At 38.1% G+C, this 144,179-nt stretch overlaps 1 protein-coding gene across 2 annotated transcripts; it reads right to left on the minus strand.

Annotated features, from left to right (window-relative positions):
- Nucleotides 1–7,674: 7,674 nt before the first annotated feature.
- Nucleotides 7,675–82,372, minus strand: Asb4 (ankyrin repeat and SOCS box containing 4). 2 transcript variants are annotated; one of them, XM_004862714.3, is made up of 5 exons: nt 82,121–82,372; nt 71,989–72,288; nt 22,584–23,074; nt 10,968–11,081; nt 7,675–9,973 (listed from the first exon to the last, which is right to left on the minus strand). In XM_004862714.3, exons 1-5 carry the CDS (start codon nt 82,305–82,307, stop codon nt 9,785–9,787), a joined length of 1,281 nt encoding a protein of 426 aa, XP_004862771.2. In that variant the 5' UTR covers nt 82,308–82,372; the 3' UTR covers nt 7,675–9,784. The 2 variants fall into 2 exon arrangements, with proteins under 2 accessions (XP_004862771.2, XP_021098528.2); XM_021242869.2 differs by having other exon boundaries at nt 7,675–10,089; nt 82,121–82,371.
- Between the last annotated feature and the right edge of the window lie 61,807 nt (nt 82,373–144,179).

Here is a 144,179-nt window from a genome sequence, read left to right on the forward strand (position 1 = left end):
ATGATCTTGCACTGTAGTTACTGAGCTCCCAGTTTTTATGTATCCCCCATCCTCCTGTGACTCTGAAGTGTCCTAGCTGTAGTGGACTTCTTTATCATGCTATCTCATAAGCCCCTCCAATTCCTCAGGTCCAAAACTAATTTTTTCATAAGAGACAGTATAGTGTAGTGATTTAAAAATGATACAAAACACACATTGCAAACTATACAAAACACACTATATAAGAGTGACTGTGTTTGAATCCTGCCTGCATCTCTAATAAGCAGTGTGATTTTGGGCAACTGCATAAACCTCTTTGTGCTGCCGTTTAACCTTCTAGACAATAAAAACAACAGTATTGTCTTCACAGGATTGTAGTCAGAATTAAATGAATTAAACATGTAAAGTAATCAGCACCATTAAGTTTGTCTTATTAATTGTTATTAATTGTTAAAAGAATAAATGATAGGACCTTCCCAGGGCTGCTTTAAAGTTAACTAGTTTTTAAGTAGCAAGAGTACACACTAAAATAACAATAAAAAGTATAGGGTAGTAAATACATAAAGCAGTAACATAGTTGTTTAGTGTATTTTCAAGTAAGTACTACATATAATTTTATGTGCTGAACTTTTATACGGCTGCTAGTGTAGTAGGTTTGTCTATACAACATCACCATAACCACATGAATAATGCATATAGGAAGAGATGTTACTATATAAGGGGGGATTTTAAGGAGTTACCTTGTGTGATTGTGGAGGGCTGGTAGGCTCAAAGTCTGCAGGGCAAGCTAGCAGGCTGGAGACCCAGGCAAGAATACATGTTTCAGTATTCAATCTGGGACAGTCTGGAGGCACAATGCCTTCTTCATCCAGACTTCTGCTGAGGTATTCACCTGATTGGAGGAGCCCTGGCCCCCATATTATAGAGTCTAATCTGTTTTACTGCAAATCTACTGATTTAAATGTCAGCAACATCTAGGGTATATTTGACTAAATATCTGTATATTGATACCCCAGCAAAGCTAACATAGAAAATTTAACCAGCCATTATTACCCCAAACTAGAAATATCTTAGATGTCAAAAAATAGACTGTGGTACATGTATTTATACAATGGAATTCTAAGCAATAAAGAACTATAAACTACTGATATATGCAAAACACAGTTGAATTTCCAAAATATTACATTAAGAGAAAGAAGCCAGGCACAAAAGAGTATGTGCTGTGTAATTCAAATTCTGTGAAGTTCAACCACAAGTAAAACTAACCTGTGGCGGAAATAGTATAGCAGCTGTCTGTGGATGTGGGGATTTCCTGGAAGAGGGGAAAAAGGAACTTTCAAGGTAGGGTAATAAATGTGTTCCTTTTATTGATTGAAATAACAAGGGGGGTACATATTTTTTTAATTCATCCAATTGTATATTTAAAGGCTCTGTGTTTCACTGTTTCCAAATTTTACTTTAATTTCTAAAAATCTGAAGAGATTGCAGTTTTCTTTAAGGAAATTATAGCCTAGTAAGGTCAACAAATAGGCAGGCAGACATTTACAGCATAGTATGACAAGTGAGGTACCTGGCCTCATTTGTTTTTAAGGTTTTAAAAGGAAGAGGTAAAAGGGGTGGGCACTGATATTTTTATAAACACTACAGGTGTCCTAGTGTCCAGTCAGAGTTAGAACTGCTGGCCTCCTGAGAGCCCCATAAGGAACAGGACTTTATCAGCCATTAGTCACCTTTGAGTCCCCGACAGGTACAAGGTCCAGCTCAGCAAATATTTGTTGAATAAATGTCAAAATCTATGCTACTTTTGATCAAAACTAAACAAAACAGAAACCAATAATAGAAACCTGCTGTTTAACTCCTTTCAGGATCTTATTTACATAATGTGTGACCATGAGCCTATGATACCATTGAGAGTAGAATCCAGAAATAACAAATACATTTCATCTTATCTATTAATGCCAAGCAATTGGTTGTGGCAATCTAAACACTGTGGAGGAGGATTCTGAGGCTAGGTCTGGGCTTATCGGAGAGGAGAGAATATCTTAACTGGTTAATGTTGCCTACTATTAGAATGGAAAATGCCATGCTATGCTTTTGCCATCCCAAACTTAAGCACCACATGATATCTAAATTCTGCAAATGGGCCCGTTCCCTCCTATAGTCTGCAGTGCATTGGTGCATTGTACTCCCATGTGTTTGCTACTTATCCCTGTCTAACCCTTTCTGATGTGTGTTGGGTGTACAAATTAGTCAGTTGTAGAAATCTACCAATCAAGGGGAAAACATAGAGTCGGATTACAATAATAATTAAAGTTTATCAAAAGTTAGGCCCAGGGTGTAGCTCAGTGGTGGAGCACTTGCCTAGCATGTATGAGATTTTGGGTTTGATCCTGCACTTAAAAAAAAAAAAAACCCAACAAAAAACCATGTTCCAGCTTGGAATAAACATGCTTTAGGTTTATTTTACTTACTCAGCAGCAATCAACCCCTCAAAGAAGCAATTTTTGCCTCTAGTGACCAAGGTGGGAATTGCCTCAGAGAAAGAAAATGGCAGAGGATTTCTGCCTGGCAACTCTGAATCTGTGAGTCGGCCTGGCCGTTTATGTGGTTGTTATGCCGGAAAGTAATTTTTTTTGCTTGTCCCACCAGGAGCATATGTATGACCCCATATGGAAATTGTCTGACACTGGCAACAACGTATGGGCTTACCAGTAACCCAGAAATGTCGGGGTCTCTTCTCAGGCAGTGTGGAGGACAGGCGGAAACCAACATGCTCATTTTGGAAGTGTCTCTCTTTGTGGCCTCTCTAGTTGTTTTTCCTTCTAGTTTGGCTCTCATTTTGTACCTGTAATCTCTTGCTAGACATAAAGTTCTTCCCTAACTGTAGTTTTCAAGCTGCGAATAATGAATCAAAGAATTTGAGAGAGAAAGAAGGACAAAATTTCTGAGTTTTTGCATGGTTTAAGTGTAAACTAAACCTATCCAAATTTTGCAGAAGCCATTGGTCTTACCAGTCATTGATGGTCCCCAAGAATATCCCAGCATGTCCCTATACAGCTCCCATCAAAATCCCTCCTAAGCAGAGGCAAAACCACAGCAAAATACTACCCCAAATAAGAAGGAAAATAAAGGACAGTGAGATAAGGAGGAAGGAAGGAAGGTAGGAAGAAAGGAAAGATGGAAGGGAGGGAGGGAAATTTAATGAATGGAATTACTAATGAAATTGTTTCAGAAGTACTCAGAAACTAACAAGTAATGCTGCTGGTTTTGTTGTTGCTGTTGTTATTGTTCTTCTTGTTGTTTTTCCTTCCAGATTATATAAACAAGGGCAGAAATCCTTGGTTATAAAAGCTCTTTCTTATACCCAGATCTCACCTCAGAGAAGGACAGAACAGAGTTTCTGGGGTTAATTTTCTTCAGAGCTGCCTTTTAGAAATGAGAGCTTCCCGTCACTGCATGGGGCAGACTCATGGCAGGAGAAAGTTCTCTGACAGAGCCTCCTTCAGCCCACTCTGGAGCACGCAGCGAAACATTATCACATAAGTTTGGAGCAGTTCACTTTAAGTGTCAGTGGAAAATTATTATAGTTAAAGTGCAGTAAAAATCAAAAGTTGACTCTTTAGCCTGTGCACATAAATGTCTTAGGAACTCTGCCATGTCCTCTAATATTATATTGCAGACACACACACACACACACACACACACACACACACCCCTCTCCTGGGCATTAACTATATACACAGTGCACATTTTGGGGGGATTAACTACATATATAATGTTGTCATAGATGCATCTCTCATGTCATTTCATTTAACTCTCCGAAACACCTCACGTGTCAGGTGTTTAATCACTGTGAGTCACACAAAGATTTGATACTTGAGTTAAGAAATTGGCCCCTATTTATCCAGGTAATAAGATAAAATACCCAAAGTACTGAATTTCAAAGACCTTATTTTCCCCTGTGCCATACTGCAGGGCTAACAAGGGGAATAAACACTTTTCAGGCTCTTTGTGACTTCACCACAGCACTAGCCAGCAGCAGTTACTCAGAAACAGTTTGCTGAGGCTTGAACTGCCCTGGATGGATCACCCTTAGAGGCCTTTTGCTGTCCTTCTGACGTCAGCAGTTCTGGGACTTTGGGGGCCCCCTGAAGAACTGCATTTATGCCAGTGCTTCTGTAAACAACTGGTTACTTAACAGGGCTGTGTTGAGAACTATAGCAGTCCTAGAATCTGCCTTTGCTTCTCTTCTATCATTTTCTGATGTCCTGGAAAAGATTCCATTGTTTAATGCAGTTAAAAGAATGTCTTGATCTTTGGAGTTTTAAAAATTACAAAGCTATCCCTTTTTTCCACTCAAAAATAAATCAATCCATAGAATTGGAGTGTTTTACATGAAAAGAAAAAGAATTAATGTCATGTTTGGGTATTTTTTTCAGTTTTAAAGCTACAGAATTGGCTGTTTGTTTTGCAATGGAAGATGAGTTGAAGATAATAGTAAAGGCAATTATCTGGTCTTAAATATCATGAAAATGTTTGTCCAAAATGACAAACTGCCCCATAAATATTACATAGTTTTATCATAATTGTTACTACTCTAAAAGCTATACGATTGGACGAAACATAATTGTGAAGAAGATAATACTATTTCCTGGGTCCCCAGGGTGCTTCTCTACGATTCAAGACATCTCATGATTGGCTCCCACACAGCCCTTACAATCTCATTCCCTAGTCTCTATTACAATATTATCGTCTGCTTTCACCAAGTTTGTCCTGTTCTTGATGGTAAGTACCCATTGTATGTTCTAGCACTAACCTTTAGTCAGAGGTACTCACTAATCTTAAATTTTTCCCCCTCCAATGCCCTGCTCTTACCCAAACTCTACTTTTCATCAGGTCACGGATCAAGTCCACTTGCCCATGTCCTGCCTTCCCGGGTTCATAGAGACCTATCTACTTTCCATTTTAATGCCACTTAACACCAGAACCACCACCCAAGTTCTCACTAGTTTGTTAATGTTACATGTGTGTGCAGGGAAAAGAGAGAATGGATGTTTAGAAGGGAACCTTAGTCTGTATATCTTTTTTCTTCCATCAGATAAATGATCATTTCCATTGGTACCCACTGCTTGTGAATCAAACACTGCCATTCAGGTTTCTTCCAGTCTGGAGCAGGGCATGGAGCGAATGCCTTGCTTTGTGTTCCTGAGCACAATGTCTGAAATACTGGAACTTCTACCCATCTTCTATATCCACAATTGCCTTATTTGTCCCACAGTGATAGTTCTGTTTTGTCCCATTCTTTCCTGCTGGATTACCACTAAAAGCTAATCCAGGGGTGTCTTTAGAAAGTACAAAGTACCAGAGGGGTAGGGAAAAGGAATAAATATGAGAAAAGGAAAAAATGGAAACAAAGTCTTTGTAAATAGGAGTTGAAGAGAGTGCAGGGGGATGGGGAAAAAAATAAGGACCAAGATATGTCATGTAAAGGTACAAATTCCCAATGATGAATGCGATCATAATGTATACCTAAAATGTACCAATAAAAGTAATGAATTTTAAAAAGGAAAGTACAAAGTACCATCACTATTTTATTTCCTTGGCTGGAATAGCATATATTTTCATAGTTGTTATCCGATATCATTGAGGCATATCTCTATCTGAGAAAACCAATTAGTAAAGAAGAAATGTAAACACACCTAAGCCACTTTGTGTTGCAAAAAAGAGAGAGAAAGAAAAAAATCAACCTCTTTTTGGAAGATGGATTTGCATATTTCATGCATTGCTTCCCACTGGCAGCAGGTGTGACCAAACATGAAACAGGCAATTTAGCAATGAAAGATAGGTTTTGAAATTCATGTCTAATCAGCCATTTCACGTCATGCAGACAGGAAAAATAGCTCCTTTTAGATAGTATCTAATTAAAAGAACCACCGTATACTTTTTATTCTTACTTCTTAGTAAAAACAAATAAACAAAAACACTGAGCTACTAAAAAAGTGTATCTTCTGATGACTTGAAAACAACATTTCTGTTTTCTTTTCTCATCTAACCCAGAACTGCATGTGTAGTAGAACTGAAGACATTCTTACCAGCAAAGGAACAAAGGGATGAAATTCTCCAGCCCTCCCTACACATTCATTCTGCTGTGCTATTAAGTCTCACTGTGAGGAAACCCACTGCTAATCTACACACGTCCCACTTCATAGTCAGTCTCCTCTTACTCTTTCCTCATTGAGGTGGAAAGAGGTAAATAACCCTCTCTGCCCACATGGTTCATTTTCAAGTCACCCCGCATCCTTCAGGAAATAGGAAAAAAGTCATTTCCTTCATGATAAACTCACTTGCATAAGGAGAAAGTTTCAAAAGTTAATTCATTTGCTTGTTTGGTAATCCTCCACATCAAAGTTGTTTCTATTCCTATTCCTCACCTCAGAAACAGCCCAAGAAGGTCAAGGAAGGTCCAGTGATTTCCAGCTATCACCAAAGTGCCTGGAACCTTCTGCATCTTCCAAAGTGAACAGAAACTTTCCATGTATCTCCTACAGGGATGGTGTCACTCTAAGGATAGATTATCCTGCTGGTACATTATCCATGAATGATAACAATTATGATAATGACAAAGATAGCAATAATAATCAAATGCTTACTGTGTGCTCTGCTATTCTGTGTGCTTTAATCTATTAACACTTTAAACCTCAAAACAGTCCTATAAAAGTTCTATGAAGTAGGTTACCACTATTATCCCGATTTTACAAATAAGGAAAGGAAAACATGGCACACATACATCATTTTCCCTAGATGACCAGTCAAGTGTGGGCATGAACCAGCATTTGAACCCAGACAGATAGGCACTGGCGCTAAAACTCAGAACATCTAACTGTAATGCATCAGCTTACAGAAAGTGAACAGCTAGATTGTTTTAACATTTCTAAAGCATATATCGGCTTAGAACTTTGTGAGCTCTTCACCAACAGGAAGGTGAGTAATAAAATTGTAAGGCTCAGACATCTTTTCTAACATAATCTGCTGCAAATGGTTTGTTACTTTTCTTAACCCTACCATCATCTTTCAACAACTGTGTTTTTTTGTCAGAACCTACTGTGTTCAAAATGGAAGAATAAATTAGAGATGTAACACTACGTGATTAAAAGGGGAACACAAGCATGTCTAGACCCTGAGGAGCAGGAGAAGTTGGATGCTTGGCCTTTTCCTCATATCAGAAATTCTGTCTGTGATTCAACTTACAGAAGACAAACTGCTTTTTCCTCAGGATATTAGATGTCTATTTACAGAAAATTCTCCCAGAAAGCAACAAAGGTATTATGAGGATATAGTTTCCTCTGCTGCTTTGCCCAGTGTTGAGTGGACGGTGAGAACAAAGAGAACTAAAAACTTCAGGATGACAGAGATGGCAAGAAGTAGAAGAAAATGACTCAGTAGAATTTTTTTATTATCACTAAAACACTTGTTCCTATAGCAGTAACCTTTATTTTGTGTTCAGCCACATTTATCCTTTACTTTCTTTGTAAAGTATTATTTATTTAAGGACATAATTCTTCTTTCTCTTTTCCCTTTTAAATGTTGAATAAACCAATGAAACCTGTAGAGTTCTTCAGTGTCATTGTGGCGTGGGGGGGATCAATGCTGTTTTGGGAAAAACAGTCTTATTGGTAAATAAAGTACTGACAAAGATGAAAGGAAACAAAAGAGCTTTATTTATGCTCTCTAAATAAAAGTTTGAAAATGATGGGGAAATCATACAAGCACTTCAAAATAAGCAGCCACATATTCGATGGCAGATTAATACAAATCTTTAAACTCAAGTGAGAAACGTTTTTATTTCCTCATGTGAGGAGCTGTCTCCTCTTGTCCTCAACATAAGTCTACTTGTCTTAAGTCTGTATATCACCAGTTTCTCTGTCAACATGCTCCTGAGGATGGAAGGAAGCTAACAATCTTTCAGATATTCTAGGATGTGTTCTAATCCCACTTGCTGAATACAAATCACTTTTTAAGGGGTCATTTTTTTTTTGGTACTGGGGATCAAACACGGGACCTTGTGCTTCCGATGCAGGCCGCAGAATCACTGAGCTAAATCCCTGGCCCTTAAGGGGTCATGTTTTATATGAATAATTCATACAAATGCAACATTCTGTTCCATGAGAAAGATCTTGTTTTAATACAAAATGTTTTCCTTGAATTAGCTGAGCAAAACTGATACTTCAGAAAGATGACTGCAGCTTCACATGGTTTTTTCTGCCCAGTGCCAGGAGTAGGAGAATCACAGTTTAGGAGTTGAGCCTAATGGCAGCTAAGTGGACTCTTCCACATCATCTCTATTCAACACTCAAGCATAGGAAGTTAAATAAGATGGAAGAGCATGCAAACAAAAGAAACCTCTTCACAAAAGGCAAATAGATTTGTTTGCACTTAATTACTTCTGCTTTAGCCTCTAAAAAGGGATGCCAGAGGCAAAGAGTTGATCTAACGGTGATTCACAAGAACAGAAAAATGAAGCAATGGTGGCCCAGAAGTGAATCGTCTGCATCTTTCTGCAAACCACTCACTAGCAAATCTGAGTAACACAATTATTTTCCCAAGTCCCTCAAAGATTTTCACAAAAGTCTTTCAGTTTGCTTTCTGAAGCCAGTGATCACCAATAAGGTGCTCCTTATCATTCAGCTAAAACACTCAGAAATGTCAGTCAGTTTCATAAAAAGATCAGTATAATCAACTGAGTGCCTTCACATTATTTTTATCCAGTTTCCTAAATTCCCTGGTCATATACACAGGAGGCATCCAGTGTGAGATATTTTTCTTAAAGATTTCGGGAAGATACTAAATAGGAAAACATATTAAAATAAAACAATACCTAGATGTTTACAGAAACTAAATTTAAAAAGTAAAATACATTTATTTTAACAATCACAGGAGATCCCTCTACTTTACACAATCATTTCATTCTTTATTGTCATGCTTCAAAGAAAAATTCATGTCAGAAACACAACTTGAAAGGTAAGCACCACCTGTGGGTCTGCAGCTGTGCCCTTGCCCCATCACTTTGCACTGTAGTTACCTGCTTATACAGCCAGATCCTTGCTAAATGGGGAAATCCTAGAGGGCGGGAATCTCACTAGACTCCTCTTTGGACCTCCAGTCTCTGGCTCAATGAGTGTGTGTGTTGAAACTTCCATTCCTAACTATGAAGTGGACTGGTCTTTCTTCTTCATTTCTAATTTGACTCAGAGATCTCTCTTTGACTATACTCATGTGTACCTCACTAAACAAAGTTGAGGAGCTTGGTTTGTGGAGCAGGAATTTACAAAACTATTGACAGTTAATTACTGCTAAATAGTGACAGGGTGGGGGTTGGGGGAGACGCCAAGTTTAAGAAGCTGATCACAAAACTTGCTATATTGCAAACAGAACAGTAATGTAAACTTATTACTGATAAGACAAAGAATGAGATTGGTTATATGAAAAATTGTGTCCCATTTCAAATGAGATAATATACACAAAATTAAACAAAATACATAGGCACCTAGAAAGAGTACTGTACGTATTAGCTTTTATGTAATATCAGTACCTTCTGAATACATTCTTGTCTTTAAAAATTTATTAGCTTTATCTGTTTATTTCCTTTCACTATGATACTCCAGGATTGATGACATAGTGTTTGTAAGGTGTTTTGAAATCCCTGAAGTGTTATAATCAACCCAAGCATCATTTTATTTATGCAAACTGTGTCTACCCAGCAAGTCCACTTAAATATTTAGGACTGGAAACTGCTGTCTCATAAGGCTTAATAAACGATTCCCTCTGGCTCTAAAAGCAAGTACTTTTTCAATGACAATGGGAGGGAAAGCAAAGGAATTGCTCTGTGGCATCTGTTGTGTAGTGCTCTCCGAATGGCGCATCTTGATAAATGCATGAGGGTCCTTGGAGAGTTACAGCACACACTGAAGAGAGATTGGTAAAAATCCCAGTACCTCTGAAAAGGAAGGCGAGACAGGTCAGTGGTAGGAAGGCCCCACTGTGTACATTAATGACAACAATGATGCTCGTAGTAGTCCTCACTTCACACAGAAGGGTAGCTTCCTAGGGTTTCTGATGAGAGACAAAATTAAACATGAAATTGAGATGGAGAAGTGAGGAAATGGTATAGAAGGAGAGAGGAGAAAAAATACTACTGAACAATTCAGAACTCAGGAAAAAATATAACATATTTGTGCGAACTTGCTGGACCTATTAAAGCCAAAATGACAATTTTAAATTACATTGATATCCTCTATGTGTCCCATGTAACAAATGTATTCAGATATTTAATGGAAGTGGGGGATGAATGAAGATCAATCAGATTAACTTTTAAAAGAAAGCTAGCTAATAAGTAGCAGAGTAAGATTACACAACTAACCATCAGCCTCTAAACTCAGGCAACTTTGGGCTCTGTCTAGTTCTTCCCCATGCACTGGAGACAGACTTTGACTTCAAAAGCAGAATGCTTGGTGGGAAGGACTCATTTACAGAGGCAGCAAAGTCTGGAAGTTCACAAAAGATGTGGCTCTGCCAGTGATTTTTTATATGACTTTCTTGTTTCTTGCCTACTAGTAACCACTTTAAAATATTTAAAAGTGAGTTAATATACATAAAACATTATAACTTCCTAGTTAAAATGCTACATGAACAGCTCAAATATTATCATTTAATTTGTATAAATTATTGAAAAGAAAGTAAAGCTGCCAATTTTACATATTTATTCATCTTGCCCTTAAATAGAGAAATCCCTTAAGAGACTCCCTAATGCTATGTCTATGATGAACTATGTATACTCATACCTGCATTTTATAACCCTTTGTCTCATTATATTTGAAAAGGCTTTAACAGAATTCCCAGATCCAATATTTTAAAGTAGAAAGGTCTGTACTTGCACCATTGTCTAGCAGTACTTGACAGGGAAAACCATAGCAAATAGATTCCTCATTTACCTCCAAGTCACCATCAGGGATAGCTCTTCTCCACTTTACGTTCCACCTAATGTGTTCATAGGCATTGACCACAACCTCAATTGCTTTGGGACAAGAATGGCAAGCCTGTATCACCTGCAGAAAAGAACATTTTCATCTGTTCAATGTACACATTTGATTCATATATTTTGTTCACAGACATAGCGAGAATTCATATACCATGCCCAGGTTGGGTAGCATGCACCTATAGTTTTGGTAACTCAGGAGGCTAAGGTAGGAGGATCTCTTGAGCCCAGGATTTTGAAAATAGCCTAAGGTAGGAGGATCTCTTGAGCCCGGGATTTTGAAAATAGCCTGGGTTAGGCCCTGGGGAGCACTGAAGTGCTTTTGAGAAGTCTCATGCCTTTGAGTATTCAAACACACTGCCAGTCACCACGAAGGATGAGGAATTTAATAAAATCAAACTAACTTCCTTCACCCAGAATTAGTCTAGATGAAGTGATAACAAAGAAGGTAAGAACCTGAAGGATTTTTATCAATAAATAAAAGATGGTATAAAATTTAGATATTTCATTAGCACACTTTATTCAATAGTTCTTTGACTAATCAAAAAGAATGAGAGAGAGAGAGAGAGTTGAGTCAAGAATTCCAGCATTTCCCACAGGAAATGGAAAGTTTACATTTTAGACCAAACTGAATTGGACATGTAGCCACTTAACCAATCTTTGATGTAGCCGTAAAGTTTGCACCAATCTGATCAATCCATCAAGTAGACTTATTTTGATTGTAAGTATAAAGATATGTAAGAAATACAATGCTTCTCTTCAGATTGGTCCCTCAAAACCCAATCCTCACCCTCCACAGATACTTCTGGGTCCACCAGAGTTCTTCCACCTTCTTCTGTCAGAATAACTTTATCACTGGAAGTCCATTTTCATTTAAAATAGATCTTAGCTGGCTCTCCAGTGTGGCCAGGAAATGGCCCATTAGGAATGTCCCAACATCAGTGATAACTTCTGATTCCAATTTAATCACCTTTCTCTCCTTTGCCACCAGACAAGCCACTCCAGCCACAGACTTTTAACCACATAATCTAACCTGTAAATCTATAGAGCAACCATTTATCTCCATTGGTCTTGTTTTATGTATGTATTTTTGCCTCTCATCCTTATGATAAACCTCTCTCCATAAACCAGCATGTTGTATTTTCAGAGTATTTCTTCTCACTATGAATTACCTATCAGTCCTCTTTTTCCCCTGGAAGTCAAAGAACATAAGTGAGGCCCACTGAAGGGTCCTCTTCAAGTGCCTCTCACCCTCCACCATTAGAAGGAAGCAATGCTTCTGCACCTCAATGACTTTCTGCTAAAAAAAAATCCTTCCTGATTTCCCAATCTGACTCAACCTCAACCTACTGCTGCTGAGCAAACGATCTCAAAACTGGTTTTTCCCACTTTCTTTACCAGTTTGTCATCAGTGGTCTGGCTTTGCATTTTTCAGTGCAATTAGGGTGGTGAGTACTTAATGACTTGAAATCTCAAGCTACAGAAAGATCGTCATTTTAATATTTATCTCTGTGTGTGCGTGTGTACTGATAGTAAAGAGCTCATACTAAAGGAAGGGTCCTTGTTAGGAAAAGAGCCAAAGGAAAGAACAAGTAAGGTGTAGCCATCTTACAGTGTACCTGGAAGGCCAGTGTAAAGACCCTGGCACTGACTTGATGAACAATCGGAGGTTGTTAACTGTTCTTAACTGGGAGGGGTTATAGCCCTTCTAATCATTCCATTGGGAAGCCTTTATCGAGCACTGGTTTGGTACTAGGACAGTAATGCTGAGCAGTTTATGACCTGTTTTTTTGTCTTCAAGGAGTTCACAACTTCACTAAACAGAAAAGACATAGATATTTCAAAGAGTTAGAGAGCATGTTAGTCAGTAAATAGTGAAAGGCTAACTTAAAGATTATCTGGTCACCCTGAGTACTGTGAGCTAAGGGAGAAAACCAAAATATCAAAGGCAGACAGCAGTGAGAGGCCAAATGGGGCGGGTCCCAGCAGCTTCTCCTTAGTCCCAGGAATGATGAGTGATGAACTGAGGGAAACAATAGGGCTGGCTTGTAAAGAAAGAGAAACTTGACTCATGTGTAGGAAAATGGATGCATATTGAGACCATAACGCTAAGGAAATAAATCTGACACACCAGCTTAAATATCATGTGGTTTCTCTTATGTGAGAAACCGAAAGTATACATAAAGAACAACTAAAAGGTAATAGGAAGCAGGAAGATGGATCTTCCTCAAAAGAGAAGTGGGCCGGCCAAGAGATGGAGGGAAGGGAGGGAAAGGGGATAAAAAAAGGAATTAGGACGTGTTGTGCACATGTACCAACTCCACACAAGGAATGCAAACATTATGTGCTACAAATAGGTACTAATAAAAATTACATTGAAATTCCAATGAATAAATAAACCAAACTAGCTTTAAAAAATAAGTAAGTGTAGTGTTAAATTATAGAATAAATTTAGAATGAAAATGGGATTTTAAAAAGACTGAGTAGTTCTCCTAGAGAAAAATCTCACAAATACAAAGCAAAAAATATAGAAACAGTGTCTTCATGTTACAGGCTGGAGTTTGCTAGAGTAGATATGCTAATTGGGGTAAAAGGAATAAGGCATATACACTAATGAATGGGATCTGGAAACAACATCATTTTTGATCAGTTGCTCATACACTGGTCTACCATTCAGTAGCAAGTTTCTTAGAGTTTTCTTAAATTAACCTAAACAACACCAATTTGACCTTGTATTGATGCATATCTCAAGAATATACCTGTCAAATACTTGTGGACATTACAGCGTAACTTTTATGCACTATTGTGAATTTTCATTTAGAAACCTCAACCAGAGGTATAGAGAAATTGGAGTTAAAAAGTTTTAAAAGGGCTGAGGATTTAGCTCAGTGGTTCCGCCACCTGCCTCACAAGCACAAGGTCCCAAGTTCAATCCCCAGTACCAAAAAAAAAAAAAAAGTTTAAAAAGAAAGAAAAAGAATAGGCAGAAGAACACACAAATGCAAGGAGAGATAGATAATGAGCAGGACAATATTTCATCTATGATGTCAGTTTTGGTCAAAATGAACATGATAGATGACTCTGATAAGAAGCCAAGAGGGAGGTAGGTGCTTTGTGCACCATTGAAGTATGTAGTATGTGCCAGGCTAGGCATGGTGATGCACACCTGTAATCCCAGCACTCTGGGAGGTTGAGGCAGGAGCATTGCAAGTTTAAGTCCAGCCTGGACCATTTGGTGAGACCCTGTCTCAAAATCAAAACTAATTTTAAATAAAAGGCTCTGATGTGGCTCAGTGTAAAGGTCCTGGGTTCAATCTTCAATATCACACACACAAAACAAACTATGTGCTGGCTAGGGTTATGAGGCTCAGTCATACTCTAGAGGGATATAAATGGAAAAGGGAAAGGACTAGCTCTAGAAATCCTGCTAGGTAGGAGAGAGAAAAGAGGGGAAAAAATTACATCTACCATTGTCGAAGGTTTTACTATGTATGAAGAATCATGTAAATCTTTTTTGTTTGTTTGTTTGTTTTTTGTACTGGGGATCGAACTCGGGCCCTTGCGCCTGCACAACAGGTGGCAAAACCATTGAGCTAAATCCCTGGCCCCAGTGTAAATCTTTATATACTTTATCTTGGTCAATCTTCAAGCAACCCCATGAGGTTGGTCCTATAATCATCCCCATTACACAGATTTAAAACCAAAGGGTGAGAAATTGTAAGCTCCAGGCATTTAGTAAATTGTAGAACAAGGATTCAAAAAGAGGTCTGCATAACACCCAAGTCAAAAGACAACCAGTCGTGTCAGAGTGAAAGATATCACATGAAGGTACTGGTGAGAGCCAGTTGCCACTGCAGCCACAAGAACCAGAAAGACGAAAACAGATTAAATATTACCACCTTGATTCGAAAGCCAGGTTACCAATGATGAAACAGGCAAGAACAAGGTCATGAGGGGCAGATACCGGATGGATGAACCCTTGTAACTAGGGCTAACCCATCCTCATCTTTAAGATCTTTGTGTCATAGCATGCAGGGTTTTAGGGCCCAGTAATAACTTTTTCGTCTGAATTAAAAAGCTGGGTGTGATGATGCACATTTGTAATGCCAGCACGTGGGACTCTGGGGCAGGAGGTTCATTGTGAGTTTGAGCCAGCACCTGGGCTACATAGTGAGTTCAAGGTCATCGGGAACTACACAGCATGACCCTGTCTGGAAAAACAAACAAAAACAGATAAATAAATAAACTCTTTAAAAATGAAATGAATATGACAAACGTTGTAGAACAGAACGTCATCTTTATTACTGATGACATTGATAACATATGTTGAGTTACAGGACCACATAGAGCTTTTAACACTGTACCCTCAAGTTAATTTTATACCTCCAAACTGCAGGTCTTTCCCAGAAGCAGAGTGCATCCTTGGTGGTGTGCCACACAGAACAAATACCTCAGATATCCGTTAGAGGTCCCACAAAGTCCAGCAAACAAACACAGTTTCTCCTCCCACCTATTCAATCGGTTACGTAAAGTGAGAGATTGTAAACAGAGGCTGGTCAGGGGCTATTTTGCCAGAATTTCCCATATGAAAATGTGGGACAAAGGAAATGGCAGTTTTCTAAATAATGCACCCAAACCCATCAAGGCCATCTCTACTGGAATTGCCCCAAAATGTTTTAATGTTTTTCTACATCTATTATGTCTGTATGTGTTCATCTGCTCCCAATCTCACCTCGGTAGCTTGAAACTCACCATGATGGGAGTGTTTACATCACAGAAATGAGTACATGATACTACACAGACCATTTTTAAATTTAATCTGCACTAGAAACATGTTCTCCACTAATTTCTTAACTCCAGATATCGATAGAACAGTAAGTCAAGGTCTCCTTAGTATTGTAGAGACTCTCCACCATTCAAAAATAATAGAACAAATAAGAGGAGAGGATAGATATGTAGAGCAAAATGACTAGAAAATGTAGAGAAAAAGAGTTAGGAAGTAATATATTTTTATCATTTATTCTCCTTAGTTTTTAGTACTTTGTTGTCTGTTTGCATGACTTATTTGTTAATAGTAGTTGCATTTAACAGTCTGCTATTGAAATTCCTGACATTAGGTCTTAAGCCATCACAGACCAAACATATATACTGAAGTTTCAAATCAGAAAAGGGGTCAGAATCATTTTCCCTAACAGCCAGGTCCTAATGAACACACCATAGAAACTTAGAGGATCCAAGCACATGCATGTTCTGGGTGTAGTACACAAAGTTAAGCTGCTGACCATGACTTTTTCAGCTAGGTCTAAGCAAAGAACAATCCTGTACAATTGGCTTGTAACAGGGTAAGAAGGTGGTTGGAGCCAGCCACTCGTTGCTATTGGGACCTCTGAAAAGTCAGCATTTCTGAACCTATAAGAAATGAGTCAGGAGGACTTCTGTCTGGGTTCATGGATTCCAGTTGGTAGGTAATTTTCTAATACCTTAGTCTTGAATAATTGAAGCAAATGGGCTGCTCTTTTCTTTGGACCTACAACAAACATGGCATACATGAAGTTGATGCAAAAAAGACAGACACAACTGAAGATGCTAAAATGTTTTGAATACTGGTTATAAACTACCATCATAATATCAGAGAATGTTAGAACTACAAGGGACCCTAGAGATAATTCACAACCTCTAATTTGGAGATGAGGAAATTGAAATGTGGGTTTTGTTTATGTTTCAAAAGAATTCTCTCATGACTACAAAGATTTTGCTAATAGTCAATATGAAAAGAGCTTCCATCCTATAAAGACTTCCAGACACAGCATTTCTAGAAGGTTGACCCATGGCAAGAAGTAGGTTGTTAATCAAGTAAACAATCTAAAATAAAGACAAAGTGCAGAAGTGACTGTGGAAATTAGTCCACGGACTACATCAAGAATATACTTATTCTGGAAATTTTGAAAACCAAAAGGCACAGAGAAAATTTATTACAAACTTCAGCCAATGGCTTAGGTGTCACTCAGAAAATTGACTTCTATGTTTTGCCTTAATTTCCAGACTATTCTGGCTCTTGCTGGGACCAAATAGCTTCCTGGAAGCCTCTTCTGATGAGGTGGCTTGTTCCTAGGTATTTTTCTCCCCTCCTCAGGAACACGGAGAAGACAGAAAAACAGAGGCAGAGTGGATGCAGCTACAAGACATTGACATCTTAGAGCATATTACCTACTTCTCAGCTAGGTTGTCAGATTTAGTAAATAATCACAGTGCAGACTTCCCAGTTAAATTTGAATTTCGGATAGAAAACTAATAGTATCTTTTGTAAGTACATTCCAAATATTTCCTGGCACAGATTTGTACTAAAATTTACTTATTATTTATCTGAAATTCACATTTACCTCAGCACCCAGTATTTTATCTGCGATCCTATTCTCAGTTCCTACTCAAAAACACTTGAAACTAAGTTGTGGTACAGGAATGCAATGCATTCCCAGTTTAGGAGCCAAAATTTGCACATGCAGTGCTTCCTTTTATACCTGAAAACTTCCTGAATATCACAGATAGACCACTTCTCACCTTGCAGTAGGGTAAAAAAAAAAATTTAGTGACTCCAAGTCTTAACCTTCTGTGGACTTGAGATGCACAAATTCCAGCGCTTACCATGCTGTCATTAGTCTTTGCTGACACTCTGACTACTAAGTTTTCTGCTGACAGAAGACTTGGTTTTTGGAGCATGAAAGGCTCCTTTTAGTCTGACAGATTCCTGACTCTCTTCATTGGCATTTTGTCCCCCTTCCAGAACTAAATCAAGCTGGACACACGTGCCTAGGCCTCAGCAATTATTCCACCAGGCAACTCCAATAAAAGAAGACCCCTGAGACATGGCAAACACCAAATCATCACTCTAACCTGACTCCCAGGACAATGGGACACTGCACGCTCCAATAGGAGAAGCCACTGTTTCACCTTTGCTGTTGCCAGCCTGGAGAACAGAAAATGCCCAGGGGCTTATTCTGCAAGTCTCTGACATCGTGCCCCATCATAGAAAAATAATTGAGGAGGGGGAGTTTTTCTACAGATGTACAGAGTTTTAGATATCTGCCCTCATCATTTGGCCCTTAAAAGCATAGATAAATACATCAGCCATTAAAATAGAGATTTAGAATGTCTGCAACTCTCAATCCAAATGTCACCTGCAAACCACTTCAGTAAAGAAATTCTAAAGCTACTCCCACCCCTATAAATTGATCTATTTGTGTTCAGAAATATTCTTGATAATAAAAGGGAACTGTTTGTATCCTGGGCTTCATATGAGCCCCCAAACTTTGTCTCCCCCAAACTTTCATGTTACCTTTCCCTTCCCTAGAAAAATCTCTCTTGCCCTACAAGAAATCTCAATCTTGGCTTCCTGGAGTATCACTTCCTTCTGAATTATGCTTGGGGAAATAAAAAATCAAATGTCCTTTTGTACCCTGCAAAGCAACTGCAGGCCCTATAATTATTTTTCCCTCACTTATGTAATTTATACATTGGCTTTCAGTGAAATACACCTCCAACAAATTTGCTTTGTATTTGGAAGACAGCGTCTTCAGCTCTGACCTTGCTCCTTATAAATAAGGAAGCTGAATTCCCCATCCATGAGAGAACAAATCATATTGTCCTCTGGATAAATGAGTCAGTCATTTATGTGTGGTAAAGATGACTTTTCCTTTGGAAAATCAGCTGCAGAGTAGTTTCCAGCATCTGCATAGTAAATTGAAAAGTTTTTTTCTTTAATTTTCCTCTGGAAGAGGGCCAGCTCTCTTCCACATTCTGTTGAATAGCAACAAAATATATTAACAATAGCAGTCAGTTCCCAGAAGCCAACTCTATCTTAAATCTTTTTAGCATATAGCTAAACCAGGGGAACTTGGAGGGCCAAACAGAACTGATTAGGAAAACGCTAACCAAAAGTCAGGCTACAATGCTTCTTGAGGAATGTAATCATGTGCCCATTTTACAGGGTGCTGGAGCTGTCAAATAGGGCTGGGGGAGACTCCTACACTGGACCTAGAGCACATCTTCCAAGGAAGACAAAAAGAGGACCCTGTGTCTGATCACCACCCGGGACCCATGGCTCACATATCTCACTCACTTACTGCTCACACACTCTGGAAAGGTTTGTATTATTACCTTCACTGTTCACAGAAGGAAGGTGGAGTATGTGTGATTAAGGCCCTTGTTAAAAAAATCATACAGCGAGAAAGTGACCTAAGGAGGACTCATGTCTGTGGCCATTGAGCTTCTGCCCTTCATTTGCCTTGCTCGTATCTCTCAGAGAACAGTCTTTCTGAAAAAGATCTAGGACCTCACACACAAGACTTCTTACTGGAGAATAGGAACTGGGTTAAATGCCCATTCTCACTGATATGGCTCTTAAAGGGAAACAAGGAGTCTTGAAGTTATTTTCACAGAACTTATTTCACCTGGTCTTTGAGCAGTGAGTTTCAGAATGTGTTCAACTTTCGGTCCCTACGCTGAGATGCAGGCATACACTGACCTTGCTGTTCAGACAGGCCGTGAAGCAAGGACCCTCCTGCTCAAAAGATATGTAATCACAACAGTGATAGCCATCATTTGTTTAATGGTTTCCAGGCACCAGGTGCCATCCCAAACACTTCTCAAATATTATCTCATTTAATTCTCAAAACAACTCTATCAGAAGACTATCATCATTCAGAGATAAAGTGGTAGAGTATGTCTTTCTGATCACTTCCTGCCCTCTGTCTCTCTTCATCCTTTCTTCTGGAAGGAAGGTGGCCAAAGGCATATATATATATATATATATATATATATATATATATAGACACAAAATTATGCTTACGAAGTGAGCTCTCTTGGAGAGATAGATGCTACCACATAGAGGTTCCACTTGAAGAATGTGCAGAGCCTCGTGAGATGTGAGCAGGAAAAGAGATAGAAGTAGACCAAGGAAGGGGTGTTTATTGATTCAGTGTTACAATCAAGGTAAGCAATTGGGGCACTCTCCAAGGACAAAACATGGTCTAAGAGAAAGAGTAAAGAAATGTCTGGCACCTTCCTTTGGGTTCTGCAATATTGTGTAGGATCAAGTTCTTTCTGGTGCTATACTGAGTCTGCATATACCCATTTCAAAGGAAAAGAAACTAAGGTTCAGGAAAGTAAAGTTGTGTATTCAATCACCCTATTATACACTGCAGCAACAGGTCTCAGATTTGATCCAAAGGCCATGCTTCTTCATCCTGATATGAACAGCATGACTAAGTCTAGAATGAGCTTCGGTACAAAGCAAGATTACAAATTAAAAACAGAAACAATTTCATTTTGAACCCTCTGGGTGGTATAGTCACATTGGAAGTTGTGAACATTTGCTATTTTATTCAAGTCCAAAAAGTGAATGTATGATTCAGAAACTGGACACAACCTAAGCAATAGATAATGGGTCACTCTACTTTTAATATCAGTTGTTTATTCTTTTGTAGGTTTTAATGATTTGATCTTATTTCTAAGAGTATAGTATATATAATGGTTCTGATATGAAAATATTCTTTGAGTCTAAAAGCATTTAAAAATTCAAAATTGCAAGGAAGGTAAAAATTCATAACTGAGGTCAAATAGGATGCTTCAACAGTTGATTTCACAGAATTTTATTTCAGGTCATGTTTCAATTACTTTTCTCTTGGTGAGACAAAATACCTGAGACCCAAAGTTAAAGGGGAAAAGGTTTATTTGGCTTACAGTTTCAGACCATAATCAGCTGATTCCAATGCAGGGTGGATGGCAGACAGGCAGCACAGGGGAAAAATAGTTCATGGTAGCCAGAAGGTAGCAAAGCAAGCAAGTAAGGGATGACCACAGCTCTTTCTATTCCTTTTATCTTATCCAGGGTAGCACTCACATCCTTAATCCTAGCAGCCTTGGTCCTAGAATTGCACCATGAATCAATGACAGCGTCACACACTCTAGATCCAACCACCTCTGAAAAGCCCTGCCTATGACCTCATGAGGCTTTGGTGGAATGTCTAGGCACAGCCATAACAGGTCATATATATTGAGCCATTTCCTTTGAAATTACAGGGAAAACATAGAACCTAAACATCTGCATTACTGTTAGTCTTTCAAACATGTTTAATAAGATTCAGAGGCAAATACAATTAATAGCTAAAACTTGGGGGGAAATATAAAATTTGGTTTAGAATGACAGAGAAGTCCTGGGTACAAACTGATACCTACAGGTAAAAATTTAGTTGGCTACATATGAGCTCTACTAGGTGATGAACTAGAACTACAAGATTGGCAAAGACAGATTTTTTAAGTGAAAGATTTTTCGAAATTCAGGAAATAATAAGGGAAAAGAGTGCTGTAGAACCAGCCTTTATGGAGAGTCACAAATAGGACAAGAGTAGTACTTATGCCTAGAACCCTGAGAACTAAACAAAATTATTTCTTCAGGCCTCTTCTTGCTTTATGATTCTTCAGGTTTAATTATATTTGATGGGTAACATGTCAGCAGAAAACTCCAGAGTCAAACAGATGTTAGTCTGAATTAAACACATGACCATTGACCAGTCATTTGAAATTGTCTATAAGAAGTTTAGAAAGTTCCAGAACATTCTGACCTTTACAAGGAAAAAACTTAATGTTCCATTAAAACAATGACAACCAAGAGAAAATTCCTTACTGATTACAGAAATTGCTAAAACTACCATGTCTTCATCTAAATGTTCTCTGGGCTGTCTATCTGGAGTTTGCCCTGAGCTCACTATACTTCAATTCTTCAGCAACAATTTTTCCTAAGTCAGCTTCCCACTGCAGGCATTCAGATGAGTCCCTGGGATTTTATCAAGGTAGAAGATAAACATAGCTGGACTTCAGTAAAACTTCTGTTAATGTGTGTTTTGTGGTCCCCACATTAGTTAGCTGGTTTATTCTTCAAACTGCTGTGCTTGTTGTATATTAAATTTTGAAAATGAGGGCAGTTCTTAGTACAGGATCTCATTTTCTTATTTCAAGATACAATGCATTTTGGTATTATAATTATTTTGGTGAATAATAGTTACTATTATTAACCTACAGCAAAACTTTCTCCTTTCCTTGTGCCTATTGCATCCTGTATTCCTCTGCCTCATCATTTACCACGGCATATCAAAATCATCTCTGTGTTTGTGTCTCCCACTAAACTGTCTGAGGGTAGATACCCTGTCTTGGTTATATCAATCTTGTTATCTTTTGCTCCCTGACAGATCATTAGACGTTATCAATCAGTGTTGTTCATAAGAGAAGCTGTAAAGTGTGACAAGAATAAATACTGGAACCAAATTATCCAAGGTTAAATCCTAGCTCCACCCCTGTGGGAGTTCAAGCAAGCTCAATGGCTCAGTGTCCTGCTCTCTGGAACAGGGATAATAATGCACAGCTTGCAGGGCTGTTGTTGTCAATGGAAGGTCGAATAAAGACCAGAGCTGCTTAGTCCAAGTGCCAAGCCTCAAACGAGCTTAGGCACATGGAGACTTAGGACCAAGCCACCGCTACAGTTTTAGCTACCCTGTGGAGTGGGCACAGGCAGCCTCACCTTATGGAACTGTGGAGGGTATATTCGGACGGCCCCGTGGTTCAGCAGCAGCTGGTAGCAGATCTCTGGCTGGGCGGCAGGTCTCACGGAGGTGACCTTGAGCACATACTGTATGGCAGCGCAGCCATTGATATCCATGAGGTTGGCTTCCGCGCCGGCCTCCAGCATCATGTGCATGAGCACATGGTCACAGTTCCAGGCCGCCTTGTGCAGGGGAGACTTAAAGTCATCATCACGGGCGTTGACCTCGGCCTTGTAGTCCAACAGCATGCGGCAGATGAGGTGATGCTCCGGGCTATACTCCTGCTCTTTAAAGCGAAGCGCCCAGTAGGTGGCAATGGCCAATGGAGTCTCCATGTGGGCGTTCACGCTATCCACGATGGCCCCGTGTTCCACGTAGAAGGCCACTAGCTCCGAGAGCCCAAAGTGGGCCGCCGTGTGCAAGGGCGTCTCCTCGTCCTGATTGTTGGTCTTCATGTTCACGTTCGCCCCTATAAAGGGAAATTGAGGCAGACAATTACTTTGGGTTCTTCCCAAGATCTGTTAAGCAGAACTTTCCCCGCGGACTCTCTTTTAACCTCTGATTGCCTCACACTCGTTTCCACCTCCTCTCCCCAGTCCCATTTAGGGTCCTGGTAGAAGTCGCTCCTTTAAAACAACAGCGCCACCTCCTGGGGCAGCCAACAATGCATCCCAGGAAGAGGAACAGAGGGTTCCTGCCCAAAGGCAGGTGCGTTACTGCTGAATTCCACTTCTGCACTCCCAGGTGCATTCCGATACACCACGTGATTTCTGAAACTAAAAAGCTTTTATCAATAAGATAGCAAACACAATTAAAAATAAATATATCTAAAACTTTGAGTCTCATACAAGCGGCTTTAAAATATCAGTGGTTTTGAGTGTTTCACAGATAATGCTTTTCTTCTCTCTCAAAGCAAATGAACCTGAAGTTTGATGTGGGTGAACTTCAGCGCCATTGAAAGTGCCAGGCTTTGACCGAAATCACAGTATTAGAGGTATCTGAGTCTGTGAAGCTTCTGTGGAATACAGCAAACACACACACACACACACGCACACACACACACTCAGACACGCCCACACCGCATCTCTAGCCACCAACTAGCCAAAAGGTCATCTTTTGCATTGAAAAGGGCAGAAACTAGTATACTAGAAATACTCGTTGAAACGAAGAAAATAATTCAGAAACTGTAACATATTTGACTTATGGGTAACAAAGGATATTAGAAATACAATTGTGTGTGTGTGTGTGTTTGGACAGCATTTTAGAAATTATTTAATCCAACCCAATCATTTAACAGACCAGGAAACTAAAGTGAGTTTTATTCTGATGAAGGATTTTAAGTTTAGAGTGATCAACTGAAGAAGCTGAAATTTTCCTTCTCTTGTCTAATTTAATAAGTTGAACCAAATGACTCCTAGGGTTTGACTATATTCAATTCTACTAGAAATTTGTATAGCTACATCAAGTATAATTCTCAAAATATTATTATCATTATTCCAATACCTATATTTATTTAGCACTTAACCATGTGTAACATTCTAAGCTAAATTATTTTCATTATATGGCCTCTCTGAATCTTTCTAGCAACTCTTTGCACTACGTGCAGCGTTACCCTAATTTTACAGATGAAGAAATTTGTACTGAGCAAACAATTTGCTCAAAGTATCCTGAGCTAGTAAGCAGCCTTAGAACCAAGATTTGAAAGCAGACAGTCTGGCTGCTTTCAAAATCCTTTATTACTGTGATATTCTGCCTCACGATTAGTCTTTTGCAAGAAAATTTTGTGTACATTACCTTTGTTTGTTATAGGAAAGCTAAAGAGCAGAGAAATAATGTTGTATTTTAAGTTTAAAGAATCTATTCTTCATGGATTGCTCCTCTATACCCTTATTTGTGGCATTCCTCTTCCCATATGAACATATTTGAAAAGGTCTTGTTGCCAGGAGTGTGGTCAGGATCCTGTACAAAACCAACCTCCAGTGAGGTTTTCAAGAGCACCCTGCCCTGCACACTCTGAGGCTGCCTCTACTTGTGACTTGCAGAAAGCCAAGCTGTAACCAAAGCCCGTCTTTCACCGAGACTCTGTGATCATTAGTATTCTGCCCTGAAAAGTTCTGGGCTAGGTCTCCTTTCAGGTCAGGTCTTTGCCAGGTAGTGAAATGGAATGAATAAGACGGTCTTCCCAGAAGCAGTGTGCGGGGTGCTTCAGACACTGGAGAATTTCCAGCAAGAAAAGCATCAAAGGATAAGGATGAAATTTTTGCAGGCCAGCTTGGAACAAACCACAGTCTTGCTTTTTTTTTTTTAATACACTTGGACATATACAATTGTTCCTTGACCTCTTGGTACAATGAGATATGCAGGATAGTTGCCTTTTCTGAATAGGAGCTCCTTGTTCTTATGCTTGAATTGTGTCTTTGAGAGTAACTTTTCAGGACATATACTACAAAATGAGATGATTTGACTGTATTTTTATTTTAGCTTTTGTGATTTACTCAAGAAATTAGGCCAGCAATTTAAATTTTGGGGAACTTTTGCAAATATTTTAATGTAAAAATACAATATATTCTTTGCCAACAGATGCCATAATAGTGCCATACTGGACAACTTAAAACAACTGAAATTTATCCTCCCATAACTCTGGAGACAAGAAATCTGAAAGTAAGGTCTTGGCAGAGTTTGTCCTTTCTGAGGGCTGAGAAGAAAATCTCTGTGTGTATATATATTTTTTTCCAGCACTGGGTATTGAACTAAGGGCCTTCACACTAAGCTACATCCCTGGCCCTTTATTGTTATTATTAGTGTGAGGCAAGTTCTCTCTAAGCCAGTAGGTTTCCCAGGTCACCAACCTGTGCTCAGACATGATCTTCCTACCTAACGTCCCAGTGTTGGGAATGAACACATACTCTTTACAATTTTCTTCTTCCATTCACAAAATTATGTTGTTGAAAACAATTGTTTTGTGCTGTGTAGCACTCATTTATTTATTTTATCGTGTTCTGTCTCTTAGTATAATAATTCACAATCTACCCATTCTGCTGAGATGGACATTTTCACCTTCAGGCTATTCTCAACACTGCCGCCAGCAGCATTCTTGTGTGTTCTTGGACTTCAGTGTTCCTGTGTGGTGGTTTCTCTGGGTTCCATACCTGTGAACACAATGGCTGGGTCACTGTGTGTGCATGTCTTCCCCTTTGCTAGATGGTGTCAGACAGACAAGTGTACCAGTTTAAGCTCTGGCCAGCCATGTGCATGTGCGAGGTTTCTCTTTGAGCCACATCCCTGATATTATAAATTCATTCAATTTTAGCCAATCTGGTAGATGCATAGTGATATCTCATCATTTCTCTACTTACAAGACAAGCTAGAAATATTTTACTATTTGTATTTTTATGTGCTAGTGTAAGCCTTTCTATTTTTTTTTACTTTAAACATCACTTTAAAGTAACTACATAATAGTCCATAGAATAAGTGTACCCTACTATTGAATGACCAAGTTACTTACAAATTTTTTATTTTATAATTAGTGCTACCATTAATGACTTTATATAAATTTTAGCATTATTTCCTTTGAACAAATTCCCCCAGACAGAATTATTATGCTGAAACATCTGAATTGTGTTAAAGAGGTTCTGAATGGTAGCACAAAATCTTATTCATTTCTCTCCTGTGGATGTGTCAGAGTAGCCACTTCACTAACAGTATATTATTATGCTTTTGGAACAACTCTATTTAATTGGAAAAGAAAAAAATGGTTTCTTTTTAAAAAAAATTTGAATTCATTTGCTTAGGAGAGTTTGAATACTTTCTTTGTAATAATTTACTAGTAGTATTTCCTCTTTGGTTAATTGTCCAAATATTCATCTATTTATATATTGAATCCTTTCTGTTTAATTTGTATTTGTTTGAGCTCTTATTTAAATTAAGAATTATTAAGAATTAAATTTATGCTACTATAATGTTGTGCATTTTTTTTCCAGTACCAGGGATTGAACTCAGGACCTTGCACTTGCAAGGCAGGCATGCTGCCACTGAGCTAAATCCCCAGTCCCTGTAATGTTGTGCATTTTAACCATCTTATTTGGATTTTTTCTAAATACAGTGATGATGACTTTACATAATCAATTTTCCTTCTTTTTTTTACTGTATATTAGAATGTCCTACTTCTCTCAAAGCCAGCATACCTAGCTAGATTAGTTATAATCTAATTTTAATGGATTCTTTTAAATGTATAACAGTTGATTTATCTGGACCTTATTCTGATATACACAACAATTTGGAAAGAATTGACATGCTTATACTGTGGAGTCCTTTCATGCAGAAATAGTCTGTTTCTTTAAGAGGTTTCTTCTGTATTCCTATAAAATATGTGCATATCCCCTAACAAGTTTGAAGCAATTTCCATTGTAGGTGAGCAGGGTATATTACTGTGGAATAATGTAACTTTTCATGACAGGAAGCCCTTTATGAACCTTAGAGTTGACATGAAGCTATTTTTAGAAGGATTCTGGACTGGCAGATAATGAGGCAATAAACATTACCCAGCACAGTGACTCATGCCTGTAATCCCAGGTGCTCAGGAGGCTGAAGCAGGAGGATCAAGAGTTAAAGAGCATCTTCAGCAATGTTGCAAAACCTTTTCTCAAAATAAAATATTTAAAGACCTTGGCATTAAGGAAATACAGATCAAAACCACATTAATATGCCATCTCACCCCAGTCAGAATGGTTACCCCCAAGTATACAAAAATTAGTAATGCTGGTGAGAAAAATAGGGGAAAGGAACACTTATACACTGCTGGTGGGAATGTATATTAGTACATGTACTATGGAAATCAATATGGAAGTTATTCAAAAAACTGAAAATAGAAATACCATATGACCCAGCCCCACCACTTCTTGCTATATTCATAATGGAGTCAGTCCATATATTATACGGATACCTGCATGCCCGTGCTTACTGTGGCACAATTCACAACAGCCAAGATATGGAAATAGCCTAGGTGTCCATAAATGGATAAAAAAGGTGGTGTGTACACAACAGAGTATTATTCAGCTATAAAGAAGAGCAAAATTATGTCATTTACAAGAAAGTGGATGGAGCTAGAGATGATCAGTGAAATAAGCCAAACTTAGAAAAGTGCCGCATATTTTCCTTGACATGTATAATCTCTTTTAAAAAGACAGCTTTAAAGTAAAAGGTAGACTATTATTAAACTAGAGAAAGGGACCAAGAGTAGGAGGAAAGAGATGTAGGGTGGATGGCGGTGGGATGTGGATATGATCTAAATATGTTATATGCATGCATGAAAATACTACACTGAAACCCAATATTTTGTAAAATTATTAGGAACTAATAAGAAAGTGGGGGTGGGGGATATAACTCAGCACTTCCTGGGTTCATTCCCCCATCCTGAAAAATCTTTTTAAAATTTGCTTTGTATGATAAAGAACAAGACATTTTCAGATTTCACCTGTGAGCAACAGACATGAACAGTGAGAATGGTGCAAACAGGTGAGACAGAGAAGTGTTTGAGCAGAAAGTGTGAGAGCTAGACGGGGGAAAGGGTCCTGGCCCAAGAGAGTTGTGAGGAAAGGTCCTGAGACAAGGATTATGGAGAGATTTTAACATAGTGCTCCTAGTACTGTATCTTTCTGTTTCTGCCATGGTGTTCTTTTATTACTCTCAACAGAGAGCATTAATTTTGTCAATCTTGGATAGGACACCTCAAAAGTTCACCAAAAATAGGAAAGAAAGAAGTTAAACTGTCATTATTTGCTGATGATATGATACTTTACATAGAAGACCCAAAATACTCTGCCAAAAGACTTCTAGACTTAATTGACAGATTCAGTAGAGCAGCTGAATATAAGGTCAATACTCAAAAAACAATAGCCTTCTTATACACAAATAGCAGACTCACTGAGAGAGAAATTAGGGAAAGAATTCCTTTTACAATAGCATCAAAAAAAAAGAAATATCTAGGAGTCAATCTAACAAAGGAAGCAAAAGACCTTTACACTGAAAACTATAGTACTCTGAAAAAGGAGACTGAGCAGGATATAAGAAAATGGAAAGACATCTCTTGTTCCTGGGTAGGATAAACCAATATAGTGAAAATGGCTATACTTCCAAAACTATTATATAGGTTTAATCCAATGCTGACTGAAATTCCAACATATTTCACAGAACTAGAGAAAACAATCCAAAAATTCATTTGGAACCAAAAAAGACCTAAAATAGCAAAAGAAATTTTAGGCAACAGAGATATGCCTGGGGGTATTACAATCCCCAACTTGAAACTATACTGGAGAGCTACTGAGATTAAAACAGCATGGTACTGGCAAAAAAAAAAAAACCAGACCTGAGGATGCGTGGAATAGATTAGAAGATGCAGAAACAACTACAGATATGCTCAGCCACCTCATCTTTGACAAAGGAGCCAACCATCCTCATTGGAGGAAAGATAACCTATTTAATAAATGGTGTTGGAAAAACTGGATTTCAACCTGCCAAAGATTAAAACTAGACCCATACCTATCACCATGCATTTAACTAAGATCAAAGTGGATTAAAGATTTAAATATCAAGGCAGAAACACTAAATTTGCTGGAAGATAAGTTAGGTAGAACTCTTGAAGACATTGGTACGGGAAAAGACTTTATGAACAAAACCTCAGTGGCATGGGAACTTGCACAAAGAATCAACAACTGGGATCTCATCTTATTAAAAAGTTTCTTCACTGCAAGAGAAACCACCAACTAAGAGACTACGTACAATGTGGGAAAAAATTTTCAGCAACTGTACCTTAGACAAAGGACTACTATCTAGAATATATAAAGAACTGCAAAAATCAGACCCCCCAAATTCAAAGACCCAGTTCAAAAATAGCCATCTGAATTGAACAGACATTTCTCAGACAAAGAAGTAAAAGCACCAAAGAAGTATACGAAAAAATGTTCCAACATCCCTGGTCATTCGAGAGATGCAGATAAAAACAACACTGAGATTCCACCTCAAGCCAGAAAGAATGGCTGTTATAAAGAAATCATCCAATAACAAATGCTGGCAGGGATGTGGGCAGAAAGGAACCCTTCTCCATTGTTGGTGGGAGTGCAGACTGGTGCAATCACTGTGGAAATCAGTATGGAAATACCTCAAAGAACTAGGCTTAGAGGTCCCATTTGACCCAGCTATCCCCCTGCTGGGTATCTTCCCAAAAGAATTAAAAGAATCATACCACAGCGATATATATGCACCCATGTTTATAGTAGCACAGTTTGTAATAGCTAAAGCTTGGAAACAACCCAAGTGTCCATCAACTGGAGACTGGATAAAGAAGATGTGTTTTTGTTTTTTTTTATAAAATGGAATACTACTCAGCCATAAAGTACCAGAAACTAGAGACATTTATAGCTAAATGGATGCATATTGAGGCCATCCTCTTAAGTGAAATAAATAGGACACATTTATGTAAATACTGAATAGTTTCTCTAGTGTAAGAAACTGGAAGTGTAAGTAAGGATACACATGGATGAAATTGCCTAATAACATATTTCTCGGATTATGTTTCCATCGTGTTCATATGACTGTATCAAAATTTAAATTAGGGAGAAGTTTGGCTTATGTGGAGTATGCTAGCTAACTGGAGTTTTTTTTGCAGACCACTATTTGTTCAATTTTGGTTTTGGGGATCTTTCTGAAACAAATCACATCCTCTGGTGTCTTGTTGGTACTTGAGATTTTTTTTAATTTATATGGAAAAATGTTTAAGTGCTTTTCAGTTTTGTTTTGGTTGAGTTCTACTGTATTTGAATATTATTGTAGTTTTTTTCCCTTGCATTGTTCTTCTTTGAATGGTTTTAATTTCTGTATGTGTATGTGTTTGATAATAAAGTTATTTTTAAATTTAAAAAAAGGTCACCAAGTCATCACTGTGGCTCCATCAGCTGGGAGTCATCAGCTGAGTCTGTGCTCAGACCCTCTGAGCCATCCTCACCCGAACAACCACTGCCCCTAAATCCTTTGCCATTTAGAAAATGCAAGAGAGTGTGAAAAGTTCTCTATCACTACAGAAAATGTCACTCTGCTGTCTTCCCTGGCTCTGGTAATCCACATCCTCACTTCATATCCCTAAACTTGCTCTTCTCTCCACTCCTTGTCCATGATGATTGTCTTCATTACTTTTTTCATTACTGAGACAAAATACATAAAACTCATAAGTTAAAGGAGAGAGGGTTTATTTTAGTGTACAGTTTGTAGAGGTTTCAGTCCATAGTCACCTGGCTCCAAAGCAGGTCAGCATGGCAGAGGAGCATGGCAGAGAAGAAACAGCCCATTGCAGGGCAGGCAGGAGACATGAAGCAGTGAGTCTCCCTTTCTGTTTTTATTCAATTCAAGCAACAATCCTATTGGTTGGTACCACTGACACCAAGGGTGGGTCTTCAGTCTATAGTAAATCTATTCAGCTACACCCAGGAATATGCAAATCCAATCAGTGGACTGATCCAGGTATAATACACCCATGATCCAGTCACTCCCAAAAGCTCCACCTATGAGCACATGAAGTTTTGGAGGTACACTTAGATATAAGTCATAACAATGGTCTTCATTTCTTAAACAGCTTGTGCAGACAGATGCATGCTGAGAAGAAGGACAATCCCAAATCTCTGCTCTCTACCTTTCCATACATATCTTGCATCTCCTTTTCTTTAGTGAAATCTATCTTCACACACAAACTTTAGAAAATAAACAGAATGTCCTAGCTAAATTATAGGCATAGTTATTACAAATAATATATACCACAATAATGTTAAGTGAAATTCAATTGTTAGCATTTAAGAAAGACTATCTTACATGACATAATAAAGGAATGATTTGTTTGAACCCATATATAGAGTTCGCATACATATTTGAATGGATGGATACAAGTGTTCTGTATTATCAATCAATACCATGAATATCATTGCCATGCAAAAGATACTCTCAAATGAAAAAAAAATCTTGGGGAAGTTCTTAACAAAGAAAACACAATATCACCTTGATTTTTCTCATAGTTGCATTCCATATTCATTTAAATGTCCATATTTATCTAAGATTCAAAGTTACTTTGTGTTTATATGTAAAATGGAGTTGGGTTAGGGCTGTATTGTGTTACTACATCTAAATATCTACTATTACATCAGTTCCAAAAAAACCTGTTTTTATAAATCATGAAATATTCAAACCGAGGCTTCCAGGTTGACCTGCTACGGCTACCAGTGCAGAGAAGGCTTCCAGGTCACATTGCTGCAGCTCCCAGTGCAGAGTAGGAGGCTTCCAGGTCAACCTACCCCCACTCCCATTACAGAGGAGGTGAGCCGCCCGGGCACCAGCAGCATATCCCACACCCACCAAATGAGAAGACATATAAACAAGTCAAAAAACCAGACTTCCAGATCACCTAAAGCAACCCCAAAGGTAAACAAGATGGAATATGCTGATACTCAACCACCTGGACTTCCTGAACTGGCAACAAAAGAGGATCTGAAAAAATGAAATCAGAAATTATTTTTCAGATAACAGCAATTGTGCCCATAGTGCAAGACATGATTAATAAATCTAGGAGGATACAGATAAAAAAAAATAGAGGAACTGAGGAAGAGGATGGAATCCCACCATAGGAAACAAATAGAATCCATAAAACAGATGCAAACAGATTTCTAGGAGATTAAAAACTCCATTGAAAGCTTATGCAGCAGAATGAACCATTGTGAGGACAGAATTTCAGATATAGATGATAAGATTGCAATTAATGACCAGGAAAAGAAAAATTGCTTTAAAATTGTAAGGGAACGTGAGAAATCAATCCAACAGGTGCTAGATGATGCAAAGAAGAATAGCATAAGACTGATCAGAGTCAATGAACAAACAGGAGAGAATGCAGACAACATGAAAAACCTGTTCACAGAAGTGATGGCAGAAAACTTCCCAAGCAGGGGAAAAGAATTTGACATACAGATAAGTGAGGCATATAGGACTCCAAATAGCTTTGATAAAAAAAAAATCTACACATAGGCATATAATTGTTAAGATTCCAGAAACCCAACAGGAGAACAAAATTCTACAAGCAGAGAAAAGAAACAAATCACATACAAAGGAAAGCCCATCAAAATCACAGCAGACTTCTCAACACAAACCCTCAAGGCAAGAAGAGCTTGGAGTGACGTATTTCAAGCCCCAAAGGAAAACAGCCTCCAACCCAGATTGATGTACCTTGCAAAACTATCTATCAAATTTGACGGAGAAATAAGATACTTTCATGACAAAGAGCACCTTAGGAACTTCATGAATACCAAACCAGAACTCCAAAAAATTTTAGGCAATATACTAGGAAAAGAAAATGAGGAACACAACTCCAGAAAGTCCAGCAGAATGAATCCGTTGGGTGCGACAAGAAGTTAAAAGCAAAGGGGGAGAATCCAACAAAAAGAAAAAGTCAGGATGAAAATAAGCAGGAGTAGCCATCCTCTTTGCAGATCAAGTGGATTTCAACCCCAAATCTGAAATACTTCTGGTCCCAAGAATTTCAGATAAAGGATAGTCAACTTGTATGTACAAATCTATTGTGAACATGTGTTTTCATTCCTCTTAAGTAAAAATTTAAGAACAGAACTGTTCCTTCTTAACAGTAATTCAAGAAATTTCTATATTGTATTCCAAAATGGTTTTATCATTTTACATTCACATTAGCAGTATTAGAAAGTTCTAACTGGTTCACACCTAAGCTGACATTTGTTCTTTTAAAACTTTTAACTTCATTTCCTCAATGAGTGTATAATATGATCTTGTTATTGTACTGATTAGTATTTTTCTGATTCTAGTGTTGCACACCTTTCCTTGTGCTGTACTGGCTATTTATCCTCTTCTTGTGTATACTTTTTTTTTTTACTTAAATTTTTTTATTGGTACGTTTTAGGTATACATCACATTTACATTTCTCATTAGGAACTTGTACCTTTACATGATGCATCTTGGTTCTTATTTTTTCCCCATTCCTAGCCCTCCCTTCATCCCCTCCACCCTTCCCTATTTACAAAGAATTTATTTCCATTTTTCCATTTCTTATCATTTTTACTTTCCCTTCTTTCCTTTCCCCTGCCCCTCCCACTACCCCTACCCCTTTGGACTTTTTCTTCCTATTTTGCATTATCAATTATTCATTCTAATCATTGGTACATTTTAGGTATACAATATAAAGACATTCATCATGGGAAATTTGCACCTTTACATAGTCTCTCTTGGTTCTTATTTTTCACCCTTGCCCAGCCCTCCCTTCAATCCCTCCATTCCTCCCTGTTTACAAAGATTTTGTTCCTATTTTTCCATTTTCTCATATTAATCCCATTCCCTTCTATCCTTTCCCCTAGCCCTCCCACTTCCTTCCCCTTTGCCCCTTTTCTTCCTATTTCACATTACCTATTATACATTTAGTCCTTATTTACACTTTCAGTTTCTCACACCAGAGGAACTAGTTGGGATTTATACATGTGTGTCCTATTTATTTCACTTAAGAGTATTCCCTCAATGTGCATCCACTTAGCTATAAATGTCTCTAATTTCTCATTTTTTATGGCTGAGTAGTACTCCATTTTATAAAAAAACCACATTTTCTTTATCCAGTCTCCAGTTGATGGGCATTTGGGCTGTTTCCAAATTTTAGCCATTAGAAACTGCGCTGCTATGAACATGGGTGCACATATATCACTGTGGTATGATTCTTCTAATACTTTGGGGAAGATCCCCAGCAGTGGAATAGCAGGGTCAAATGGGACTTCCAGTCCTAGTTCTTTGAGATATCTCCATACTGATATCCACAGTGGTTGCACCAGTCTACACTCCCACCAGCAGTGGAGCAGGGTTCCTCTTTCCCCACAGCCCCACCAGCATTTGTTATTGGTTGATTTTCAGCCATTCTTTCTGAAGTGAGGTGGAATCTCAGTGTTGTTTTCATTTGCATCTCTCAAATGACCAGTGATGGTGAACATTTTTTCATGTATTTATTTGCTATTTCTACTTCTTTGTGTGAGAAATGTCTGTTCATTTCAAATACCCATTTTCAGATTGAGTCTTTAAATTTGGGAGGTCTGATCTTTTTAAGTTCCTTATAGATTCAGGATAGTAGACCTTTGTCTGAAGAAAAGCAGGTGAAGATGTTTTCCCACATTGTGGGTTGTCTCTTCACATTGCTGGTGGTTTCTCTTGCTGTGCAGAAGCTTTTTAATAAGAAGAGATCTCACTTGTTGATTGTTTGTGCTAGTTCACAGGCAACTGAGGTTTTGTTCATGAAATCTTTTCCTATGCCAATGTCTTCAAGAGTTCTACCTAACCTCTGTTCCAGATGGTTTAGTGTTTCTGTTTTAATATTTAGATCTTTAATCCATTTTGATTTTAGTTTAGTGCATGGTGAGAGATATAGGTCTAGTTGTAATCTCTGGCAAATTGAAACGCAATTTTTCTAGCACCATTTATTAAAGAGGCTATCTTTCCTCCAGTGAGGGTGTTTGGCTCCTTTATCGAAGATAAGATGGCTGAGTCTGTCTGATGTTGTTTCTGCATCTTCTAATCTGTTCCACTGGTCCTCAAGCCTGTTTCTTTGCCAGTACCATGCTGTTTTTTCACAGTAGTTTTGTAGTATAGTTGCAAGTTGGGGATTGTGATACTCCCTGCCATGTCTCTGTTACCTAGAATTGCTTTTGCTATTCTGGGTCTCTTCTTGTTCCAAATGAATTTTTGGATTGTTTTCTTGAGGTCTATGAAGCATGCTGCTAGGATCTCAATTGGAATTCCATTGAATCTATATAGCAGTTTTGGAAGTATGGCCGTTTTCACTATATTAATCCTTCCTACCCAGGAGCAGGGGATGTCTGTCCATTTTCTGATATCATCCTCAATCTCTCTTTTCATAGCGCTATAGTTTTCAGAGAAGAGGTCTTTGATTCCTTTCATTAGGTTGATTCCTAGGTATTTCAGTTTTTTGGATGCTATTGTGAATGGAATCATTTGCCCTATTTCTCTCTCAGTGAGTCTATCATTCGTGTAGAGGGAAGCTATTGATTTTTTTGTTTTGACCTTGTAGCCAGATACTTGATTGAATTTGCTTATTAAGTCTAGAAGACTTGGTGGATTTCTTAGGGTCTTCTATATACAGTATCATGTCATCTGCAAATAATGACAATTTGACTTCTTCATTTCCTATCTTTATTCCTTTTATTTCTTTCTCTTGTCTAATTGCCATGGCAAATGTTTCCAGAACTATATCGAACAAGAGTGGTGATAGTGGACATCCTTGTCGTGTTCCTGAATTTAGTGTGAAGGATTTCAATTTTTGACCATTTAGTATGATATTGGCTGTTGGTTTTTCATAGATGGCTTTTATCAGATTGAGGTAGAGACCATCTATTCCAATTTTTTGTAGGGTTTTTATCATAAATGCATGTTGGATTTTGTCAAATGCTCTTTCTGCATCTATTGAAATAATCATATGTTTTTTGTCCTTGGCTCTATTGATATAGTGTATTACATTGATTGATTTGCGTATATTGAACTTCAACAGGTGTATGATCTTCTTGATGATCTTCTGCATTCTATTTGCCAGTATCTTATTAAGGATTTTTGCATCTATGTTCATTAGTGACTTTGGCCTATACTTCACCTTTTCGGTTGGGTCCTTCTCTGCTTTGGGGATCAAGGTGATGCTTGCTTCCAGGAATGAATTTGGGAGTAATGCCTCCCTTTACCTTTCATTGAAGAGTTTGAACAGTAGTGGCAGTAGTTCCTCTCTCAATGTGTAGAATTCATCAGGAAGCCATCAGGGCCTGGGCTTTTCTTAGTTGATAAGTTTTTTTTTATTACATTTTCAATTTCATTGGTTGATATTGGGTTGTTTAGAATTTTTAGGTCTTCTTCATTCAACTTTGGCAATTCACACTTATCTAGGAATCTGTCCACTTCTTCTATGTTTTCCATCTTATTGGCATATAGGTTCTGGAAGTAGGTATTGATAATCCTCTGGATTTCTGCTGGGTCTGTTGTAATTTCACCCTTTTCATTCCTAATTGCATGGATTTGGCCTTTTCTTTCCTTTTTCTGATAAGGTTGGCTAAAGGTTTGTCAATTTTGTTGATTCTTTCGAAGAACCAACTCTTGGCTTCATTGATTTTTTGTATCGTTCTCTTAGTCTCCATTGCATTGATTTCTCCTCTGATCTTTTTAATTTCCTCCCTTGTATGAGCTTTGGGGTTGTCCTGTTCTTCTTTTTCTAGAAGCTTGAGGTTCAGCATCAGGTTGTTTAATTGGGCTCATTCTGTTTTCCTAATGTGCATATTCACTGCTATGAGTTTCCCTCGTAAGACTGCTTTCATTGTGTCCTATAGATTCCGACATGTTGTATTGGCATTGTCATTTAATTGAAGGAACTGTCTGATTTCTTCTTTAATTTCCTCTGTGACTCATTGATTACTCAGAAGTGTGTCATTCAATTTCCATGTGTTTATGAAGTTTTTGCAGTTTCTTTTGCTATGAATCTCCAATTTCATCGCACTATGTTCTGATAATATACAGGGGATAACTTCAACTCCTTTGCACTTACCCAAACATGTTCTATGAGTGAGTGTGTGGACTACTTTGGAGAATGACCCATGTGCACCTGAGAAGAATGTGTATTCTGATTTTGTGGGGTGGAAGACTCTGTAATCATCTGTTAAGTTCATTTGTTCAAGAGTTTGATTGAGTTCTAGTATTTCATTTCTTGTTTTTTGTCTAGTTGATCTATCTATTTGTGACAATGGGGTATTGACGTCCCCTACTACATCTGTATTGGTGCTTATATGGTTTTCCATGTACGTTAGTATTTGCTTTATATAGTTGGGTGCACTAGTGTTTGGTGCATAGATGTTTATGATTGTCATCTCTTCCTCTTGGATTGTTCCATTTATGAGGATATAGTGTCCTTCTTCATCTCTCTTAATCAGTGTGGGTCTGAAATCCACTTGGCCTGCAAAGAGGATAGCTACTCTTGCTTTTTTTCAGGTTCCCGTTGCATGGAGTATTGCTTTCCACTGTTTAACTTTCAGTCCATGAGTTTCATTTTGAATTAAGTGTGTTTCTTGTATGCAACATATTGTTGGATCTTGCTTCTTGACCCATTCTTCCAGTCTATTTCTTTTGATTGGTGAATTGAGACCATTAACATTGATGGTTATAACTGAAACGTATTGAGTTATCTTTGTCATGACTTTTTCTTTTGTTGGTTTCTCCCCCTTTACATTTAATTTCTTGTCATGCCAGATGTGTTCATTCTGCTTTGCTTCCTGGGGTTGTGATCCTCAATGTCTGTTCCTAGGATATTGTGTAAAATTCTTTGGAGTACTGGTTTGGTATTCATGAAGTTCCTAAGGTGCTCTTTGTCATGAAAGTATCTTATTTCTCAATCAATTTTGAAAGATAGTTTTGCAGGGTACATCAATCTGGGTTGGAGGCTGTTTATTTTTAGGGCTTGGAATATGTCACTCCAAGCTCTTCTTGCCTTGATGGTTTGTGTTGAGAACTCTGCTGCGATTCTGATGGGCTTTCCTTTGTATGTGATTTGTTTCTTTTCTCTAACTGCTTGTAGAACTTTCTTCTTCTGTTGAGTTTCTTGAATCTTAACAATTATATGCCTATGTGTAGATTTTTTCTTTAATCAAGGCTAGTTGGAGTCCTATATGCCTCACTTATTTGTATGTCAAATTCTTTTCCCCTGATTGGGAAGTTTTCTGCCATTTTTTCTGTGAAGAATTTTTTTATGTCATCTACACTCTCTTCTCTTTCTTCTTTGACTCCAATCAGTCTTATGTTATTCTTCTTTGCATCATCTAGCAGTTGCTGGATTGAATTCTCATGTTCCCTTACAATTTTAAAGCAATTTTTCTTTTCCTGGTCATTAACTGCAATCTTTCCTTCTATATCTGAAATTCTGTCCTTGCATTGGCTCATTCTGCTGTGTAGACTTCAGTGGAGTTTTTCATGTCCTGGAAATCTATTTGCATCTGTTTTATAGATTCCATTTGTTTCCTGTGTTGGGATTCCATTATGTTCCTCAGCTCCTCTCTAGGTTTATTAATCATGTCTTGCACTAGGAGCACAATCTCTGCCATTATCTGAAAAATTATTTCTGATTTCATTTTTTCCAGATCCCCTTTTGTTGCCAGTTCAGAGAGTCCAGGTGGTTGAGTATCAGAGTGTTCCATCTCATTTCCCTTTGGGGCTGCTGTAGGTGATCTGGAAGTCTTGTTTTGAGATTTATTTACGTATCTTCTCATTTCAATGAGGGGGGGCAGTGCTGTTGGTGCCTGCGCAGCTGACCTCCTCTGAACTGGGAGAGGTGGGGCAGGGGCTTGGAGCGGTGGGACCAAAGGTGGCGTGGAAGCCCCTTCCTCTGGGCTGGGAGCGGCAGGATGGATTCTGGCCCAAAAGCCTTTCCCTCTGGGCTATGAGTGGTGGGATAGCAGCTCAGAAGCCCCTTCCTCTGGGCTGGGAGTGGAGGGCTGTATGATCTGTCAAAATGTTTTAATCTCTGCAAATACTATATATTTTGTAAAGAGAAGAGATGTTGGTGTGGCTTGAGGGCAGTGGCCCCTGCCTCAGCACTGGCAGGTGCTGCTTTGGTAGGCATGGACTCCGGAGAAAAGTTCCCCAAGCTCCAGGAAAACTCCGGCAATGCCGCCTTGTGTCTACTTTCTAATTGGGTTGTCTATTAATGAGCTGTTTAAGAGTTCCTTATATATTCTGGTCATAGATTGTATGTATTATAAATATGTTCTAGTTAAGGACTACTTTTCATTTTCTTAACAATGTCATTTAAAGTTCTACATTTTGATGGAATCTCATTTATCAATTTCTGTCTTTTATATATCATGTTTTTTATATCCTAGGAAATTCTTGCCTAAGCTAAATTCATGAAAATTTTCCCTTTTAATTTCTTCTTAAAGTTTTATAGTTTTAGTCTTTCATATTTATGTTCCTAGATCCTTTCAAGTTACTTTTATGTATGGAAATAAAGGGTTGAGGTTAATTTTTTACATACAGATACCAAGTGTTCTAGTGCCACTTGCTGAAAACACTCCTTTCCTCTGCTCTTGAGTTGAGTTTATGTTCTATAAAATGTTAATGTTAAATAATCTTTCAAAACTCAGTGGACCATATATGTGTGGTTCTATTTCTAGATTCTTTGTTTTATTCCATTGATCTATATGTCTTTCCTTACTAACACTGCCTTGATGACTGTAGCTTTAGAGGAAGTCTTAAAATTAGGTAATAAATGCCTTCCAACACTGTTTTATTTTCTTTTTACTTTTCTAGGTCCTTTGTACTCTTACATAAATTTCAAATTTCAATATCCAATTCTCCATTTATAACAAGTATACATACACCTGAATTTTTATATATACCTTGTGTTTGCTAATCCTGCTAAATTCAGATACAAGTTCCAGGGGCTCCTAGAGATTTCTTAGTGTTTTCTCTATAGACGATTGTTTCATCTACATATAAAGATTTTACTTCTACCTTGCCAATCCTATGCTAATTGTTTCTTTTTATTGCCAATCTATTTTGGTTTGGGCCTATGTTTCAAAGCTTAATGGACAGATGAAGAATAGGCATATCTGCCCTTGCTCCCCGCCTTAGGGAGGAGGCATTGTATTTTTCCATTCATATAAGATGTTTTTGCTGAAAGTATAGAATACATGTCTTATCTGTTGAGAAGGTTCTGTTCTACTTCTAGTCTCCTGATAGCTTGTACCATGAACAGCTGTAGAATTTAGTCCAATGCTTTTTCTCCAACTAGTGATAGGATCATATGGCTTTTTCCTTTCCTCTGTTAAAATGATGACTTTTGGGGGTGAATCTTCCAATGCTGAACCAACACTGCCATCCCTATAATAAAACCACTTTCTACATACTCCCAGATCTGACTTCTAATAGTTTGTTTTATTAAACAAATTTTTACCTATGTTCATACTTTTTTCATCTATTATCTTTATTCAGTTTTAGTATTAGCACAATGTTGATTTCCTAAAATGAGGGGAGAAGTGTTCCTTTTTTTTCTGCTTTAATTGTTTGATATAATTTATCAGTTAAAATGTATATGAGCCTGCTGTTGTCATATAGATAGGTTTTCAAGCTAGGAATATACTTTCTTTAATAGGTGCTATTCAAATTTTATATTTCCTCCAGAGTCAGTTTCATTAATTTGTCTTCCAAGGTACTTCTTAGAAGTTGTCAAATTTATTTCAAAACAGATTTTTGTAATATGCTTTCTATATCCTTTTAAATTCTGTAAAATCTGTGTTAATGTCCTCTAAATTTTGATATTGTAATTAAAACAATGTATAATTGATATTGCATAATAGAAAGAAAAGGTCTAAAGGAGTAGGGGAAGTGGGAGGGGTAGGGGAAATGAAAGAAGGGAAAAGAAAAAATATGAGAAAAGGGAAAAAAATGGAAACAAAGTCTTTGCAAATAGGGAAGGGTGGAGGGGATGAAGGGAGGGCAGAGGAAGGGGAAAAAAGTAAGAACCAAGATACTCATGTAAAGGTACAAGATCCCAATGATGTATGTAACTGTATTTTGTACCTAAAATGTACCAATAAACTCAATGAAAAGAAAAGAAATATTCAAACATAAAGAAAATATGTTAAACACTTAAATAACACACTCATATTTGATACATATTAATTTTGCTATATTTACTTTAGCTTCCTCTTTTCCTGAGATAGAATTTTACAGTAAACCCTAACCCACTTCTTTCTTCTCTCCTCCCTTTCTTTATGCTCAGAGATGACTATTACTCTAAAGTAGATGTTTATTAAACAATTTGGATTATTATCTTTGATTTTGTAACAACTACTTAATTTATTTCTGTATGTTTATGGAGTTACACTGCTTTAAACAACTGCCAGATCCAGATGGAAGCCAAGCTAGATCTCCAGAGATGAGAAATTCCCTGCCTTCTTCTCCCTTCTTCCCCTTGCACCTTCCCAAGGCAATAGGGAAACCACCATTAATAAGAGGATAAGCGTGAGCAGAAGTGCTAGGTGAGGGAGGAGATTCTGTTCCCTTCCCCATTGCAGGCTTACGGTCTGAAGCAGAGAATGAAAGGAAGAAAAGTGCTTAATTTTTAAGCCAACTTTGAATTATTAGTCCTGGAAGTTCAACTTCTGAATTGTGACTAAGTTTTGAGACCACACAACATTTTTTGAGACTTACCTGAGAGGACATGAAATTGCCTGAGTTTTCAGCCCAAAGTAGGGGATAAATGAGACTCACTGAAGTAATTACTAATTTAAAGAGACTCTGGAAAATAAAACTAAGATTGTTTTATGACTACATCCAATATATCATGTGTGGTCCGATTAATAGTTTTATATTTGTCCAGAGATAACTTTAGGCATATTTTCTAGAAAACCAAGTACAATAGGCTTTTGTTCCTATTGGCATCATACATTAAAAAATAGCATTTAAGAGTATATAATTTTGAGTGACAGGAATTTCTCCACGAAATCCATAAGTTTGTTCTATTCTTTTTTAATACTGCATATTATGGAGAAATGGAAGTCCACTAAGTTTTGCTCATTTACAAGCCATCTATTTTTAATTTATTAACCTGTTTGTGTAATTACTATTTTATTATTGATTTTTGATATTTTATTAAAGACATAGCTTAGTTTAGATTTTTTCATTAATTTTTCCAACAACCAACCTACCCATTTCATCTCGTAATGACTGCCTATTTTTAAATAAGGAATTTTTCTTCTATTCTTTTGATATATTAGTAATACTTTAAAAGGGAACATTTACGTATTAAGAAGTAAAAAACATTTTTACTTAAAATGTTCACTGTCTAACAATTATCAAGTTATAGTCATTGATAAGGTATTTCTTCTAACAATTATCTTAATCTAAGTTCCCAAAGGCAAAAAATGAAAACATAGCGAACTTCCCATGGCTTCCTTTTAATATCATCTTGAAAAATTGCCATTTTCTTAGACAAGGTGAAAGACTGTTTGCATTGGTTATAGTAGTCTGCAAGATAGCGAGAACACAGAGACAATGTTAACATGGGTTAATAGGATTTGAGAATTTCATTTCATTTATTAACTCCAAAAAGAAGTTCAGAATCTTCATTAGCTGCTTATTTTATCTGAGCTATTTATTTCAAGCAGATGAAAATTTACTTATTTTATCTGAGCTACTTTATTCAAGCAGATGAGTTTACATTTGCTCTCATCAACTTCAGCTACACCTACCTCCATTCAAAGGGCCAGGATTGGCTTTTGTGCAGGTAAAAATAGCATATTAGTTTAATGTTCCTTATGAAAATATTAATAAAGTCTGCTATTTCTTTGAGCATCCACTAAGGGTTTTAGATATATTGTCTCACTTACTATTAACAGTAAGCATTCCTTTGAAATATCTATTATTCAAAGGTTAGATCTCTTTTTTCCTATTCAGGGCTTTTCATTTTTGCATGTTCTGGAATTGTTTCTCAAGTCTGCTTCTTTGTCAAGGATGCAATTTTGTACAGTGTCAAGTTTGTTATTAACTGTCACCAAAGCATATTTTCAGTTGGCTGCTTTGCTCTTGTTTCAATTTTGCCCTTTCTGTCTACAATTGAAAGCAAATATATTTTCTTGTATCTTCCATAGTCTTGTCTCAAATGAAATCTTAAATGAAATACCATTTTCTTTAAGGTCTTATTTCTCCAATACTCACACTGTCTATGGTCTGAAGTTGAGAACTACTTTCTTCTAGATCAACAAGAACTATAACTTTCTCACCCTGTGCAGGTCATGTCACCCAATGTGGTTATTCCTTACCCTTTCTTATCGATAATCTTACAAACTCCCTGTGACTCTCCCATTTCCACTGAAGACATAGGCATCTGGTTCAGTCTTTTATCTCTGTCCTGACATCATCCTCCAAGCCTTTGTGAATATCCCATCCAACATACTCACCCTCATAATTCCTAAATCTTTGGAGGTAAACTGCATTACCATTTCACCATTACCAAAGGCTCACTGAAGCTTCCTGAAGAGGATTCAGAGCTAAAGATTTCCACAGCTCCACTCTGCTAGACTCAGTCTGAGTTACTGATTTAGTAGCCCAGTTCCACTGTACCATTAGCTAGGTGCTTCAACTTTTCTTTGATTGTCAGTGTATTCTAATTGATCTTAAGCTAGGGTTTAATGAGAATAAACTAAATAAATGTTGCAATAACACTCTAATTTTAAAGGCTTAGAGCAATAGAAGTTTATGTCTTATTTTCGCATAGCACACTGCAGTTACAGGTGGCAATTCCCAAGGTCAAAAGCCCTCTATTTGATCTCAGGAATTCCATCTGCCTTGTTCTTGTGACTTCCCTATTTCCCCATGAGATTTTCTCAACCATCACCACACCACAGTTTGAAATAATCTTGAAAAAATCCTACATAAGCTTGTCACTGCATAGTCCTGAAGATGACTTATTTCTTCTGTCCACATGACATCAGCTAGAGGAGCCATGTCCCTGCTGAACTGCATGGGAACTAGAAAGTGTAGTCCTCCATAACCCTGGAGGGAAAGACAACTAGATAATGGCAAACACTAATTATTTCTACCACCACTGAATTGAGTTTCTGTAGGTTTCAGTAAAACAAACAAAAAATACTGACTGATTCAGCAATTACTTTTCCTCTTTCTTTTTATTTTAGGAGAAAGTGTTCTCCAATTCAAGACCAGTGTCTCCATCTTTGCAACTGGTCATATGCTCAGCAATAAAATGTTGCATAACAAAAAATTTCTCTGTACTGTATATCTGATATCTCCTTTCCACTGGCTCTTTGCCCTGATTTTATAAGTACATTTAAAGCTTTTTCTCTCCATTTTGGCTACTCTTCACTCTCTTTGGATCTCCTTTTGGGCAAACATCTTAAATATGTGGATTCTGCTATGTCTTCCTTCTCACCACCTAGACATCCCTCAGTGTACCAAAATCTGCTGTGTCCCACCGGAGCGACTCTGATAGAGGTCACTAGCAGCCTCCAATTGATTACTTTCTTAGTTACTTTCCTCATTGCTAAGACAAAATACCTGACATCCACAGGTTAAAGGAGGAGAGGTTTATTTCAGCTCATAGTTTGTAGAGGTTTCATCCATAGTTGGCTGACTCCAAGGCAGGGAAACATCAGAGGAGAAACAGTTCATGGCATTACAGAAAGAAGGCAGCAATCAGAAAGGGGGAGCAGCAGCAGCAGGCCTGCCTTCTTTCTGTCCCTTTAAATTCCATCCAGGCTACAATCCAATTGATTGGTGCTACCCACAACCAGGGTGGGGCTTCCATTATCCACACCTCTAAGCCCAGTATCTCACCCTTAATCCACATTCACACACCCTAATCCAGCCACCTTTGATACTCCCCACCTATGGAAGCAAGAGCCTCTGGGGGGACATTTAGATATAAGCCCTAACAATCACTTTCATCTACAGTTTTCAACCTTCATCTTACTACACTTCTCTGTTACATCCAGTGGTGCTTATGACTCACTTCTTAAAATTCAACTTTTTTCAGCTTCCTTTGGAGTGCATTGTTCTTCTTCAATGGCTACTCCTTGATGACTTTTCTATCTTTCCTTTCTTTTTCTCATCCTGTATACTGTTGTGTTTAACCCTGGATGTCCTCATTTGCTCCATGTTTTGCTTTCTATATATAATTTTTCTGGAGTAATTATAACTACTTTTTTCAATTGATTTATGAAAACATGATTCTCAAAACTATAAGAAGAATCATATAGATGTGGGCTCCCACCAGCGGCCCAATATTCCATCCCTAAGTGTGAGCAGATTCAGGGGAGCAGCTGTGTGGCCCAGACTGGCACTGCTGCAGGTGGATCTCAGCCAGAAGTCAGCACTGACCCCAGAGGCTGGGGCACACCTGCCCAAGCCAAAGGCCCACCCAGAAAGGGGCTTCATGGGAACATGGGCTTCAGCCAGAGGCTCGCTATACCATCTGCCACAGCCAGGGACCTGCCTGGAGAAGAGCTGTACAGGCACACAAGCAATACCCAGAGGTTCACACCAATACCATTGATAAGTTCGAGGAGACCCTAGCCCAACCCTGTGCAGAAAACAGACACTGGAGTGCACAGCCCCCAACCAAAGGCCCTCCCAGACAATAACTACTTTGGAGGCCCAGTGAGAGAAATGCCTAGAAGACCGCCAGACAACAGGTCAGCTCAGGGATCAAGAAAGACAAAATTCTGAACCCAGGAATTGGTGTACTGGTGAGCAGCCGAATAAAGGCTGCTCCATGGCTTTCTGAGAATTCAAGACCACTGGGTGAGCAAAAAGTTGCCTTAACAAAGACAAAGCAGGCTGCTTCTGTTGAAATGAGAAGATATGTAAATAATTCCCAAAACCAGACTTCCAGATCACCTAAGGGAACCCCAAAGGGCAACGAGATGGAACAATGTGGTACTCAACCACCTGGACTCCTGGAACTGGCAACAAAAGAGGACCTGGAAAAAATGAAATCAGGAATAATTTCTCAGATAACAGCAGAGATTGTGCTCATAGTAAAAGACATGATACATAAATCTGGAGAAGACACAGATGAAAACATAGAGGAGCTGAGAAATACGATGGAATCCCAACATAGGAAACAGATGGAATCCATAAGACAGATGCAAACAAATTTCCAGGTGATTAGAAACTCCATTCAAAGTTTATGAAGCAGAATAAGCAAATGCAAGGATAGAATTTCAGATATAGAAGATAGGATTGCAATTAGTGATGAGGAAAAGAAAAATTTCTTAAAAATAGCAAGGAAACATGAGAAATCAATCCAGCAGCTGTTAGATGATGCAAAGAAGAATAACATCAGAGTGATTGGAGTCAAGGAAGAAACAGGAGAGAGTGAAGATGAAGTGAAAAAAAACTGTTCACAGCAGTAATGGCAGAACACTTCCCAAATATGGGAAAAGAACTTGACATACAGATAACTGAGGCATATAGGACTCCAAATAGCCTTGATCAAAAAAAATCTACACATAGCAATATTATAGTTAAGATTCCAGAAACCCAACAGGAGAACAAAATTCTGCAAGCAGTTAGAGAAAAGAAACAAATCACATACAAAGGAAAGCCTATTGCAAGCTCAGCAGATTTCTCAACACAAACCATCAAGGCCAGAAGAGCTTGGAGTGACATATTCCAAGCCCTATAGGAAAACAGGCTCCAACACAGATTGATGTACTCTGAAAAATGATCTTTCAAAATTGATGGAGAAATAATGTACTTTCATGACAAAGAGCACCTTAGGAACTTTACAAATACCAAACCAGCACTCCAAAAAATTTTAGACAATGTCCTAGGAAAAGACAATAAGGATCACAACCCCAGGAATCCCAGCAGAATGAATCCATCTGGCATGACCAGAAACTAAACGCAAATGGGGAGAATCCAACAAAAAGAAAAACTCATGACAATGATAAGTCAGTATGTATCGCTTACAACCATCAATGTTAATGGTCTCAATTGACCAATCAAAAGAAATAGCCTGGCAGAATGGGTCAAGAAGCAAGATCCAATAATATGTTGCATACAAGAAACACACTTAATTCAAAAAGAAACTCATAGACTGAAAGTTAAATGGTGGAAAACAATACACCATGCAACAGGAATCCAAAGAAAATCAGAAGTAGCTATCCTTTTTGAAGATCAAGTGGATTTCAAATCAACACTGATTAAGAGAGACAAATAAGGACACTACATCCTTGTAAGGGAACAATCCAAGATGAAGAGATGACAATCATTAATATATATAAACCAAACACTAGTGTGACCAACTACACAAAACAAATACAAATGGATATGAAAAATCCTATAAGCACTAATACAATAGTAGTGGGGGGCCTTCATACCCCACTCTCACAAATAGATAGATCAACTAGGCAAAAAATAAACAACAAAATATTATAACTCAATCAAACTCTTGAACAAATGAACTTAACAGATGTTTACAGAGCGTTCCACCTCACAAAATCAGAATACATATTCTTTTCAGCTGTGCATGGGTCGTTCTCTAAAATAGACCACATACTCTCTCATAGAACATGTATAAATAAGGGTAAAGGAAATGAAATTATCCCCTGTATATTTTCAGACCATAGTGCGATGAAATTGGAGGTCAATAGCAAAAGAAACCACAAGAATTTCATAAACACATGGAAACTGCACAGCACACTTCTAAATAACAAATGGGTCACAGAGGAAATTAAAGAAGAAATCAGACAGTTCCTAATGACAACTAAATGACAATGCCAATACAACATATCGGAATCTATGGGACACAATGAAAGCAGTCTTACGAGGGAAATTCGTAGCAGTGAATACTCACATTAGGAAAACAGTGAGCTCAATTAAACAACCTGACACTGAACTTCAAGCTTCTAGACAAAGAAAAGCAGGACAAACCCAAAGCCCATAGAAGGGAGGAAATTATAAGGATCAGGGCAGAAATCAATGCAATGGAGACTAAGAGAACGATACAAAAAAATCAATGAAGCCAAGAGTTGGTTCTTCGAAAGAATCAACAAAATTGACAAACCTTTAGCCAATCTTATCAGAAAAAGGAAAGAAAAGGCCAAATCCATGCAATTAGGAATGAAAAGGGTGAAATTACAACAGACCCATCAGAAATCCAGAGGATTACCAATACCTACTTCCAGAACCTATACGCCAATAAGGTGGAAAACACAGAAGAAATGGACAGATTCCTAGATATATATGAATTACCAAAGTTGAATGAAGAAGACCTAAAAATTCTAAACAACCCAACATCAACCAATGAGATTGAAAACATAATTAAAAACTTATCAACTAAAAAAGCCCTTGATGGCTTCATTGCTGAATTCTACAAGACATTTAGAGAGGAACTACTGCCACTACTGTTTAAACTCTTCAATGAAATTGAAAGGGAAGCAATACTCCCAAATTCATTCTGGGATGTAAGCATCACCTTGATCCCCAAAGCAGAGAAAGACCCAACCAAAAAACAGAACTATAGTCCAATCTCACTAATAAACATAGATGCAAAAATCCTTAATAAGATACTGGCAAATAAAATGCAGAAGATCATCAAGAAGATCATACACCCTGGCCAAGTGCGATTTATCCCAGGGATGCAGGGATGGTTCAACATACGCAAATCAATCAATGTAACACACTATATTAACAGAACCAAGGACAAAAACCATATGTCATTTTAATAGAAGCAGAAAAAGCATTTGACAAAATCCAACATGCATTTATGATAAAAACCCTACAAAAAATTGGAATAGATGCTCTCTACCTCAAACTGATAAAAGCCATCTATGAAAAATCAACAACCAATATCATGCTAAATGGTCAAAAACTGAAATTCTTCACACTAACATCAGGAACTCTTGGATGACCACTATGACCACTTCTGTTCAATATAATTTTGGAAACATTGGCCACAGCAATTAGAAAAAAGAAAGCAATAAAAGGAATAAAGATAGGAAAAGAAGTCAAATTGTCATTATTTGCAGATGACATGATACTCTATATAGAAGACCCTAAGAACTCCACCAAAAGTCTTCTAGACTTAATAACCAAATTCAGTAAAGTAGCTGGATACAAGGTCAACACACAAAAATCAATAGCTTTCCTCTACACAAACAACGGTCTCACTGAGAGAGAAACAGGGCAGATAATTCCTTTAACAATAGCATCCAAAAAACTGAAATACATAGGAATCAATCTAACAAAAGAAATTAAAGACCTCTTCTCTGAAAACTACAGCACCCTGAAAAGAGAGATTGAAGATGATATCAGAAAATGGACAGACATCCCCTGCTCTTGGGTAGGAAGGATCAACATAATGAAGATGGTCATGCTTCCAAAACTGCTATATAGATTCAATGCAATCCCAATTGAAATTCCAACAGCATACTTCACAGACCTGGAGAAACAAGTCAAAAATTCATTTGGAACAAGAAGAGACCCAGAATAGCAAAAGCAATTCTAGGCAACAGAGACATGGCAGGGAGTATCACAGCCTCAAACTTGAAACTCTACTACAAAGCTACTGTGATTAAAAACAGCATGGTAGTGGCAAAGAAGCAAACCTGAGGACCAGTGGAACAGATTGGAAGATCCAGAAACAACTCCAGACATGCTCAGCCACCTCATCTTTGACAAAGGATCCAAACACCCTCACTGGAGGAAAGATAGCCTCTTTAATAAATGGTGCTGGAAAAACTGGGTTGCAACCTGCAAAAGATTAAAACTCGACCTATATCTCTCACATGCACTAAACTAAAATTGAAATGGATTAAAGATCTAAATATTAAAAGAGAAATGCTGAACTGGCTGGAACAGAGCTTAGGTAGAACTCTTGAAGACATTGGTGTAGGAAAAGACTTTATGAACAAAACCTCAGTTGCCTGTGAACTAGCAGCAACAATCAACAAATGGGATATCTTCTTATTAAAAAGCTTCTGCACAGCAAGAGAAACCACCAACAGTGTGAAGAGACAACCCACAATGTGGGAAATATTTTTCAGCAGCGGTCCCTCGGACAAAAGTCTACTATCTCGAATCTATAAAGAACTTAAAAAAATCAGACCTCCCAAATTTAAAGAAATAATCTAAATGCCTATCAGCTGGTAAATGGATGACTGAATACAATTATACTCAATAAAAAGGAATAAAATACTGGTATATTGCTTTATTTCATTGTTCCAAGAAACACTGAAAACATTGCGCTAAGTGAAAGAAGTCAGATCCAGATTATGATGGCAGGATTCCATTTATATAGAAAGTTTGGAGTAGGCAAGTGCACAGAAACAGAAAACAGTGACTGTCTATGAGCAGGGATTGGAGGAAAATGGAAAGTGATTGCTGAAAGGTATAGCACAGCTTTCTTGCTGGGTGATGGAGTGTTCCAAAATTGATTGCGGTGCTGAGGGCAGAGTATACGTGCACTGAGGCCCTGCTCTCTGCTAGCTCCACTTCTAAGCTCTGTGATCACCATCATAACCATAGGATCACCATAGGATCACCATAGTAAGAGAAATATCATTCACTTTGTAGAGCTGACATGCTGGTTGTCTTAATGATTTTCCTCATTGCTGAGAAAAAATATCCAACACCCAAAGTTAAATAAGGAAAGGTTTATTTCAGCTCACAGTTTATGGAGGTTTCAGTCCATGGTTGGCTGGCTCCAGAGCAGGGCAGCATGGCAGAGGGGTGTGTCACAGGAGAAACAGTCCATAGCAGAGCAGACAGAAAAAAGCATCTTGCCTGCCTTCTGTCTTTCCCTTTTATTCTATCCAGGCTACAAGCCTATTGGTTGGTGCCACCCACACCCAAGATGGGGCTTCCCTCTTCAGTAAATCCCTTCAGCCACACTCAGAACTATGCTAATTCAATTAAGGGATTAATCCAGATATCACACACCCTTAATCTACTATTGCCCACTCATGATCCAGGCGCCTCCAAAAAGTCCCACCTATAATCATATGATGCTTTGGGGAACATCTAGATATAAGCCATAACACTAATGAAGAAGATGGACAAAACAATTTATTCATTCTTGATATCATAAGAGAGAATAAGGCCAAGAAGTGGCAGGGAATGATGAGGGGAGAAGATGCAGTTTTCACAGAAAGTTTCTCCGAGGATGTAACCCTTACCTGGTGATAAAGTAAGCTGTTTAAAGTTTGTGGAGAAAGGCTTTCCTGGCAAAAGACATAGTAGGGCAAAGGTTCTGAGGTAGGAACAAGTTTGATGTATTTGGAAAACACAAAGAAGGAAAGCACTAAAAGAGGGGAGTGACAGAGAGAGTGATTGAAAAGAACACTAGAAGGGGGATCAAAACCCAGGTGGGAAGGGATATGACCAGGGGCAAGATGATCTGCTTCACCTTTCATCTCTCTGACTGGCCCTGTGGAGGAAGAACTGCAAATGAGGAGAGAGGGACACCAGGGACACTGTTGGAAGTCAGCTGTCCTAGTGCCAGAAGAAGCAATGTGGCCTGGGGGGAATGGCTGCAGTGTAGTGGTTTGAAGGGATCAGACTCGAGATGGATTTCAACAGCTTCAAAAAGTCTCGCTACCAAGGCACTTTGGGTGTGAGGGAAAGTAGGAAACACGCCCACTGGACATTTGGCCTGAGCAACTGGAAGAACAGAATTGTGGTTCCTGAGATGGGGCAATGGTGATCTCAGAGGCAGGAGTAGAAACACTGCTTTGTTCTGGACATGGCCAGTTTGAGATGATTATTCGGCATGAAGGGGTAGGTTACAGAGAGCAGGAAAGGTGGGTCTGGAGCTCAGGGGAGACAATCAGGCTGGGGACACAAATTTGGAGTGAACACTGATGAGATTTGGCACCAGATGGGATGACCCAGGTCTGACTTTAGATTTGAAAACTAGTGGGGCGGCCAGTGAAAGAGCAGAAAACCAGCCTGGCTCTACCAAAACTAATTAAACCAAACTCCTACATTTCTCTGTTCTCATAACATTTCTTCTTCTTTAACAACTACCTGTATTTTTAAAAACCATATTGAAAATAGGAAGCAAATACCACAAACTACTTCCCTCTGCCTCCTGAAGCAAATCTTTTTTCATATCAAACTTATCTGCCAACTCCTCACAATATTGCTTCTCATCCCTTGGGAGGAAGACTTTTTTTTTTTATAGAGCCCATGTTTATTTATCATTTTGTTTATTTTAAATTTACTCAACCTGAAAGGAAAGATAACTTTTCAGATGTGCTATTGGAGAGCAATCAAGTTGCAGGCACTGAGCTCAGTCACCTTATCTTTACTTCATTTTTATCTTTTTAATTCCAAAAAAACACTGATTAAAATTTAGCAAAGTAACCAGAGATAAGAGTGAATAACTCAGACTGTGCAAGAGGTGTCATTATTATGTTATTATGTAGTGATCTTGTTGGGCACATGAAGTCAGACCATATCTTAGGGTGGAATGGTGTTTTTGCTGTAAGAAATTAATGCTATTATTGTCATTCAGCTGAAAAAGAGGCTAATCTAAGAATTTGGAATAGGACTTCTTTCTCTATCCAGGGACAAAACTGTTTGTTTTGGTTTCAGGAAAAGAGGAGGCTGGAGCAGCCCCAGAGATGGCAATGAACAGCCCTGGGTGCATGGAGACAAGACCAGAGTAGACAGGCAGGTGACATGGTGTGAAGCAGATGGTCCAAGTGGGGCATTACAGTAGCAGAACCCGGTCACACAGAAAAGAGTTAGTTAGGCAACAATGAGCCTCCCTTCTGCAACAACTAGAGTAATGTTGATGGGGCTTTGTCTGATGTCCAGTGTGCTGGACAAGCAGAGAGGAAGCCTCAAGAGAGGGAACTCAGGGCTTCTTTCTACAGCCAGTAGCTTACAGAAAGAACAATTGCTTGAACAGTTAAGTCTCTACTGATATTCAGACAGGAAGGGAGACCTTGGAAAAAGCTTTCCTGTTGACCCAGTACCTGGAGGATCATGGCTGTTATACCCAGGACTCCTTGTCCCAAACCAGAGAAACCATAAGCAGAGCTTCACAAAGCTGAGAGGTGCCTTCAGAGTTGAAGGAGGAGGGGAATTGTCTTCCCGCTTTTTTTGCATCCCTACTTTTTTCTCAAACCGTTCTTCCCTGGAGTCGGTAGAGGACATGCCCTCTCTAAACTTTGGATAAATATTAAACAGAAGTCTGTTTTTGTCTGTTTTACGCAGAAAGGCAATTTTACAGTTATCTTCCTCTGAGTTGTCAGGGTAATGTTCCCTCTCATCTGGGCTAGGTATTTTCCATACACTGTAATTGGACTTCTTGTTATCATCTTCATTATTAAAATAAAATAATGAATAAGAAAGGTGGAAAATATGTGTCTTCTCTAACCCTGACCTGTTACGTGCTGCGATTTGTGTTCTCAATGAATAGAGACTGGTAAAGAAGTTGAAGGGAGGGAGAAGCCAGACTCTAAATGCGAGTCATCCTCGTTTTGGGGAGTCATTTATTTTTTTTAAGAGTGTAGAGTATGTAGCACCTCGTCAAAATTTACATCCCAGTCCCTTCCCTTTAAGATATAATTAGTTCTTTGGTTTAAAATTTGGGTTTTTTTTTTGCATGTTTAGTTTAAATAGCTGTTGCTCACTGACTGTCTTAGTAACTTTTCTCATGGCTGAGACAAAATATCCAACATCCAAAGTTAAAGGAGGAAAGGTTTATTTTTGCTCACAGTCTATAGAGGTTTCAGTCCAGAGTCAGCTGGCTCCAAGGCAGAGCAGTATGGCAGAGGGCCATGGCAGAGGAAAAACAGTCCATGACAATGCAGGCAGGAGGTGGCAGTAGCAAGCAGCCAGCTGGCCTCTCTTTTATCCCACCCAGTCTACCAGCCTTTTAGGTGGTACCACCCAGAACTCTGCTAACTCCAATCAGAGGACTAATTTAGTACTGCACACCCTTAATCCCAGTATCGTGCACCCTAGATCCAGCAAGCTCCAAAGAGCACAGTGCTCTTTGGGGACTTCCTGATACAAGCTGTAATGCTCACTGTGGTCATGTGAGTGGTTAATTGAAGTGGGATGAAGGTTGTTGTAGTTGGGAAGTCAATAAGCTGGTCAATAAGTGTAGATTGATAATCAACATCAAAAATGATCTCCATCCTGGTTGATGAAGAACTAGGGGTTTGGACCAAACCTGAGAGACAGATGGCCAAGTGCTTGGTAGGAAATGACTAGCCCTGCAGTAGATGCAGATGCTTAGACTAGGTGGAGGGGAACTGTATTCATTTCCTATTACTGCTGGAAAAGACTCCCAGAAACAGAGTTGCTTAAAACCCACAAATAGATTGTCTTACAATAGTGCAGGTCAGGAGTCTAACACAAATCTCAAGTGGACGTGATGGTTAATTTTATGTGTCAGCTTGGCTGGACCATAGTGTCCAGGTATTTGATCAAATATTATCCTGGATGTTTCTGTGAAGGTGTTTGCTGGATACAATTCACATTTGAATCAGTGGACTTTGAATGAAAACAAATTACCTTTCTTGGTGTGAGTGGGCCTCTCACAATCAGTTGCAGACTTTGATAGAACAAAGGCTGGGCTTCCCTGAGGAAGAAAGGATTCTACCAGCTGCCCATAGCTCTTCCTGGCTCTCCAGCCTGCCTGGCTGCCCTTGGGTGGAAAGCTGGCAGAGAGACTGACTTCCACGGGTAAAATTTGTACTTCATCATGTGTGAGTTCCCTTCTAGTGCTGGCCCCAGTCTTACTCTTCTAAACTAGCATTTCTCGAAGTCCACTCTGTTCCATACTGGCAGTATAAGGTGCACTAAAAAATAAAAGTTCTGCAGGCAAGCGATCATGTAGACTCTGAACTTTGTATAGTTACAATTCACATTAGCATATAGAGAAGATTCTGAGAAGTCCTATGTGAAGAAATCAAATGGTAACAAGATTAGAATCTGTGTTTAAAACAGTGGACTATGGGAAGGGTGTTTCTGGGCATACAAAGGTGCCTTCACAGGTCCAAGTAGTGGGGGTGAGGGCCATATATGATCCGTGAGCCCTCCTTGATTACTAAAAATATTTCCATTGAGTAAGGAGCCTGAGGTCCAAGGGGTTTTCACCTGGCTCTCTTTGGCATGCCTAGTGAATGGAAGAGTCACGATTTGAACCCAGGGAGTCTTACTTCAGCGCCTACACCTCTCTACCTGAGCTCATTTGTTCACATTAGGCCAGATGTTAGCCCACTGGCCAAACCTGATCTAATCATGGCAAGTAGAGAGGATCAAGTGTTACAAGGCATAGCAACCTATGCTCTCAGGGCCTGTGCACAAGGCAATGCTAAAGAGCAGAGGAGATGCAGATTCACTGACTAACATGTTGAGTGTACAGTGGAGACAAAGATTCCCTAAACAGGACGCAAGAAACTCCCAAGGCAGTCCCCAAACTACCTAAACAGTGGGACACTTCCCAGCAAAGGGGAAACAGCACCACCTAGTGGACAAAATAGGTACTTGGCATGGAGTTCAAACTACTTAGTCAAAATGGGCTTTCACCAAATAAGCAATTTGTCTAAAGCTCTGTATTTTAATCTGGAAATGAGGATGATAGTATTAACCCGACAGAATAGTTGTGAAGATTTTCTGACATAGTGGGGCCTGCCTGAAATCCCAAGACTCAGGGAAGCTGAGACAGGAGGATCACTGAGAGTTCGAGGCCAGCCTGGGCTGCATGGTGAGTTTAAGCCCAGTGTGAGCTACATAACAAGACCCTGTTTCAAAAAACAAAGCAAAACAAACAAAAAAGAATAGTTGTGAGGATTAATGAGAATATGTAAAAGAAATGCCATAGCTGGTAGTTGTTTTTTAAGTCCAAGACCGCATTTCATTAAGGCTCTCCTGGCCCCACCCAGGTTAATTCAACTTTGCTTACTGGAAGTAAATTTACTTTCTGTCTTTACCATCCATTTCTCTGATTGATGTGGTGCTCCTCATTGAACAGGGTGTCTGAGGGCTACCAGACTTCCAAGGTCACAGCAAATAAAGTCCTAGAACACCCTAGGGATTTGCATTCACGGACCCCTTACTGGCCCCCTGCAGTAGCCACCCCTCTTTTGGGTGCTGGAAAAAGGTATTGTCTCAGAAAAGAGAGGGGTCCACTCTTACTCTCTTCCCATTGGCCTTCTAATTAGTAGAATCCTTGAAGAAGCTGGCATATGCTTGATTTTCTTAGCCTCTGATTCTGATGCTTTTGGCATTTTTCAATTTATGTGTTTCCTTGGTCAGCTTAATGGAAAACTGAGATCAGCGCCTTGGGCTCTTGTTTGATTTAAGCATTACCTCCAAATCTGGGCTCTTGAGTCTCCTTTTAAAATTGTTTAGATTGTCTTCCATAAATTATAATTTATAGAGATTACAAAGAAAACACAGCCTTTCTGTTTCTAAATTTGATATCTTTTGTTAAATGGTGCTTTTAATGTTCAGAGGATAATAAGATCCAGACTTCTCTGAGTAAGAAAAAAATTAGAGAAAAAAAAGTGCTAATAGGAAAAAAATTAAGTAATACAGGCCCAAGGAAATGTCATCTTTTAATTTCCGGTTTCAGATGCTTCTAGCTGCAAAACAAAGATAACACACCCAGGATGAAAACTCAGAAGTCAAGTCACATATGGCTTTTGATAGGGGAACTTAAAGTCAAAAGAGTCGGTCGAAAAGGGAAACTATAAAGCCCTAGCAGGGAAAGAGAGCTGTCATTTCATTCCCACTGAAAATTCTCTTAAGAATAGTCTGGGGAGTATTATGCAACTCGGATTTGAGAAAGACCAACAGAGTTTTGTGCATAACACTAAAACAATTAGTATTTTGATTTTTAAAAATACATAATAAATAAATAAACTCCTAGCAGGTAAGTTTAGTGACAAGAATTTAACTTGCACCTTGTTATTTCTACTATTTTGCACCTTACTACTATTTCACGTTGTAGAAAGCAGAAATTGGAAATTGATCAAAGTGGCACTCTTAATTGAAGAGTTTAATTTTAAGGAAAAAGAATTAATGGGTCTTTAATATATCTCAATTGATCACTTATGTCCACTTTCGTGGCAGCAAATCCAGAAAACCCAAACAAAGGCATTACCCTACTTAGAAGGAAAGAATCAGCTTCCCTGTTGAGGATCTACTTTACAACTATAAACCTTCTTTAGGATGGAAAATAGAAGAGTAGGGATAAATAATTGCTTTGGTGAGACACGTTTTTGGAAGCACTGACTTGTTTTTCAAGACTTTTAATTAAACACACTTTTACTATAACCAGCTGCCTTCTCATATTTTTTTTTCAGAAAAGCCTTTTAAAACACCCCGTGGTAAGAAATTGTTTTCAAGCTAATGGAACTCTTGATGCAATGTTGAAGCTTCTCTTTTATATCGTGTTACCTTAGTACAAACTTTTCTTCTCATTTTTAAATTAGTCAAATGTCTCAGAAGGGTAAGCTGTATACAATTTCCAGCAGGACTCACAGGGATCATCGGGAACTCTAACTCAATAGATCTGACCACCCTCAAATGCGACAAGCTGTGTGAACTGAGACCTTTATTTAACTTCTGAGTTTCTGATTCCTCCTTTATAAAATGAGAATTGTGTGCAACTCATATGAGTGCTGCAAGAATTAAATGAGACTTTTTATTTTAACGTACCTGACATATCCACATCAGAGATGCTTAATATATGCTATTTTCCTTCCCATTTTCCCCTTCATATGCATATATACTGGCAACATCAATTTCCTTTATATGTAGAGCCTATGCTGTTAACTTTATTAAGCTAGATTTTCCATTAAGCATTTATCCTTATTCATTAGCTTGGAGTACTGGCGCACAAAGATATTAAATTATTTACTCAAGTTTAATGAATGAAATTGAAAACCTTTTTCCCCTGCTTAACATGAATGTGCCCTTTTCAGTATGCAGAGCTTTGTTGCATTTATTCAGAAGCTATTGCTAAGTGCTTAGTTTGGAACACAGGATTAATGAGCCCAGAGACATGGCGTTAGTTACCATGGCAACTAAACTAGCTTTGCTCTGTTCCAAGCTCAAACAACAGAGGCAGAATGCTTAACTCTGGCCTGCAGAATGTAGCTGGGTGATCTTTTTTCATATATGTGACTCCCCATTGATGGTTCCAATTCTCCATAATTCTCATGAAAAAATAAATAAAAAGAACATCTTGTCTCTTCAGAGCTCTGTCTTTTTGGCTGTACCATCCAAGCTCTTCCTGAATACATGTATCTCTCCATCAGCTTCTGAAGATTTGTAGCACCTGACTCATGTTATTCTTGCATACACAAATCCCTGCCATCCTTCTGGATGTCTCTAAGGACCACATAGACGACCCACTTAATGCCATGGTCTCTTGGTTTCTGGATTGAATTCCCCAGTGACTTCCTCTTCCTCTTCTGCTCCAGTTTGGTTACTTCCCCTGCAGTAACACCTGCACTGAGCAATCACTTGAAGCTGATCAGCCTCCCACACCATTAATTCACACAGCCAATTGATGATCTTCTAGCCTCCCCCGCCACACCATCGAATTCAGAACCTTGTGCTTTTGAAGCAGCCAGGGCGCCACTGAGCGAAATCCCCAGCTATCTTCTAGTTTTGTATTTGCTTGCTTAACGTCCACTTCAGTTGTTCTGGGAATTCACTCACAGAATCATTTTGTGTTCTCTTTGCTTATTAAATGTTCCTTGCTTTCATCTGTCCCTATTCAGTTAATTCCATATCCCATCATTTCAATAACTCCACCACCAAAACCTCAAATCCCTCCATTGCTGCCTAGCACCCATGTGTGCTATGAGTGACCCTAATCCTGAAGGAATCCCGTTGGCTATGGTCTCAGTGCCTCCACCCAAGTGGGGGCCACCATGGGGCATGAACCTCACTGTAGGGGAGGTATCGCCTGTGCAAGTCGAGTACCATCACCAAGCCAAACATGGACCCTCAGCTGGGCCTTCTGGACTGCTCAGCAACCCAAATGTTTCTCTTCCTAACTTATTCCCTCACTCGCTAAAGCACAGTAATGATTTCAAACCTTTATTCCTTCAAGTCTTCAATCCTTTCCCTTCTCTTTTCATAGTCCTTGCTGCTTCTTGCTTTGCATATAAAATACCTTCAAATGGGCATGTTCTCAAAGTTCTCATGTCCACATCAACTCCCATCCTGTCTCTTTTGCCTCTGGCTACAGTATAATCCATGTTCTTACCAAAGTCAATCCTGGGTCTCATTCTCCAAACGTCTCAGAATCCTCACAACATAAATCATGCCTCTTCTCTCCTCTCTCTTCAGTCTTTGCCCCTCTGGTGGATTTATAGCCTTTTTAAAAAAATTTTCAGGTTAGTGTAATCTAAAAGAAAATATTTTCAACTTTATTTCCCTCTTCATCTGTCTCCTTGCCTCCTCTTCACAAATACATCCTAAATGACCCATCTGTACTACTTTCAGACAACCTTGTTTTAATTATCAATCCTGTCTATTCTGATTTCTGCACCAATTGCTCATCTGATTGAAGCAATCTCCAGTTTCTTCCATGTCACTAAATCCAGGGGAAACTTTTTAGCTCTTAACTTGCTAGATCTTTCAATAGGACTTAACACTTCTGACTTCTCCCTTCTTCCTGATGTGCTCTCTTTACACAGGAAAGAAGCAATGGGTACAACAGACCGAAAACTAGGCATGATGGAATTGCTTTGTTTCAACCACACTTTTCTTCCTAGTGCTAGTACTTGTTCTCAACTGAACACTCAATATCTTCAATAAACAATGCCAAAAATGTACTGTGCACTTGACTATGTTGAATAAAACAGTTTCTGCTCTCAGGAATTTATAGGCAGACAATGATCAAAGAATTAAGCAAATAGCTGGTGGCAAACACTTGTAATCCCAGCATTTGAGAGGCTGCAGCAGGAGGATTACTAAGAATTCAAGGCCAGCCTGAACTACATGGCAAGACCTTGTCTCAAAAATCAAACAAAAAACATTAAGTAAATAAAATATAAATGCCACAAAGGAAAACTATAATGTGTTTTCAGAATACAGACCATAATAGTGACCTAACTGACTGTAAGGGAGTTATGGAAAAATGATCATCAGAATGAAGTCTGAAGTCTGGCCTTATGTAAGAGTAAACTGTAGCTCAACAAAGAGAAAAGGGCAGAGAATTCTAGACAGCAGTTATATTACATTTATAATCCTACCTTTTCCCACAAACTCAACACCTGGAATACTGGCATTGGGCCTTCAGCCTCCAGGAAGAGCCAGTTAGATTTTTCTTTGGAGAATGTAACCAGTCTAAAACAATAAAATAAATAAAAATCTAAAAATATGACAAAGATTCTTCAGATGAAAGGTCTTGGCCAAATTCCCTACAGTGAAGTTAATAGTCAACAGACATCACTCAGTCTTAAATGAGGCAAACAGCCAAGGTTCTAAGACAACTAAGAGAGGCGTCTATGTGGTAGAGAGAGACAATAAAACAGAGCTGCTCAATATGGAACACATCTCTGAGAGTAGAGCACAAACAAAAAGAGAAGTACACCCGGAAAGATGATAAAACAGGAAATAGGAACAGTCCAGGAGGTAAATATTCAAATAATAGCAGTTCAAGAAAGAAAGGATAGGAAAATAGAAGAAAAATTCATGCGGGCAAAATAATTCAGGAACATTTCTCAGAACTAATAGACACGCACTGAGCAGTTGAAAGGTCTCAGCACCATGGATGAAAATAAATCCACCGAGGCAGATCATCATGGAATTTCAGAACATCAGAACAAAAAAGGCGAAGGAAATAAAACAGCTTCAGATTTTCCAGCTGCAGAACTGCAAACTAGAAGTGATGCCTTTATCATGCTAAAGGAAAATAATTACAAATGTAGAATTCTTTCTCTATTGGATTAGAATAAACAAATGCATTTGGAGCATGCATAGTCTCACGCACCCTTTCTCAGAAATCTCTTAGAGGCTATATTAATCTGAGTGAGTAACAAACTAAGATTTAGGAAGGCTTGGGATTGAAGAAACCAAGGATATGGGAGAGGAAAGGGGAATCTTTGAGTGGATAGGAAACACAGATCCCAGGCCGATAGAGGTGCAGTAGGTACACATCCAGCTGGACCTGACTGGAGCAAATCTGAAAGCTCTTGAAGGGATCTTCTCAAGCAAATGGAATTGATAAAATACTCGTTGAGTTTAAACATTTCAAAAAGGGCTTGGTGGCACATGCATGTAGCCAGAGCCCTCGGGAGGCTGAGGCAGGAGGAATAATGGTTAACGTGGATTACAGAGCAAGACCTTGTTTCAGAATCTAAAAATTAAAAAAAAATAAATTAAATTAAATTTTTGGCAAAAAGAATAGGATTAAAATAGCAACGAATTCATAGAAAATTAAGCATAGCTAGATGAAGACCATTCACATAAGGGAAAACAAGGCATTTTACAAATAGGAAAAGTTATCCTAACTGCTGCAAGCCTCCTCGTAGTCATAAAGTGACCATACTGAGAGGGACCAGGACTGGGAAAGAGCTTGGGTGGGGTACAGGGGGAGGGAAAGGAGCCAGGTCCTCATTTTCCCCTACAATGAAGCAATAGATTATCACAAAACTGTTAAATTGTCTTATTTTTTCAGTTTTTGTGTATAAATCAATGGTATTTATTTGGCAATATGGAGCTAAACACAAAACTAATCAGATTAAAGAAGTAAAAGGCAATCACCCGGAGGAAAGAATGAAATCGGGTATTACTTTTTTTTTTTTATCGGTACTGGAGATCGAACTCAGGCCATTTACTTGTAAGGCAGGCACAGGGCCACTGAGCTATATCCCCAACCAGGTATTACTTTTTCATATTAGCACTGGGGATGTGATTCATTAGTGGAGCACTTGTTAGCTGACAAAAAGAAAGAAAAGAAAAGAAAATATTTTTCATAATAAATCTTGAATATGGTATCTTCATAATGTCTTTCAAGCAACTGTATATTTCTTCCAATTATATATTTCTTCAATGTATCTATTGAATATATTTTCTAGGCTTCTTTAATGTGATATTATACATATACCTTTTCTTTTACATATATCTAAATAATTTCTGGCTGCTTACTTCTGATATACAAAAATACAATTGATTTCTTATATTGATCGTAAACACAATGCTAAACCCAAGTACTCATTTTAACCATTTGACAGTGTATTTTCTTGAGTTTTCTATGTAGACAAACATATTGTGCAAAGCAATGGCAGCTTTGCTTCCCCCCGTCCTGACTTCATGCATTGTTTATTTTCCTTTCCTCTTGGTGCAGGCCAGGACCTCCTGCACAGGAAACTTGTTTTGGTCCTGATTGTAAAAGGAGTTGCTTGGAAAATTCCACCCCTACACAGACCATCAGGTTTATACAGCACTGTGTAAGACTGTTTTGCACAGTGTGTGATAATGCTTTCCATGGGACACTAGCCATGGGGCAGAGGAACTGCCATCTGACTGGTGTAGGAGGTGGCTGCAAACTAATTTCAAATTCCCCCACTCAGTACAGAATGATTGGGTAGACAGGGCTTGTAGAAAAAACAATGACCAGAAAACAAGGCTTTTGACAGTCACTCTCTGACATCTGACAGGAGCAGGTCTTTGAGCAGGTGGAGGTCTAGAATTGCATTTTCTATCATTTACTGTTATCATTTCTTTTTATGGATAGCAAGGAATTTTGGTTTTCAATTTTTACAGTAACAAAGTTTCCTTCAAAGTTAATTTTACTAAGTAATGTCAGCTTGAAAAATTAAATTCTTTTTGCACTAGTAGTACTAACAATACAGACATGGTAAAAATCTTTTCGGGTGGTTTGCAAATGTCTAAGATGTTCAGATTGTGCTATTGCACTGTCTCAGGTGAACAAGAGAAAGCTGGAAGCCTGGTGGAGGTGTCTGCCCAGCAGGCACATCTATATCTTGATTTACATGAAGACCACTGGTATCCTGCCTTATTATGTTCTGCTTCATTGAGCAGAGGAGTTTGCTAACTTGTGAGTGACTTGTGTCACTGTCACACAAAGTAGAAGGGTACAGTCTTGAAAAGATGTAGTCTTCTTTACATTGCCCTCATGCTACATTTTGGGGGAAAACATTTGAATTTTTATGGCTTTCTTGCAATAATAAATTTTCCTCCTACTGTCAGGATTTGCTTCATGCAGAGTAAAGCGAGCAGCTTTCATTTCCCTCTTACGAAAGGAAACAGGTAGAAATAACATGCTGTTCAGCAGCCAAGCTGACCTGACTCCCTTTATTAGGAGAGAAATGCAGGATGCTAGCAGAGGACCTTTTCACCGCAGTAAATAAGCCCTCTCAACTGATGAACACCATTATACTAATACCAAAAGAGACAAAAGCCAGAAGATGGGGGGCATTAAGTAGAAAGGCAAACAGAAAAATAGCAGAAAAAAATCCAGCATGGGCACAAAGTGGCTCTGCAACACTGAAAAATCAGGGGAAAATCCTTTAAGAGAAAATCGCATGTAATTTTTTGGACTCAATTAGCCTTTTCCACAAAGAGCACTTTTCCACAAGCAGCCCATTAAATAGCAAATGAAATTACATTGGTTTTCAGTTGCCATGGTATTGGTTCTTCCCTAATGGACTGCTCTGCTCCCGAGTTTCATGTTAGCCTGACATGTTTTTCTTGTCTGTGTGCTGTCTCTCCTCCCTCTGCCCAGACACAAAGTGATGTATGTGGCTTCTCAAAGCGCCCACAATATCAGAGACAGACAATTCAGCTCTCAGCTCTCTCCTTAGAGACAAGGAAGGCCAAGCTCATCAAGAGCAACATTTCATTAACCATGAACACAACAGTTTCCGCTAATCAGATGGCAGGGGTTCATGAACTTTTCCCAGATCTGTCAGGAGCCAAATATCAAGCGTGCTCTCTGTGCATCAAGCTCTGTCTGAGAGGACAAGGGCACACAGAAGTGGAGGATGCAGGATGCTAGCAGCCTTCTAGTCCTGCCAGCATTTACCTCCTCCTTGTGTTTTTCCAACCATAAAGCAGAAGAAATTTTCCCCAATTACCTAGTCTTTTTTTTAAGTGCAAGGTACAATTCTGTTTTCCTATTGTTTCCTATTTGCCAGCTGTTGTTCATATATATTCTTAATAGTTTTGCCTTTTTGAAATTGTTTAGGTGCAGGTAAACATTAGCTAAGATATCAACTTTTAACTGATATGTTACATGTTAATTCTGCTATAGTGTTTACAAAAATCTATGAAGTTCATACGCTCATATAAAAGGCTTTTAACAATGGTTCCATATCAATAAACAGTCATTACAATGTCACTTTTAATGTCTGCATGGAATAGAGGTAATGCAACTTTAAATTTTTTAGATATGCAAGCATTTTTCAGCTTTTTGGTAATATGAGTAACTCTCTGAAGGCAAAAAAAGAAATCAGATCCTTTTTGAGACTCTAAATGGGTTTTGCAAAAGAAATTTAAATTTAAATTGTTGTATATATTAAATGATTTCCTTAATAAATAAAAACTTCTGATACAAAAATATAAAAATAAAATTGTTCTGCAATTGACCTATTTTGAAGACTTTTGCAGAATTAGAATCAAGTCTTCATTATGGTTGGGATCAAGTGTCCCCCAAAAGCCTCATGTGTTTGGAGGGTGAAGGGATTGTCCCCCACCTCTGAGTTCCGAAGCTGAGTGTGCAGCTAGGAGAAGGCGAGGGTCACTGGGGTGCAAACGGAGGCTGCGGGTGTGTCACCTCCCCAGACCCTCCCTTCTCTCTCTGACTCCAGGCCGCCGGAGGAGGACCAGCCCTTTTCGCCATTCCTTTCCACCATGCCATTTCTGCCTTGCAGCCAGCTGACCCTGAACTGAGCCATGAGCCAGAATCAAGCTCTCCTCCTGTAAGCTGTAGGTGCCTTTATCAGGGCCCAGCAACTGAGACAGTCTCCTCATTTCCAGGGTACTACAGATCGTGTGACCAAGCACAATCCTAAATTCATGGCAAATGTCTTCTTCTTGCTTTCTTTTCATTTATGTCCGATCCCTGTGTAATCATGTTTAAAGGAAGTGTTTAAAGTCTGAATGAGGCTCTAAATAAATAAGAGCATTGGGTCAAAAGCTCCTTTTTCCTCTTTAAAAATTTTTTTTTTTGAGGCGGGGGTCTCACTCTGTAATTCAAGCTGGTCTTGAATTCATTATCTAGCCCAGGTTGGCCCTGAACTCACAACAATCCTCCTGCCTCAGCCTCCCTTGTGCTGGGATTACAGGTGTACAGCACCATGCCCAGCCAAAAGCTCCTTCTGCCTGGAATTAGTCCCTAATCCTAGTGGTAGAATTCATAGTTGGCAGAGGTTTTAATCATTTCATATGTATGATCCAAATTCCTCTAGCTTGTATTCATTTCCTGACAGCAGGGAGGCCCTCCCCGTGTGCTCATGAGTAAGTACACTCTCACCTCCTGTGTCCTTGTTAACTTAAGTAACACCAACAGAAACATCTGTTCCTGCAGCTGGTATTCACTGACTGCCAAGAACGGTGATCACTGTGGCAAACCTTCGTCATTCATCTGTTCTTCCTGAAGTATCTATTCCTAGCCTTTCCACTTTTAATATTTCGCTCTCTCTCCTTTTTCTCCTTCTTTTCCCCACCCCTTTCCCTCTTCTCCCTCCTTCTTTCTTTCTTTTCCTTAGTTTTTAACATCCTTACTTTAATTTTTACTAAATGTTTTAATGTACTGGTATTGGCCCTTTCTCATGTAGTCTCAGACATGTTCTTCAGAGTTTTATGGCTTCCTTTTAACTTTATTTTTAAAAAGTTTTTATTTTAATATAATGCAAGTAGATATTAATGAAGAAAGTATAAAGGCCATTCTATGAAAAAATAATTTTTCGTAACAAAAATTATTAGTGAATAGCAGTGGTAAATATACTGTGTATCATGAGCCTAAAAGAATATATTTTATTTTGCTAATCTATCTCTTAGCTCATTTCCTAATAATACTAAACATTTTGCTTTGCATAAAACATTTTAATTATTAATGAAGTATCTCACACTTGGTATAATTTTGAACAATTTCTTCCTATTTCATAATACCTATTATTCTGTTTGGTCCTTATTTACCCTTTCAGTTTCTCACACCAGAGATACAATGTGATATTTACATGTGTGTTTGACTTATTTCACTTAAGAGTATGTTCTCAAGGTGCATCCATTTACCTAGAAATGTCTCAAGTTTGTCCTTCTTTGTGGCTGCATAGTATTCCATTACATAAAAAACAAATCTTTTTATCCATTTATCAGTTGATGAGCATTTGAGTTGTTTCCAAGATTTAGCTATTACAAACTGTGCTACTATAAACTTGGGTGTGCATATATCACTGTGGTACAATGCTTTTATTTCTTTTGGAAAGATATCCAGCAGGGGAATAGCTGAGTCAAATGGGACCTCTAATTCTAGTTTTTTTTAGGAATCTCCACAATGATTTCCATAGTTGTTCTATCAGTCTGCACTTCCACCAACACTGAAGAAGATTTCCCTTTTCCTCACAGTCCCACCAGCATTTTTTGTTGGTTGATTTCTTAATAATAGCCATTCTTTCTGGAGTGAGGTGAAATCTCAATGTTGTTTTAATTTTCATCTCTCAAATGACCAGTGATGCTCAACTTTTTTTCAGGTATTTATTTGCCATTTGTACTTCTTCATCTAAGAAGTGTGTATTCATCTCAAATGCCCATTTTTGGATTGGGTGTTTAAATTTGGGTGGGCTAATTTCTTTCAATTCTTTATATGTTCTAGATATTAGTCTTTTGTCTGAGGGATTCCTAAGCACTGCTCAGCTGGCTAAAATTCAAGATGCAGAAAGAACCCAAACACACTCAGCCCACCTTATCTTTGACAAAGGGGCCAAACATGTTCACTGGAAGAAGATAACCTCTTTAATAAATAGTGCTGGATAAACTGGCTTTCCACATGCTGAAGACTAAGACTAGACCCATGTCTCTCACCATGCACTAAGCTAAAGTCAAAGTGGATCAAAGATCTAAATATCAAAACAGAAACACTAAATCCACTGGAAGAGAGAATAGGTGGAACACTTGAGGACATAGGAGTAGGCAAACATTTCATGAACAAAACCCAGACCACATAGGAAATACTACCAAGAACCAACAACTGAGATCGCATCTTACTGAAAAGCTTTCACACAGCAAAATAAATCACCAACAGAGTGAAAAGACAACCCAGAAAGTGGGGAAAAATTTTAGCCTTTTAACTTTATGATGTTTGCTTCCAGAAGTTGAATATTTTTGCTTTCTCCAATTTTTTTCTTTCCTTCATAGATTCAGCCTTTCAGTGCCTGGCAAGTGAATCTTTCCTGGACTTACTGGCTGAAGTCTCATGCATAAGTGCCAGCCTGAGTGAGCACTGTTCAGCCTCCCAGGCGATCTCGAAAGAGATGGGGCCTAACTATGCCTGCTCTGAGAAAGGGTGGCAGCTTGGAGAAAGGAAAGGGCTGCCCCATCTCGGTCAAGAAGTCACAGGAAAAGGCAGTAGTACAAAAAGTTAATAAAATTTCAGTAAAGCTCCATGAATGAGTCCACAAGATCCAATGTACAGTGTAATAACTTCATAATGACTATGGCAAATACTACCATGCTAAGTAGTGGATCTTTAATGTTCTTACCACGAAAGAGTTTAACAAAATAAGTCATTTTTCAAAAATATATAATTTCTCAAACTTCTAAAAATTTTAAAGTAAGTTTAAAATAATTAAAATTTTAATAAAAATAAAAACTAAATCTAAAACTAAATGATTAGTAAGCACAGAGGAGGTGGTCACACATAGAAAGGTGGAGAAACACCAGCTGAAGCCACCCCTGCCCTGTGTCTCTGCACCAGGCCCCTCTTTCCAGGGCTGGCAAAGAAAAAATAAATAAAAAGAAAAATAGAGCTTTTGCAAATGGGAAGAGGAGTGAGATCTGGAAGGAGCAGGAAGGGAAAAGACGGGTAGAGGATGGAAAAGAAAAAGAGACTTAATGTGTTACATACATGCACCAACTGCTTACAGTAAATGTGAGCATTATGTAATCCAAACATGTACTAGAAAGACAGGAGAGAGAGAGAGAGAGAGAGAGAGAGAGAGAGAGAGAGAGAGCGTGCCAGGCTGACCTATTTCCCCTTCATTCCCACAAGTTGAGAAAACCAAGACATCTTTTCAGGAGCCCCACAGCCTTGCATGTAAACTTGTTCTTCCTGGGACCTTTTCGTTCCTTCTCCAGCCTCGTTGGAGGTCCACACCTTCAGTTTTCCTCATCTTTTTGACTGATGACTTTGCCCCAAACATTATTGAGTGGGAGAAGCTATCAGATATGAACTTTCTCTTTTTATCATCACTGAATCTATAAATGTTCTGGCATGGAAAAACATCTTTTTTTGGTTCATTTGCTAAAAATGAAGATGTGTCCATTAGTTCCTGGATTTCATCCCATTTCAACTTCCTGAAGATTTGGAATCTTTCAGTAACTTATCACATGCGTCGTTAATTATTTTCTTCCTATGAATCATTTCCCTGGGCACACACACATTTCTTTTTACCTGTAACATTGCTGTCCTGTAACCTCCCCCAATCTCCTGCAATGATCATGCTGTCCTTATGCTCACTTTTACAGCCAAATTTCTAACAATTGCCTACGTGTGCCACCTCTCATCTCTAGTTACCATTCACTCTTCTAATCTGGCTGTTACATTTCTTCACTCAATTGCTTTTGCTAGTGATGACTGTTACCTAATTTAAGGAACATCTTATTAAACCTTGACAACTGTCCATGTACGTGGCTACCCTTGCTTCTTAAACATGCTCTTAGGTTTTTCCAACTCTTCTGATCAGGCCACCTCACTATTCTTTACTGACTTTTCCATCCTTTCAAAGTCTAAATGTTAGAATTCCCTTGGGTTTATCCTAGATTTTCTTTGTTCTATGCATATTCTTTTTCTGGGTGATTTTATTGACTTCCTTGGCTTTAAATGCAATCTACAAGCCAAGAATTCTAAAAGTTGTAGTTTTAATACAAAGCTTTCTTTTGAGATACATATTTTTTTTTTCTTTTTTGGTTCTGGAGATTGAACCCAGGGCTTTGCACATGCTAGGCAAGCACTCTACCACTAAGCTACACCTCAATTCCATGAAATCCAGACTTTTATATCGAAAGTATTCTTGACTTAATCATTTTGAAATCTCAAAGAAACCTGAAACTTGTCATGTTTAAAATCAAAATAGGGGGACTTACTCTACCTGACTTGACTGCTGCAGCTGTCAGGTGACTGAAACAGAAGAAAAAACAAAACAAAAAGATATACAGAACTGGCTACAGTCTAGCAATAAGCTCATACACATATGGCTTTGATCCTTTGATAAGGATACCAGAGAAATGTAGTAATGAAAGAATAATCTTTCCAAAACCTGGTGCTGGAACAATTGGACATGCATGTTAAAAAAAATAGATGAACTGCAATTCATACCTCACATTAGATACAAAAGTTAGCTCAAAATGAATCCTTGTCCTAAAAGTAAAACCTAAAATTATAAAACTTCTAGAAGAACACATAGGAGAAAATGTTGTCTAATGTAGTTAAAGGTTTTTGTAGATAGGACAAAAAGGGAACAAACCATAATAAAATTGACAAACTAAATTTATCAAGGTGAAATACTGTTCTGTAAAGGAAACTGTTAGAAAAATGAAAAGAAAAGCCGAGAATGAATAAAATATATGCAAACTACAAATCTGATAAGGCACTAGTCTCCAGAATATGTGAAGACTTTCTCAAATCAATAATAAGAAAGCAAGCAACACATTCCTTTTTTTAATCAAAGAAGCAAACGATATGAGCAGGTATTTCACCAATGTGAATATACAGATGGCAAATAAATATATGAAACTCAACACCCTTAGTCATTAGGGAAATTCAAACTAAAATCACAATGAAATTTCAATAAATTCTTAATAGGATAGCTAAAGGATATTTTTAATATCTCACATTATCAGGTTTTGGCAAGGATAAAGAACAATCGGAATAGTCACACATTTCTGAGAGAAATACAAAATGATATCACCATTTTGGAAAATAGGGTGGCTATTTCTTATAAATTTACCAAAGAATCCATCATTTCATTTCTAAGTATTCTTCCAGATGAAATGAAAATATGTCTACATCAGAATCCATACACAAGAGTTTATATCAGTGTCTTTTCAAAATTGTCAAGAACAAGAAATATTCCAAGCCTTTCTCTACTAGAAAGTGAATAAACTACATGCTGTATATACCAATGAATACTGCTCAGCAATTAAAGGTCTGATTTCCTAGCCAACAGAAGCAGATGGATGGACGGCTTTCAGGTGCATTATGACAAGTGGAAGCCTACATATTTAATTTAATTAATATGACATTCTGGAAAAAGAAAAATTATAGGGACAGGAAAAACATCAGTGGTAGGCAGGGGTTGGAAAGAGAGAGGAAATAACCACAAAGGGCATCAAAGAACTCTTTAAGATATTTATAATAATAGTTTCATGAAAATAGTGTTTCTCAAAACCAGTGAATTTTACTGTGAATCTTACCATCTGTAAATTATTCCTCTATTAACCCTTCAAAAAGCTAGTTTAACATTCAGCCCAATGTGTATGTTTCTTCCTCAATTTTCTCCATCTCAAAAGCCAGCATTGCTGTCTGCCTATTTTCTGAAATCAGAGGCTCTGGAATTTCCTTTTCCTTCACCCACAACCTGTGTACAATCCATCTCTAAATCCCCCAATGCCACTTCCAAAATACAGTGCAAAGCCAGTCCTAATCGTCTTACCCAAGCCTGCCCCAGTGCAAGCCAGCATCCCTTTTCATGCCACAGCTGCTTGTTTCCTTGCTGGTTGCCTCCTTGTGTTCTTGCCTCTTCGACTCATTCTCTGTACAACTTCAGAATGACAGTTTCAAGTGAAAATTAAATCACAACATGTCTTGCTTAAAACCCTTCAGCATCTGCATCTCGGGAGCCTGAACCTTGGCCTCCAGAAGGCCCTGTTATCCGCCACATCTGATGTCACCGTGGCACTGTCCCCTCTCCCGTCTGTCCTCTTGTCCCTCCCATCCTACCATACTCAGGCATTTGCTTCAAAATCCCAGTCTTTAGCTCTCCCAGCAAACACCAGTTTGTGCTATTCCCTAGATCTCCACTCCTCTTGCTCCTAACTCCTTTTTTTAATGGCTAGCTCTTTCTTATTCTTAAGGTCTCAGCTTACACATTATGTCCTTAGAGAAATTCTTACACATTTTATTTCAGTTCACTGGTGACCTTAATTTTCACACCCTTGTTTCTCTTCCATTGTACTTTCCCCCACTTTTAATCATATACAGCATTTATTAACTTTATTAACATTTATATCCCATACTGGACTATATATTCTTTGAAGGAAGAAACTATTTTCTCTTTTTTTTACCTACCACATTACCTGATGCATAGTAGGAGCTGAATAAATGTGGATTCAGTAAATGAATAGATTAATGCACTTCCTATAGTGACAACATTTTAAGACCACAATGTGATCATCACTGAATGACCTCTGCCAAAAGAACTCAATGTGTGTTCCTTAGGGTCCCTGAACTCTGCTGAGGGCCTGAGAACACCTGCTAGATAGCCTGCCTCACTAAGGAGGGGTCACTAAAGCTCAAAACCTCGAGTATGGTGATGACACAGTCAGCCGCCTGGAGCTTACCTCGCCACACCAATTGCTTGGCGCAGAGAATGGAGCTTGGTGTGGTACAGAAGTGCAAGGCTGTGTGTCCACTGAGGGAGTAGCAATTGAGCTTGGCTCCACGGTCACAGAGGATCCTCACGCAGTCCACATTGGCCATTTCACACGCCACGTGAAGAGGGGTCTTCCCATTGGGTCTGCAGTTGATTGTGGCATTGTGGTCCAGTAGCACCAAAAGGCATTCCACATGCCCGAACAAGACAGACAGATGCAGGCCTGTGGCCCAGGAAGATTTTAATTTATAACTAGGCAACCAATAACCTGGAAAAAGAAAACGCTGTCTCATTTTTTGATTGAGAATTTTTCCTTGTTTTGTGAGAATTTTTACAAATTGAGTAAAAACTGACCCATGGGTTATAGACTGGTAGGTGATGGATCTGCCAGTGTTTTGTTCCATAAATATTTAGATATATCTAAGTGAGTTAGGCTTTCTAAGTTTCTTCCTTACTCTCTTTGTATCTTCTTTCCTCTCTTTCTTCATCTCTCCCCTCTCTTTCTTTCTTTTTCCTTCCTCCCTCCCTCCCTCCCTTCCTCCCTTCCTCCCTTCCTTCCTCCTTTCATTTTTTCTTTCTTGTGTTTTCATAGTCCTGGGGATTAAACCCAGAGCCTTGCACATGCTAAAGAAGCCCATACCACTGAGCTCCATTCCCAGCCTTTTTTTGAGGCAAGGTTATGCTAAGTTCCTTGGGTTCCTAAGATCCTCCTGCCTCAGCCTCCCAAGTAGCTGAATTACAGGCATGCACCAACACACCCTGCTCTTCTTCAAGTTCTTTCTGTCTCTACTATTCATACTATTTTTTCCTGTATGTATTTTACCTTCTTGGGTCACAAAGGGATTTGAGTTTGAGGCCTCCATTTCTGTGGTTGTACTTTATTTTTCATGATAAATTATGAGACTCTTCAGAAATTTTTTAAACTCCAATCATTGAGAATTTGTCTTAAATAAGTCCAAGCTGTTAGTTTACAAGCTTATAATTTTATTCCATTATAATTATTTTTCCCTGTATTTATTGTTCAGTCCAAAGTGTGAATGTCTAAATATTCTTTTAAAATCAGTCACACATTCCATAATTTTATTTGCCTCCCTGTTGATATATACACTACTTCTTTCCAAAAGATAATTAATACAAAACATTTATTTGTACACAGGATTTTTCAAAATGATCTAGAAAATACAGGCAAAGAAAAAAAAGAAAAGTAACTAGAGGTCAAGAGTACAACAGGTACACAAAATACAAACTATACCTTGTGCAATAGAACTTCATTGCAAATTTGCCTTTGAACTTCCTAGCAGCCAAAATAAACAGGAAAACTAGATGTGTTTTACGCTTAACTACGCCCACAAGCTACACATAAATTAGTTGGCCAAGAGAAGAATGTTTGTTCCCAGAACTGAGATCTTAGACAAAAATTTCTTCTTAGTTATCGGGATTTTTTTTCTTTCTCTTTCCTTCCATCCTTCTCCCTCTGACCCAACATTTTTATGCACTGAGCTATCTTTTTTCTACAAGTCTTCAACAGTTGCTATATTTGACAAGCTGTAACAATCATGAGTGTGTAAACACATGTCAGTATCTACAGCCACAGATTCACTACGAGTGGGGAATGGTAGGTAGAGAAAGATGAACTTCTAATGGCAAGATGAAGATGTGGAGATAGCTTAACACCCTAGTAGAGACCTTAAAGCTGAAACGACAAAATAAATTTTAACATGAATACTTTAAAAGATGGCTTTTAGGCTGTAAAAATCTCACAAATAAAAGGTAATCAGGGCCCGGGATTTAGCTCAGTGGTTCTGGGGCCTGCCTCAAAAGCACAAGGTCCCCAGTTCGATCCCCGGTACAACAACAACAAAAAAGGTAATCAGAATATGGTTTAGTGGTTATTTATGTGAGGAAAAACCTACAGATTTGAGCTGACAGTAATTTCAAAAACAGTGGACTGGAGCTGCCTAAGAAATTAGATGATCTAAAGCCACATTAATCAGAATGTGATGCCCAGAAAAAGAGAAGCAAAGTTGTATTCTTCATTAATTAGATGAGGTCAGAATAAATCTGAAATGTTATGATTACTTCTAAGCACCAAACTTTACAAGAAATGATGAGAAACCACGGGCAGTCTAAGGATGATGATGATGACCATAGTAAAGGTGAGTTTGGTGACCAGGTACTGAAACTCTCTCAATTAAATGAAAAATAATACATATTTACCACTCCTGGGTATCTCTCCTACAAGGGAAATGGTTCGTGTGTGAAATACCTTACAGGGCCACAGTACTACACAAGTCCAAGGAGCACTGTTTGCATGGTACTCTGAAAGATAATCCTGGGAGTTATGGACCCTGGTAACCTGGCCTATATGTAGGACTATGTGTACACTACAGCACTATTCCTAATAGCTAAATGGTCGAACACAAGCCTCACTGTTCATTAATAAGAGACATTAACCCAATTGTATAGTACATTCATTCAACTGAATAGTATACAGCCATTAAAAAGAATCAGGCAGTTGTATATGTACTGAAATCAATAGATGTCAAGATATATTACACTATGCTATCATATGCAAGTCTATTTTAAAAGTTTTAAATACTCCAAACAAGAAAATATTTACACTCTTTTTTTTTTTCAATACCAGGGATCTAACTGAGGACCTTGCGCTTGTGAGGCAGGCGCAGTACCATTGAGCTAAATCCCCGGCCCCTAAGAAACTATTTATAGTGGTGGCCTCTGAGAAAAATCCGGAACTGGGGGATAAGCACATAGGTAGGTGTACTTGTTCCTGAATGCCCCCTTTGTAATGTATAAATTTAGTATCTGACACATGTATGAAATCTTTAAAAATTTTGTAAAATTAAATTATCATCCTTTGTCTGAAGGAAAAAAAGAATTTAATTTAAAGAGGCCATTTACAGGGTCACAATGCTGATTAACCTCACAGGAATCAATCAACATAACTCAAAGTTCGTCTCTCTGGGTCCCACCCTTTCACCTAGCTACACACGTATAAACACACACACACACACACACACAATCTTTTTTAATCCCCTTCAGAATTCTAAGGGCATTTTGCTTTCTTTCACAGCCACATCCGTCCTTACCCAAATCTGCTCTTTCTGAAGAATTTCACTTATTTTGCACTAAGGCTTAATGGATTGAGGATTGTTGGAAGTGTGCTCCCTCTCAGGATTATCTGAATTTATCTAGGAATCTGTGTTCAGCCATTAGAATGAAGTTCTAAGATACTGAGAGGAGATTTCAGACTCTGAGAAGGATGCTCTTTGATGATAAGGGTTTTTCCTGGCAGAGCCATGTGCCTGTGACTCTGTAGCATCACAGGTAGCTTAAATGAGGAAGTCGCAACCTTGTGCTTCTAATGTGTGTTTGTGTGTGTCGATAGATGCACACACATGACATCAGGGTGCAGGTATCTACACAGCTGTTTATGCATTCCTATTTAGTTCTATACATTAAATATGTGCTCCAAGCAGAATTCTTAAGCTAAATGGTATACAACCTGCTTTTGATTCATTAATATGAATGAAACATTTTAATATCAATACATAGTCATTTTAATACTCAAATTTCTCCAACAAGCAACTTGGAAAGATAAGTTTTTTTCTGTCTTGGAAAAATTCTGGCTCCATATCTGAAAACCAGGTTCTATTTTGCCTGCTGATTAGCCTCAAAGATCAGGCAGCTCTGTGCTGCAACTGACTGGAAACTCATGCCTGCTTCTGCAATGGGAAGAAAAATGATCTCCAAAAGGAAGCAGCAGAGAGCTGATTAGGAAAACATCATTTTGATATAAAACCAAAGAAACACAGAATATTGACACTGGGGGAAGGATTATGCATTTCAAGCCTTTCATTTTCCAGATGAGAAAACTGCCACTTTTTCAACCTGCTAGACCCCTAAGTCACCTGCCTCGGTCCAAGCTTATGGACCCAGAATATGTTGAAGGCAGAATTTCCATCTGTCTTTGTCTTTGTGGAGGCAGAATAGGTTTAGCTCCAAGCCTGCTTTACAAATTGCAAAGAAAGGAAGAAGATTCTGAATTCATCTGTAATACGTCACATCTCTGATACGGAAATGTGTTGGCTTGTTGATTCTTTTTTCTTTGTCCTGAGTTACCAGTAGCATCTAGAGAATTTATCTTGCCTGTTTATTGCATGAATCAGTCATCCTTGGCTTTTCTGGTCAGTTTCATCTGCATCTTCCATAATCATAACCATTAACTGGTAAATCAGGCTCACAGAACAGGAAGTCTTGGAATGGAGCCAACACCCAGAATGGAATTGTGCCTACAACTCACCTCTGTTAGACGGAAAATGTGTAACTGGGGGAGAACAAGCCACCTTAGCTACTGCCCCTGGAGAGGCGACAGGGAAATACGGGCGTGGCCATGTCTCGGGACATGCTAGTGTTCATTTTAAAGCTCTGTCGTAGAACTTTGGTGTGAGCATGTGAGCGTGGGCCAGGGGCTCCTGGACAGTTTAGCCCGAGCTGAATAGGAAAGCCTGCTGCATTGAACAGAGAAAAGAGCAGTCTACAGCAAAGGGGCCCCTCACATATAATTACCACCTTAAAATGGGGCCAGAGACCGGGGCCACTGGGTGGCAAGTGTGGAAATAGTACACTTACCCTCACAGAGGACCAAACCCCAGGTAAAGCGATTTTCAAAAACCATAGACATGACCACACCTATTAACGTGCTTGTGTGGATGCTGAGAAGCAAAGAGATCAGAATCTGCCCCCAAACTATAATCACTTTTGGTCTAAGTATGCTAGAAATACCATAAAGTGATCACCCAGATTGCTTTGTTTGACTCTCCCTTCTCTCTGCAGAATTTTCCCAGAAATTCGAAGCCGAGAAATGTGGTTTATTCTTAGTGTTCATGTTTCAAAGGTCCCCTCTGTTCACCTCCACAGATGCCTGGCTGCCCTTTTCCTGTGAGCTCAGGCTGCAAAAAAGGACAAGGGAGGGAGGCAGCATGAGGCAGGGCCCTTGGGGGCTGGGTAAGAGAGTGACGCTTCCGCCCCCCTCCAGTCTGAACCACTCACTCTCCACCTGAAGTCTGCGGAGTGCAGGAAGGGGTGGCTCCTTGGAGAAGAGCTTGGTGTCAGGGAAGGGCTCCACCGAAGAAACTGAGGAAGAAAGACAGATGCTTCCCCCTGTGCACAGACCCCGAGAGAACTTCCAAACACAGGCTCACCTTTACCTTCCCTAGAGCCTGGTGCATAATCTGTTTACATAATTTCACCTCCATGACATCACAGATCATCTGCACAGAGGAGCTTAGAGAGGGTCCTTAGCAAAGCCCCTGTTTTACAAATGAAGACGAGTCTGCCAGGGGTTAAGTAGTAGAGAGTGCCCATGTCCATATAAATTAGTACTGACCGAGGTCAAACTCCATCTCCCCAAAATCTTTATCTACCCATCTCTGATCTGAAGCTACATGCACTTCACCTCCAAACCAGTATAACTTGTAGCTAAAAGTTCTGAAGGAAATTTAGAAGTTTTACCTTTGCAAAAATATGCAGGTTATTCTCCTGTGTGTATGCATGTACATGTTTTATTTAAGCCCAAAACCAATGAATTATGCCTGTGTAGCTGGGCAGAGCTCAGAAAATATGGTAAGGAGCAGAGTTTTGGCCATTTGGGAAAAAGGATTGGTTTTGCTCCAGCATTTGGGGACACTGTAAACATCTCCGGGAAAACTTCAGCTAAGCCAGGGCTCTGTAACAATTATCAACCAGAATGTTATCTGAGTCACCCCAGCCCCACACAGGAGAGGCCTCTGTGATTACAGCCAAAGGTTACACACACAGCTCATGGCCGGATTAGCAGACATTTGCTCTGCCTGTGTCCACTTATTTACACAGTCCTGAAGGATTATAGACTGAAGTGCAATTCTTGGCTATTTTTTAATAGCTAATAATTTCAGGATAATTCTCTGAGTTCCTCTTGGGAGGTTAGGAGGAATCAAGCTGAAAATGAAAAATTTTAAAGGAAAAAGTTTGAGCATCGAGGAAAGGAAAAGAGCTCTAGCATAATAATGGGAAGCAAGAGAGTAGATTTCTAGAAACAAAAAAAATTGGGTGATACAGAGATTATTGATTAAGAGAGCAGAAATAAGAACTTTCATGATATTTGGAAAGCGGTTGCTACATAGTAAAGTAGATAAAGTACCTGCCAGAAAGTTTTCAAGTGAAATCATTCACTTGTTATTTTAATTAAAAATATGACTACCAATCAAGGAACCAGAGGCTGTGGCCCATAAATGAAGTATTTAAAATGCATTACACTGATTAATAAAAGGACTCTGATTACCTTGCTGACTAGAAAATTTCATACCAAAGAGATACGTTTGGTATTCTGCCCACATCATTAATGATTCAAAACACATATATCTGAAGGAGAATCAAAACTTGTAGTTGGACAAACCTTTGGGAACAGCTTTCAGGATGTTCATTCACTTTTCCTGTACATGGGTCAGCACCAGGGACCAACATGAAGTGCCTTTGTGTTTTCATGAAGATTTCTTCTGAGTTTGCTTTCACTCTGGATACTGTCTGCTTGTCTCAGAATAAACTTTATATCATGACATCCCTTAAATGTTCAACTATTTATTGGATCCAGTATTTAAAAATTAATCTATATACTTATGTTTTTTTATGTCATTATTTTTAAAGTGATCATCTGGTAAATGCTATTTTGCTTACTTGTTTTTAAGACCCATATTTCTGCCATTCCCTGGGAGGTCTCTCAAATGCCAGCCAGCACATTTTATTGTTTGTTTTACAAAATATGTTGTTATTTAAATTAATAAAACATGATTTTATCTGAAGACTTTTGCTTTAGGTTTTTATTTGTTTGTATGCTTTTGTGGTGCCAGGATTGAACCCAGAACCTTGTGTATGCTAGGCAAGCTATGTCCCCAGCCCTTTAAAAAATTTTTATTTTGAGATCTTGCCCAGGCTGGATGGGAACTTGCAATCATCAAATTTGGATCCTCCCAAAGTGTTGGGACTACAAGCATGTGCCACTGAAACCAGCTGAAGATTTTATTACTACACTTAAAGTAACTTGAAAGAACAACTGAATGTGTCTCCAACTTTAAGAAATTACTACTAAGTGCTGGGGAAACACAGGACCCACAGTTTGGACATACATTCTGGAGATGGACTTCCAAATCTGTCCTCAGATGGGCTTGGAGAGGGACCCAGAGCTGCTGGGAGAAGGACAAATGAGTTTCCAGACTTCTTTGTAACCTAATAGCTTTATTCTCTGCTACACACTAAATCTATATTTGTTTATAGATTATAGTCAACTTTTGATTATTGGTGTACTTATTAGGTTGCAGATTTCGGAAACTAACATTTAGATACTAAATTGATTTTTTAGCCAGCAGAGTTCTGAGTTACCATTCCAAAAATGACACAATGACCTTCATATTGGCTTAAATGTACTGTATTTAAAATTAAAATTTAAATACTTATTGCAATCCCATGAAAAATACTATAGTATGTTTTAAAAGAAATAAAAATGGGTAAAAATTGTTCTGTTAATCTTTCTCAGGACAATCAAATATTGAGTACAGAATCATCAGTTATGTAAGAAAATTTAAAGTAGCATATTTGTTATAGGTTTTACCCTTATAGGTAGTAATTTAAGCTGAAAGTAACTAAAGCTGAAGAAGCCCAACCTTTCCAAGTAAACAAAAATATTGTTTCCCAATCTGGATGCTAGTTACCTAGGGTTATTTTGTAAAACTTAGTTAGGCTGCTTGCTTACAATTTGTGTACTTTTCTGCCTACAGCTTTTCAAATATGCTTTTAAAAAATCAAAGAGTAGCACATAGCAGTTCAACAGTTTTCAATGGCCAAAAGTTCTGCTTTTAGTTAATAAATTCTCAAGGGCTTTAATCCAGCCACATACCCTTCAAGGCCACACAGAAATAGCTCCTATTCTTTAGAACTATTTGAAAAAGCACTCAGTAACTAACAAACAAGTCCTAGGCCTTCTGTTCCACAACGCTCCTAAAGCACTCCTTTGTGAGTAGAAATTGATATAAAAAAAAAAAACCTCTTCAGTCTATGTCACTCACCCAGCAACTAGGATACTGTTTATATCTAACCTTAGTATTGAAAGAATTGATGATTGGATCAGAAGTATGTGAGAAAAAAACCTGAAGTAACTCCAAAGAAAGATGAAGCTTTAACTTGAATTTAAAACTGAAGAGACAGTTTTACACTCCTATTAAATGGATTTTTTCTACACATACCTGTCCATACACACATGAGCCAATGATTTCCTGCATAAACCCTGAAGATATGGCTCTAAGTCCTAGTGTTTCTGTGCAGACAACCACCTAGCATACAGAACACTGGAATTGTTTCTTTCCTTTCTCAGGTTCTGTAATTTTCTGTCTCCCAATTGAAAGCCACAGCCCGTAGTCCTAACACTATGAAAACACTCATTAGAGTGAATGAAGATTTGGCTCTACGAGGACCATACGAGTCGACTTGCATTGACAAGAATTTAAAACAGTTTCTTCTCACTCACAGGTAATGACACCAGCATCTCAAAGTTCCTTTCTTAAAACCTCAGAAACTTCACATGGCCCCCGTGATTTGGCTATTGAGAAAATGAGAAAAGATAGTCTTCCAGATTCAGGGTCAAATAAATTACCCATCGCCTCGGCCCTGAGTTATTTTACATTAGACATAAGTATAAGTTTTCAGTATACCTTTAAAATATTCTTAGCATTCAGGACTTGCTATTTAACCAGTTGTTCACTAAACAAATTCTTTTACTACATAAATTCATAAGATAGAAGCAATTTAATTACATAGTATGCAATTTTTTCTTTTTAACAGTCTCCATCTAATTTTTTTTTAAAAAATAGATACTTCCTTTATCTTTCAGTCAAAATAACCATACCAATTTATCATGAAGCTTGTAAATACAAATCCTAAGCAGAGAAACTGGCCTTAACTATTCTATTTACTTCCTTCAGAACTGATTATCAGAGACCATTGAATTAGTACAGAAATGTATACCATTAGCATTTTGTCTGAAAGTTAATGGCACTTGTGATTTATATATGAACAAAAAACATCCCTATACATGAAAAATAATTGCATACACTCTATCGGTAAATGCTACACCTGAAGCCTTCTCATCTCTTTTATTTAAACAGAAGTGATGTTAAGTAGGGTATTTATTTGCAGTCTGCTCACCAGATGGTCTAACTACTCAAGTTCCCTCATTAACTAGTTGATTTGGGAAGTTAGAATCAGCATGCTAATTTATTTTTGATTTATTAAGCATGGATTCCAGAAAATTCCCTGATTAAAAAAAATTGCCTTAATTTTTGTTTTCCTTACTTTTGTATAAAACAGATATGCTGCATTAAACACTTCTACAATCTTGTTCTATGATTGTAGTTCAGAAAAGAAAGTTAGCTTTTTGGTTTTTCTGAGTTTAGCTTTTGTGCCTGAACTAAAACTCATTAAAATGATGAAGATCATCAAGGTGCCTGTGGAACACCTTCTTCCATTAATTAACCCTCAAATGGAGGAGAAAACCTTTTTCATTCACGTGGACACAGAGATGATGTATCTTTAAGTGGCTGTTAACAGAGAATTATCAGCCTGTCCCAAGCCAGCCACATTGTCTAGATTAGGTCTCAACGCTCTGTTTCAAACACAATCTAAAAATATTTTGTTAATTTGTGTCATCACAGTCAGAAGAAAAATTAGAAACATAGAATGCATTACTAAATATAATTTGTTCAGGATTTCAATTTCTAAGCACAAGGTGAAAAAAGAAAAGTAAGAAATACACTCAATATATATGTTTATGTATACTGTATATACTTTTATATGTAATATACATATCATAAGTATATGATACAGATCAGTCCATAAACATTGTAGTTTAAAAAGAATGAAAAGATAAAATTAGAAATATGTTTTAAGCAAATACTTGAACAATAAGAGCTACTGGTTTAGAGTAGGTAACTCATGTTTGCATTTTTTAAAAATCCATTTTCTATCAATTTTACAATTGCACCTATATTTTTTACCTTGTTTATAAGATGCCAAAACCATGTTCTCATCTTCAACTTCAAAAACTGTGTCCACATCTATTTGTCTTTTGATTAAAATAGCCTTCAATTTTCCAAAGTCATTTGACTTTAGAGCTTCAAGGAAATTTTTCTTAGCTAACTTGGCAGCTTCAGATTTAGTGATTGGGGCAGTGGTGTCTTCCATCCTCTTGTCCCTCTGGAAGCTGTGTTGTGATTGCTCAGGAGAGCAGCGCCAAGCAAACAGGCACAGGCTAGAGAGTCCAAAAACTGTTGGCTAATTTTATCCCAAAGTTATGCTGATCTGTTCTATTTATATAGGGATCATTTCAAACTTCAAAATATCCTTCTTGGCTGTCACTGCATTTCCAAGTCCCTGAAACTCATTGTATATTAGCTGATTCATTCAGTAATACATAGTGTTGACAGGAAAGGAAGCTCTCGCAATACATTTCCAAGCATGAAATGTTATTGTTACTTCTTATATGATAAAAGTAATAATATAAGATTTAAAAGCTCTTAAGAGTCTTTTTTTCTTTCCTCACTAAAACCCTCTAGTGCCTGGCTAAAGACTCAGTGTCTTGCTCTAACCAATAAGCAAAAATGAAAATTTGTTTCAGTTGTTGATACATATGCCTCTGAAAACTTGTAATAGTTTTTGTAAATAAGACGGTGACATCAAGCCAGATTATATATATTTGAAAATAAATAGAGCCCTTTTGAGTGACCTAGACTTGAATTTTTTTGATGTTATAAAAAAGGAGGGTAGGGCCGGGGATTTAGCTGATTGTTTTATGCAGCCTGCTGCGCAAGTGCAAGGACCCGAGTTCGATCCCCGGTAGCAAAAAAAAAAAAAAAAAAAAATGGAGGGTGGAACAGTGGACGAGGGCATTTTAGGGGAAAAGAGAATAACAAGAAAAAACAGCTAAAAGCAAAAAGTAAATGAATTTTATTGAGCATTGTATTTTTCCAAACCAGTTGAAAAAATATTACATTGAGATAATTTGGAAATATAAACATGGGCTAGTTCTTACATTACCAGATAATAATATGGAATTATTTATTTTACAGTGTGATAAAATGTATTATGGTTATGTACAAAAATATCCTTTATATAAAGTGATGTAGTAAGGGACAAATAATGATATCTAAAACTTTTTTTGTAGTTGTAAGGATCAAACCCAGGATCTTGCATAGCATGCACTTTAGTACTGAACAAACTCCCAGCCCCTCAAGCTTTTCAAAAACAGTTCCCATATACAATAGGTAGGTAGGTGTGTGAGTGTCAGTGTGTAGGTATCTATGCATGTGTGTGTATGACTAGAGACAGAGAAAACAAAGGTGAAAAAAGTTAACAGCTTGTAAATCTAATGAACTTGTGCAGTTATCTATTATGTCATTCTTTCAGCTTTTCTGGAAATTTGAAGTTTTTCAAAATAAAAGTTGAAAGAAAAATACACACTCAATTTTTTACTTATAGTCACTAAAAATAGAAAAATGAAAACTAGTACTAACAAGAATACAAATAAATCATATTTGCATATTGTTAATGGGAGCCAAACTGATATAGACTTTCTGCAGAAAAATTAGCAACATTAATTTTTTAAACTTTAAAATGGCATTATTATTTGATTATTAGAATTTAAGTATGTAAATATGGATGCAAATCACAAAGTATTTTTTAACTTATTAAATAAATGTGCAGACATAAACACAAGAAACCAACAAACCATAAGGACTGTGTAACCAAAACACAGATCAAACCATAGAAAGGCTCAAGCTCATCTGAAGTCCCCTGCATGTCCTCTTCCACTCAAAACACTCACCTACCTCCCAGCGACAGCCATTGTCATGACTTCTAATAATGTAACTAGTTTTGCTTATTTTGTATTTTAGTTTTAATTTTTACTATTCAAAATTTTTGTTCATTTCAACATGTTTTAAGTTTTCCAGATTTTAAAAATAGTAACAACAACAGCATCATACATGCAAATGCTTCCTCAAATAGGGTTTGGTCCCCAAAAGACTGTTCTGTGACATACTGCTTTTGTGAAATTGGACTGAGATTCTTAGGGAGCAGTTTACAAGTCTATCTTAAGTTGTAATTTCTTCCCAAAAAATGCCTACTGGGTACTTGTTTTAACACTTTCAGAACACTGATGAAATAGTAGTCAAAAAAAAAAATCGTAATACTTGCTTAAGTAGAACTTAGCATGTACTGGATTTCAGTGGGGATGGAAGTCCCTGGATTCTTTCCTTTCTGTCTCCTGTCCACTCGAGTTTGTCACAGAATTGTATATTCATTGAATTTCATACAGAAATAGTATAGTTTGTTTATATCCAATTAATGTATCTGATTGCTCTTTTAATTAATCCCATCTTGTTAAAGGCAAAGGGGAGCACAGTTTTATTTTGCTTTTATTGGATATGTTTAGTCTAATCCAATTATTTAGCAGTCTCTAGGAAAGAATCAGTCTCTTAATAAAATTCTTTGAGAATTCTGACTTTTCTTCTCAAAGGGCTTCCAGGAATAAAAGATCTATAGTGAAACAATATTCAAAATACTAATATTAGCCAAGTGTGGGAGTGCATGCCCCTAATCTCAGCACTTGGAAGGCTAAGACAGAAAGATCACCACAAGTTTGAGGCCCACCTGGGATACATAGTGAGTTGAAGGCCAGCCTGAACTACATAGCTAGACCTTGTCCCAAATCAGAACAAAATACAACAAAACCCTAATATTTAACAATCAGTATTCATTAGAAGAGACCTTTGCTATAAATTACCAGTATGGGCAGACCAATGTGAATCAAGTGGATAAGAGAGTCCTCAGTTGGACTCATTGTCCTATGGACCCTCCCTGATTCCCATCACAGAAAGGTAGAAGGTTTTCTCACTAACTCAATCCTTTTTGGCTCTATTCAGATTTCTGAATCAGTACTGGAGTATGTGATCTCAGTCACTTGCCTCCAATTCTGATGTCCTCAAATGTCTCGAACCACATGGTTATTTTAGCCCAATGTACACTCGGAAGCTGTGAGTCCTCGTTTCAGGCACATCACCACTGCAGGGCCCTTATACTTCATACAAGGACCATGACCAACCAGTAACTTTCTATTTAGACCTGTTAAGGCCACAGTGGAGATGGATCTAAACTCTGGACTAGAGTTCTCCAAGGAGTCCATGTTTTCTCTAACACTGAGCCACTAGCTTCAGTGTCCTCAGAATTGTTCCAGTATATCTAGTTGTTTCTAAACCACTCACCCCATTGAACTTTAACTCTTGAAGAAGCATATAAGAATGGAAGAGAACATAGCATCTAACCCCTCAATCAACCTACATACATCTCCTCAATCTATAGAGGCTTCCAATCTTTCTGGGTAGCCAATTTTTGGACTGTTAACTTTCTATACAACTTTTCCTTTTCATGCATAGGTCAACGAGCCTGTTAATCCAGGCTTGAGGTCAACCCCAGGGTAGGAGAGTTTTCATCTTTGTATTGTGGAGGAAACTTTGCAAGACTGAGTTCAGGGGTGGTCCTTAATATACTAAAGAAAGAAACAGTGCTTTAGAAAATCTTTTTCTTTTTTCTTCTTTTTTGTAGTATTGATGATTGGACCCAGGGACTTTGACTAAGATATATACCCAGCTCTGTTTTGGTTTTGGGATCTTTGGGGGTTTTTTTGTTTTTGTTTTTGCTTTTTTTGAAACAGGGCCTTGCTAAGTCACTGAGTTGCCCAGGCTGGGCTTGAACTTGTCATCCTCCTGCCAGAGTTTTGGGATTATAGAAAGGCACTATCATACCTTTCCTCTAAAATTCTCATTTTTGTGTGCCTGATATTCACAACTTTGTCTTCCTGAAGGACTATAAAATAAATGGAACTAAAAAAACTATAAAAATAAATGGAACTAAACTTTGCAGAATAATTTAAGAAAAAGTAAACTTCCATGAATGTATAAAATTAAAGTTACCTCTATTATTCTGCTAAAATTCATTTATTAACCAATATATCTAAGCAACAGAATATAGAATTTAGGGATTATTCACACTTACAAAACAAATAGGTCTTTAATGAAATCTCCCATTAAAGTCATTGTAACATATACGAAATAATGTGTCCACTGCTAATAAAACAGACTTGAGGTCTAGGCTTGCCTTTATTAGCTAGACCACAGGTTCCAGTCACCATCTATCTTGGCCCCAGCAGGTCACATTACCCAGTGGCCATGTTTCATTTCATATAGTCAAGCCTGTCAGAGATTCCTGTCTCCTCAGCTCTTAAAAATAAGAACTCTCATCCTGTAAGATGGGATTTTTATTAGTGTTTCATGACATGCCTGGGACAATGTCCTCTGCTCCTGAAATGGCATGAAGAGCTTTCTGACAAGGCGAAGCTGTGGTGAGTCGACCATGAGACCCTCTCATACTCTCCACAGACCTACAGTTGAGGCAGTAGGCTTCCAGTTTTCCTGATGTCTGTGTATAACACAGCCTGTTCACTGCAGTACCACCTTTGGAACACACATGGCCCTTTGGTTTACTATGGTATTTAGACATGAATTTGATGCTACTAGCTGCAATTATCAAATGTAACCTTAGGAGAGAAATTAGCAGCCAAAATGCATTCTCAGAAACTAGAGTTTCTGTGAAAACAGCATACCTCGGGTCTCTCTGATTTTCCTAGCAATAAAATAAGATGTCTTTTCTATAAGCCCACAGACATGGGTGACAAGGTTGTTTGACATCCCTTTCTTCTTATCTGTTATATTTAAATTACTATGCAGCATTTTCCTCACAACGTGTAACCCTGTTTTCTTTGTCATAATTTCAAATGTGTTAGTCCCAAAGTTTTGTATAAGGATGCTTTTGGTTGTAGGTACAGCCAACAACTGGAAGTGACTTAAATAGTAAATAAAATGTATTGGTTCACAAAGTGGAAAATTTCAGTTGTAGAATATGTTTCAGCAGAGGTCTGATCCAAAAGATTTTAATATCAGTAAGTCTGTGCCAAGTACGTGCCATTACCAGTACAGATCAGGAAAATCAAGAACCAAAATTTTGCCATTTTGTCAGATGGCAAAATCAAGAACCACTTACCATCTGACATCTACAAAATCAGACGGCAAATAAGTAGTAGATTAAAACTCAAACCTAGCTCTTGAAATTTGAAAACCAATGTTTCTGTTGATCAAGTGGCATTTTAAACCATATTGTTTAGGTTAATTAAAAAAATTATATTTGATCACTGAGTAATAGAGGAAGAAATCTGTTGATATTTATTTTCTCAGTCAGTAATACTTAGGGAAAATTTAACTATGGACCACTTCCTATATTATTATTATTATTTTTTTTTTTTTGGTATATAGAAAACTACCCCATCATTTCCAACCTCTCATAGGTCAGGTCATGAAACCTCAGCTGAGATACTGGAAGACTGAGGGTTAAATGAGGTCTTTTCAAAGTGGCTTATTTGCTAGACAAAAAAGTGAGTGCTGGCAATTTTGTTTCTGTCCATATACTCCTTCCTATTAGGCAGCCTGAGTGTTCTCCCAACATGGCAGGTGATTTCTCCTGGAATGAAAGAATACAATAGAGCAACTCAGAACCTTCAGTGTCTTTTCTACTTAATATAGAAAGTCATACACCACCATTTCTGCCATATACCACTGGTCACACAGACTAGCCCTGACTCAGTGTGAGAGAGAATGCAAGCTAGGCACGACTACAAACCACTGGGGCAGAGCAGGAAAGCGAACCACTGGGATCCATCACAGCTACCACCAGTGCTTTTTCTGAGCTCTTTGGATGCATTTTAAAAAGTGCAAGTTTCTATGTCTATGAAACTTTGATATTAGTGGAGGGGCTGTGAGGGACCAGACCAAAAAAAAAGTGAAATATATATCATTTTTCAGGTGCTTATACATGATACCAAGAAAAATAAACTGAGAATGGCATTGGATCTCAGGCAGACCAAAGTCACCCTTATATAATCAGAAAATGGTAGAAGTAAGAAAAGCCTCCTCTGCTTTTGGGGGGCTCTGGGAAGATGTTACAGCCTGGAAACACTGCATCTTTGCATAACTGCTCAGAAAAGTCCCATTTTCTTGAGCACTAACTTGAGGGCAGTGAGAACCACATTGATATTTAGGGGAAGAGCTTTCTAAGCCAAGGGAGCTGTGGATTCTGAGGCCCTAGGATTGGGGAAAGGAGAAGAACCACCACGAGATCATCCTCATTCTGAAGCTGGCACCTCTTTTCAGGTTTTTTGAAACTCAATAAAGCTTAAGAGTGGAATGGATGGATACCCGTTTATTTTATTTCTATTTATAAATTTTATTTATCTTATTTTATTTCTTCTTGATCCCAAGTCCAATTCTCTGACAGGTAAGCCTGGAAGAACATCCCCAAACCTGCTGTGTGCCAGGCCTGCTACCTAGAAGGTTCTCAAAAAATGGTAATTTATGATGATTTTGCTTTTTCCATAGATCAGCAAGAAAGTGCATATTTTATTTATAGATAATCAATATTAAAGTGAGCAAGCAAAAAAGTTGCGAATCATATTGGGGTTTTTTGGTTTTTTTGGGGGGGGGGTTGGTACTCAAGATCAAACTTGGGACCTTCCGCTTGTGAGGCAGGCGCCGGAACCACTGAGCTAAACACCCGGCCCCATATTGAGTTTTTAATTAGCTATTTTCTAAAGCCACTCTTAGCTCAGATTTTGATGCATGACAGCAGGACTATAAGAGATCTAGCAAATTGAGATGGTCAGAACTGTACTCTTGTAACGGTACTGATCAGTTCTACCCTAAGCATACCATTTCACAAGAGCAATCCCCGGGGATGTATCAATCAGATGCAACAAAGGCACTGGGAAAGAGGTACAAATTGTTCCTGTCCTTCCTATCCATGGGCTAACAGAACATCACAGCTCTCCTGAGAGAGCCAGCTAGTGTTTCTCTAAGATCAGCCTGGAGTCCTCTCTGGATGGTGGAACAGACTCAGTTATGTTCCCAGCTCTGAAGATAATTAGCGGTGTGTTTCAAACGATTCAAAATACCTCTCCGTAACTCACTTTCCTCTAAGTAAAATGAAACCTATTAGATTCACTCTCCAGCCATTTGGGCTTTTTGCCCCTTTCTGAATACAGTGCGCTGGGCACTGGCAAATGACACTTTTCCAGAGGCCCTTCCGGCGATTTTGTCTTCTAACATCTGGGGGTACTCGAAGAACTCCTAAGAACCTTCCAGCTCTAAAGTTCTGGGCACGTCTGCTCTTGGTCATAATTACAAACTGAAAGCCTGTATGTTTCTCATAAAAGTGTGTTGAAAAATCCGCACAAATGGCTGAAAAGATTGCTTTGAAATCGGTAGGGCCCAAAGGCCCTACTCAATACAGCTTCACTCAGAACTCTGTGGACCTGCAGGCTTGGGTGGAGCCAGCTGAAGAGAGAAGCCACTACTGCCAGCTTCGGAACCAGTACCAGAGAACAAACCCGCTGCCTCCCTTGGAAGAGCATTTCAGCTGAATTTGTAGGTCATCACACGGAGTGCTTCCGGAGAACCTGAGTCCCTGGCATGATCCTAGATTGTTCCCTTTCAAAAGCTTCCTGTATGGGTGGCTGATGTCAGTGTGGCTGGATTGGCTAAAGCACTGATCCATCCACCTGAATTCTAACAGACTATACATTTAATGTCATCTTTGATTGTGAAAAACTGGGTTTCTTGAGACAATATCTCCCCGCACGCACGCGGGGGGGGGGGGGGGATTAGCTCTGTGTGCTAGGTCTCCTAGCAACTGCCCTGCATTCACAAGCCCTTCCAGCGCCACTTTAACATCAACACCAGCTTGGATTTCCATTGCACACCCTGTTCCACACTTCACAAAATCAGCTCGAGGGAATAATTTACTATAATTTTGTCTCATCAGAACATTAACTTCACAATTGTACACCATGCAGCATTTGCATTCTCTTTTTCACTTTTGACAAATTTATGAAGAGGAAGGTATAGTTAGGGAAGAAAATTACCTTTCCTTTTCAAGTGGTAAAGAATCAGACTGTCCTCTGAATTGTCTTTTCTGACATTCTCAAGCGTTCTCAAGGACCTGCAGTTCTGGGAAGCCCATAAACTGTTTACCACTTACAAAGATTCGTCAACTTTATTTTATATTTGTGAAGATATTTAGTGCATGAAAGCTATTTGAGTTGGAAAAATCCTAAACACAACACACAATCTCTGAGTTCTTGCAGAGAAAAGTTTTCATGATGAGTCACACAAACAAAGAAGTAGTTAAAGCTGGGGAAGGAGGGGGCAGAAGGGGGTGGATAATTCCAGGAAAACCAAAGAAAAGTAATCTACTTACAGGGGAAAAAAAATCCTTGAGTTTTAAAGAACTTGTTTATTTCTCAAGTAAAATCACAGAATTATAGCTGAAAAACAATACCTTGTTAATCAAACCTTCTCTTTTAAGAAAGAAAGCACAGAGATCAGATCACTTATATGTTTGCTCAAAAGGACATAGTTAATTACCGGTAAAACAGAAATTCCAGCCTCTTGTCAAGCTTCATATTTTAGTTTTGAAAATACTGCCTTTTTATAGGACTTGTAATACAGTTCTCTCCCTAAGCAGACTTACAGCTGTTAAAAAAACCCAACACATTAATGCTTACAAGAATGGTATTCCACTCACTTAAAGTGGATACATTTATGAAAAGTTTTCCAATTTATAAAACAATCAGTGATCGATTATTATTTTATATATTATGTCATCTTTGATGTAGTGAGCACTTCGGGAGATTCAAAAGCAGACACAAAAATTGCCCTTTGACAAATATTTTAAGCATGAGATTTCAGAAGGAAATCCACAGATACAGCTTCAAACAACAAAGCATGTTTTATTTTTAAAAATTTTTTATTAGTGCATATTAGTTGTACAGAAATATAGGATTCTTTTTGATTATTTTTACCTCCTTCCCAAACCCCCCCTTTTCCTTTTCCTCTACTCTGACCTGCTTCCTTTACTCTGATAGTCTTTCATTTGTTCTCCTATAATTTCTCAACAAAGCACATTTTAAAACTGTAAACATATTGGAGAAAATTAAAATTAAAATTGCGGTGCTAGATCTCTTTTCTAAGATGTCTTCAACACATCAGACCACATGATGGCAGTGTTCCTCGAAAGATGAATCAGAAGAGACAGATTCACTGTTTCCCAGAAAGAAAAAAACAATCAAGCCAATGCAGCTATATCAAGATCTAGATAAAATTACAAATACGAATGTAAAAAAAATTTGGTTTTAATCCATGTGAACCATATCTTTCTTGATCATATTTTCCTACAATGAATGTCTCTATAGAGAATTCACCATGTATTTATGATTTTATAGCATAAACATCAAGATGTGAATGGCTAACAAATATATAAAAGTAAATTAACCATCATTTGGTGAGGGAAGGTCTTGACTATTGTTTGTTTATTGCTATGCTAACGTTAGAAAGACAATGGAAAATAATAAACTAAACGTGTTTTGTATGCCATGTCCTCAGATTCTTTCCACACTTATTGTCACATGAGGCTCTGCCTTGGGCTGTGGAAAATCAAGACAAGCTTGCTCCTCATGGTCACAGTTTTGCTTAGAGGTTCAAATATTCCCTATAAGACCACAGTGAGATTTCTTGAGTCCCTTCTAAAAAGGCATGAAGCCACAGATGGAGGTGAACACAGCTTCTACTGTCAGTCAAGGTCTGAGGCAAGACTGTGAAATCAATGATTTTTTTCTCAGCCCTCCCTAGTGTCTGTAGCTGCCTCTGTTAGCTCCAGAGCTTAGAAAAGCTGGGCTTGTCCTTTGATCTTCCTTCCATTTCTCTATTCCTCCTCCTTGGTGTGTTTGGCATTTTAAACATGGATGTGAGCCTTCTCTGAATCTTAAAAGAACGAATGCCAGTCCCCTGGACGGGAATATTTAGGGACCTCATAGAGAATAGTTTCAGTCCAGAGTTGTCTGAAGACTCTCTGAGCTTGGCTGGGAGCCCTGCCTGCTGAAGACCACACTTCAGAAACAATTGACTGAGTGATTAGGATGTGCCTAACAACGTGATGGGTGCCACAGATGAGCAGGACCCAATCCAAAGCTGGAGAACTTACAAGCAAATCAACAACATTGCACTGTATTGACTATATAAGATGGAACCGAATGTACTGTGATAGAATCCAAAATGCAGGTGGGGAAGAGCTTGTGCATTATAAAAGATTTGAAGAATCAAGAACAGAACAATTTCACAGAAGAAATGCTATTTGAGGTAGGATTTCAATAAACAGAGACCAAGAGGCTTGGGTAACTTACTGTCCTTATTTACATGGTGACACTATCCAGCATTACAGCCCCTAAGTCTTCATTTATTCAGGACTCCTGCCATCCTGCCCAACTGATGCAATGGTCCTTGTTACAAGGAGATGTGAGGGAGAGCATGGTCATCCAATTTTACTTCAAAAAAAAAGAAAAGCATATCAATAGAAGAAGACAACATTGGAGATGTGCTTGTGGTTTCTAAAAACAGAAGGCCTAAATGAAACTAGAGCAGTTCATGCTAAATTTCACCTACAATGGAGAGTCACTGAGCACTGCCTATACTCTGTACTGTGATTTTTCTTCTAAGTTCTGTATCCAGCTGGGCACAGGGAGAGACTATGTAAGGGAATTTAGTCATTGGAGAGAACTCATCACCATACTTAGTTCCATTGACAGCCTGCATTATGAGATCAGTTCTCAAGCTTTAAGATCCTTCAGAACCATTTGAGGGACTTTATCAAGCATAGCCTGCTGGGTACCACCTGATGAAGACGGAGACCTTCTATTTTGGCAAATATCAATGCTGCTGGTCTGGGAACCTACTTAAAGAACAACTGGTCTATGGGCTCTATAAAATGTTTCCCAGATTGTAGAAAGACAACGAGTAGCACTCATTCTGCAAAAGTACTTCCTGAATCCACCTCCTTGATCATTGCTTCTGTATTACAGTGATCAGTAATATCATATAATTATTTTTCTTAACCACATACTTGTTTGGGAAGGAACCATTTTTACTATTGAAAATATGGTGTGAATATTATATATAAATTACTTTTTAATGTTGGTTTAATCTCCATCACAGACTTCAATTTCAAACTTTACTTTGGCACTCATAACTAGTTGTAAGGGGCTAGAATAATTTTAAAATATTAAAAGAAAAATACAAAAACAAAGACATAAGAAAAAATGTAACCGATAACAAGTAAGATGATTGATCATCCAACCGGTCAATTTTATTTTTTTGAAAAATCGAAACATACAAGTTATTTTAAATACTACAGTCCATGTAAATCCTATGCTTATATTTGGCCAAATAAGGAAAAACAGATAGCCAAGAAAAATAGGTTGATGCAGAATATTTCTAGGGCAATTGTTTAAGCTGAATGGGAGAGAGAGAGAGAGAGAGAGGAGACTAAAGTTCAGCCTCTGCATGCACAGGGGAGCTATGGTGAAGCCCTGTGATCTTTAGTCTGGGCCATGTCGGTTATGGGTGTGTCCTGACTTTTAGGAAATATCACGCATATAAATCTATCTTTACAGAAAAAAGTCAACATCCATTAAATGTTAAAGAGAGAAATCATTTGGGCGATAATTGATGACTTTATTCTCCTCCGAGGAAGGTGAAGTCTGAAGATGAGGAAATGTGCCCAAAGCCAACCACTTCCTTGTACCCCCTCTAAGCCAGCTTGATAGCCAGCAAGTGAATGCCCTGCCTGGCTCTTGTTTCTCATACTGGTCACAGGCCAAGACTACAGTGGGGCTTTTGCTTACACCAGGCCCCCAGTCCCTCTTATTGTTCCCCATCTGTTGGTTCTGTCTCTCCAACAATGACTGTGTATGCCTCGGAAATGCCAGCCGCTTTTTCATCTCTCTCCTGAATTCCCTGTGGCTACATTAAGAGACTGATTATTCCATTTATATATATATAAAAGGAATCTCCAAATTACAAATGCATTCACAATAGGAACTGTATTCTATAGGCTCTTTCAGGTTGCAAGAGCAAGGGAGACTAATCACGCTTCCCTCATTAATGGGGGTTTATTGTGAGGACAAACAGGACGCAGCCTCAGCAGCTGCACACTCAGCCAGGCCCACTGGGAACTCATCACTGCTTGTTATTGTCCTGGATAAACCTGTAGCTCCTGCAGCCAGGCAGCTGCTCTCCTGACTTAACTGCTTACCCTCTCTGTGCCTCAGGCCCTTCACTTTTCAAACAGAGATCATCATAATCCTACCTCACTGGGCTGTGGTGAGGGTTAACTGAGTGTGAAGCCCTGACTGGGGCTTCTGGGACACCATAAAAGCTAGAAGATGTTAGCCATCATTACTAATTCCGAGTAGCCCAAGAGATCTTGAATGTGAAGGCTCTGACTCCTCTCACTGGTAGAGGTGCAAAATTCCCATTTTGTCTTTGAAAAGTTGGCTTTTTCCTCTCAGAGTTTCTACTCCCTGGTATCATTATTGCACTGGTGGAGTAAATCAGCTCACTATGTGGCCTTCATTTCAGAAAAGGCATCAGGAGTAATTGATTCCATCGAAACTCAGCACTGGCAAGCAATCATTTATTCTGGTGCATGACCACTCAGACACTGAAAGAGAACAGAGAGGATTTATCAGATTGGTTTCCTCATACTGAGGCAGTTCAGTTTTCGCTACAAGTTTCAGCACATCTTGACTTAACTATAACCTGCTTAAATTATGCAAACACTGTGGGATGGAAAGCACAAGTTTCCAAGAAGACCAGGGCTGAAATTTCATATGTAGACCTGTGTCTTTCTGCAGGAACACTCCTTGGGACCAGCTGCAAATCCAGCTGAGGTTAACCATTTTATCACTCTGTGAGGGGGCTCCCTCAAGTTAACCCTGTTATTGAATTCAAAGCCTGTCCTAAACCTTTTTTGCTTGAGGCTATGCACATGGACCTTGGCATTGAAACTCCTATTAGTGAGACTGCTTTTCTCTGTGAGGAAAGTGTTACATTGCAGTAAAATGCACTAATCCACTAACAGGCAGCTACAGATTTATAGCACTGGAGTTCCAGAGGAATCAGAGGGAAACAGAACCTTGTCCCCCCTAGTAGACTGGAGCTCCTAGCATCTGCAGATTGCCCAGGATCTCACACAGGATGGGCTCTATCACTATCATTTCTAAATTGAAATGTTGAGACCCCCATTTAAAAACTATTAAGATGTTCAAGATGGCAACAAGGAATCACTAAACTCAGTGCCAGAGTTTTCTAAACACAGGGCCCAGTGTGATTGGCCTGACTGTGTGTCACTGGAAAATGGCACTTGCCATTTTGATTTGGACTCATCATATGGCCTCTGGGGAGAAAATAGGAGAGCAGATATAAACCTTGTTTACCCAATTCCTTCAGCCCTGGGGACAACCACAGGCTGAGGGAAAATCAAAACTGCATGAGTTGCTGTGTACCACCTGTCTATTACTGACACTGTAAGCCAACCTCACCCCCATATCCCCACCTGTCTTTGATGTGACTTTGAGAATATTCATACTGCTCCTCTGCTGTACACTTTCTGCTCTATAGAGAGTAGGCGATTAAGTGACACAATACTCAAGAGAACACACTTGAAGCTTGGTTTGGTGGTGTATGTGCATGCTTATAATACCAGCACTCAGGAAGCTGATGATAGATTTTTTTCCAATTTAGGGTGGCTGCTGTATATAATAGCTACCTTCTTCTTCCCAACATGCCCCTACTCCCACCAAAAGACCTAATACTTGCTGTCCTCCTAACAGCTAGTGACATCACAGGCTCCTCCAGTCCCCAGCCACTACCTCACTCAACCCCACCCCAGCTCCTACAAGGCCCACCCCAGCTCCTATAAGAAGCACTCCCTGTCCTGGCCATATTGCTTTTGTCTCTCCTTTGTTCAGAGACAGCTTGGCAGATTGTCCCTACAATAAAGGCTTGTTGTGGCCTGGTCTGGTCTTGGTTTTCGGCTTTTTTACCTGACAGCTGAGGTAAAAGGAATGGAAGTTCCAGCCTAGTGTGAGCAATTTAGCAAGACAAAAAGTGAAAAATGGGCTGAGGATGTAGCTCAGTGTGAAGGCCCTGGGTTTAATACCTAGTACCAACAACAACAACAACTTTAGATGTTAGCTGCTATTAACCTGCCATATTTGGCCCCCATTACAGCCAATAGTGTGAACACCGCCACTACCCTCTGAACTGATGTTCTAATTGGGGTATTTCTCTATTGAGAAAAGAGGACATGGAGTTAGGTTTTCACATTCCTTAAGGGCCAAATATTTAGCCATTTGCTTTTATTTCCAACTGAATTAAGATAGACACAGTCAGAGAAGCTTGTTGATAGTGTTAAAAGCTTCTCCCTCCATTCCTCATACAAATATAATTGTTCCATGTACAACCTTGTTTTAGCATTTTGTTATTTCTAAATACATCTTGATACTGGGAGAAAAAATGGAAAGAGCTTGCTCATCCTAAACTCCCTTCTCTTCATTAGTTAGAAAGGCAAGAAACAGAATTTTGAAAATGAGCAGGCCTAAATTTAAAAGAGGGGATGATAATATCCGCCCCAGAGATATGGGCCTGACTCAAAAGAGCCCTGATTTCTGTGGCCTCCACAGGTGAAGGAGCCATGTACTTTTTTTCTGTAGAACAAGTTGAGTAATGTGAGTCTTCCCTAAGTCACAGGGCCACTGGTGATTGTGAATGACCTGTACGTAGAAAACACACTGAAAAATGAGCCCTAGGGGAAAGGGAAATGTTTCAAGAAAGGCATCAAAACCTAAATAAATATGGTACCCAGGATGGCTAAAAATGGATATAGGAAACAAAATTAGAGTTTAATCTAAGGCTCTGACAAAAAACCAAACTGCTCATTGAGCTCACTTTGTAAACAGGAAACCGCAGTGAATCACTGTGAATTTCTTTCTCTTGTCTGGTTGGTTTATTTAAAAGGAATTTAAAATAATACATGAGAGAAAGAAAACTCTATCCTTAGTTTCAAGTGAGTTAATGGACAAGGGAGGCTTTGACAATCCCTATTTTGGGATGGCCCAGAGTTATCAGCCTTTTTTCCTAGATTCAGCCACCACACCGCAAGGTCTGTGCAAAGAGCAAAGAGGACCTTGATGAGAAATGGAAAAAATGGAAACAAAGTCTTTGTAAATAGGGAAGGGTGGAGGGGGTGAAGGGAGGGCTGGGAATGGGGAAAAAATAAGAGCCAAGATGCATTATGTAAAGGTACAATTCCCAATGAGAAATGTAAATGTGTTGTATACCTACAACGTACCAATAAAGGAATTTAAGTAATTAAAAAGAGAGAGAGAGAGAGCGAGAGAGAGAGAGAGAGAAAAGAGCAAAGAGGACCTGAGAAAGGAGCTGTCACAGCAGCCTGGGCCCAGGGTCACCACCGGCCTCTCGCCGGGTGAGGTGGTGGTGGAACTCTGAGCAAATCTGTATGCTCTCTGCTTTATTGATTAAAAAGAAAATTCTACTGCACAAGGGTTATGAGTGCAGCTACTTCAACAAGTATTTGTTCATTTAAAAAGAAAATTCTAATGGAAAAATTTCATTTGCATGTTTCTGATTTTAAGAGTCTCTTAAAAATAGGCATAAAAGTTCTTATAGCAGCAGAAAGATCAAAGAGAATTGATTTCCTCCCATAGCTATGGCTTCAGGTGTTTTTTATTCTGAAAGAATATTTTCTTCTTTTCAAAATGGTGTTCAGAATGAAAAAGCAATCTGCATTTAAATTTTTGCATTGTATTTCTTTTGTTAGTCTTGAAACTGTTTGTGCCCAGACATTGGGTGGTCATATTACCCTTATAAGAAAACTAGAGCAAATACTCAGAAATTGTATATCTGTAATTTGGCGGGGACTGTGTTTTAAATAGAAATAAATAAATACAACTTTTTCTAAAAGGCTGTATGCAGAGTATTAGAACGGGGCTACTTCCTTCAGAATCTGTTGCCATGGTGACCAACCTGGGCGCCTCAAGGGCTCTGTAGGGAGGCATGTGTGGCAATTATATAAGCTGAAGTGCTGTTGAATAACACCAGGAAGGCAGGACTGCCATCATGCAATTTCTCAGAAACAACTATTTTAAAATTCATACACAGTAATGGCCTCTTCTTTTATGTGGAAATATACCATTGAGGTATTTTTCATATATAAATCTGATAAGACTGATAGAATGGAAAATAAAACTCACTAAATTCTAAGCATCAGAAGTATGCCAAATGAGCCCCAGTATATACTCATAAATTTATTTTCAAGAATTCTAATTTTTTTATAAATTGGGCAATGAAGCAGCGGTGAGATACCTTACTGTTTTTCATAATTAGCCATGTGTAACTTAGTCTTTTTCTTTCATGTGTAATATATAGCAATTGTAAAATGTAAGTAGGCAATTGGTTCGAATAGTAAATCAACCTCATTTTTAATTAAATAAACAAGTTAAATTGGTTAAAGTGTGAACCATATTTAAGATGAGGAATTAATACACATTTTCTCACTCTTTTTCACATCTAACATTTCACATGGGCACATATAAGTCATAAGCAATTCTTGTAGGAGACAGAGCAATACTTAACACATAGGAAGTTAGTTTCTGGTGATGATGTAGTGTTATTTCTTCATTCAACAAATAGTTTTTGAATGAGGAAACGAGTCCTATTCATGTTTGCCTTGGACAAGCCTTTTTCCTCTACAGCCCTTCGGTTTCCTTATCTGAAGGTCTTTGTAGCCCAGAAAAATCCATCAGTCCAGAACTCACAAGATAATGCAGCCTGTCAGTTATTTTGTACTTTTTGTCACCAGTCTGGGTCTGAGAGGTCCCAGAGGCTGAAATAAAAAACCTAACCCACCCCTTTAAAATAAGTATGTAGGTTCACTGACTTATGGAAAAAAGAATTTTTAGGGCATGTCAGTAAAAGAGGCACGAGAAGGATTTATTAGAAGTAGATATAGGATGCACTCAGAAGCAGAGTGCAGGTGCTCAAAGAACTGAGGCACAATACATTTGGGAACTGGGGGTCTTTTATGTGTTTGGAGAGTAGAGATCTATGGAATTTGATAATATATCACCCTAGTCTCAGTCTTAGAGGGCAGGAGAGAATGGCCCACCTTAGTGAGCCATTCCTATGGGAAATGGCCAAAGAGTGTCCCTCATGGGTGAAATGGACCATTTCCAAGTGAAAGGAAATAGGCAGACCCATTTGCAACTGAAACGTAGTTGTCCAGATTTGCTGTTTTGGGAGAAGGATAAAAAGTAAATAAATCAGGCTTGTGTTCAGAAGCTGCCATTTTTTCTTGAAAATACAATTTAAAAAATTTTTATTTCCTTGTCCCCTTTCTGCCTGCCTGTATTTCTCCTATTCTACCTTATTCCCCAACCCCAAGACTTTAGTCCATTATTTTTAAGAGGTTGTAGAAGACCAATCAATGGTCTACCTTTAGTAACTGTTTTAGGCAGAGGAGGGGCATTGATCCTGCCTAGCCAAGTATCAAAAGTTTCATCTTGACTGATCTAAAGGAGACATAGGAGTATCAGGTTTTATTTTTTGAAGAACCATTATCTTTTGGTAGTCTGAAAAAGAGGGTAAGAACATAAGAGACATTTGTTGGGGATTAGGATACATAACTCAGATCTCAGTCTCCAGGTTGATGTTATCTTGCCTCAGGAACAGGGAAGTATGCGGAAGGCCACACACCCCCTGGCTATGGGTGGAATGCTGATAACCCAGCACTCCAGAGACTAGACAACATCTGCTGAGGACAACTGTCCATACACAGGCATTTGGGTGTAGAGAAAAACCTGGTTCCTGGTTAACTTATTCCTTATCCACCCATTCTCTATAGTTGCTGTTCTATGAAGAGCATGCTACCCCTCCCTCTGTGCTTCTCACTGGCTAAGAAAAGCAGGTCAACCTCAGAGTTTATTTCAATCTGTCCACTAAAGACAGATCTCCTCCTGGTCCCCACTTTATATCTTGAAAATTGTCTCTGTCTCTTTCTTCTTATTCCTTGTCATTCTCCCCAAAAGGTAGCTGAGGGTCTGATCAGCCCTCCCTAGAATGAATCACATAACAGATAAGAATTTTAATGCCCAATATCATAGCCAGAAAAATGAGAACTTTTTTTCATCAGGTTGTTTTAGGGGACCAAGATGCTAGCCAGTCGTTAAAGAATATCAATTGTGGCTAGAGAAAAATTGTTTTCATGCCCCTTTTGATGAAGAGTCTCATTTACTGGCCATTGAGAGACATTACCTGGTTGTAAGCTTTAAAATTGTTACTGTGCTTTGTAGCTGTTTTATAAAATTTTAAAGTTTTATCTTATCATCTTTTTCCAAAGGTTATACCCACCACGGTAGCCCAGACATAGAAGAAATGGGCAACTCTTTACAAATCTAGCATGTATCTTTGTTAATGCTTTTAGCATATTGTTGGGCCCAGTCAAGGAAAACATTAGTTCTCTCACTGGAAAATGGTATAAGGGTTAGGAAAAAAATGAATAATCTGACTTTGACTTTAACAGATACACTGTAGAATATATTTAGGCCAAATGAACTTATCTAATTTATCTTGAATTAGCTGCTTTATTTTTTGTAAGAGTATTTGTAAATCTTTCAAAGGTCATAGGAGTATTGATCACAGGTCTCTGTCTCTTTGAATTTTTTTTAAAGAATCACTTATTGACTCATCATTTATTCACTTTATATGCTAATTACATACACCTCCTTTGCAAAGGCTACGGAGATTTTACTGGAAGAAACTTTTCTGGGCCAGGGATTTAGCTCAGTGGCGCCGCTGCCTGCCTCGCAAGCCCAAGGACCAAGTTTGATCTCCGGTACCAAAAAAAAAAAGAAAAAAGAAACTTTTCTTTTTTTCCTTAACTTTTGTGGGTTTTTTTGTTTTTTTGAGTCAGGGTCTCACTATGCAGTGCAGATTGGCCTTGGACTCACTGTGTAGCCTAAGTTGGCCTCAAACTCACAGAAATCTTCCTGCCTCAGCCTCCCAAGAGCTGGGATTACGGATGTGTGTCACCACTGTCTCTTTGAATTTTTGATCTTATAAAGTCTGTCACAGTAAGAATTATTTGAGGCTCATCTAGGGTGATATTTGCTTTGTTGAGAGGGGTGCTGAGAGACCTTAGGCACTTTTAATTTTCTAGGGCAGTCCTCATTGGAGCAGGTGGCCTCTGTCCTCTTTGAGGGACAGGGCAGTCTCACTTTTAGTGTCTTTCCACTTTATAGTGGGTGCACATCCCAGGTGAAGAAGGGCCCAGTTTACTGTAGTTTCTTGTAAGTGTCTAGGCTCTCTACAGGGGTGGCAGCCATGTATCTCTTATTTTTCCTCTTGTTGGTAGAGTTGAGATAGGAGATTAGGGGGTGCCAAAAGCTGGCTGGGAAATAGGTGTGACCTGTTAATTACAAAGCCCTGGACACATGCGCAGAACAGTTCCCAAAGCCTTGCATATGGACTTCTTGGGAGAACTCAAGCAGGCTTTCAATAGGATGGCCTAGACCTGACATCAGCCTGAAGCATGAGATCCCAGCACTGCCTCTCAGGACCTGTATGTAGGAGTTCTCATAGCTTCCTTGAGATTTTGACAGTATAAAAGAAAGCCAACCATGAGGATTGGTGGGATCGATCGTAACTTTTCATGATAGCCCATGCTGTGTTTCCCAGACGCAGCATAAACTTTTATCTTTGCTCTTACCTTCATTTTCTCTTTACTCAGCCTCAGGTTACTCTGTAGAGTCAGTTTCTCCCCCGCTCTCACTTTTGCTTTCTTGAATAAACTTTGCCACTGTTTCTTTGCTTGTTTTTATTCAATTCTTTGTTTGAGAAGAGAAGAACCTGGAATTTAACTCCAGAAGGAGAGGCAAGCAACCCAGAACATGATAACATTTAGTTGGTAAGCCACTTTTAGAAGCAGGCTATTGATAACAGAGTCTTTGAGTCATTTTGAGGAGGCAGAGTTTTGTTTTTGAATGTCAAAGCAATAAATTGGGCCTACTTTTGTGTCTAATGTTGTCTTCCCTGAACTTGGTACTCACCACTACTTTGTCTTTGTTGTTGAAGACCCAAATGATAAGTTTAATAGCTTCTTAATAGGGGTCTGTGAACCTATATAGTGTTTTTGAAGTTTTTTGGTGAATATCTGGGGCAGACTGGCTAATAAACTATATTTTTAGTAAAACTTGGCTGGCCTGTGAGTTGGGCTCAATATTAATATATTTATGGAGGGTTTTAGTTAAATGACCCAGAAATAAAGCAAGATTTTTTTTTCCTGTCTTGGATAATTTTTCCAATCCTTTTATAATTGACCATCTATTCAAATACTTTTTAATTTTATCAATTAAATGAGTAATCTTTTCACTGTGTGTTTTTTTGGACCTCATCTCTACTGTGGTATTGTCAATCGGAGTCACTTTCAGGCACTATAACTTTATCTACATTTCTGTCATTACTTTAAGAATGTACTTTATCAGCTTTAGCCCATGTTGTGGCCCATATATGACTTTCTCTTCAGGGATGTAGCAAGTAGAAAACAGTACATGAAGATCTGTCCAAGTAAGATCATAAGTTATAGCCAAAGTCTAAAATTTATTTGTGAATCTATGTGGGTCTTCTGAGAACTGCACCAATTTTTGTTTAGTCAAGGCCAGATCACACCTGGAGAAGGGGACATGTACTCTCATAACACCTCGTTCCCCACCTGAGACTTCTCGAAGTGGGCACATATTAGCTTTTGAATCATTAGGATGGTAAGAACTGCTACTTCTTGTTACACCAGCAGGTCTGGATTCCTTTGGCAATAGGAGGTAGAGAGGTTGATAAGGAGGTGGGATGGGAGAAACAACCCTGGGAGAAAATTTAGTAGAGGAAGGGGATGGACTAGTTTCTAAGTCTTCCTCTCGGGCCTCTGAAGCCTCTGCTGGATCTCCTGCTGATTATATGGGTATCTGGGGTGTTTTTCTTGGAGCACTCAAGAGTTCAAACTTCTACCCAGTCTGGCTCTGTTTTGGGTGACTCTGTTGGCACACAGGTATAACAGATTGCATAAGATCTACGTAATTTTGGTTCTTGATATAGGGCCATTAAAAACCTGGACATATGGGATTTTTGTCCACTTTTCTGCTTTCTTGCAAAATCAATCAAGATAGAATATTGTATTAAAATTAAAGGTGCCATTCAGAGGCCAAGTTTCTCTACTTTTAACTTATATTGACCCCATGCTGAGCTGTAAAGAAAAATTGTCTTTTCCTTTTTCATATCCTCCCTCTTAAAATAGTCTCAATTATTCATAATACAGCCTAGAGACAGATACAGAATTATCCATGCTCTAGAAAGGTGCACTGCACACCTCTAAGGTTTTCTCATGTACCTCTGGAAAGAGATAAAGACAAAAAAATAAAAGATGGGAATGGGGTCACACCACAGGTGTGCCCCAAACCAAGGTCAGGCCACATGTGATGGCTGATTGATTGTGTCAGTTTAAGAAGTTTAGTTAAGAGAAGCTTAGCTAAATCAGCTCAGCAATTCCACTCCCTAGGGTGTGGAGGACCCACCTGAAGGTGGCTCATTGCCTGGATAGTATAAAGGGGAAAGGAGGAAGGATGCTGCTACTTCTGTTCCTCAGAGGAGCTCTAGTCTTTACCTTCACCTTGGACAACATCTCCTGGCTTACAGTGCAGACTCTTTGGCTTCTGGCACAGATCCTTCAGCCTACTGGTGTAGACTCTTCAGCCTTCCATCACAGACCCATTGGCCTCCTGATAACAACTCTCATGGGACATTGCAGTGAGCTCCAGACCTTCAACTATATCCTTCAGTTTCCAGTGTGCAGACAAACCCTCTGCACTCTTCCCTATCTGATCTTGTGGGTGTTCGTTGTAAGCTAATCTTGTAAATTCATATATATTTGTGTGTGTGTGTGTGTGTGTGTGTGTGTGTGTGTGTGTGTGTGTATATATATATATATATATATCTTGTGTTCTATCTGTTTCTCTAGTACATACTGACTGATACACCATATGAGCAGCCCACCCCATTTCCCAAGGTTGGAATTGCCCAGGATGGCAGCTCTGCTCTGCTTTCTGTCATGGCCAGTATAAGAATCTTTGTTACTGAAACATGGCTATTTTTAACAACAGATCAGGGAAGCAGGAAAAGGTGTACACCACAGCTGACCTTTATTCAAAAAAATCTATCCCAAAGATCTTTATATCTAGGGACTATACATGAGGAACTCACAGAGTCTTAGATGTCTGGAGATTTTACCTAACTACAGATCACCTACCAAGGAAAGCAGAGGCCCTGTGCTTCCCCTCACTCCTCCTATATGGTGGGCGGCATTAGGCTCTTCTACCCTCCAGCTCTCTACCTTTTTGATAACTGACAGAAAAAAGCTAAAGGGTTTGAGTTTTCTGACAGACAAAATCCTGAATGGGAGAGAGAGGAAGAAAAGCAAGCCATTGGGAAAATATGCTTTAGAGGCAAAGGGGTTGGGAGAAAACTATGCTTCAGAGAAAAAAACACTTTAGAGGACTATGATTCAGAGGTGCAGGGGATTGGGGAAAAGTAAGGACAAAGAAGAAAAAACAAGCCATTTGTCTGGACTTGTTAAAGGATGCCTGTTTGTTGTGTTTTTTTTTTCTTTTTACCTTCTGGCTGGCTCACCAAGAAAGATGTCATGGGCTGGGCCTGTGGGTCCTTGAGGCCAAAATAAGGAAATTAACCCACCTCTTTAAAATAAATAGGCAGGGTCACTGACTCCCATCTCAGAAAAATAATTTTTAGGATGTGTCCATAAAAGAGGCATGAGAAGGATTTATTAGAAGTAGATACCAGATACACTCAAGAGCAGAGTACAGGTGCTCAAAGAAATAAGGCACAATTCTGTTTAGGAACTGGGAATCTTTTATGTATTTTGGGTGGTGGAAATCTGTAAAACTTAATAATCTACAGTCTTATTTTGGTGTTTTGTTTTTGGGTTTTTTTGGTACCAGGAATCGAACTTGGGTCCTTGGGGAGGCAGCAGAACCACTGAGCTAAATCCCTGGCCTACAGTCTAATTTTGTCTAGTGGGTGGGAGATTATGGCCCACCCAGAGTGAAATAGTGGTCCCTTCATATGGGAAATCCTAAAAGTTGGTCTATTTGAGATAGGAAGGTAGGGTATAGCTAAAACTGGCTGGGAAAGGAGCATGACCAGATCCCAGAATACATGTGCAGAACAGGTCCCAAAGGATTGCATGTGGACTTCTCACAAGAATTCAAGTAGGTTTTCAGTGCGATGCCCTAGACCTGATGTCAACCCAAGGAGTGGATGATACAAAAGGAATGGTTCACATTGAGTTTTTACCACTGTGCTCTCTCTTCCACGGTGACCCACTCTCATACTGTAGGGTATATTTGTTTTCCTACTTTTACTCGGCCCAAACCTGCTTTGCAAAGCCTATTTCTTTTCCTACCTTTAATAAAACCTTGCTGAGAGACCATCTCCAGAAGGAGACTCCAGCACCCCAAAACCCAGTAACATATTCACAGGTAAAAAAAGGACCATTTACAAGTAAAAAGAGAATGGGAAAATCTATCTGTGAAAGACAGTTGCCCAGATTTACTACGTTTTGGGAGAAGAGAAAGAGAAAACAAACAATTAAAAAAGGAGGGAGAGCTTCTGTCCTGATGCTGCTATTCTTTTTAAAAGTACCTATTTTTCCTTAAATTCTTTTATTCGTACATTTTAGGTATACAATACGTTTACATTTATCGTTGGGTGCTTGTAACTGTATATGATGTATCTTGGTTCTTATTTTTTCCCCATTACCTGTGCGCCCTTCACCCCCTCCACCCTTCCCTATTTACATAGACTTTGTTTCCATTTTTTTCTTTTCTCATAATTTTTCCTTTCCCTTCTTTCCTTTCCCCTTCTCCTCCCACCACCCCTACACCTTTGGACCTTTTCCTATTTCACATTATCAGTTATTCATTTTAATCATTTTAATCATTTTATTCCTTATTTACACTTTCAGTTTCTCACACTAGAGAAACTATTCCGGATTTACACATGTATGTCCTATTTGTTTCACTTAAGAGCATGGCCCCAATATGCATCCATTTAGCTATAAATGTCTCTAGTTTCTCATTCTTTATGGCTGAGTAGTACTCCATTTTATAAAAAAATCACATCTTCTTTACCCAGTTTCCAGTTGATGGGCACTTGGGCTCTTTCCCAGCTTTAGCTATTACAAGCTCTGCCGCTATAAACATGGGTGCACATGTATCACTGTGGTATGATTCTTTTAATTCTTTTGGGAAGATAACCAGCAGGGGAATAGCTGGATCAAATGGGACCTCTAGCCCTAGTTCTTTGAGGTATCTCCCTACTGATTTCCACATTAAAAGTACAATTTTTAAAATCTCAATTTTCTTGTCTTCTTTCTACCTAGTTTTTAGTTTTCCATATTACCTCACTTTTTAAAACTTGAAGCAAGAAAACAACCATTCAGTACTGACCAAATTTTACCACTATTCTAGACATTTAATTCACATTACCAGTGCATTGAAATGTAAGCACTGCTTTCCCATTTAACAAAAAATGAAATGGATCATAAAATTTAAAGCTGTCCACTCCACAAATGGTTTTTGTATTACTTCGTGCTGCTACGTACAATGAAGAACCGTCAGCTATCTTACAGATGAACCATTTTCTGTTACGATTTTTAAAAAAGGAAAGCATGATTGTACATTTAAAATTCTAAGAGTGCTGATTTTTTAATTCTTAAAAACTTTAGAATCAAAGTGACAAATGACTAAATTGAACTGTCATTAAACAGGGATTTCCAGATTCATCTGAAGGCAATGGGGTGCAGATAGTGGATGCTGCTTATTGTAAGAACAATGCTAAAAATGGGCCTTGGACATCCACTTATTCCTCATTAGTACCCACTTATATCTAGTCTTACTCAAGTGATTAATTATGGCTCTAGGTCTCATCAATTGAATATTGTGCAAAATTAAATGATGGTTAAAAATAATCATTGTAATGAGCACTTAAAATGACAGATATGACTTAGTGCAGGCTTTCTTCATTATCCTGAGTGTTTTTCTATTACTCTCCTGAAAGCTTCTGCTCTCCCTGTATTTGGAGATGAGAGATAATAATGTTTCCATTCAGGGATCCACATTTATTTGTGAAACCATTGTGTATTCCACAAGACCCCTCCACTGTGTGTGCAGTCTTCAGTTCAGTAGGTTTTATATACTTTTACAGGAACAGTATTGGCCCTTTCTTGTTCTGTCCATAAAAGAGGGCCCCAGATGCTTCTAAATCAATGAGTGCAATCTGCTCTCTTTATCTTGGAAATTTGCTTTTCCTCTAGTCCTAATGTTATACCACATCTTGGTTTTTGTTGTGTAAAAGAATGGTCTGATGACAGGTTTCATTTCTCAGAATTTATTACCTATTGTGTGTATTGCACTCCACTCACCTTGACCCCATCTGCACTTAGGTTGAACGAGGGCCCCACCGTGGCCCAATTTAATTTTTTAAAAAATGAGGCCACTCAAAGCTCATAGATGTGTCAGTACTATGAAAAAGGTCTATAATCAATGGAAATGTGATGTTTTCCTGACTTGTGGAGCACAGAAACTTAACACCCGTCTCTTTTGCTGGATCAAATCAGCCTCCCTCTTTGCTTCAAGAATCTAATGAAAGGTATGGACTCTTCTTCCTTCAAAAAACAAAACAAAACAAAACAAAACCTCATGTGGTCAGATAATCTATTAAAATGTTAATTTGTAGGTTGTTTCATGCTCTGTTTTTTCCTGTCTCCTTTTCCTAGAATATAGTCAAGTCTTTTGAGATCTGAATGCTGTCCCTGAGGTTGCACAGAACTCAACCCGCCAATCCATTTGTACAATCCCTCTACCCTACTCCAAAGCTCAGAAACATTTACTCCGCCCAAGAGTGAGGCTAGGAGAGTGATTGAGCTGGGTTTTTTCTGCCATCAAGACAGAATGGGGTCTTGATGTCAAGTTTAAAAGTTTGCTAAATAGTATTGAGACAGGAAGGTAGGATGTGGCTAAAACTGGCTGAGAAAAGAGTCATGACAAGACCCCAGAACACATGCACAGAACAGTTCTCCGAGCCCTGCAAGAGGACTTCTCATGGGTACTTGAGCAGGTTTTCAATAGGATGGCCTGGACCTGACATCAGCCTAAAGAATGGGTGATATAAAAAGAATAGTCCACAATGAGTTTTTGGCCACTGTGTTCTCTCTTGCATGGTGGCCTACCTTCATGCTGTAGAGTGTACTTCTTTTTCTACTTTTGCTTGGCCCAAACTCACTCTGTAGAGCTTGTTTCTCTTCCTTAAAACTTTCTACCATTTGTGCTTGTCTTGACCAATTCTTTGTTCAGGACAGAAGGAACCTAGAAACTACCTCCAGAAGGAGATTCCAGCACCCCAAAACCCAGTATGATGCGTTTGCACACTTCTTTTAGATATAAATTCACACCCTCAGTATAGTTCTATAAACACATAGCTACACATATAAATTTATAGTGTTTCCGAGGATTTATGATCCTTATCCTCCAACCTACCCTACCTCACTTCTTGAAAACAATGGTAAGAACTTTAATGTTTAGTATATACTTGCTGCTAAGTTTTAGCAAAGAACAATTCATATTTTTTTCATAAGTAAGAGTAAGAGTTGAAACGTTAAGTAACTTTCTTAAGATCACTCAAGTTGTGTTGGTGGAGTCAAGATAACACTAGGCTATGGTATTGCCACACGCACACACACACACAAATCACTGTGCTAGGATCTAATTTTATTTCTTTAATCTTCCTGAGCTACCTAAAATCACCCTTAGTAACGTACAAATACAAACTTCATCATAATGTACCCAACTCCTTCAGGAGACTCGATCACCTTATGCACTGTGCCATGTTCAAAGGGACCCTGTAGCACATCGTTATCGGTTATGCCCAAGCCCACAGCATACCATCCTCATGTCTTAGAAGTAACCACGTGGCTTTGACTAGCTTTCATATTCCAAACTTCAAATTCCTTAACAGTGGAATGGGATGATAAAACCACCTATTGTAAAGAATACTGTAAGCCAGGTGTGGTGGCACATGCCCGTGATCCCAACACTTAGGAGGCTGAGGCAGGAGAAATACTATAAGTTCAAAGCCACCCTGGGCCACATAATGAGCTTAAGGCCAGCCTGAACTACAAAGCGAGATCCTGCCTCAAAAAAAAAAAAAATACTATAGTTCATTTGGTTAACTTGTGAGTGAGATAGATAGCTAGGAAAAAGGCTGAGATTGACTTGCATTATCAGCCACATAAGATATTATTTCTTCTTGAAATAAGATGAGTCAGTGAACTAGGACTTTGGATCAAGTTTAAATTTCCTCAGGCAACATGGACTGCAGCCCCCTCTCTACTAAAGAAGTTGCAGCCAGTCCCCACTAAGCTCCCGAGTTTTGAGGAACTTAAAATACAAAACAACCAGTTTTTTCTCTAAAATCTGAGTTTCCTTTAAGCCCTCCAATGTTGGAGAACTGAGTTAGAAGCCTGAGTACCAATTGGTTTTTTAAAATCCATAGAGCCACCTGCGATAGGTAGTCACTAGACAATTGAGCAATTCCTGTTCTCTGCTAAATCTATAATTAGCTCTGAATTGAGGGGCCATGTGGCAACCCATTGGAAGGCCCTCCTGGAAATCCAGGAGCTACTCGTCCTTTTATTTTCAATAAAAACTCTTCGAACCTCCTCCATTGGTTTGCAACTTCATCCTTGATGTTTGCTGAATCATGAGCTCAATACACATGGTAACATTATGATATGAGATTGTTGAATGAAAAAGCAGAGCATATCAAATATCAGCATAGGGCCTGGTACATAGGGAGAGTTCAATAAATGGCAGCTTATTATAATGATTAAAATGTACTATTACATTTGGGCAGACTTACCATTAGTTAATAATTATTTTTAAATGAATTCTTCCTTTACACTACCATAGAATTTTGAACATATTGCACTGTTGCCTTTTTGTATTCTATGAAAGTCATTTTTTCACATATCTGTTTTCTCTAACCAGACCAAGAGCATCATACATCTCAGTTTCTAGCACAGGAGCAAGTACATGAGCCAGGGACTCCAGGGAGCACTCTTCACACTGTATTCCTTATCAGTGGCTTCCTGGCCACCTCCACTTGTGCTTTTCTGCACCCTGGATATAGCTACAATGATTCTGTATGCTCAAAAGTAAGTATGAAGTCATATTTTAAAAGAAGTAGAAAAGAGGCAACTGCTCTACTTTCAAATGTTTTTCCACCTAGTATTAGTTTTTTCTAATTTTTCTAAGGTGTCATTGAATTTTCTGGTATAACAGAAAATTTGGAGCGTAGCCATATTACTAAAGGTAAAACATGGCTAGTTGTAAAGCGGACTAAAGATTTAATATTAAGAAAATTTTAATATTGAGAAAAATAACTTCACTGACAATAAACACAAAGTGTCTTACCTTTTTCTAGTTTGTGTAAATTGAGATCATTATAAGCCAAGATAAGTAACATAAAATACCTTCAAAGGTGAGGCACAGAAGTCCTGTACCAATCCTTCTTTATATAAGTTTTCAAAAATAGAAAATATTCTGATTTAATGCAGAAGAAAGAAAGGGAGATTATTATTTAAAAACTTGCAATGTTTCAGAGGAGGAAATTGGAAATGTTAAAAATTTTAAAGATATATCAAGGTTTCAGAACAGAATACAATTCATTACAGACTAATTTCAAATTTATAATAGTTTTATTAACTGTATTGAAGCTGCCTGACCCAATCTATTAAAGAGCAAATTCCTAATTAATAATTACAAAATATGGGAGATACTTAAGGCATTGTTTTCAAGCAAGAAATTATTATTATAATTTCTTTAAAATTACATCAATGTATTTATGTTCAAATAATGTAAACTCAGACTTTTTAAGGTGATAAACGTCATTTGTTAGTATTGATTATATGCTAGCATTCAATTTATTCAAAAGATTTAACAGACTCTAAATACATACTCTCAACTACGTAATCAAGAAATACACTGGTATGAAAAATCTAAATAAATAGAATGTACTTATAGATACATTGAAAACCTATCAGAATGATTTTTTTCACTAAGCTACATAATTTTTATCTATGTCTTAAACTCATAATCATCAGATAAGCCATGTAATGCAATAGGGTCTCTTTTCCACTTTAATTAAAATACTTACATCTCCACAGCTATCATCATTTATTTTTCTTTCTCAAATTATATTTATTTCAGTGGCAAAATAACAAGCACTATAATAGTAGTTATTATAATGGGTGATTAGGTTGAAGTTTACTTATATCAACTAAGTATTGCTTTTCAAAATGATTCTATTTATTTCTATCTCAATAGTTACATATACCTAATGGGTCTTTTGGTCTTCCTCTCAAACTTCTGAAAAATCTTTTTGGAAGTCCCCTAAAATGGTATTTTTCTATTTTCTTTGGGTTTCCCTTGAGATTCTCACCTAAACTATTTTTCTTCTCTCTTCTCATTTGCATTTTTTCATCTCAACTGTTGCCGTGGAATCAACCATAGCTGTGATACCCAAATCAATGGCTGCCTGATTTTTCTCTCATAAGCCCTTACTTAGTCCAATAGCTCAATTTTTGTCTATGATATTTCTCTATATACACAAAATCAGAAAAATCCACTTTAATAGTTCAATTGCAATACTGACATAGATTAGGACATGGCAAAGCTGTCTAGGGAAGAAGGTGTTGACATGGGAAATGACATAGGACCTCCAAATATGATATAGGGGAAATATTATACCTCCCAACCTGCTAGATGTCCAACATGCCAAGTTCATGGTCCCCAAAATTGAAGAATGATTTCTAAGACACTATGGAGGTTAAGAGTAGGAAATAATAAGATGTAGCTCCTGAGAGGGAGGAGGGGACCCAAAAGTGGGTTGCTGAGGATCCCACTTCTCAGGGAAAGTTTTATAGGGCAAAACCACATGGGTACAATGTGGGTTACAGCTATGATCAACCAATATGATTGTAAGTACAGTCACTTAGGTAATATTGATCTAATGGGGAAGCAAGTCATGTAGCAAGTGCACATGTGGAAGGAACAAAAAACTTCTCAGGAAGGGATGAGTCCAAGGGTCTTGGTCACCCACCAGGGTGATTGATGTCTAGCTAGACTTCATTAGACCAGGTGTTACCACTTATTGTAGGCCTGGTCATTTTGTCTTTATCTTGAGGCCTGACCTCCAACAAATGTGCCTCTGGTCACAGTTGTAATGTGTTTTTACCTTTGTCCTGACTCTCTCAAGGGCCTATCTCTGTCTGACTGCCTATAAAATTTCTGCCTAGCTTAGCTGTCTATAATATCATGACCTGTTAATTACTAGAACCCAGAACACATGCACAGAACAGTTCCCAAAGCCCTGGATGTGGACTCCTCTCAAGAACTCAAGGAGGTTTTCAATAGGATGGCCTAAATCTGACATCAGCCTGGTGGGATCCTAGTACCACCTCTAAGGACCCATATGTAGAAGTTCTTGTGGGTTTACTCAAGATTTGGACTGTATAAAAGGACACAGATGCTACTAAGGGGAAACTCATTGCATACAACTTCCTGGTTTATGTTGGATTTTGTTACATAATGCTAGAGCTTGCTTATATGGTTAAAGGTACCAAACTAATAGTTAGCACAGTTTGTCAGTTGTTAGGCTGTGTTTGATGTTGTCATTATTGCTAACTGTATTACTTTAGCCAGGATGTCATACTTGTTGTAATCAGTTGTTCTCCTTTATATGACAACACTGACTGGGGTCACAACCATCACCACAGTCAGTACAAAAGGACTGGATGCTGAGCTTAATAAATAGCAAGCTCACATCCTTAACAAACTGGGAAGGTAGGATCTTGGGATACATACAAAGACTAAGAGCCACCTACACTTAGAAGACATCTCTGGGGAATAGACTTTTCCTAGAGAAGCCTTGATACTATCAATAAAGCTATCCACCATAAGAAATCTACAAGCAACAACTCAGAAAACAAAATAAAATTTAAAAACTAGAAAATGACAAGGCATAAGCAAAATGCAATCCCTGACCTCCAGCCTACCCAGAATAAGTCCAGGGGACAATGAGACAGAGGAAATTAGAAGTCACCTACCTGAATTTTCTAAAATGATACCAACAGAAGGAAAAAAAAAAAAAGCAGATGAATGAGGCTATAGAGAAAATAATCCCTCAGGTTAAAAAAAAGAAATGACAATCAAAATGAAGGACATACTCAGTGAAGCTAGAGTAGACATAAAAAAAAAAAAAAGCAGAAGAGCTTAGGAAAATGATGAAAACTATGAATGCCCAACATAGAAAAGAAATGGAACAGATTCAAGCAGATATCCAGGAGATTAAAAACTCCATAGAAAGTATTTGCAATCATTTAAACCAAGGTGAGGATAGAATATCAGAGTTATAAGACAGAACTGTGGTTACAGACCATGAAAAAAAAGATTTCTTAAAAGTAGCAAGAGATTATGAAAAATCAATCCAATAGTTGCAAGATTATGAAAAGAACAACAGTATAAGATTGATTTGAGTCAATGAGAATTTTGCACAGCACAAACACCATACAAAAGCTGTTCACAGAAGTAATGGCAGAAAACTTCCCAAACATGAAAAAATAATTTGACATACAAAAAAGGGAGACATATAAAACTCCAAATGGCCATAACCAAAATAAATCCACACCAAGGCATATAATGATCAAGATCCCAGAAATTCAACACAAGAACAAAATATTAAAAGCTTTTAGAGAGAAGAAACAAATCACCTATAATCTTCTTGTGTCCACTTTTTAATTGGGTTGTCTATTAATGAGCTCTAAGAATTCTTTATATATTCTGGTCATAGGTTATATGCATTGGAAATATGGTATGTTTAAGGACTACTTTTCATTTTAACGATGTCATTTAAAGTTCTAAATGTTGATGGAATCTCATTTATCAATTTTTTCTTTTATACATCATGTTTTTTGTATCCTATGAAGTTCTTGCCTACCCTAAATTCATAAACATTTTCCCTTATAATTTCTTTTTAAAGTTTTATACTTTTAGGCTTTCATATTTAGGTTCATAGATCCTTTCAAGTTATTTTTATGTATGAAATAAAGGGTTGAGGTTAATTTTTTATATATGGATACCAGGTGTTCTAGTGCCATTTGCTGAAAGCACTATCTTTTCCTCAGCTCTTGAATTGAGTTTATATTCCATAAAATGTTAATGTTAAGTAATCTTTCAAAAACTCAGTGGACCATATATGTGTGGCTCTATTTCTATATTCTCTGTTTTATTCCAATGATCTATATGTCCTTCCTTATACCAACACTGCCTTGATTACTGTAGCTTTAGAGGAAGTTTTAAAATTAGGTACTAAACATCTTCCAACACTGTTTTTGTTTTTTTACTTTTCTAGGTCCTTTTTACTCCTACATAACTTTTAAATTTCAATATCCAATTCTTCATTTATATATTTATATATTTATATTTACATAGACCTGAATTTTTATATATACCTTGTGTTTTCTTTTTTTTTTTTAAGGACAACTTTTTATTGCTACCAGAGGCTTTTATCATTGGTACATGGTTCTGACTGCAATACCTTCTTCAGACTTCAAAGGGAGCTTAGGATCCAAGTCATTAAGGGAAGTACAGGCAGATTAGGAGACATGGAATAATTTTTATCAGAAAATCCTAACAGGCTAACATAAAATGATGGTTCTGAATTACATGTTACCTGTCAAATCATAGAGCTCCCCCCACATCTAGACAGACTCCTACTGATTACAAATGAGTAAAAACGGATCAGTTACAAAAATCTAATGATGTTACATATAGGTTTCTTTGGTGAGCACCTGGATATATTAACTTTGTCACAAATTCTTTCATACAATTGTCAAAAATGATTTCAACAGATCTGTGTTCTAGATAAAGCTGTAATTTTGTTTTTAAACTCAAAAGTTTAAATGAGAAACAAAATCCAAGTGGTAATGTGAGAATTTTGTCTATTATCACCTCTGATTCATCTGGACAATTCCAAAGTACACTTTCCACACTAACTGGAATCTAAACCATGGATTAAATATGGCAGTCACTAATTTTGCTTAAAAAAACTTGGGGGCTTCCTATTTAGTGGAAATCAGAGAACATAGATCAACATGCATAAAATTTATTAAGTATTCAATGAAGAAGCAAGCAAAACCAAGAAGAAAATAAATCAGGATGCTGGGGAAACAAGTTGGAAGCTGTAAATTTTGGAATTTTTTTCCCAAATATTGTAAATTTTTGACATGGGGCAAGCTACATTTTAGCAAAGAAAAAAACAGAACTGACATACTATAAAGAAATTTACTTTTAAAAAATGTTTTGGTAGGTATTTTTTGGCCTTTAAACAATGCTGAATTATTATTAACTGCACAAGTAAATGAGGGTGTATTTTTTTTCTGGCTCACTTCAAATCAGCCTGATAAGGTATATTTCCCTCCATAGCCTTTCCGAGTTTTATAGGTTGTTCCCAAAGTAGCCAACCTTAGTTTGCACTGCAAGGTAACATATGTTGAAATTACATGACAGAAACAGGCTGCAAAGGTGAACAAGGTAACTTGTGTTTTCTAATCCTGCCAAATTCAAATGCAAATTCTAGGGGCTCCTAGAGATTTCCTAGTATTTTCTCTGTAGATGATCATTTCATCTACATATAAAAATTTTGCCAATCATATGTTAATTTTGTCTTTTTAATTGCCAGACTATTTTGGTTTGGGCCTATGTTTCAAAGTTTAATGGGCAGATGAAAAGCAGGCATATCTGCCCTTGTTCCCCACCTTAGGGAGAAAGCATTGTATCTTTTCCATTCATATAAGCAGTTTTTGCCGGAAGTATGGAGTACATGGCTTATCTGTTGAGAAGGTTCTGTTCTACTTCTAGTCTCCTGATAGCTTTTACCATGAACAGCTGTAGAATTTACTCCAATACTTTTTCTGCAACTACTGCCAGAATCATATGGCTTTTTCCTTTCCTCTGTTAAAATGATAACTTATGGGGGTGGATCTTTCAATGCTAAACCAACACTGTCATCCCTATAATAAACCCACTTTCTACATACTGCCAGATCTGACTTCTAATAGTTTGTTTTGTTAAACAAATTTCTATCTATGTTCATTCTTTTTTCTTCTATTATCTTTATCCAGTTTTAGGATTAGCACAATGTTGATTTCCTAAAATGAGGGGAGAAGTGTTCCTTCTTTTTTGTGCTTTAAATGTTTGATATAATTCATCAACTAAAATGTATATGAGCCTGTTGTTGTCATATAGGTAGATTTTCAAGGTGGGAATATACTTTCTTTAATAAGTGCTATTCAAATTTTATATTTCCTCCAGAGTTAGTTTCCTTAATTTGTCTTCCAATGTACTTCTTAGCAGTTGTCGAATTTATTTCAAGAAAGATTTTTGTAATATGCTTTCTATATCCTTTTAAATTCTGTAGATTCTGTGGTAATGTCTCCTAGATCTTGATATATTGTATAATTGATATTGTGTCATAGGAAGTAAAGGTCCAAAGGAGCAGGGGAATTGGGAGGAGTAGGGGAAAGGGAAGAAGGGAAAAGAAAAAATATGAGAAAAGGAGAAAAATGGAAAGAAAGACTTTGCAAATAGGGAAGGGTGGAGGGTGTGAAGGGAGGGCAGGGGAAGGGGAAAAAAAATAAGAACCAAGATACTCATTAATGGTGCAAGTTCCCAATGATAAATGTAACTGTATTTTATACCTAAAATGTACCAATAAACTTAATGGAGTAAAAAAATTTTCAGAAACCAAACAGAAGAACAAAATTGTAGAAGCAGTTAGACAAAAGAAACAAATCACATACAAAGGAAAGCCTATCGCAAGCACAGCAGACTTCTAAATGCAAACTCTCAAGGCCAAAAGAGCTTGGAGTGACATATTCCAAGCCCTATAGGAAAATAGTCTCCAACCCAGATTGAAGGTACCCTGAAAAATGGTCTTTCAAAATTGATGGAGAAATAATGTACTTTCATGGCAAAGAGCACCTTAGGAACTTCATGAATACCAAACCAGCACTCTAAAATATTTTAGACAATGTCCTAGGAAAAGACAATAAGGATCACAACCCCAGGAATCCCAGCAGAATGAATCCATCTGGCATGATCAGAAACTAAATGCAAAGGGGGAGACTCCAACAAAAAGAAAAAGTCATGACAATGATAAGTCAGTATGTATCACTTACAACCATTAATGTTAATGGTCTCAGTTGACCAATAAAAAGAAATAGCCTGGCAGAATGGGTCAAGAAGCAAGATCCAACAATATGCTGCATACAGAAAACACACTTAATTCAAAAAGAAACACATAGACTGAAAGTTAAAGGGTAGGAAACAATAGTCCATGAGACAGGAACCCCCCCAAAAATCAGGAGTAGCTATCCTCTTTGCAGAACAAGTGGATATCAAACCAACACTGATTAAGAGAGACAAAGAAGGACACTACCTTCTTGTAAAGGAAACAATCCAAGAGGAAGAGATGACAATCATAAACACATATGCACCAAACACTCATGCGCCCAACTATATAAAACAAATACTAATGAACATGAAAAGTCAAATAAGCACTAATACAATAGCAGTGGGGGATGCAATACCCCACTGTCACAAATAGATAGATCAACTAAACAAAAAATAAGCAATGAAATACTAGTACTCAATCAAACTCTTGAACAAATGAACTTAACAGATGTTTACAGAGTGTTCCACGCCACAAAATCAGAATATACATTCTTTTCAGCTGTACATGGGTTGTTCTTCAAAATAGACTGCATACTCATTCATAGAACATGTTTAAGTAAGTGCAAAGGAATTGAAGCTAACCCCTATATATTATCAGACCATAGTGCAATGAAATTGGAAATCAACTGCAAAAGAACCCACAAGAATTTCACAAATACGTGGAAATTGAATAACACACTTCTGAATAACAAGTGGATCACAGAGGAAATGAAATAAGAAATAAGACAGTTCCTTCAATTAAATGACAGTGACAATACAACACATTGGAATCTATGGGACACAATGAAAGCAGTCTTATGAGGGAAATTCATAGCAGTGAATACTCTTATTTGCAAAACAGAGTAAGCCCAATCAAACAGCCTGATGCTGAACCTCAAGCTTCTATAGAAAGAACAGCAGGACAAATGCAAAGCTCATACAGGGGAGCGAATTATAAACATTAGAGCAGAACTCAATGCAATGGAGACTAAGAGAACCACACAAAAAATCAATGAAGCCACGAGTTGATTCTTTGAAAGAATAAACAAAATTGACAAACTCTTGGCCATCCTTATAAGAAAAAGGAAAGAAAGGGTCCAAATCCATGCAATTAGGAATGAAAAGGGTGAAATTACAACAGACCCAGCAGAAATCCAGGGAATCATCAATACCTACTTTGAGAACCTATATGCCAATAAGATGGAAAACACAGAAGAAATGGACAGATTCCTATATGAGTGTGAATTACCAAAGTTGAATGAAGAAGACCTAAAAGTTCTAAACAACCCAATATTAATCAATGAAATTGAAAATGTAATTAAAAGCTAACCAACTAAGAAAAGCCTGGGTCCTGATGGTTTCACTGCTGAATTCTACAAGATATTTAGAGAGGAACTACTGCCACTACTGTTTAAACTCTTCAATGAAATTGAAAGGGAAGCAATACTCCCAAAGTCATTCCGGGATGTAAGCATCACCTTGATCCCCAAAGCAGAGAAAGACCCAACTAAAAAAGAGAACTATAGGCCAATCTCACTAATGAACATAGATGCAAAAATCCTTACTGGCAAACAGAATGCAGAAGATCATTAAGAAGATCATACACCCTGACCAAGTGGGATTCATCCCAGGGATGCAGGGATGGTTCAACATACTCATATTAATAAATGCAATACACTATATCAATTGAGCCAAGGACAAAAACCATATAATCATCTCAACAGATGCAGAAAATACATTTGAAAAAATCCAACATGCATTTATGATAAAAAGCCTACAAAAAATCAGAACAGATAGTCTCTACCTCAATCTGATAAAATCCGACTATGAAAAACCATCAGCCAATATCACACTAAATGGTCAAAAACTGACATCCTTCATACTAACATCAGGAAAAAGACAAGGATGTCCACTATCACTTCTCCTGTTCAATATAGTCTTGGAAACATTAGCCACAACAATTAGACAAGAGAAAGAAATAAAAGGAATAAAGATAGGAAATGAAGAAGTCAAATTGTCATTATTTGCAGATGACATGAAGAATGCCAACAAAAGTCTTCTAGACTTAATAACCAAATTCAGTAAAGTACTGGATACAAGGTCAACACACTAAAAACAATAGCTTTTCTCTACACAAACAACAGACTCACTGAGAGAGAAATAGGGCAAACAATTCCTTTCACAATAGCATCCAAAAAACCTGAAAAACCTAGGAATCAACCTAACAAAAGAAATCAAAGACCTCTTCTCTGAAAACTATAGCACTCTGAAAAGAGAGATTGAAGATGACATCAGAAAATGGAAAGACATCCCTTGCTCCTGGGTAGGAAGAATCAGCATAGTGAAGATGGTCTCACTGCTATATAGATTCAATGCAATCCCAATTGAAATTTCAACAGCATACTTCACAGTCCTGGAGAAACAATCCAAAACTTTATTTGGAATAAGAAGAGACCTAGAATAGCAAAAGCAATTCTAGGCAACAGAGAAATGACTGGGGGTATCACAACTCCTAACTTGAAACTATACTACAAATCTACTGTGATAAAAACAACATGGTACTGGCAAAGAAACAGACCTGAGGACCAATGGAACAGATTAGAAGATCCAGAAACAACTTCAGACATACTCAGCCACCTCATCTTTGACAAAGGAGCCAAATTCCCTCACTGGAGGAAAGAAGGCCTCTTTAATAAGTGGTGCTGGAAAAATTGGGTTTCCACTTGCAAAAGATTAAAACTAGACCTATATCTCTCACCATGCACTAAACTAAAATCTAAATGGATTAAAGATCTAAATATTAAAACAGAAACGCTGAACCAGCTGGAACAGAGGTTAGGTAGAACTCTTGAAGACATTGGTGTAGGAAAAGACTTTATGAACAAAACCTCAGTTGCCTGTGAACTAGCAGCAACAATCAACAAATGGGATATCTTCTTATTAAAAAGCTTCTGCACAGCAAGAGAAACCACCAACAGTGTGAAGAGACAACCCACAATGTGGGAAATATTTTTCACCAGTGATCGGTCCCTCAGACAAAAGTCTACTATCTCGGATCTATAAAGACCTTAAAAAAATCAGACCTCCCAAATTTAAAGATCCAATCCAAAAATGGGCATCTGAAATGAACAGACATTTCTCACACAAAGAAATAGAAATGGCAAATAAACATATGAAAAACTGTTCAACATCACTGGTCATTGGAGAGAGGCAATGAAAACAACGCTGAGATTCCACCTCACCCCAGAAAGAATGGCTCCTATCAAGAAATCAACCAATAACAAATGCTTGCAGGGCTGTGGGGAAAGAGGAACCCTGCTCCATTGGTGGTGGGAGTGTAGGCTGGTGCAACCACTGTAGAAATCAGTATGGAGATTCCTCAAAGAACTAGGTCTGGAAGTCCCATTTGACCCAGCTATTCCCCTGCTGGGTATCTTCCCCCAAAGAATTAAAAGAATTAACCACAGTGATATATGTGCACCCATGTTCATAGCAGCACAGTTTGTAATAGCTAAAACTGGGAAACAGCCCAAATGCCCATCAACTGGAGACTGGATAAAGAAAATGTGGGGGTTTTATAAAATGGAGTACTATTCAGCCGTAAAAAATGAGAAATTAGAGACATTTATTGCTAAATGGATGCACATTGAGGTGATACTTTTAAGTGAAATAAATAGGACACACATGTTTAAATACAGAATAGTTTCTCTAGTATGAAAAACTTAATGTATAAATAAGGACTAAAATGTACAATACATCATGTGAAATAGGAAGAAAAGGGGCAAAGGGGAGGGGGAAGTGGGAGGCGTAGGTGAAACGAAAGAAGGGAATGGAATTAATATGAGAAAATGAAAAAATGGAAACAAAGTCTTTGTAAATAGGGAGGGATGGAGGGGTTGAAGGGAGGGCAGGGGAAGGGGTAAAAAAAAGATCCAAGAGAGATTATGTAAAGGTGCAAATTTCCAATGATGAATGTCATTATATTGTATACTGAAAATATACCAATAAAATTAATTTTTAAAAAACTAACACAGAACTCCTGTGTTATGATTCAGCCATTGAACTACTGGATACTTATTATACAGAAATGAAAACTTCTATGCACATAAAAGACCCACAACTAAAACCCCAAACTAGAAAAGGTCTTAATGTCCATCAACAGGTGAATGTTTAAACTATGGTGCATGCATTTTATGGAGAACTCCTGAGAAATTACAAAAAAATACAAAAGAACAAAGAGAAGAAGAAAGAAGAAAAAACAATACATAGAACAATTTAAATAACTCTTCAAGGAAGTATGCTGAACAAAAAATGTAATTCCCCCAACTACATAGTTTATGCATCTGTTTACATAACATTTTTGAAATGACATGACCTTAGAGAAGGAAGACAGATTACTGGTGGCATGAGTTAGGGAAAGGAGGTGAGGGGAAGTTATGTGTGGATATGAAAGGGCAATATGAGGGATGTTTGTGGTATTGGAACTCTTTGATTCGTTGTCTTGACTATGCTGTTGGATACATGGGCCTACAAAGGTATTTTATCATTTACACATACAAATGAGTACAAGTAAAATGGGGAAAACTGAATAAAATTAGTGTATATTATCAGTGTCAATATCCTGATTGTGATATTCTATTATAAATTTGCCAAGTCTTATCAAATGAGAGAAACTAAGCAAAGTGCACAAGATGCCTCTCTGTATTATTTTCTAATACGTATTACTCATAAACTTAGGAAATGTAATGAAAGCAGTGACAGAGGTAATTTACCATAATAAAATGCTTATAATTAATCTCAAGTTACCAGCAGTTTTTGGTAAGAGAGCCCTGATTGTCCAAAAGTATGAAAACAGTAGTGGTATTCTGGAAAAATAGATTTCACATTCAAATGTAAAACTATAAAACTGTTAGAAAAAAACACTGGAGAAAAATCTGTGATGTAAGGTAAGATGAATTCTTAGACAAGACACCAAGTGCATGAATCAGAATACAATTACTCAATGATTTGTAACTCATCAAATTTAAGATATTTGCTCAGCAAAGTACTCTATTATGAAGACAAAACAGAAACCAGGAGAAAAATACTTGCACATCACATCATCTACCCAATAAAGCACTTGCATTCAGCATATATGTTTTATTTTACTTTTGTTTGGTTTTTGAGAAAGTGTCTCACTATGTAGCAGGCTGGCCTTGAACTCACTATGTAGCCCAAGCTAGTGTAGAACTTGCAGCAATCCTCCTGCCTCAGCCTCGCAAGTGCTGAGATTACAGGAGTTTGCCAGTACACTGAGCTTGCATCCAGCATATATGAAGAACATTCTAAACTCAACAGTGAACCAAGGGAGCCCATTAGTAATAGTTACAAGGTTTAATAGGCACCTTCCCAAAGAAGGTGTGTGAATGGCAAGAAAGTATTTAAAAAGATATTCAACAGCCTTTGCATGGCAGGCAGAATAATATCACCCATGCCCCAGTAGCACCTTCTAATCCCTGGCACCTGTGAATATGTTTTCTTACTTGCCAAAAGGAGGTGTTATTAAGGTTAAGGATCTGATAAAGAAAGTTGTCCTTGATTGTCCAGATAGACCTAATCTAATCAAACTCGTCCTTAAAAGATGAGAAATTTTCCTGACTGTGGTCAGGGTACGTGATGACAAAAGAGTCAAGGAAATGTGGAGTGCTGTTTGGAAGATGGAAGAAGGGTGTTGAGAGATGCTGGGGACCTCTAGATGCTGGAAAACAGGAGGAAACACATTCTCTTCCTCATCCTGTGCATGAGAACACAGCCTGCCTACAGCTTGATCGTAACCCCTGAGTCATACATTGAAACTTCCCACCTACCTGACCTCAAGATAATACATTTGTGTTATTCTAAGTTGCTGAAGTTGTAGCAATTTGTCATGGCAGCAGTAGAAAACTAATACAATAGTCATTACAAAAATGCAAATAAATTAGAATGTCTAAAATAAAAATTATGGACAATACGAAGCACTGGAGAAGATTTGGAAAACTGGGTTTTCATAAATTGTTAGGAATGTAAAATGGTAGGGCTCTGGGAAATAGTTTTGTTCTTTCTTAAAGAACTAAACATGTAACAAACACATGAGCTACAACTTACACTCCTGGGTACTTATCTTACAGAAATGAAAATGTTTACATAAAATGTTGTAATGGAATGTTCCTGGCAGCTTTATTTCAAATTTATTTCAGTCTCAAACTGAAAACTATCCTAACATCTCTCAATGGGAGAAAAAAAAGCTGTTACATAGTCATACTGTGGAATACTTTTCAGAAATCAATAGAAACAAAATATAGATATCTGCAACATCTCATGTGGGCCTAGTGACCATTATTCTGAGCGAATAAAGTCAATTTCAAGGGAATTCAACGATGTTTGATAGCATTTGTCTAACATTGCAAACTGTAGCGATCAGTGGTTTCCAGGAATTAGAGTGTGGGAAAGTATGTGACAATTATCGGGTAACATGGGAGACTTTATTTGTACTGACGCAACAGTTCTATCTCCTAGTTGTGGTGGTAGTTATTGTAACCTATGTGATAAAAGTTTATACAACTGTTGCTCCATAATAGTTTATCCATAATAGTTACTCCATAATAGTATTATTTATAATAGCCAAAGTATGTCCATCAACTGACGAATGGATAAACAAAGCGTGTTACATCAATACAACAAATCGTTATTTGGCAATGAAAGCAATAAAGTACTGACATATGCTATAACCATGGGTGAAAACACTAGGAAAATATATAGAGACAAAAATTAAATTGCACTCACATAGGGCTGGATAGAGTAGAATCAAGAGTAACTACTAATGAAATCAGACTTTTTTTTGGAGGTGATAAAATGGCCAAAAATATGATATCAATGTATAACTCTGACTATGCTAAGACCATTGAATGGTACAACTTTATTAAATTTTTTAAATTTTAATGTATTATAAGTAGATATTAATAAAGAAAATATAGAAGCTATTTTACAGAAAATAATTTTTCATAACAAAATTATTACAGAATAACTGTGGTAAATATGCTGTATTTCATGATCTTAAAAGAATATATTTTCATTTGTTAATCTATCTCTCAGTTCGTTTTTTATTAATACCATACCTTTTTTTGCATAAAAGTTTTTTTTTCAGTACCGGGGATCGAACTCAGGACCTTGCACTTGCGAGGCAGGTGCAGCACCACTGAGCTAAATTCCTGGCCCTTTTTTTTTTCCTGCAGTACCGTACATAAAACATTTTAAGTATTGACAAAGTATCTCACAGTCTGTATAATTTTGAATAATTTCTTCCTATTTCACAATATTTATTATTCCTTTTTGGTCCTTAATTTCACTTTCAGTTTCTCAACACCAGAGAGACAACACAATTTTTATACAGGTGTGTTAGATTTATTTCACTTAAGAGTATGTTCTCAAGGTGAATCCATTTCCCTGAAAGTTCTGTGGTATGCAAGTTATATGCCTTGTCTTATGAATCATACCTCAATAAATGTTTTAAAAACAAACAAAGGAATGCACATGGAAACTGGTGGAACCTAAACAAGATCTATATCTGAGTTAAGAGGATTATACCAATAGTTTCCTAGAGAGTACATGGGAATTTTTGAAGTACTGTTTTGTGACTTCTTGTGACCCTTAAAGCTATTTCAAAAAAATTTTTAAGTTATTTTTAAGAAATAGCTGCTGCTCCATGCAGATGGATGAAAGATATTTAAAGTAAGAGGCAGCCTTAGGGCGATAATGAAAAAGACAATGTGGCTTTACCAGTAGGAACAGCCAACTAAGTCAACCACTCTGTCTCTCACTGTATAAAACGGCCAGCCAGAGTGGGCCCCATGGTCAGGCAGCTGTAACACATGCAGGGCCTCAAGTGGAAAGGCTGAGGGCATGAGAATGATGGTCATGGTCAGAACAAATATGGAGTTTCCAATCCAGAGCCCAGCAGTAGGTCCACCCCAGCCAGAAGCCTGTTCTGCTTCTCCCCCTAAGTGACTGCAGGTGGCCATCTGATCCACTCCCAGTATCTCTTCAAGCATCTCCTCCAACTGAGTAAATTGGCTGAGGAAATTGGTGGAATTTTCACAGGATGACCTAACAGAGCATCACAAATGTGCAAGTGCACATCAACCCATCATCAGCTGAGACAAACCAGCTCGTGGGGGAGGGGCATTCATACACACACAAAGGAATAGTTAACCGAGCAGGCGGACCTGGCCTTTAGAAACCCTGTTGTCTTCACTTAACACATATTTGTTGATTCTTTCTCACACTCACAAGATCCTCTATTAACTTCCAGATATACAGTGCTGACAAAGACCGGGAAGGTTTCTATTTCCATGAACACTGAAACTTACTGATGGAGACAGAAGAAGTAAACATAGTATCACTGAGCAACATTCGGGACAAAACTGAAGCAAAGTAAGGGGCAGGAGAATGTGTAAGAGGGCCCTGGGTGCTGCTTTGGTAGGTGGTCAAGGAATACCTTTCTGAGGAGGAGGTGATCCTTGAGTAATGATTTGAGTAATGTGTGAGAGCAAACCTCCAAACCTCCAGGGAAGAACAGGGCAAGCAACAGGCACAGTGAGTGTGGTGGGGGGCTGGAAATGTGGACAACAGCAGGGAAACCAAAACATTTAGAGCAGAACGACAGGGGATGAAGGTTCAGGGACTCATAGGAGGCCTGGTCATGCTGGGCTCAAGAGGCCAGCATGAGAACTTTTGATTTTATTCTGTTTCACTAACACAATATGGCCTAAGAGATGCAACAGAGTAATTCATCCAGCAACTATCTTAACAGAATCAACAAGCAACCATGTAAACTAAAGACTTCATCTTTGAAACAGACCATTCAATAGATGAGTAGAATAGGGGTAGCAGATGGGACACACAGAAAAAGCGAATTAATTAGCTGGCAGAAAAAGAACCCTACCCCCATCCCAGATAAAAGACACACAACAGAAAGATGCAAAGTATGAGAGGAAGAAGACTTAAATAATCTGTCCAGAAGACCCAAATTTTATTTAACACAATGTTCAAAGAGACTATTGGAAAAATCCTTTTAGGAAAAATGAAAATGAGGCAACAATACTATAAACAATATACAGAGATGTATGTTGAATTATTGTATTAAAATCTTTAATTTACAAGAAATGGAGAAACTCTGAAACTTCTGAAATATAAATACTTATCAAATAATCATGGCTCATAACAAAAATTGATCTTATACTATACCATAAAAAAAGTCTCAAAAATTCCAGAGATTAGGGGCTGGGGCTGGAGTTTTGTGATACCACATGTGTGGGGCCCTGGTTTTGATGCCAGCATCACAAAAACAAATTTTTCAGAGAATAGCCATGATCCAGATCATGTTCTTTGACCATATTACAATAAAATTTAAAATAAATAGCTTAATTGCTTTTCAAATTTTTATTAATTTGTAAATTAAATTATATTCTAAATAGTTTATAAATTAATTGCTGCCTCACACTTACCACGCCATGAGAGAAGAAATGAAACATATAATACCGGCCGGGGATTTAACTCAGTGGTGCCGCCACCTGGCCCGCAAGAGCAAGGACCCAAATTCCATCCCCAGTACCAGAAAAAGCCCCATATAATACCAAGTACTAGCAAGCATGGAAGATATTATGAGTGCACATGTCCTAACAGAAGCGTAAGGTGGCATCATTATTATGGAGAGCAATTTAATATTTACTAGTGGAGTTGAAGATAACTGTACCCCAAGACCTACAGTTAAGTGCATACCCTAGAAACTTTTGCCAAATGAGCAAGCGCATACCTGAATAAAAACATTCATTTAGGTATTCTTTCTAAAAGCAAAAATTAGAATCTCCTTAAAGGTACATCACTATCTGAGTATATTATAATAACTTTATAAAAAACATACTGCATGACCTACATGCATACATAAACTCAAATACATAGAGTGAATCTCACAAAAATAGATACAATACGCTGTCATTAACTTAGAGATTACACAATTGAGAAGCAACACAGTACATTGTCTATAAATTTATTTGTAGAATCGCACATACATTCTAGACAGTGGTTAGCTTGGGAAGGAGGGGATATGGAATGGAAATGTTTCCTAAGGGACTTCAGCTATGTCTATGATGCTTAATGTAAGCACGGGTAGGAACAAGAACTTTGGGATATAAGCCCCTTGCAAAGCCATTAACTGAGTGGTTAAACTCATGTTTACAAAGACCCCAGTGTCAGTCTCTGCAAAGCCATTACCAATTTCTTCATCTCCCTTCTGTCTCGGACTCAGAAAAAATAAAAGTAAATGTCATCTAAAATGTTTAATCCAGCTAGGTATGGTGGTGCACACCTGTAATCCCAGTACTCAGGGGACTGAGGCAGGGAGGATCACCATGAGCTCAAGGCCAACCTGGGCTATATATAATGAGTTCAAGACTGGCCTGAACTATATAGTGAGACTCTTTCTTAAAAAAAAAATAAAAAGCTAAAAACGTTTAATACATTTTATACGCCTAAAATTAGTTTTAAATTTCCATAGGTAGCCCAAGTCCCTGGGTTTAATACAGAGAATCAAGTCAATAAATAAATTTCCCCAGATAAAAATAGGGAACACAAGAGAAATCATAAAATGTTTAGGATTATAAGCCATCTAAAGCATTATATATCAGATTTAGGGAATGCAGCTCAAGCCATATTCACACAAAATTTAGAATTTATAACTTTCATAAATTTATAAAATTAGAACACAAGAAACTGAAAATTAATGAACCAAGGGTTCTATTTAAAAAACTAGAGAAAACAGTGAAATAAATCCAAAGAAATTAGAAAGAAACCTTAAAGATTAAGAGGAAAGTTTATTAATACATAATGGATATGAGAGATGATCAATAAGCAAAGGTTAATTGTTTGGAAAGTCTTTCAAAACTGATAAACCTTTGGTCAGCCTGGTAAAGAAAAAGAGAGAGAATAAAAATAAGTAAGATCTACTTTCTAAATGGAATAAAACTATAGATACAAGGAGTAATTTTTAAAATTAGGATATTAGCAATTTGAAGCCAATAAATTTGAAAACCTAAATAAAATGAAGAAAATAATAGATTACTTAGAGAAAAGTCAATAAAAGCCAGAACAGATAAAAACAAAATGAAGCCATAATCAAATCCCCATCCAACACAAGGTATCAGATATAGACATATGAAGAACATAACATATAATTTTTTCCCATAAAATTAAATAGGAAGGAAAAACACACAGTTATTTTTATATTACCTCTAAGCAGAAACAAGGCAAATACTGCCCAAGAAGTAAAATTGTGATCAATCTTACTTGAAATCATAGAAGTAGATTCTAAAATAAATATCCTCAAATAAAAACTGGAAGTATCAATATGTAAAATAAAATGATCCAGTAGATAGACTTTGTGCCTACATATTGATTGTTCACTATTTTAAAAAAGCTATGTGTAGAATTTATGTTACAGAATAAATACAAAGCAATGTAATCATGCAAAATTATGTCATTAAAATGGTAGAATTCAACATTCATTTATAACTTTTTAAAATTTTCTGGTGAAATAAGGAGATTTATTAAGGAAGAGATCCTCGTCAGTGACACCAGTCAGTGAATAGGATAAAGAGAAGTTGGCAAGAGCGTGAGTACATGTGGAGTTCCAGCCCGAGCCTGGTCCTTGAAAAAACCTGGAGTGTAAATTAGCCCTCAGAGTGTGTCCTGCCTTGAGATGAGGAAGCTGGACTTCTAGACTCCCAAACCCGTCAGCCACTGTTAGCCAGCCCATGGGGAGTAGGGGAAGAAGGTTGGGTGGCCATCGGGGATATAGAACTCAAAGACACTGCTGTCCACAGGGGCTGAGCGGCTCCAGAGCCAGACTGTGTTCAACTGCAAAATGCTTAGCTGGGCACCCTGAGCCAGTCAAGGAGACCCAAGGGCATCCGCGAGGCTGTCAACGGCTTTGACCATTGACAGCAACATCTGCAATACTTCTTGCCCTCCTCACCAGACACCAGAACACCTTCATCTGCTGTTAGAATGAGTACTATCTTTCCAGAGTCCTGCAGTTAGCCCTTCCCCACCCAGCAGGTAGCAGTGGGTGTCCCAGGACAGCCTCTGTAAGACGCAGTGGCAGGTGAAGATGACCCAGGCCATCTGAAATGCACAAGGTGCACTTCCACCTGCCTGGCCCTTCACTTGAGTGCTTTTCTGAGACCGGCAGCAGCAGGCAGATGAAGAGGACAAATACATTGGAGGATCTGTCCGTCCTCCCCTTCCTTGGGCTGCAGCTTGCCTTTAACAGAGAGGTCACACCGCAGAGGGCCAGGAATCATTCTGCTCAGCATTTCATTTATTCATTCCATGGTGTTCTTGCTCTATATAGACCCAATCTTCTGACTTCTGTTATTTTCCTTCTCTCTGAAGAACTTGGAGCACTTCTTATAAGACAGATCTACTGGCAATACATTTCCTCATTCTTGTTTGCCTGAGAAAGTCTGTTTCTTCTTTGGGTTTTTTCTTTTTTTTCCTCTTTCTTCTTCTGGGAGATTGAGCACAGTGGCACTCTACAATTGAGCTACATTCCCAGCCCCCTTTTTAGTTTTTAAAAATTTAGGGCCGGGGATTTAGCTCAGTGGTTTCACTGCCTGCTGCACAAGCACAAGGACCCGAGTTTGATCCCCGGTACCAAAAAATATATATATATATATTTGAGACAAGGTCTGTCTAAATTGCTCAGAAAGGACTTGAACTAGCAATCCTCCTGCCTCTGTCTGCTGGAGCGTTGGGATTGCAGGCACATGCCACTAGGCCTAGCTTCTTTGTTTTTGAAGGGTAGTTCACATGGTATAGAATTCTGTGTTGGTAAATATGTTTTAAATATTTTTCTCCACTGTCTGTCATATCTGACTCTGGCTTTGATACTTGTCCTATCTTTTCAAACTTTGTGTGTGTGTGTGTGTGTGTGTGTGTGTGTGTGTTTTGCTTCTATTTGCCTCCTAGAGTTCTTTTTTGTTGCAAGATGCCTCTGTCATTTTTGTTGCAAGATGGACCCAAGGTGACTGGGTGACAAACTGCAGTAACTAGTTAACTAGTTCTTCAGGAATGGGTGGTAAGGGGTTGGGGAAGGAGTGGGTTCTGCTGCCCCATGAGGAAGGACTCTTGGAAATCCTGGCCCCAGATCAGGAACTTCCCAGTGCATCCCAGGGCTCTTCCTCAGCAAGGAGGAGCAGGAAGGCTAGCACTGGCTGGAGCTGGACATTTCCCTTCCTTGGGTCAGCCTGGTTCTGATGAGACCCAGCAGTTGGTCTCTGATTAGACAGTTTCTCTGGGAGCACACCTTGTTAAGGACAGAATGCAAATATGGATTTCATAATGGTTCATTCACCCTCCTCTTGCAGGAGCACCAGGGCCTTTTCTCTGATACTCACTGAAGTTAAATTCATAAAAAATGTGGGGGTTACCCCATGACTGAGCTCCCCTACAGTTTTTAACCCTCATGCTCCTCTGTACTGAGCCTCTAGCCATTTATTCAGTTATAGTTCAGGTTTTCCTACTTGAGCACTGGTGCCCATGGGGACTGGGGTTCACGGGGTTTTGCTTTGGTAAGTTGCAACTGTGCCTATGTCTCTGTGTTTGTCTCCAAATTCAGGACAGCAGATTGTCCTGTGACCTCATGTCTCTGATGAATCTAGGAAGAGCTGTGGATTTTTCAGTTTGCTCAGATTTCTACTTGTTATTGGGATGAAGTGGTAACTTCTAAGTTTATATTGAAAGGGACTTTCCAGGCAGGTAGGTATTTTTAACAAAAAAATAACGGAAGTGGACAACTATGAGTTAATTGTGTTATTAAACAACTATGGGTTAACTAGGTAGCTATGCTCTTTGTAGAATGTGCCTGGATAGCCATAATAACTTCTGTCATCTGTCACCACAGGAGCGTAACAGACTTAGAAAGTTCTGCCAGAACTCTTTGCTCTGTGCCACTCCACTGCTCTGCTTTGTGTAAATTCTGCTTGCTATTTTCCCAGAGAAACCCAAACCCTATAAAACTGCCAGCCCACCCGTATTCTGGGTCTGACTTCTTTGGGGAAAGATCCCGGTCAGGTCTGACAGTGTAAATAGAGCTGTTTAGTGCCTCCAAACCTCTGGGTTTCCTGGTTCTGATATTCTGTAACAACGTGACCTAATTTTTGTTTTGTTTTGAGACAGAGTCTCACTGTGTAGTTCAGTCTGGTCTTGAACTCACTGTGTAGCCCAGGCTTGTTTTGAACTTGAGGCAATCCTCCTGCCTCAGTCTCCCTAGCACTGGGATTACAGGTATGCACCACTACACCTGGCTATACTTTTTTTTTTTGGTACCAGGGATTGAACTCAGGACCTTGTGCTTGTGAGGCAGGCATCTGCACCACTGAGGTAAATCCTTGGCCTGACTGTACTTTATTTTTAAAAGGTCTTTAGTAAGCATATAAGGGAACTTCTTTAACTTGCAAAAAGTATCTATCAAAATTCTAAACTGTATTTAATGAGAGAACTTCAAAAACATAAAGTCATTTTTCATCTTTTTCTGGTATTCAGTATATCTTGGAGGGCTCAGATAATGATGGAAAAAGGGGAATACAAAATATAAATACTGGACTAGGAAGGAGAGAACTCTCTTTGTTACAAAAAGTATTACTGCTTCCCCCCACCTGGCCCTGGAGTTGAACCTAGGACCTTTGTATGATGCTACATCCCAGCCTTTGTTAAAAGTTTTTAGTTTGAGGTAGGGTCTTGGTATGTCTTTAAGTTGCTCGAGCTGGTCTTGAACATGTGATTCTCCTACCTCAGCCTCCCAGAGTGCTGGAATTGCAAGCATGCCCCACCATGCCTGGATAGAAAATACTGCTTTGTATAAAAATCAAAAACAATAAACTAACAAAATACAAAGAGTTCTGTAAGTCTGTAAGATACAGACCAATTTTAAAAATAATAATATAATATTATATTATAATAATAATATAATATATTATAATAATAATATAATATTATATTATTATAATAATACAATGATATATTATTTTAATAATATATTATTATTATTATATTATGATACCGGGGATCAAACTCGGGACCTTGCTCTTGGGAGGAAGGTGGTGGAACCACTGAGCTAAATCCCCAGCTAAAATAATATTTTGTATGTTAACAAAAACAAAATAGAAAACATCATTTTAAGAAATGATGCTTTCGCTGGGCATGGTTGTGCACACCTGTGATCCTAGTATTTGGGAGGCTGAGGCAGGAGAATCACAAGTTCAAGGGCAGCCTGAGCTACATAGCAAGACCCTAACTCAGAAAAACAAACACAATAAAATGATGCTTTTAAAAATGCATCGTGGGGCCAGGAATCTAGCTCAGTGGTTCCACCGCCTGCTGCACAAGCTCAAGGACCTGAGTTTGATCTCTGGTACCTAAAAAAAAAAAAAAAAAGCATTGTATACATATATTGAAATGCCACATGGTATTCCATAAATATATGCAATTATTATGTATATTTTAAAATTTGAGTGCAGGCTGATGGCATATGCCTGTAATTCCAGCACTTGGGAGGCTGAAACAGGAGAAGTGCTGCAAGTTTGAAGCCAGCCTGGCCTACATAATGAATTCAAGGGCAGGCAGAACTAGAGTGAGACCTTGTCTCACAAAAGCAAGCAAAAAAAAAAAAAAAATATATATATATATATAAATATATATATAAATAAATATATAAATAAACTTATTTTTTAAATAAATTAAAAATAAAAAATTTAAGTGTCTTTCACATAAGCAATAAAATAATCAAGAATTCATAAGCAAGACTGATTTTTTAAATATATCTAAGACTTTTGTGAAGAAACTATGTAATTTTACTGAATGCCACAAAAGAAAACTTGAATAAGTGGAGAAATAGTTAGCATTTAGGAGTTCTAACCAGTGAAGAGATGGAGAAAGCCAAATATAAATGGTGGGAAAATGTAAGCAGTCTCTAAACTACATAGCTGAATAAAATTTTAAAAAATCATGCAAGATGACATAATTTTTCTTTCATGAGTAAGCATCTTTAACCCCCAGGAAAATTTGAAATTAAGTTTAGAAGAGTCAAGATAAAACTGTATTATCAATAATTTAGGGTTAAGAATTTCACAGGTGTACATTCTATATCTGTAATATTCAGAATTTGGTTCACTAGAATAATATTTATTTGAAAAAGTCTTATGATTCCAACTTTAAATATGTTATTAAATATTTTATTGAGATTAGTCATTTTAATTTGTTTGCTTTATGAACAGTGAAACATTAAGAAAACTTAGGAATCATCTATTTATAAATATAGTTTATTTGATTAAATACTTGGGAAAATTTTGTTAAATCCAATGATGTATAACTTAAGAAGGAAATGTAACTTTGACATAAAAAAGTCTAGACAGCCAGGGATTTAGCTCAGTGATGCCGTACCAGCCTTGCAAGCCCAAGGTCTTGAGTTCGATCCCTGGTACCAGAAAAAAACAAAAAGTCTAGACAGCTATGTTTATATGTGTTCCTATATATTGGGCTCAATGTTAATTAAAGATCTTTTACAAGTGATTGTTAAAATTGCTTGTTTTATGAACAGAATTGTAAGATTTGCAAGTTCTAATTTAAACATGAGAAAGAAGTTTCATAGGCTGTGCCTTTAATAAACTAAAATTTTAAACCAAAGATAACCTGTGAAGAATATATTTTGTGACAAAAATTTCATTTTTATAGCATGAAAACAATTAGTTGACAATATTGCATAGTAAACACGCACATGTAATACATATTATGTATCGTGTTTCCACAGACAGATGTATAAAAGCAATAGGTGTGAACATAAGAAAATGATAATAAGTAATAAAATAAAATGAAAGGTAAGAAAAGAACACACCTCCACAGCACTAGTGTTTTCTACTGGAAAAGTCAGGGAGGCATTAATTTTATTAGTAGCCTTTGAATATTTTTGCAATACAAAAGCATGTGTATTGCTTGTGTAAATAAAATAAAGTCCTTGTCAAATATTGTGTACCCATTTGGGGTTCAGTAATCAGGGTCAACGTATTTTTAACTCAATCTCATCTCAAAACAAGTTTGTGTCAGATGCAATTAGCCTTGACCCTTTTACCAACATAAATTCATTCTTCTAGCATCTTCTGCCATTTCCAACAACCTTCCTGATGGGAGGCTTTAAATAATGGGTAAAGTGAAAAGATAAGAATAGGACACAGTGTGTGATTTTGGCACCAGTGTTGAGAGTTTTGTTGTACTGGACTATATTACCACAGCGAAGGGTGGAACATCTTGTACTGACTTAGTGAATAGCGAGAGAAGAGAGTGTGCTTGAAAAGGGACAGGAGGGGGTGAGCTACTGTCTCACAATACCATTCTTTCCAGGTATTATCAGGAGAAAACTTCTAGTTTCTTTTCTTTTCTTTCTTTCTTTTTTTTTTTTTTTGGTACTGGGGATTGAACTCGGATCCTTGTGCTTGCGAGGAACCAGAAAACTTCTATTTTCAAAGAACTGAAGCTAGATTTCCTCTTGAGGAGTTGACTCTTGTTTGTTTGCTTGCAAAAAAAAACAAAAAAAAAAACCCACAGCCAGATAAGGTGTGAAATGCTGGTTTTCTGAGATAGTCCAAAACCCAGGGAAAGCTGAAGTCCTCTCCTAGACATTTTATATTGGGGCCAAAATGGGAGACTACTAATACTGAAGCAGAGTGTGACTGGGTCAAGCTCTGTGGCTGCTTCTATCGAGATGTCCCCCCAAAGCCTCCAGCACTCATAGGTGGGGCTTTGGGGAGGTGACTGGATCATGGTGTCTTGATACTCTTCAGTGGATTGGTCCACAGATGAGTTTATAGCTAAATGTGATGTTAGGAGGTGAAGCCTGGTCGGAGGGGACAGGTCACCGGGGATGTGGCCAGAAAGGGTGTGGTTCTATCTCTCCTCCCTTGATCTCTTTGTCATGTCTTGAGCTGTTTCTTCTCTGCCATGCTGCCCTGCCTTGGAGCCAGGAACTATGGCTTGAAACCTCTACAAACTGAGCCAAAATAAACCTCTCCTCCTTTCATTTGTGGTGTCGGATATTGTATATCAGTGATAAGAAAATAACTAAAACAATGTTCTTTTAAGATTATCATGTTTGATCCTGTCTCAAAAAACAAATGAGCAAATAACCTGCTGGTACCAAAAAAAAAAATGACAAAAAACCCCCCAAAAAACCAAATGGGCAATATAAGATAGTGTTACTGGAGCTTATATACAAAAGGTTTTGGAAGACAGAATATTTAATTAAAATCAGTCTACCTCTTGAAAACTTGTGCTTAGAAAAATTGAATTATGGAGTTTAAATTTTTTCTTCAGAAATAGTACTGATGTACATTGTTTTCCCCGATAAGACATTAGTAACACCTTATAGTATTACACATAGCTATGCTAAAGTAAATGTTAAAACTTTCCCAACACAAGAGATAGCCCCACACTAATCTGGAAACCAAAGTCAGAACTGAAAGATCTGGTTCAATACACTTTGCTCCCATATGTGAAGCCTTACACAGTAAGAGTCTCAGGTGGTCCAGGTGAGTCCCCCAGCTCCTGTGCAGAATGGAACCCCACAAGATGCAACAAGGTGGTCATTGGCTCTCCTGACCCATGGCCCAGCAGAAAGCAGTCTCTAGAAATGGCTTCCCCCACATTGTCAGGATGCTGGGTACCAGGGAATTAGCCACGGGAAGGTCAACTGGGATTATTCACAAAGAAACATTCTCCAGTGCTCCATAAGAAGTGGAGAGGATTTCTAGTTTTGCACTTTGGAGACCTGAAAGGGAGAAAGACGTGCCAGAGAAATGGATGGGTGGTCCAAAAGAATGGTGAAACAACATGGCGCTGGGAGGAACAGCACCAGAGAGAACTGTCTGGTAATGAAGATGACTCTCTCCCTGCAGAGAGCCCTGGTCTCTCCCAATTGCCATCACCCTCGCTCCTCTGACCCCAGCTTCCTTTAACTCAAATGCTGGCTGGACCTCCAGGGCTGTGCTCAGGGCCAGGCTGCCCCCAGCAATGTCCAGGCTATGGCTGCTCTCTGCTAATCTGCTGATCTTTCCCTCCGTCCATCCCTCAGATGTTTCCTTGAGTAGGCTTTGACTCTCTCCTCTAAGCCTGACAGCTACCTTGCTGCTTCTCCTTTGTTTCTGGTGGCAGCTCAGTTCTGTCATTCTACTCTGTCAGCCTCTGTGGGTCAAGGCTGGTTATCAGAACAAAGACCAAAAGGCAGGAAATGGCACTCAAATGATGAATGAATGCATCTTATAGAGGACTCACCTTGCTTCTTGAAAAATTATCTTGAAAATAGTTTTTCGCTAACTCTTACTAGGCAAGAGCATATGGTAGACCTCAGAATTTAGGAAAAATGTACACATACACCCTGCAACACACAGTTAAACCCTCCATATTTTTGGATTCTTCATCCATGAATTTGATCTGCTGTGGATTGAAAATAAAATATCTGGATAGAAATTGCATTTGTACTGAACATGCACAGAATTTTTTCTAATCATTATTCCCTAAACAATACAATATAATAAGTACATAGCATTTACTTTGAGTGAGATATTGTAAGTAGTTAGAGGTGATTTACAATATAAATTATGCAGGAGGGTGTGCATAGATTATATTCAAATACTATGCCATTTTATATAAAGGACAGTGACACTCCTCGGAGGTCCCAAATCCAATCCCCCACAGATGCTGATGAACAATTTATATACAAACGATTCCAATGAAAATTCACATTATAAAGAAACAGCATATGCAAAGTGTAATAAAATGGAGTTGTATGTATTGGGGCAATAGTTTTTAGTTCACATTTTTGGAGGGAGGAATACTGGGGAGTAAAGCAAGGGCCTCATGCATACTAGCAAAATACTCTACCACTGAGCAGCATTCCCAATAATAAAGAGTATTTTTTAAAGAGAGCTCACACATCAAAGCAGAGACAAAAAATTTTTCAAACATGGAGTATTAGAGGAAATGAGTGGGGAAAAAAGGGTGATGATTGGAAAATAGAATATCACAATTGAGATTTTGGAAGTGTTACAATTTTTGGTAATAGCAAAGTTATAGTATAATCATAGCAGTAGGTGGCAAAGTAGGGCAGAAATGAGGGATGCAGGTCAGAGAACTGAAAAGTTTGATGTGGAAAGGTTGTATAGATATATGCCAACAATCAACCAAAATTTTGCCAGCATGCTATAAAAGAAAATGACCAGGAACCAGAAGCTAGAACCTTCTAAGGCAGAGGGGCAAGTGTCTTGATAGGAGATAAAACAAAAAGTTGAAGAGAATGTTTAGAGACATTGAACACATGGAGGATTCCATTGATGACTGCCTACGTGTTCCAAGGGATGTGGAGTTCTGAAAGTCGGGGTGAACTGGGAAAGCGGGAAGGTATTGTTAAATAAACATTATAGACATCATTGTTTTGGATCAAGCTCTTGCACTAGCCCCCAACAAACCAAGCTAAAAGCCAAAATGGAGCCATCCATAGCAAAGTTTCAAGTCACCAAGCTGAAACAATACTGTTTATCTGACCTTTCAAGAGAAGTCAGATTAGATAGAGCCAAATTTTGCAAATAGGCTAGTCTTAACTGACAAGTTAATGAAAGTCCCTCTGCCTTAATTCTTACACAAAAAAGTAACCTGAAGTCACCTGATGTTTACTACAGATGTTCCTCATTTAACAACCTGCCTGTTTAAAGACTGTTTGGACTCACCACCCAAGCACACTGTTAGGACTTAGAGCTCACTGTTCAGACTTAGGATCCACAGTCGGACTCACTATGCAGGAACCTGAGCAGTGCAACCTATGGTGGTTTCTTCTACAGTACAGTACTGTAATCTTTGGTGATTGTATTGTACAGTACAGTAGTTTTATGTTCTTTCATACATTACAGTGCTACATGTAAGAGTTATGCAAATAAAAGCGAAGTCACCAGGTTGGAGTTTCCCTTGACCGTTTCTTTGCTCTGACTATTATATTGCACATACTATCATTCAGCAGCCAATTCAGCTAAGAGCCTAGTCACAGAAGCAGAGCTTGGTCTTTAAACAAGGAGTATCTGTAAGAAAAATTTTTGTGTGTTTTTTGTTACTGGGGAGTGCACACAGGGCCACTGCATGCTAGGCAAGTGCTTTCCTACGGAGCTGCATCCTAGCCCTGCTCAGATATTTGTCTGTTGTTCCATCTCCCCGTCCCTACCTTACAGAAAAGTAACTGAAATTATTGATCTTTTTCTTAGGCTTTTTTTTCTACTTTCTTCAGCCCTTTTCTGTCTATAAACTCAAACTCCTCTGCTTGGCTCACTGAAATAGTTTTCTTTTTAATTACACTTATTTTATAGCTGATACATAAAAGCATAAAAATTGTACATGTCCATCATGTGATGTTTTGACACACGTATACTTTGTGTACTATTTAAACAAGGTCCAACACATCCATCTCCTCAAACGTTTATTATTTCTTAGGGGCGAAAAATTCAAAATCTTTTCTTCACTTTTTTTAGATAAATAGTCCATAATGTTACCTATTATCACCCTATTATGCAATACCACACTAGACTATCTTGCTCCTGACTGAAGTACACGTGGATTACTCTTTACCCAATTCTCCCTCCTTCTTAATATCTCCAGTCTATTGTAAAACCATTGTACTTTCAACTTCAATGAGTTCAGCTTTTCCCAGATTGTACTTATGAGTGAGATTGTGTAACACTCATCTTTCTATGCCTGGCTTGCTTAACTTAATGATCTTAAATTCTACCCATGTTGTTGCATGTGACAGGATTTTATTCTTTTTGTGTGTCTGAATAATACTTCATTGTGTGTACACACATTTTTTTTGTCCATTTATCCATTGATGAAGATTTAGATTGTTTCCATTTCTGTGAATAATGTTACAATAACCCTAAGAGTGCAGGCCTCTCTTTGATATAAAGATATATACAGTTTGGAATTACTGGGTCATATGGTGAGTCTGTCTTTAATTTTTTGAGGAATCCTCAAACTGTTCTCCTTAATATTTGTACTAATTGATATTCCTACCAAGAATGTGCAAGCGTTCTTTTTTCTCCACAACTTCACCAGCAGTTGTTACCTTTTGCCTTTTTGGATATTAGTCATTTTCACCTAAGTGAGATAATACCTCATCGTGATTTTGGATGACCAGTGATGTTGATTACTTTTTCACATACCTGTTGGTCACTGGCATGTGTTTTTTTGGGAAATGTATACTTAGATCTACTGTCCATTTTTATTTGGGTTATTTGGGTTTTTACTATTGAGATTTTAGTTCCTTATATAGTGTATATAGTCTGGATATTAATCCCTTGCCAGGTATTTTGTTTGGAAATATTTCCTCCATTCTGTTTTGTTTTGTTTTTTGAGACAGAGTTTTGTGATGCAGCTCAGGCTGGCCTTGAACTCACTATGTAGCCTAGGCTGGCCTCAAACTCATGGCAACCCTCCTGCCCCAGCCTCTTCCATTCTATCAGCTGGTTACTCTTTCCTTTGCTGTGAAGAAGTATTTTTAGTTCGATATAATCCCATTTCCTTATTTATGCTTTTGTTTCCTGTGCTTTGGGGTCTTGTCCAAAAAAATCCTTGCCCACTCCAACATCCTGAAGCACTTTCCTTATGTTTGCTCCTAGTAATTTTATAGTTGTGGGTCTCACAATTAAATTTTTAATGCATTTTGAGTTGATTTTTGTAACTGGTGAGAGATGGGCATCTAGCTTCATTCTTATGAATGTGACTACTAATTTTCCCAGCCCCTTTTGTTGAAAGGACTGTTTGTTCTCCAACACATGTTTATAGAAACTTTCTCCAAAATCACCTGGCTGTAAAATGTCTGGGGTTATTTCTGGGCACTTGATTCTATTCTATTGGTCTTGTTCTGTGCGTCTGGCTTTTATTCTCCTAGTACTGTTATTTTGACTGCTGTATGTTTGTAGTATATGTTGAAATCAAGTAGTATGATGCCTCCAGCTTTGTCCTTTTTCTGCTATGGATGGCTTAAGAATTTTAGGATTATTTTTCTAATTCTGTAAAGAATGTCATTGGCATTTTGATGGAGATTACATTGAATCTACAGATTCCATGGAGTAGTATAGATATTTTAACAATATTAATTATTTTAATCCATGGGAGGGCTTTTGAATATTTTGTGTCCTTCACAATTGCTTTTATCAGAGTTTTAGAATTCTTATCTCAGAGGTCTTTTACTTATTTGGTTAAATTTATTTCTAGGTTTTTTTGTTTTACTATTTTTCCCCCCAAAATGGATCTCTCTATGTAGTCCAGGCTGGGCTTCAACTCACTATGTATTCCAGACTGGCCTCGAATTTATGTCAATCCTCCTGCCTCAGCCTCCTGAATGCCGGTATTACAGGCAAGTGCCACCATACCCTGCTAATTTTTTTGGTTTGTTGTAACTATTGCGAATGATATTTCTGTCATAATTTCTTTTTTTGGTTATATCATTGTATAAAATGCTACTGATTTTTATAGGTTGATTTTGTATCTTGCAACTTGACTGAATTCACTTACTTGTTCTAATAGTCCTTTAGTAAAGTCTTACATATATGACATATATATATGTATTTGTTATATATGAGTGCCATGTCAAATGTAAATAGGGGTAACTCTATTTCCTCTTCTGCTATTTGTATGTCTTTAATTTCTTTCTTGTGTCTCCGTGCTATGGGTAAGATTGAAGTATTTAATGCTGGGAGACAGCAGATGTCCCCTATCTTAGCAAAGTGTGATGTTGGCTGTGGACTTATTATATACAGCCTTTCTTCTGTTGTACTATATGGAATACTTACTCTGTTTTATGAATAGGAATGAAATGTTGCCCAATTAATAAACCCAATTAAGATCTTTAAACTAAACTGCACAGCCACATGGGGAGAAGAAACAGGTGGAGAGGGATTACTGGCTTCTTCTGGTGACTGCTGGAGCAGGAATAAAGGCCGGCAGCTGCTGGAGTAGAGGCAGTAAGTGCTGAGGAAGAGACAGATCTTGCCAGAAGCAAGCCCCAGCACCCTCCTGCCACTCTTGCTAGTGAGGGTGTAGAGGCTGCAAGAGGGGCATCTTTTTGCCCAGCACAGTGACCATGGGGGTTTCCTGCTGAGTCCTTGCTCCCACCTTCCTCTTTTGTATGGTCTCCAGAGCCTATGGAGGAAGAGCAAGCAGCTTCATCTCCCATCTCACCTCTAGCACCGACACTCCCATCGAGTTCTTAGGACTTCTGTATGTACCACTTCACGTCAGGCTATAACCCTAAATCTTCCTGAAGATCCGCTACCCAGTCTTCTGCACTCTCTGCTAATGATTCCCAAGTCTCTTTCTCCAGATACGGCCTCATCCATGAGGCCCAGGAGTGTCTGCAACGGTCTTCTGAGCTTCAAGCACATCCAGTGTGCTGAGTCCCATCCTACACTCATTTTTCTCAGTCCTCGTCACCATCCCGGCTCCTTCCCTCTCCCAGTTAGTGAGCCCCATTGCTTGCACAACTCCAGTCATCTTCAACCTCCCCCTCCGTATTGTTGGCCACCCATTTCTATCCATTCAACCCCTGAAATTCCTTAAATCTCCTTTATTTTTCCCCCTCCCCACTGCCTCTGCTTATGCACATCCCATCTTCTCTCAAATAGATTTCCCATATCCTTCCCATAGCATCAGATTGGCCTTTGAAAAACACAAAATGTTTTTTCTCTTTCTTTAGTGCCCTTACATCGTACTTACAATAAAGATCAAAGTTATTTGACTCTGACATACAGCCATGCATGTCTGTCCAGCTGTCTCTCTCTCAGTAGACTCTGACTACCATGGAGGCAGGAAAAAGTCCATCTCCTTTATCTTTGAATTCCCAGTAACTGCTTGGAGACACAGAACATGACATTAAGTGAATTTGTGCAGGTAGGCAGAGAAAAAGTATAAAAAGCAACCTAGTTTTAAAATTTCTCTTGTGTAAGTTGGCATGAAATCACTTTCTATAGACCTGACCACTAGCTTATCCATCTCTGCTATTACCATAGGTAGCAAAAGAATAGAAATCTTTTTAATTGACAATAAACAAAAGATATAACAAGGGTGGGAATGGGGTTTGAATATAAAATTTCTCATATTGGATCTTGGTTCTACCATTTTCCAGGTGTGTAGCCCTGGGCAGCATTGTTAATCTCTTGCCTCAGTTTCATAGCTTATAAATCAGGGATAATAATAGCATCTGATTCCAATGGGTAAATGGGATAGTGGGTGCAACAGGAAGTATTCAATAAATAGCTACGATTATTACTTCTGCTGAGCCCTTCAATGAGTCTTATTTGTTAAGGGGTTGTGTACCTACCTTGTTCATGAATTAATCACCATGAAAAATGTTGCTCTGGACAATAGAAAATGTGTGTATGCTTCCTAGAATGAGGAAAAATACGTCTTTGTTTTTTCCATAGAAGTTCAAGCCATCCAAAGTCAGCCTCAGCTGGAGATTGGGGAATCTGATGCTTTCTATCCTCTACCTTGTCTCTTCCCAGTGTGGTCAACACCTGCTATCCTTTCCACCTTGGGTCCAATGGCTTCTGGAAGAGAAGCAGCAAAGCTTACAGTCCTCTGAAGAAATAGGCTTGGTTCTCATGGGCCAGCTGCGCCATCTGGCCTAGACTTCAATTTCAGAAAAAGTCTTAAATGTTGATTTTCAATATTATCTCACAATTGATACTTTCATGCACTTGAAAGCACACATTCATTTTAAACTTAGCTTCTATAATTGGGCCACTCCACCTACAGTAGGCCAAGAATTACTATCATTTAAAAAACATAATTCTATCTTGACTAGCATACTATGCTGTACTTATATTTATGTATGGTTTTGACTTCTACAAACCACAAGTTCATATTTTAACCGAACATTTGAATATATTTAAAAATATATTACTGCCATCTTCACATTCCTGTTATGACATTTCTTCACCAGTTTTAGGTGTGTGTGTGTGTGTGTGTGTGTGTGTGTGTGTGTGTGTTTGTGTTTTCTGGAGAAAAGACCTCATTACATAGCCCAGGCTGGCCCCAAACTCATGATCCTCATGCCTCAGCCTCCTGAGTGCTCTTCATTTTTTAATACATAGAACTTTTAAGAAACCAGTCTGGGTGGTGGAAGGTCTCCTTTATTTTTCAAGTAGCTTTGGAATGAGGCATGTTCTGCCCTTGCTGATAATAATGATCTTTTGTAATATCTCTTCAAAGCATTTTTGTTAAAAGATTGGTCCCAATTCTTTTTTTTTTTTTGATCTGTCCCAATTCTTGAAATAGGATTAAAGAAGAGAAAGAATACAAGGGATATAGAAGACTCAACTCCCTGTCACATATAAAGAATTAGAAGACTCAACTCCCTGTCACATATAAAGAATAATAGTAATTGTGAGTCACCTGATTCAACCTGTTAATTTGTGGAATATAGATATTTA

This window comes from Heterocephalus glaber, unplaced genomic scaffold (assembly GCF_053883595.1).
Source record: "Heterocephalus glaber isolate CG9 unplaced genomic scaffold, H.glaber_assembly_v1.0 deba00000546, whole genome shotgun sequence".
NCBI classification, from domain to species: domain Eukaryota; kingdom Metazoa; phylum Chordata; class Mammalia; order Rodentia; family Bathyergidae; genus Heterocephalus; species Heterocephalus glaber.

Excerpts from the sequence above, each read along its gene's own strand:
- Asb4 (XM_004862714.3), bottom strand. The coding sequence starts at position 82,307 with ATGGAAGACACCACTGCCCCAATCACTAAATCTGAAGCTGCCAAGTTA. Across the intron at positions 72,289-82,120 it reads TTTGGCATCTTATAAACAAG|GTTATTGGTTGCCTAGTTAT; the intron begins GTAAAAAATATA and ends TTCTTTTTCCAG. Across the intron at positions 23,075-71,988 it reads CAAGCAATTGGTGTGGCGAG|GGGCGAACGTGAACATGAAG; the intron begins GTAAGCTCCAGG and ends TTCCCTTTATAG.